The sequence below is a fragment of the Acanthopagrus latus genome, chromosome 14 (genome assembly GCF_904848185.1).
Source record: "Acanthopagrus latus isolate v.2019 chromosome 14, fAcaLat1.1, whole genome shotgun sequence".
NCBI lineage: Eukaryota > Metazoa > Chordata > Actinopteri > Spariformes > Sparidae > Acanthopagrus > Acanthopagrus latus.
In genome coordinates this window covers 2,443,187-2,587,365 of record NC_051052.1, presented here as the reverse complement: position 1 = coordinate 2,587,365, position 144,179 = coordinate 2,443,187, and the positions used below count along the sequence as shown (strand labels likewise).

The following is a 144,179-nucleotide window of genomic DNA, read 5'->3' as shown; positions in this document are numbered from 1 at the left end:
GCCTCACCGAGCAGCTGTTGAGCAGCAGCTGTCTAACCCATTGTTGATAATTCAGAAGAGTCTGTTTCAAATTCAGTGGTCCCCTCTGGTGTATGGAGTGAAAGCTTACCTGCTTACCCAAGTATGCTGGAAAGTGATTCTGTTTGGAATGAATCCCCTCTGGAGAGTCCAAGCTTGTGGATGAAGGTCAACCTGTCTTCTCAGATCTGTCATTTAATGGCTGCAACACAGGTGGGAGTTCACACGATAGTGGATTGAATCAAGAAGGTTGAGTGAAAGGGGACCATGAGCCTACAGAGTGTGAGAGCCCTGATGGGAAAACCACTCACTCACCCACCATTCAGGAAAGTGAGATTGCATCTCAAATCCCAGAGACACAGACATCAACCTGAAATACTGCAGTACACTCAGCTAGGAAACCCCTTGCTATCTATTGCTCAGTCACTTTCCCAAGGGTTGAATGTAGTTTTTTCGGAGGTACTACTGAAAGATAGATCAACAAATGTTCTAAGCACAACTCATAGAGCAATGCCTAACCAGACATGTTGGTTTAATGGGACGTGCACACCTTCAAGCAGGGAGGGTGTAACCCAGGTTACTAGGCCCTAAACATGAGAACGAAAGAAAAAAAACAAAACAATTTTAAAATATAGCCGCAAGCATCAATCTGCGGGTTCTGACCTCTCAAGGCCAAACCGGCCACCCTAACCCTCACCCCCCTGCAGTTGATGACATCGGCTGCCGTATTCCTCAAAGAACTGTGCAACACATACCCATGATAAGCTCCAGATTCTCCAAATTGGTTTTTCAGCTACATGCTAATGGCATAGGTTGAGCTCAATATGCTTTGGTAGGCAGATTCCCAGTCCTGTTGTGAACCTACCCACCAAGTTTGTGATGATAGGACAAAGGATGTGGGAGTTATGGCCAATCATTTCTAAGCCCCGCCCATTGCAAAAACACATGGGTACCTGGCGGCCATGTTTTCTGTCCAATCTGCTCATTTGTTGTAGAAATTTGTCTTTTCATCTCCCGAAGCCATATAGCAGATTTGGTGACGATAGAATCCATTTTTTAAAAGTTGTGTTTTTACCTTATGAAAATTGGCAAAAAATAGCGGCTTTCGTGGTGCAAGAGTTTTTTTTGTAGAGGACTATCAGGAGGATGTGTATGAAAAATTTCAAGTCAATAGCACTTATGGCTTGGCGGGAGAGCCTTTCGAATTTCACACCCTATATAGCGCCCCCATCTGATGGACTGGGATAAAATTTTTGGAGCAGCATTTGGACGTCATTTATACTCAACATACCAAGTTTTTTGTCTCTGGGTCCACCATAAATCAATAAAACGCAGACAATCATGGTTAATGACAAATAGGCCTTGCCCACTTTCACCTATCAACATGACACTCAAAATGTTAGTTAATCCTCGCCCCTAGACCATGCATACCAAATTTTGTGAAATTCCATCCAATGGTCTTTGAGATATGCACATCTAGCATCGCACCCCTATAGGTTGAGCTCAACATGCTTTGGTACTTTGGTAGGCAGATTCCCAGTACAGTTGTGAACCTATTCACCAAGCTTTGTGATGATAGGTCAAAGGGGGTGATAGCTATGGCCAATCATTTCTAAGCCCTGCCCATTGCAAAAATACATTGGTCCGTGGCGGCCATGTTTTATTACCAATCTGGCTCATTTATAATAGAAATTTGTCTTTTCATCCCCCGAAGGCATATAGCAAATTTGGTGTCGATAAGAGTCAATCTCTCAAAAGTTCTATTCATTTTACTGTTACCTAATAAGCAAATAATTTAAGTAGGCAGAGCTATATGGTCCATGGGCTTTTTTGTAGAGCACATGGAGCTGGACTTGTGTGTCAAATTTCAAGTCAATCAGACTTGTGGTGTGAGGGGTATGGTCTTCCCAAAAACGCATTTTCAAGCCTTAATTACAGCGCCACCATGTGGCTTACTGGGCTCATATTTTAATGAAAGTTGATGCACATCATTTCCAATCCTTGGGCCAATTGTCAAGTGTCTGGCCCAGCTCACGGGAATTTGAGCTCAAGCTCAACTTTCACCTATCAACATAGCACCCAAGATGTTTGTTAATCCTCACCCCTAGAGCATGCATACCAAATTTTGTGAAATTCCATCTGATGGTCTTTGAGATATGCATGTGTAGCATTTATAGCGCCCCCTATAGGTTGAGCTCAACATGCTTTGGTAGGCAGATTCCCATTGTCAACCTACCCACCAGGTTTTGTGATTATAGGGCAAAGTGAGTGTGAGTTATGGCAAATCATTTCTAAGCCCTGCCCATTGCTAAAATACATTGGATTTCCCGCTTCAGGGTTAGAACACTAATAATTATTTTTAAAAAAATAAAAAATTCTCGGACGGACGGACACTTGCTCGTCACCCTCACCCGCTACAATGCAGCTAACATTGAAAATTAGTATAGTGGCGCTGAGCTAGCAGTATAGCGGTGCTGCGCCACCATTCCATTGTCTAGGGAGAACCATGCATGACTGAAACAGGTACATGTCAAGCGTACCGAGAGGAACAGATGGATGTTGTTAAAAGATAATCTATTTTTAAAAATAAAACAATTTTCCAAGTATGATCGTTAATATAACGGAAATAAAATACCGTATTTATTCTTTCTCTGTGGCCCGGTACCAAACGAGGTACCAAACATGGTTGGGGACCACCGGGTTAAAGGGTCCATTTCAGTTGAGGAGTTTTTAAGGTGATATTGATGTGAGGTCTTAAGGTGTGTTGCAAATTCACAAAGAAATTAAAGCTGCAAGCAGCGAGAAACAGGCACTCGCAGTCCACGCGCATCGGGGCATGCTGCCGTCTTAGGAAGGACCTTTCGCTGAGGAAGTTGTTCCTTTTTAATTTGGTGGCCTGCTACTAAAAGTTATGAATAATGTACGCTGAAGTCGGAAAAACTGTGTGAACTGCTGCATGATTCCCCAGACAAAGACTGAGTCCATGGTCTTCCTCTGAAGCTGGCTGAAGAGAATGTCCACATGAGGCACGATGCAATGAAATAGTTTCAGGAAGAAGCTGAAAATATCATCCTCCAGTAGCCTCACAAACCCTCCAGCTTCCTGCACAGCGATAGGCTCCAACTCCCCTAATGGTTTCAAAATACTGGATGATGTCACCTTTGTGCTAAAACATAGTGTTCAAGGTACAGATGTGGAAGTTCCACCTTACTGTGCTTGCCCTTGTGAGTCTGTATGCTATCACTCTATCAAGCACAGGTTCTCTTGGGAGATCTTGAAAAAAATCCAGAGAATCCAGCCTGGTCAGAGAAGAACTGATTAACTAATGGGATGTGCTGCATGATGAAAGCTGAAAATTAAGAGGGCTGAAAGAGCTTAAAAACATGAACAGTGTCTCTGGCTGCACATATGCTGGAGCATTAACAGGGCCAAAGCTGAAAATGTCCCCCAAAGAATGAATGGGAAAGCGCCTCCCAACTTCCTGCAATTTTTGAATAAAACCTAATGGTTATCGCCTAAGTATTTATATAATGAGTCACAAGAGACATTGCTGAACTCTGATGCTTTTTAAAAAAAAAAAAAAAAATTGTGTAGTGTGAAAAATGCGGGTGGCAGAGTGATAGAATAGTGATAGGCTGTAGCTCAGCGGGTAGAGCAGGTCGACTAGTGATTGGAAGGTCGCTGGTTCAAATCCCGGCTGAGCTGAATGTCGACGTGTCCTTGAGCAAGATACTGAACCCCACATTGCTCATCAGTGAGGGCCCTGCGATGAGCTGGCGTCTTGTCCAGGGAGTACCCTGCCCTCGGACTGGCTCCAGCAGCAACACCCCGCAACCCCATGGAAAGGGATAAGCGGTTATGGACAATGACATGACATGACTTTCCCTTCACAATAATTTGGACTGCGACCAGAGTGCCACCTATTGGCCGATTTGCACCAAATTTTACACAGACCATACCACACAAACATGAACATTTATGTGATAATTGGACAGTATTTTGTAAAGATATGCAAGATTGTCTGTTTTCAAGTGCAAGAAATTGTTGTTTTGTATTTTGGGTGTTATGGACTATCAAAATTCTTTTGATAACTTTTTGTCAGGAGGGTCCACAGATGGTTCATGCTAATTGTGGTGCAAATCTGTCTAATTGCTTAGGAGGAGTTTGAAAAAGTATGTTTGTCATTTGTCCCGAATTTGCGAATGGAAAATTACACTGAAAATGGGCGTGGCCTACACCACACAATTCAAATTCAGGACAAACGTAGATATAAGCTTTAACAATGTGCAACATATTATGTGGGAGTTATGGGCCAAAAACACTTTTGCATTGAAAATAGCGCCGCCTGCTGGTCATTTTTGGTATGTGAGTTACAGGGGCCATTCTATAGCCCCTCTATGAATTATATTTCCATAAGTGTTATGGTGTGGGCACAGTGCCAAATATTAACCCTCGAGGCACCTTGGGGCACCAAACGTGTACACTCTGCCTTTTTGACTTATTTGATTCTCAATATATCGGTCTGTTTAAAGGCTAATTATAGGAAACTTAGCCAGGATTTGTTTTTTATTAATACTTTCAAATTTCATGATCTCCTCTATTGTAAGATGTATAGAATAGGAGATTCGCATCTATACCTACATCCTTTCACCTTGGGCCTGATTTGGACACATTGACTCCCATTATAACCACATTTTTTTTGATATACTGTAATCCTGACTTATCATAATGCGTTTCCCATGAATACCTAATAAATATAAGCCTCTGCCTTCAAAATACAGGAAAAATAGGTTTTAGGTCCGATGACCCCCCTCAAGCCCCCAGGGGCAGCAGAGTTTTATCACATAAAGATTCAATGGAGGCCTGGTTCTCTTACTTTGCAAAATACATGGCAATAAAAACACTGAACACCATAAAAATGGTCTTGGTTCATGGGAGTGATATAGAACAGTGTGTGTGTGTGTGTGTGTGTGTGTGTGTGTGTGTGTGTGTGTGTGTGTGTGTGTGTGTGAAATTTGAATTATCAAAGACCAAATGAGCTGAGGTTTTTTTGATCAGGAGAGAGCCACTTCTCCTGTTGGATGCGTGGTACAACATGTTTACACAGGTGCATGTTTGAAGTCTGTGAGAATAGTTTGCAGTCTTGTCTGGCTGGTCATTTCTCCAACAGGCAGCCATGAAGAGAAACTAGGAGGCTCTTGCTGCAGTCTTGCATTCCTCTGAGGACAGTGAGCAGTATGTTACAAGGTAGATGTTACCAGCAGTGAGGATTCATCTGAAAGCCAAGAGGGATCAGGCGAGGAATTCCTGCCAGGCACAGAGGTGTCCTTCAGCTTGGAGGATGAAGAGGATGAAGAGGTGGAGGAGGTGGAGGGAAGGAGGAGGAGGAGGGAGAGGAAGAAGAGGAGGAGGAAGAGGCAATGGAGGATGACACTTCTCCATGGAGATCCAGAAATGGGAAACTCCTGTGGTCTCCCACACATAAAGAGTCTCTGCCGTTCTTTCTATCTTGACCCCAGGGCCGACGTACTATGCACTTGCCAGGATCAGCAGCCCTGAGACTGCATTTGACCTTTTTTATCACTGAGGACATCCTGCAGCTAATTCTGCACTTCACAACCTGCAGGGGAGGAGGTCAGTAAATGAATGGATAGATTTGAGTGAGGAGGAGCAGCAGGCCTACCTGGGGCTGCTGATATTGGCAGGCATGTTCAGGTCACAGCACAAGTCAAACAAGAGCCTGTGGGACAATGGGACGGGACGTGTAATTTTTGCTGCAACAATGTCCCAGAAGAGATTATTGCAGATGAATCTGGCTGTGCAGTTCGATGACAGACTGTCCCGGCCAGACAAAAAAAATATGTATGACATTTTTATCACACTTTAATGAGGGACCATTTTGGGTCCCAAGATTAAAACTTGTAGATTTGTTGAATAAACTCTCATTGCTCCAAAAATGATAATGCCTCAAAATCAGTGTTGTTATCAAGTATTGACCTAGTCAAGGCTGTAATAACCTCATCCTAAATATTTGACTTTGCACTTTATTTTCGGAAAATATTGATAATTTGTGTTTTTCTCATTGAGAAAATGTGGTGTTTTATGACAAACAGGGCATATAAACATACAAAAACATTAAAAATTATGAAAAACTTTATGTCTATGGTTAGGTCTGAAGTTGCTGAAAAGGTTTGAAGTGGTTAAAGTGAAAAAAAATATTTATATATAACATTTTTATCACACTTTGATGAGGGACCATTTTGGGTCCCAAGGTTAAATCTTGTAGGTTTGTTGAATAAACTCTCATTGCTCCAAAAATGATAATGCATCAAAATCAATCTTGTTATCAATTATTGACCTAGTCAAGGCTGTAATAACCTCATCCTAAATATTCCACTCTGAACCTTATTTTTGGAAATATTCAAATTGTCTGTTTTTCTCATTGAGAACAATCTGGTGTTTTTATGATAAAAAGGGCATAAAACATTTTAAAATAAAAAAAAATAAAAATAAAAATAAAACAAAAAAAATAAAAATAAAACTTCATATTTATGGTTAGGTCTTAAGTTGTTGAAAAGATTCGATGCAGTGAAAGTGAAAAAAAAAATTATATATGACATTTTTATCACACTTTAATGAGGGACCATTTTGGGTCCCAAGGTTAAAACTTGTACATTCATTTTAAAGGTGCCTCAAGGGTTAAATCAGACAGCCACCAGAGTGCCACCTAGTGGCGGATCGGATGCACTAAGTTTTTCGTTAATCCGATGAACCGATGTGGGGATATAAATTACTTCAATTTAAAGAGCGCTACCTTGTGGTCATCACCTAAAATTTTGCACAGGGCCTCAGGGGTCTATAGGGAAGTAGTAACTGGAGTTTCATGTCATTAGACCCCACCAATGTGGAGATATGCAACACTTCCTGTTTAGAACGAAATCTGCAGGAAGTTGTTATTTAACAACTTGAGTATTGTATGGCCTAACAAAATACTTTTAATAACTTTTTGTCAGGAGGGTCCACAGATGCTGTGTGCCAAGTTTTTTGCAAATCGGTGAAGTTGCCTGGGAGGGTTTCGAAAAAAGAAGGTTTTCGACATTTTGCGAATTTGCGAGAAAAAAAACGCTGCCAAAAATGGCTGTAGCCTATATCACGAGATTCATCTGACCTCAGTGAACAGGTGGCTATAAGGTATTTGAATGTGCGACAAAGTATATGAGAGTTATGAGCCAAAACGCACATTTCATAATAATAGTGCCACCTAGTGGTGGAAATTCAGAACAACAATAGATTGTAGAATTTTTCACCAGGTTTGGTGAGTTTTGGGGTATGTTCAGGCAGTGCAAAATGTGATCATTTGGGACATTTATATCTTTATCTTTAGCTCCTGTTTCCATTCACAATGTATTTCTATTTCTACTTTGCACAGAGCACCTGTAACAAAAACAATTCCTCCCTGGGGATCAATAAAGTATTCTGATTCTGATTCTAATAACTACTAATAGTATTTGTTAAACTGGAAATGAAAAATATTAATACAAAAATATGTGGGAATGATGTGCCAAAAATGCTTTTGCGTGGAAAATAGCCCCACCTGCTGGTAATTTTTGGTGTGTGAGATACAGGGGCCATTCTATAGCACCCCTATGAATTTCATTTCCATAAGTGTTATGGTGTGGGCACAGTGCCAAATCTTAAATTAGACTACAATCAGAGTGCCACCTAGTGGTGTATTGGTAAGTCCTTCATCAGATATCCTCAGGAGGGCACTGACCATAATTGTACCAAGTTTTATGTTAATCCGAGCAACCACTGTCGGGATTTAAAATACTTGAGCGCCACCTTATGGTCATCATCTGAAATTTTGCACAGAGGCTTAGGGGCTCATGTGGAAGTAGTAAATTGAGTTTCATGTCATTCGGACACACCAATGTGAAGATATGCAACACTTGTAGTGTCTGGGTACCACCTATTGAGGACCGCTGATATAAAGTTTGCGAATGTGTTATTTAAAATGTGGAAGTTACAGGCAAAAATACGATTGCGTCCATTATAGCACCACCTAGTGGAGTACACATACACATATCTACAAATCTAGATTCTTTACTTTATAAAGGTGGGATAGTTAGATATAGAAAAGAAAAGAAAAGAAAAGGCTTGGGGTCCAGTGGTAACCTCTTTGCTAATATCTGATCAATCATATTGATAATATCTTACCAGAAGGATTTCACTTTCACACATTCCCATACACAGTGGTACATCGTTCCCCTTGCTTCATTGCACATAATGCATGTATCAGGGATGTTATCATTAAACTTGGGCAATTTGACTGGGGTTATGTATGTATGCATTAGCCATTTATACTGAATAAGGTTTAGGTTGCTGTTAATTGTTTGTTTCTGAGCTTTCATACATGCCCCTTTCCAGTCTTGGAGTGATATTTCATCACCTATATCTTCCATCCACAGTCTCAACTTAAGTTAAAACAACTTAAGATTCATTAGACCCGAATATAAGCAAATCATACATGGATGAAATTAAACCTTTGCAATAACAATGTCCTATAACTGTTGTCTCTAATGAGGAAGTAATAGGGATGTCCAATGAATAGTGTTGAGATGACGATATAAAATTCCTAATTTTAAGGTATTTAAAGAAATGCGTTTTTGGCATGTTATATTTGGTTGATATTTTTGAAAAGGACATAAATACATCATCTTTTCTTTACATATCTTGCACTTTCCTTAATCCCTTTTCAGCCTGTGTTGGAAATCCTGCATCACTGCTCCCTGATTTGAAACTGGCATTACCCCAAATAGGACAAAAACGTGTCCAAGACAGATTGATGTTCAGATATTTACAAGTATCAGACCAAATGTCAATTATATTTAATACAAGGTTGTCTGTATTTTTCCTCAGACTTTTCTGATCCGTTGAATACAAAAACAAGTGAAGTGGTAAGCTAGGCCTCACCGAGCAGGATTTCAAGTCTGTCCAGGCAGGGGTGTTTTCAGAAGAGAAATAAAACATGATGGACCGCAGTTGAGCTGCCCAGTAGTACCACTGGATGTTTGGACACTGAAGGCCTCCTTCAGTTGTATGGTAGATATATTAAAGATAAGCATAATCTGTGGCATTTATTTTGCCAAATGAAGTTGGTAAACAATGTTCAGCTGTAGCAGCTTTAACTCTGTAAACGTGCAGAACAGTGGTAGTGCAAGTATGTCAACCGCTGCTGCAGTTTCTGTGGGTGGGATTGTTCATTATAGGGGTTGGATGGGGGGTCACAGCTCTGGGGTAGAAGCTGTCTCTCAGTCTGTTGGTGGTGGATTTAATTGTCCAGAACTGTCTGCCTGAGGGCAGTGGTTGCACAGTGCCTGTTTCAGCTTCCTGAGGAAGAACAGTTAATCTGGAGGAGGGCTGAAGCATGTCAAAGGGCGCTGAACTGGCACTGGGGATTGGCTAGACTCAGTGTCTCTGATTGGGCCTTTGAGTGTCCAGGCTTGACAAGTTTTGATAGCAGAAGGTGACCCAGAACTACCCAGTCTGACTGGCACTAAAGTAGTGATAAGGTTGATGTGATATGAGCCTTTTAGCAGCAATGGTTGATGGAGGGCAGAGGAATGACTTGTAGTTGCTTGTACTTTCTTTGAAGATTAAGTGTGGTCTGACAGTGCTAGTTGGCTTGCAGTAAATGCATGATTGAAGGTGAAAGAATTTGCAGCTGGGTAGATCTACAAACTGCCATAAAGAGTTTTTGGTGGACAGTTCTGCGTGAAATCTTCTCAACCTGACCATTTAGGTTGAGACACTGAGCAGCAAGCCACAGGGGATTGGTAGGTTGAGCACCATCAATAAGAACAGCCTAAGTCCAAAATTCTCTCATGGAGAACCAATTTTAATACTTTCAGGAGCACGCCATTGCAATCACTGGGTTGGTCAAGATATGTAATCACAACAGTATTAGCATCAATGTTGGATCTTTGATTTACATCACACAACACAATAAGTAATGAGGAAAGGAAAGGAAAGGAAGTCGGGTAAAGAAAGTCAGGTAGGTGAGCAGAGTGTGTGACAACAACAAATGTAATATGTATATTAAATGTTCTACTTTATATTTCCAGTCTTTCTACATCTATTCCCAACATTTTGTCCATTTTAGAGAACTTTGGTGAGGTACCAGAGCATGAGGTCAGTGAAATACTATTTAACATTTTTAAATAGTACCATGTCAGTTGTACGTTTAACTAAATAACAATAAAAGCACAGATTCATTCGAAAAGTCATCTTATTTGATTATTTATGGTGGAAACTGAACTTTTGGGCCAAATGGATGGATTTTTCAATCTTATAAACCTGTGCAGTAAGAATAGTGTACTTGTTTTCAGCATTCAAATATATATGCTTTTATTTTTGGTTGCTTAGCCTTTTTCATAGTGGTTAGATTTTACTAATACTAATATATATATATATATATATATATATATATATATATATATAGATATATATATATATATATATATATTTATATATATATATATATATTAATTTCATGAGCTGTAAGTCATAAACTTTATAGGATATGTACTGCATATTGTAATGAGGGAATTAGTCAGACATGCAGGATGCAGTTTTGATTTTTTTTTTTTTGTGTGTGTGTCCATGATCCTCGTGCCTGTAAATGCAACTCTTCATGAACAGTAGGATTTCCAAATGGGCTTGATGACCAGCACTTTCCCATATGTTGCTGTTAAGCCTCTTGAATTTCATTGCCTTGTTTTTTTTTTCCCATCTGTCCCTTCCCTTCATCCAGCCCAGTCCTTGGCTGTAGCCCTACTGAGGGGTGTTTGGTTCTTGTGGTGGGTGGAGTACCTCTCTCCAGCAATCATGTCAGGCTTCAATCTGCTCCACCTAATAACGAAGAGCCAGCCTAGAGCTCTGAGGTCCTGCAGTCTTCCATCAGGTCCACTGACAGGGTGCCATGTGTTTGCTGTGCTCTGCCTCTCTTTTAGACTTACACCTGGCTGGTGTGTCAGCATGTCTTTACTATCTCAGTTTATGTGTGTTCAGAATGATACAAGCTGCTTTAAGTTATTTCCTTAAATGTGATTGGTCCTCTCAGGGAGCAGTGAACAATGCTTGAGATCTTAAAATTTGGAACCATTCTAAACAGAGCTGGCTATTAGTTATGGAAGCTAATCTGTTCCATAATTCAAGTTTAAAATGGATTAACAAAAATGCTTTATCATTTTCGGAATATAGCTGCATTTTTTTGACTCATAAATAAAATGAGTAATAAATCATACAAATTGCATTTTCATTTTCTTCCTCAAGACTGCTTGAATTTTGAAATTGAATTTTGGTTGCTGGGACATCTTATGAAAATTAAATCTCAAATGCAATTTTTCTTTATCATTTTAATTAAGTTAAATGAGCAGTCTTGAAGAAGAAAATGAAAATGCAATTTGTATGATTTATTACTCATTTTATTTATTAGTCAAAAAAATGCAGGTATATTACGAAAATGATAAATCATTTTTGTTAATCCATTTTAAACTTGAATTATGGAACACATTCATTTCCATAATTAGTAACACGTGATTTGCAATGAATATCAAAACTTCTAGGTACTGTGATTAGAGCTCTGAATGCGAAAAAAACCCCTATGATCTGGCCTCTTGTCTTTCAAAACTGAATAATTGATTGGATTGTGCTGCAGGAAAATGTACATACAGGTATTTGAATGTATTTTATTGGCTGAATTCTTGATTAGAGTTGAAAGTTAAGATACCTAACTCATCAAGGCAAACTTTTATCGATAAGGTGAATTTCCATACACCTGTTCATTTTGCTTTCTTTATTTTAATTTTATTTGCATGTGGCATGGAAAATGTATGTCATAATGAAAAACGACTTATTCAGCTACAAAGGGCAAGGAGCTTTTTTTTTTTTTATATTAGTGCAGTTATCACTTTTTTTTATTATTATTAAAATAAATGAAAAAAATACACAATTTGTGCCATTGATGGTCAGATACACAAGTTAACTTTTAAAACGGTTCACTTCTCCTTTGAGTTTAGCTTCATTTGAGTTTGTAGCTATACATGCATGCTGCTGAGATTTTAAGTGTCTATAGAATAATCAAATAATTCACTGCTTGGCTTTCTTGCACACACTGAGTGGTTTTGTTTTTTACTCAGTGTTTAGTTTTTCATTGATCATGGGGTTTTATCACCAAGGTGTTAATAATTCGATAAAATACTGAATTTATATTTGTGTTCCAAAACTATTTTTAGAGTTAGGGTGTAAACATTGCTGTACAAACATGCAATCACTTAAGTAAGTTATTTTAGAAGCATTTTGTGTTACATTTGTAGAAGATCCCTTAATATACTCAGAGACCTGTGTTTCATTTCATATTCTCAGAAATTCAGTAATTATTCCCAAGCTTCATTCTGTATTCTCACGTTTTTTGTTGTTTCATTCGATGTCCTCTGGCAACATGGCTGCTCTGTTGGCAAAAGCCAGTGGAAAACCATCGTCAAAAGGTTGCTTTTCAAAATGTCATTCAGTATTTCATTCCATAATGTCAAAATTTGATTAATATTCTCAAGTTACATTTCAAATTCTCCATTTTCAGTTCATATTTTTAGAATTTGCATTCCTTATGTTCAAGTTTCATTCCCTTTTTCAAGTTGTCAAGAGTTTGCCTTTAAAAATTATCATTAAATGTGATGCAATATTCCTTTACCCCCTTTGAGAGAGTGAGAAAGCAGCAGACAGAAAGGGATGAAGGGAGGGAGAGGGAGAGAATGAAAAAAGCGCATAGGGAAAGAACTGCTATCTATCTATCTAAGCTATGATAGATTGTTAAACATAGCAAACTAGCCACTTTAAGGTTGAGTATCATCAGACCAAATGTAATTGCAAAGTTGTAGCTTCCGAATTTAGTGTTTATTTCTCATTCTCACTACTTTTCTGTAAAGTATTCTTTTTTGTCCCACCCCTGCTTTTAAGTATTGTTTGCATGCGGTTGACACCAAGGAAGACTAAACATTGTTAACTGAAAAATAGCTGGTTTAAGGGATAGTGTAATTGTTACATGCAGCTATTTTTTCCTCCTGGTGCCATCAGAATATACTTGGTACCGCATAGCTAATGTTTTTTGTCCTCCTTTCCCCAACCATCAGGAGCACACAGGACTAAGAACACATGGCCACTGAGCTTTTCTCAGGAGGAGCTGAGGAAACGGCTCACACCAATGCAATACCATGTTACCCAGGAAAGAGGAACTGAGAGGTAGGACAAATTGCTCTTGCACCATGCAGTACAAAACTTCTGATAGTGTTATGTCTATAACATGGCAATTCATAAATCAAGATTACAGTCATGGGCAAAAGTTTACATACTCTAGTCACTGTTCCCAAAGGATTTTGTGAGAATATGGTATGTGGACCTTGTATCCTCTAAGGTTGTCTAGTGGCATGTGCCACCAGGAGAACATTTTGCACATTTTATAGTTAAATACATCAATCTGGGGCACTTGATTGAAAAATTAAAAGGCTATCTTATAAATAACATGACCATAAATGACAAATTGGGGAAAATGTCAAAGTTAGAAGATATCAAATATAACACTTTGCTTTGGCTCTGCTGCCAGGATACTAGTCCTTGATGGTGATGGGAATAGGCCAATAACTTGAAGTTGGACTTCATCAAAGGTGCATCTTTCCCTGCAACGTTTTTCAAAATATTTTCAGGGGTACGATGTTTCAGTCAGCACCTGTATCCAGGCTGAATGTGTGCTTATAGGCATTCACTTTGAGTACCTCAGCCCATTTTTTATAGTTTGTTGTGATTGTGGCAATTTTTCCAACCTAAGTCATTTTTCCTCTCCTTTGTGTCAATAGACCCAATGAACCCAATGAGCATTAGGATCAAGGTGGTTGTTGGCTAATCTCAGAAATCATTTGATTAACAAGTCTTAAGCCCAAATGTGCATTTCTTTATCAGTGGACAGCTTTGGGGGGCTCCAGTGTTGAGTCCTAACATAACGGAGGTATGACTGAGATTGTTGTACTCAAGCCCAGAAAGTGACGTTCAGCTTCATAGGTGAAATTGTATTGAATTTCTAACCCTTCTGATGTAGCTGTTGTTATTTTTCAAAATGTGTGAAGAATGAATTGAGGGCTCTTGCATTTGTAGCCTGTGACATTCAGAATTGCCTGCCACATATCTTTAGTGCTGACTGTCCTTCTCCAGTCTCTTCTGATGTCTCCTCCTGCGCTCGGTTAAGACTTTCATTCCATATTTTGCGATATTTCCATAGATTCACTTGAGGTACGAAGCTACTGCTGAAGCCTTACAACAAGCGAGCCCACTCAACCTGTGCCAGGGCCCATATGGATGATAAGAAACCAAAGTCATTCTTTCTGGAACCATGATATCCACAATGTCTGGCAGTAGAGTTCTTATATGGTGGAGGTTTGCAACATTTTTTTCCAGAGGGCTACACTGACCACATATTGGGCAAATCAGTTGAAATATTAAACACATAGTGCTGCATTATGTTAAGCAAATTCTCTGTACTAAACGCAGAGCAGACCTGCAGCACAGAATGAAGAAAAGATCAGGCTAATTGTAACTATTCATGAACAAACATGTGGTCTTATACTAACAGCTGAGATGAATCAAAGTTGAGCATCATGTCTGATGCTGAAATGCACAGCACAAAGGACAGGTGTTTGTCAGTAAGTTGCGATCTGTAACATGACTTGTTAAAGTTCAGTCATGTCCTCATCTTAACAACCGCTATTGTAACTTGTTGCTTGAGGTGAGCTGAGGTGAACTTGAAGTTTACTTTTGTCCATTCGAAATGTAGACAGCACCCTCTGTTGGAAATCGAGAGCTTTGCCTTTCGACTCAGCTCTCTCTTCACCATGACAGACCGATACAACGACCGCATTACTGCGGCCGCTGCACCTATCTGCCTGTCAGTCTCACGCTCCATCCTTCCCTCACTCGTGAACAAGACCCCAAGATACTTAAACTCCTCCAGTAGAGGCAGTAGCTCTCCCCCAACCCGGAGGGAACAAGCCACCTTTTTCCGGTCGAGAATCATGGCCTCGGACTTGGAGGTGCTGATTCTCATCCCAGCCGCTTCACACTCAGCTGCAAACCGTCCCAGGACATGCTGGAGGTCCTGGCTCGAAGGAGCCAACAAGACCATATCATCCGCGAAAAGCAGAGATGAAATCCTGAACCAGATCCCCTCCGGCCCGTGGCTGCGCCTAGAAATTCTGTCCATAAAAATAATGAACAGAACCGGTGACAAAGGGCAGCCCTGCCGGAGTCCAACATGCACCAGGAACAGGTCTCACTTACTGCCGGCAATGTGAACCAAGCTCCTGCTCCGGTCGTACAGGGACCGTATGGCCCTTAACAGAGGGCCTCCGACCCCGTACTCCCGGAGCACCTCCCACAGAATGCCACTAGGGACACGGTCAAATGCTTTCTCCAAGTCCAAAAAACACATGTGGACTGGTTGGGCAAACTCCCATGAACCCTCGAGCACCCTGCGGAGGGTATGGAGCTGGTCCAGTGTTCCGCGGCCCGGACAAAAACCACATTGTTCCTCCTGGATCCGAGGTTCGACTATCGGCCGAATTCTCCTCTTCAGTACCCTGGAATAGATTTTTTGGAGTTTGTTTTATTATTTTGAGGATGTTGCAGGCCAGTGCCATATATTGCCCACATGTGTTATATGGTGTATATATGTAGTGCGATATAACTAAAGGTGTGGAGGACTGAATTTGCAAATGTCACGAATTTGCAAATGTACTGAGTAGGGTAAAGCTGCAGAAAAGGAGGCTGCACTTTCAGGACCACATTTCTGGGAAATGTGCCACCCACTGAATTTGACAACGTCTTTAGAGATAGAGGGAGTAAGATGGACAACAAATACGCCATATTATGTTTACTATGATTCCATTTACAAAAGCAATAAAGTGGGAACACATCCAAGGGGGTGAATACTTTTTCTAGGAACTGTACACACACAACCTCTCTCAAAAACTTAAAAAATATATTTCAAAGAAACATTAACATGGACAGGAACATGTTGAAAATTAAAATTGAACAATTACCCATTTGTTTATAATATCGAGCCATTCAGTTTTAATAAAACAGCCATTTTCCACAGGGCCTTTACTGGAGAATTCACACACTACAAGGATGAGGGGACCTACACTTGTGTTGTCTGTGGGGCTTTGCTGTTCAGGTAAGAGCTGTACTTTTTTACATATATCAATAATAATAGAATAAGGCAATATTTTTTCAAAAACATTAAATTAACATTGTTTTCTAATTGATATTTTGGCTTCTTTTTTAGCTCGAACACTAAATTTGACTCAGGCTCAGGTAAGGTGAACCACTGCAATCCGCTTCTTGCTTCTGCTCTGTCATTTACAACCCCAAAAAAACAAATTTTTCTTGTTTTGTTCACATTTCCAAAAAGGTTTGTGAAGTGAGGAATGCCAGTATTCTCCTTCTTATCATTATTATTACACTATCCTGGAGACACAAAACAACAATAAAACTGAAGATTTGATGGTATGCTGTATACAGTGTTGGGTGTAACACGTCACTGTAATCACATTACTTCTTTCAGTAACGAGTCATGTAAGGCATTACTGTTCTGAATGTAGTGATGACATTACAGTTCGCCAAGCTTGTTGCTTATGTTACATTGCTAGGTTGATCAGTTTTAACAGCATAGTTGCACACATCACACACAATGGGCTGGGGGGCCGGGGCCATCAATAATGGAACAGTGATTGGTTGGAGTTTGGCACGAGGTATCTTTCACCATCAGCGATTGGTTAGTCACCACCCGCAAGGGGAGATGGGATAACGATGGCAGCATCAACAACATGAGCAGAACATGCTGTTGCATGCAACTTGCAGAAAAGTTGCATTGAACACACCCGCTTCGACGTGCTGTCAGCTCCACAGTAGCCTGTACGTTCTGCACTTGTGCAAGATGCAATAAGTGGGTAGCTCTAGTGTTAAAGATGCTGGATTAGAGGTTCATGCATGCAACTCTCTTTACTTTCGATCAAAATGAAACCTAACTATTTCAGACAAAAACAGCTGCATACTAAACATGCAGCGAGGCATTACCAAACGAACATGGATTAATTTGTCCTGAACTGACATAATAACAGCTAGTCTCATGCCAGTACTCCAAAACATGAAAACAAGAATTGACAGAATGGAGAGGAGCTCCCAACGCAGCTGAACACACTGAACATATTTATTCCCTGGTGTGTTCCTGCCTTAACGAGCCCCAACACTGGCTGTATACAGTCATCAAAAACTAGAGAAGTCCAGCCACAGTATATGTTACTGCATTTATCAACATACTGTAAATGAGCTGCAGATAAGTTTTCAACTGATTGTAAACACAGAAAGTTGCCAAATCAGTTCAACAATATTAACAAGTTTCTGCTAAATGACATTAGAAGACCCTCTGCTTTTGAAACATTTCCAGTGGACATTTGAATTTTGAGTCTGAGTACAGCTGCATCCAGTGGGCCTAAGTGGTAAATCACTCCATCAGTTTAAAGGTGCATTATGTGAGTATAACAGAATGTGTTAGAAAGGTCACTAGTACATTCCTGCAGCCTGCCACAGACATGCAGCCGCAGCAGAGTGAGAGACAGACATGCAGCAGCAGAGTGAGAGACAGACATGTAGCAGCGGAGTGAGGGAAATACATTGTGTGTTAACTTTACGTGTGCGTGATTGAAGTGAGTTATATACTTCAATCCTGCATGTTCCTTGTTTGTAATGTTATATATGTTAATACTTGTCAGAAAATTATGTTAAGGCTACACTGGAACATGTTTAAAGTTTGATCAAAGACATAATGGAGATTAGGCCTAAACCACACCTCTACCAAATCACACATCAATTCAAAGATGAGTACTCCTGTACCAGTGTGTGCTATGCTGTGCTGTGTTATGAACATCCAGTAAAGAATTGGATTTCATATTCCTTCCTGTGTTATGACTGACACCCCAGGGAGACACCCATCCTAATTACATCATTCTCCATACAGTCCATTCACCTTATTGCTGACCACAACTATTCTTCAGAATGTGATAACTAAATTCAGTATGACGTCTTTGTATTGTGTTGCAGAGATACCTACCGAAGGTAGCACACTAACCACCTAGCTCTGGCCCATTCCATTCCTAAACTTCCTGCCCTAGTAAGCAAAAACATTATTCTGGTGCCCTGAGCTCCTAGTCTGGAACACTAAATTCCCAGCTAACTTAGTTAACTAGCTAAAGACAGCTACAGTTAGCAGCTAATTATACTCTGGTGATATGCTGTGAGTATGACTTAAACAGTTGGCCAATTCTTACATATTGCACCTTTAATTGACTGGTCTACAACCAACAACTCTATCAGTAGCCTGTCCACCAACACATGACATTCAGTTTGAACAAATGCCTGCAGTGTGCATCAAATGCACTGAAACCAGTTTTTTTTGTGAATGTGCTGGACTCTGGACAAGTTGGTGTTTTCTAATGTAATGTGATAATGGCTACATTACTGGTTACTTATCACTGGTCAACTACATTAAAACCACTGACATGTGAGGTAAATAACACTGATCACATGTTACAGTGTTATTCTGGTTAACTTTGGGTCCTGCCATTTATGCCATTGAGGAGTGCCGATGCTAAGGTAGGAAAACAGTCAGTCAACAGGGGGTACTGGCCCGCATCTGGACCCAATTACTGGTACAGTCCTCTTTCCTTGATCTCTGCTTGCCATATCTGTCACATCAAACACACAGTATTACTAGTTGTTTCTGATAATACATACCATCATGTGTTCAGGTTGGCCATCCTTCTCTGACCTTGTGAAGGAGGAGTCCATCACTCAGTCAGATGATTTCTCCTATGGAATGCAGAGAGTGGAGACTGCCTGCAGTCAGGTACACTGTAACGACAGCACTACACACTAGCAGCATCTCTTGTTAACTCTTTTGTCAGTGCAGCATTTCACATGCAAATAAAAAATAACAAAAGGCAATTGAAAAAATGAAGTAAATAAACAAAATCAGAAACAGGAATAATGGCTCTATAAAAGCAAAGAATCTTATCTGTGTGTGAGTGTGTGTGTGTGTGTGTGTGTGTGTGTGTCTGTCTGTCTGTCTGTCTGTCTGTTGTTCAAATATCTGTGGCTCAGGATCAGACTGATCTGAGAGTTTTAACATGGCTGCTGCTTGGTTAGATTTGGTTGGACGTGCGGCAGCATGGGCAGTCGCGGAAGCAAAAACTCGGGTCTGGGAAAAGTTCAGAGAGGCCATGGAGGAGGACTATCGGTCGGCCTTGAGGAAATTCTGGCAAACCATCCGGCGCCTCAGGAGGGGGAAGCAGTCCTCCACCAACACTGTTTACAGTGGAGGTGGGGAGCTGTTGACCTCGACTGGGGACATTGTCGGGCGGTGGAAGGAATACTTCGAGGATCTCCTCAATCCCACTGACATGTCTTCCATAGAGGAAGCAGAGGCTGAGGACTCAGAGGTTGACTCATTCATCACCCAAGCCGAAGTCACTGAGGTAGTCGGGAAGCTCCTCAGTGCACAGGGGGATGAGATCTGCCCTGAGTACCTCAAGTCTCTGGATATTGTAGGGCTGTCTTGGTTAACACGTCTCAGCAACATTGCATGGCAGTCGGGGACAGTGCCTCTGGACTGACAGATCGGGGTGGTGGTCCCCCTATTTAAAAAGGGGGACTGGAGGGTGTGTTCCAACTATCGGGGGATCACACTCCTCAGCCTCCCTGGGAAAGTCTATTCCAGGGTACTGGAGAGGAGAATTCGGCCGATAGTCAAACCTCGGATCCAGGAGGAACAATGTGGTTAACCGTTAATAAATTATTTTAAAAAATGCTTTACAAATTCCGTGAGCATTGTCCACCGGAGCCAACACAGTCACATGCGCACCAGAGCCAATCACTGCACACCATAGCCACGTGCGCACCAGAGCACTGCAGAGCTCAAACCCACGACATACCTTAAGAAACATGCAGATTTATATCTGCAGCTGCGCAAGCTGGACCAGGATTTTGCCGGCAGTTTGGTCCCGTTCTGTTCTGTGCATCTAAACTGACTGCTGTGGATTAATGAGACTAAATGAGTCCGGACCGAGTCTGTTCGGGTCTGAGGAGGTCCGGAGACGCGTGGACAACAAAGTGGAATCGAAAACGCTAAAAATGTGCTTTTGTCAGGAAAGTGTCCAAGCAGCAAGTTTGGTTGTTGAGGAACGGGAAGTTGTGGGAGGGACGGAGGCGGATGAATGACAGGTAATGACGGTCAGTGTAGAGACAGCGATATTGAGAGTTGAGAGATTTGTGACATTAAGCATGTTTGGAGTATATAGTTAGTGTGTTATGTAGTGTGTTTAGTGTGTAGTGGAGTCGGTATTTTGTTTAATGAGTCAAAACAATGAGGAGACTGCTGAATGTGGAGCAGGCAGTGCAGCTCTTCAATCAGCTGGAGCATTGCCCGCAATTAAATGTAAATAGTTACATATAACTTTGTAAATGTTTAAAATGTATGCACATATTTAGCAAACAGCAATTTATATTTGCATTATATGTAATAAAAAATGGTTTGTTAAACATGTTTGTGGTTTTCACAGTAAAAAAATGTAGCTTTCTACTCGGATTTTATGTTTTTTTGTGATTTTAGATCAATTGTGTTAATACAGTATGTCAAAATGAAAAAAAAATAACTGTACAGTCATACATGTGAGGTTGTGCTGAAAATAATGGCACCAAGTAAATAGTTTTTAAGGTGAAATATAATGGCAAAATCAAAAATAGTCAAAAATGGCCAACTATACCCTAGAATATTGGATTTCACAACAAACCTAAATATGAGCCTCATTTGGCCATCCATGAAAAAGCTACTTAACCTCCCACTTTTCTATAGGAATACATATTTCCTATGGGCACTGCACTAGTTGTGAATAAAGAACCATAACAGATGATCAATTTGTCCCTGTTACTGTATCTAGCTGTTGGAGTACAAAGGTGGGGCAGGTTTGGTTATTATTCAATAATGATTTACAGTATTATTAAAATCAATAATACAATTATTAATATAAAATACAGCCGCAAGCGTCAATCTGCAGGTTCTAAAATCTTTCGCCCCAATTTCTCCAAATTGTTTTTTCAGCTACATGCTAACGGCATTCATAGCGCCTCCTATAGGTTGAGCTCATGCTTTGGTAGACAGATTCCCAGTCCAGTTGTGAACCTACCCACCAGGTTTTGTGATGATAGGGCAAAGGATGTGGGAGTTATGGCCAATCATTGACCCGCCCATTGCTAAAATACATGGGTCGCTGGTGGCCATGTTTTATGACCTATCTGGCTTATTTATAGTAGAAATTTGTCTTTTCATGCCCTGAAGCTGTATAGCATATTTGGTGTTTATAGAGTCAATCTTTCAAAACTTCTATTCATTTTACTGTTTTTAACGTTATGCTAATTAGCAAAAAATAGGTAGGCGGAGCTAAATGGTTCTAGAGGCTTTTTTTGTAGAGTGCATGGAGCTGGACTTTGGTGTCAAATTTCAAGTCAATCAGACTTACGGTCTGAGGGGCGTGGCCTTCCCAAAAACGCATTTTCAAGCCTTAGTTACAGCACCACCACCTGGCTGACTAGGCTCATATTTCAAAAAAGTTGATGCATATCATTTCCAATCATTGGGCCAAGTTTAAAGTTTCTGGCCCATTCCAGCTCACGGGAATTTGAGCTCAAGCAGCAGACAAAAAATGATAATAATAATTTTAGTTTTAATTCTAATAATAATAATAATAATAATAATAATAAACTGGCACAATTTTAATAAACCGGCACAATCTTAGAAGGGTTCTACCCCTTCAGGGTTAGAACCCAAATTAACCAGCACAATTTTAGAAAGGTTCTACCCCGAAGAGGTTAGAACCCTAATAATAATAATAATAACAATAATAATAAACCAGCACAAACAAATATAGGCTAATCTGTAGTATCTGCCCAGACACTAAATAAGCCTCACTTGTGACGGCATTCATGACAGTTCGCGTGTGTCTGTCTGCCTCATTAATCCAGCTTGTTTCCTCGGTATGAATGAATGGCATTGGGAGCTACAGTGTCCTGCTAGCAGGCTGACAGTGGCTCTGTAGCAGAGGTAACAGCAGAGTCGACCAGGTGAAGAAAACACACCTAGTCTTTGGTAAACACAAGGCAGTCTGTGGCTTGCCCAGCGAGTTAGACTGTCGCCTAGGTGAAGATAAAATCCAAACATTTGGCAGTCCCTTCGTAGGCTGTTGCTGGAAGCATAAGCTTTCACCTGCACAGTGGTTACTACGGGGAGCAACACACTATTTTTCAACACCATTAATCAGGAACAGAGTGACTTGCTGACATTTATCTTGAGTGCCCACCTCGAAAGTTTTGGTCATTGTAAAAATCTTCCATGCTGTCGGGTTCAAAATGGGTGTGAAGCATTCATGTTTTACAATTTGAAGTTTTTCCATACAAGGAATTTGACTCTTTTTTTTATATATATATTTATGAACTTGCAATCTAAAAGCCACTTTGTGTATGTATGCATGCCCAGTGGACAGCAGAGGATTCTATAACCACTCTCCACAATGGATATTGCCCAAGGACTGAGATTGAGCTGACAGTCTAATTGTAAAACAACAAAATTTATGCCACCAAAATGATTTCCATGAGGCTTGTGACATTTGGGGGACCTAAATTCAGATCACTCAGGAGCCAGACAAGGTTAACAATAAAAAGCAATCTTTTAATAACAAGCCAAAATCCAAAACCATAGAACCCAAAATCCAAGAAGTGCAAAAATACCAAAATACAACAAAGAAACACATTTAATGTAAAAAACTAAGAAAAGCAAAATACATATGAATAGGCAAAGCTCAAATCAAAAGGGCAAGGTACAAACTAGGGAAAACAAACTCAAGGTCAGGCATGAAGGCCCTGGGGCTCGAGGAGGGCTGGGCTTGGATGCGCTGAGAAGGCTTGGCTTAAGTCTCTTGAGAGACAGATGGGCATCTGCCAACCAAGAGACAGCAGAGATGTCGACCGGGACCCTGACACTGGAAAAGGATTGGCAAGGTATCCTGGCTGACACCGGAACTGGAGTGACGTCGGCTTGGACCCCCTGATGCGGGAACTGAAAGAACAGGCCGGGGTGCTGGCTCCGGGGTGCTGGGAATTGCATGCTGGTGTCTGCTGGATCCATATTTTTTGGTCAGTTCATACTGTTATGTTTGGGAAAATAGCGAGAACCCAAATGCACTCGGGAGGCAGGCAGGGTTACGAACAAAAACCACACTTTTAATAACAAGCCAAAAAACATAGAATCCAAAATGAAAGAAGTGCAAAAATACAAATGCAAAATAAAAACCAGGAAAAAAACAAGGAATGAAACCCTGACACAAAAAATGGTAGAAAGGACATGAATACACAGGAACAGCCTGAGGGGAACAAAACAGACAAACTAACAAAGACAGCAGGGAGCACAGTGACTATATACACAAGGGCTGATTAAATTACAGGACAAAACTGAGCAGTGAAAATGGGTGAGAAATCACACAAAGGGAGGAAATGATAAGCAAGACATGAGGGAGGGCAGAACTTAAAAATAAAGCAGGAAATAATAGAACCACAAACTAACTCTGACAGAATAGCTCACCAATGATGTCTAGAATCATAAATAGTTACATATTTTTTACTAAAATGCCCAAAATGCATGAAAATCTTCCCATTGTGTTTCAGTGTGGAGCTCATCTGGGACACCTGTTTGATGATGGACCAAGACCCACAGGAAAACGCTACTGTATTAACTCGGCCGCACTGGCTTTCCAGCCCAAACACACTCTTTCCTTCTCCGAGGGTGGGGCTACCAGTAGCAAAATGGCTGATGGAAAGACTGAGCTTTGAACCAAAGACTCCACTGCATACATACAATAGTTAATATTTTTTGATTGATGCTCAATCCTTAGACACAAACCAGTGTTTAGTGTTCCAATTGAATGTTTTATATTTTCAGTGTTACATAAGCAGCTGTTGCTCAGGGGTAGAGTCAGCATCTTGTAATCAGAAGGTCCTGATGTGCTTGTCAACACCTTGCATGGCAGCCACCACCATCAGTGTATTAATGTATTACTGTAAGTTGCTTTTTACAAAAGCATCTGGTAAATGTATATATAAATCGAGGTCATATTACAACACAGGTTTGTACAACAAAATGCAAATTGAAGTTCCATTAAAAAAAAGTTTTTTTTTATGCCAGCAAGTTGAGGATGAGTTAGTCTCACAGCCTGAGGAAAGAAGCTGCTTTATAGTCTGGTGGTAAGGCTACAGATACTGCTGTATCTTCTGCCAGACGGCAGCAGGGTGAACAGACTGTGACTTCAATTCCCAGTGCTTGGCAGATGAGTACCAATGATGTTCTGGGCAGTGATGTTTTGTCCTATTTTAAGATTATCTGCTTACATTAGTTCAAACATTCAAGTACATCTTTGTAGAAAAAAAGTCTATTCTTGTTTGCAGTTGAGTTGTCTCTGAATCTGTTGAACTTGAGTCAGCAATGGTGTGTTCCTCCAATTTACAGGTGTGATTTTTTTTTTTTTTTAGCAGACATTAAAGTATGTAAAGTATATGTCTCTGGTCTTTTCCTGTTCGATTTTGGGGATGGAGTCCAAGTACAAATAGACTGCTAACACCTTGTAAATATGTGGATTCAGTTCTTATTTGGCAGATTTATTTTCATTATCATAATAAAATACTGTTTAATAACTATTGGGTATCATTCAGTCTTTTCTCATTCTGTATCACTATCAATGTATTGCCTTATCTGTAGATATCGGAACAGATCTTTAGAGGGTAATGCAAAGCTTGTGACAGAGAAAGGGATTCCCCCCAGCCTCGTTCTGACAGTAGCCTATACCAACAGAGTTTGCCTAATCCATATATTCTTTGTTTTTAAGTTTATTCCCAAATTATTAATTCAGGTAAGATTAACAAACTATTGTCTTTTACTGAATTATTTTCTATTTGTACACTACCTGTCTCCCTGTTATTATAAATCCATTGAGTTACAGCAATTAGTTGAGTTGCTCAGTAATAATATTTCAGGTTAGGAAGAGAAACATCCTTTGTCCTAAAAGCTGTAGTCTGTTACTATTTTTTGTTATATTTGCTAAAATTGTAATTATGATCTGACAATAGAATAAGATACAGGTAAGCTGTGTAAAAATCCACCGTCTGTGGCTCCACCTAATGGCTCTAATTTGCAAGAATCCACCGCTCCTGGTTCAACAAATACAATCAGAGCCAGTGGGAGTGTCTGAGATGTGTCATGCAAACGCTGCTGGCAGCCCGCCTCCCTTGCGCAGCACATACTGGGCAGTGCCCCTCTCCCAGCAGACACAGTGCCTGCTCTTACCTGGTCAGATCCGTTCAAGCTCAGTCTGTAAACAATGGCAGAGAACAGACAACAGCAACAGAGCCGAAAGATGCCCCATCATTGCCCACGTCAAAGAGAAGAAATAAGACTGATGAAGAAAAGCAGTGTACAAAGCAAGAACTGTACCGAGCCAGAGAGAAAACAAGGTTAAATATCGGAGCATCACTTCAGAGACGGAGGGAGCTGCAGTAAGGACCACTGCTTGACATGTTTTAACCACAAGGCTAAGGTGATGGTGGTTACAGTAATACTTGCAGTAGCACATATGGCTGTATGATGTTGCAGTCGAGCTACGTAGCTTGTTGCTAAACCTAACTTGCTAGCTTGTATGCTAACCCCGGGTTTAGCTCTGTCTTTCAAGTGACCGGGCAGTTAGTTTGTGTTCAGTATGCCCTGAAGTGGCTGAATTTGTTTAGAGAATGGCATTGCCCCAGGTAATAATTAGCTGGTAACTCCATCTACCACGATGTGATGAATATTGTTTGTTACTCGGGATATCGGCAGTTATCTGCATGAGGCACTTGTCATTGTAATTTAGTTATGTTGGTCAGAAAGACAACAATCTGAGGGGATTGCACAAAAGTAGAATAAAGAAATCCAGGATAATTGAGCAAGCACGGCTTGACCTAGTCTGCTTGGCGCAACCTGGCTTAATTGGCAGCACGTTTGTCGAGCCAGGATGAAAAGGCGCGGCTATGTCAAGCCAAGTGTAGTTGGATAGTTGGAATAAGTGTGTGTTCACAGCATACTTAAACAGACCTTGCGATCGTTCATAGAATCACTAATGGGAACATGGATAAGAGTCACGCTTCATATTTCACGGCCGCTGAACAACAGCTCCTGATGGAGTTCTATGAAGAGGTGAAAGATATAAGAAAAAAAAGGCAATACCAATTCCATAATTAAAGAAAGAGAGAAAGCCTGGCAGACAATAGCGGACCGGCTTAATGCGTAAGTAGTCCAAAACTGTACAATTGATAAACAGTGCTCCACTGGAACTGTCATAATTAGGCTACAATTAAAGGACTAAAGGAGTTACTTTTCATGTCCACTAATCAACTGTTGGATAATTGGCTTTAAATGTGGCAAGTAGAGGTGCATGTTACTCAGGAGCTGTAGAGTATGATTAAGCGCAAAAACGAGTATTCAAAATGTGCGTCAGTGAATCTATTTTTCTCATGTTATGTTTTAATCTAATTTATCTTCCAATCCTTCATAAAGAACAAACTTGTCTGGCCATAAAAGGACCTGGCAGTAAGTTAAAATTAAATACAAGAACATATTGCAGGCTGGTAAGTGACTTTCAAGAAGATAACTGTGAGCAAATGAGGTGACTAGATTAGTTGTCTGCTGACATGAATGTCTGTATGATTGTAGCAGTTAAAAAAAGCCTGTAGAACTGGCACAGGGGGCGGCCCACCAAGTCAGGATATGCCCCCAGCGGAGGAGCTGGCACTCCATTTAAATAAAGGGAGGCCAGTGTTGGAGGGGATCCAGGGAGGTACAAGTAACAGACTCTGTTCTAGCCACAGAAAGTGTCCGCTTCATACAGGGTACATATTGCAGTACTACTGCACATGGAATACAATCAAATAAATATATTATACTGTCTGACTTTAGAGTTCCAGATTTCCTTGCAGTGTCTGGAACATGCTTACATTTTTGGAGCCACCAGAAGATGATCCATTGTATTGAAATCACAGGCTTGGCATGCCCTGTGAAATCTTACAAGTTGAGGAAGAAAATACACATTTGGAGTGATGGAGCCCTTTGACCTACAGACCTTAATGATGATTCCTGTCTGTCTCCTATCACATAATCAAAAGACATCTAGGGCCGATTTGGTCATTTTGTTAAATGCAATCAAACTAATGTGATCAACTGTTATGAGCTAATCACACTCTCCACAGTGGGAGCTTGATTGGCTAGACTTGCAGTAACGTAACTGCAAATAGGTATGAGTCAGAATAGGCGGAAGAGGTAAATGGGTTGAGGTTGACCGGACTTGGTTGGTTTTGCTGCATTTGAGGTGGAAGATGAGGGTGTCGGCAGAATGGATGGAAATGTCAGATAGAGAGGCATGTCAAGTAGGTTGGTAGGTGAGGGATGGAGTGGTGAACTCTGAGCAGCGTAGGAAGCCATAGACAGCCACTAAGAACATGGATTCTAGGACTTTGTCGGTGTGTGTAGACAGGTAGCTGGTGCAGAGGGTAGTAATACAGCGGGCAAGGAGGTCTGAAGTGAGGGGCAGACATTTCGGCGTAGGACGAAGAGTGAGAGAGAGTGTTCGTGGTGCGATGATATGTAGGATCTTGTGAAGCGGTGGCTAGATGTTCCAATGGCGTGGTCAGTTCAAGATGATGGCTGAAAATGGTGGGACTGGGGTCGGAAGCGGTTTGGAGGCTGGTGCCAAATGTCTGAATCTCTGAAACGAGAAACAAGATGGTGAGTCGGCAACTGAGTTTTTATGGCCTGGGATGTGAGGGGTTGAAGACAGTGGCACTAGGGTCCGAAGAAGTTCGGAGGCTGGTGCCATCTTCTGGTTTGGTGACGTGGTCATCTTAAAAAAACGAGATGCCGTTCCACGATGAGAGGAACTGGTGCCACAGTTTTAGCTCCATCGTGCATGCTTTGTCCAGCGGAATGTGGGCATGGAGAGATGGAACGGATGCAGCTATGGAGAGGAGATGTGATACGAAGGAACAACCTTGGGGAATGATATGGATGGCGTAGTTGAGGTGGCCTGACAGCGAGAGTAGTAGCCATTTGGTGCATGTGTGAGCCAGAAGGAAGTTTGAAATGAGTAAGTCAATCCGGTGGATTTTCTCAGAAGGCAGGGATGCTTGGAGTGAAACAGAGTCAAGGGTGATGCCCAGAAGTGCTGAGGCCCTCCATTTTCTCTGAGGCTAGGGGAACTCTGAGTTCGTGGAATGTGGAGGTCAGAGTGTTAAGACCGTGTAATGGTGTTCAAGATGGCGGTGTGATGGTAAGAAAGTCATCAAGGAGGTGGAGGACACAAGGGAGTTTGTGGCTGTTTGTCACGATCCAGCAGAGTGCTTCAGATAGAGGGTCGATGAGCAGTGTGAATTTTCTCGCACACTTGAACTGTTATAGATTTTTTTTTAGGTGAGCCTGGTTTTAGGTGGTTAAATTTAGCTTTTTCTCTGGACCCCGCTGGCGCGGCTCTCTACTTCTCCAAACTGAGGCTGCGCTGATCTGTGATTACGGTAGGAAACAGATCGACCATAGACACGTACTTTATATGACCCCACCTCAAAAAACACGAACTATCCCTTTAAGTTGTAACCTATTAAAGTCATTTAATGCACAAAATTAATTTATGTAGGTCATTGTTGAGGTTCTCTGGGTAAACAAAGCTTCCACTTGCAAAAAATGTCAACGTAACAGACCAGCTGTGGTCCCAGCAGCCTACATTAATATCGTAGTCCATCACCTGAGAATCTGTATCTGTCAGTGAGATAGTCATCTCCAAATGCCAATGGCTCTGACCTGTCCTGGAAGACTCTTTCATGTGTAAATGCACACACACACAGGTTTATATGGTTTAGACTACCCTTTCACGAGGTTCTAGAGCTATGATAGGTAGATTTAACTACTCCAGAAATACACACCACGCTAATTCTGTTGTGGTTTATGCAGACAATTCTGACAAATATGTAACTTATCTAGTACCAAAAAAAAAACTATCTGGACTTTACAGGGACAATCAGTGCATTTACATACACAGCTTAGTCAGATTACTGCCATAGTTCGACTATGCTATTCAATCAGACAACTGCAATTGTCCGAGTATACATACTGGTGAGAAACTCGAATTACTGGCCAAGGCATGTCATACCCTGGTATGCTAGGTGGCGCTGTACCCATTTCAACTAGTGGCAATAGAGCCACCTCCGGCTGACCCCTTTACGTCACCAACTGCCTCAGCATTCGAGAAAGATGCCGTACGAAGAGCAAGGGGAAGCTACATCTTTGTACATTTCGTATATGGTGTACATGATAATTACACAAACTAGATGCACAATGGCACTCCACGCTTGTGGTTATTTCAGAAGAAATCCGCTGCCCTTCTACTTCAGGCTTACGGCCCCGTGAAAAAAGTCTTGAGCCTGCGCAGAATGCAAAATCCGATGGAACGTATACATGTAGGAGTAATGCGACTATCAATCGAATAATCTAGGTGTTTTAATCCGACTATGAGAAATCCAATCCGGTCTGATTTTAGTCAGACTAAGGTATATACATGCATCTTGAAAATCCAATCATAGTCGGACTAACTCAGTAATTCGGTTTTCTTGAGTGTCATGTAAACACACTGAGTGATAACACTTTCAGATTTCTCCTCATTAACATAAATACACTGGCAAGATTTCACCAAGCATTAAAGGAACATGCCATTTTTTCTTTGTTCTGTAAGTTCAGTTAAAATGTCATCATAATTTGATGGTGACACCTCACCAACAGCCATATAGGAGCCTGTTACAGCAACATAACCTGTCACACAGTACAAGGGCAAAGACAGGACCTTCAGCCAGCTTGCAGTGACTGCACTAATTTTTGGTAGCCAGTTTGTTAGCCAGTCCTTTTTATATGTGAATGCCGCAATACTGCAGCAACCTCAGCCCGTTGACCACACTCTCTTTGGCACTCTTCTGGGTTATTCTTCAAAAGCATAATTTCCTGGAAGTTATGCAAAGTAAAAAAACAAACACACTTTATTTAATATAAATATATACACATACATTTACATCTGTATCACAAACTGAAAACAAAATGTGTTGGTCAGTTTTAGTGATCAACAGCTGAGTTTAACTAATGTAACAGAAATCCTTGTTCACTTGTCTCCTTAAAGAAAAGTCTTAAAAATTCTCTTTTTTGGGGGTGGGGGGCCTTGTCCCCTTATCCATTATCCAGGTCCCTTACTGCCCCATGAAATAAAATGTAGACTAATTGTCTTCCCTGAATGCTGATGATTAATTTACACCCACTGTTATTTATATTATGTATCATATCACATTTAATTTGTATTATCATATTTCACTCACTCATGTGCTCATAATGTTATTATATTGTTTTTTATTTAGTGTAATATCATTAGAAAGCATTAAAATGCATATCATGGAATGCCAAACAGATTTAACCAGACATAATTTAATTGAGTTGTTATCACATTCACAAGTTATTAATAGATTTCTGCTGATTATTTCCCCTTAATCTAACAAACACATTTCCATTATCATTGCAGATGTTTTTGACACTATTGGCAATAAAAATAAATAAAATCTAACATTTGTATATGCCACACAGTTTGAGCAGCAATATATTACATTAAAATCTTGATATCTACTCCAGAGAACAGATTCATTTAAATGCAATATCAATGTGACATTCAGTTTACCTTGGCACTGTTGACAACTGGATCCAGTTGACATAGATTGAGAAGCTGAGTCTTGTTATTCTTAGTGGCCATTTAAAAAAAGAGGGAGAGGAAAAAGAACAATCAGTAGTGTTCTCTTGTTTGATGTACCTTATAAAAAAGAAAAATATTCTTGTGCTGCAAGTTGCAAAAGTCTTAAAAATAAAAGTCAGGATCACAAATATTATGCTGTACTTAATGTATACAAAAGTATTACTGCACACTTTCAAAACCATGTTATGAGAAGAGCCTTACACACCACTGACCATGTCACATTCATTGGACTGCAATTTTATGCCAAAAGTATCATCTTTAGGGAGTACAATGTATTTGATCTACCTTTCCAACCTCGTTGAGAGGACAGAGCATGTGGCTTGTCTGATTATGGTCACTCGCAGCTGTCTGGATCTGGTCGCTCATAGTCCCTATCTGTAGCAGATAAAATAGAGGAAAAGAACAATGGATGTGGCACTAGATGATTGAGTATTGATAAAGAACCTATCCTACTGTTTACAAAAAGACAGAAAAACCTTGCTTTTAAAGTCTGTATAATTCTGTCATTTCTCTGTCGTCGCAGTCAAGAATGTGAGAGATTGGCGAAAAAATGAAACTGAGCTTCAGCGTCTGTCTGAGGAGGACAGCGACAGGACCATGCTGCCTGGTGGAGGTAGGAAGAAGGCTAGTGAACAGCTTGAGATAAACATGCGGGAATGGGTGATCAGCAAACGGGCACGCCACGAGAGAGTGTCCTGCAAACTGATCAGGGCGATGGCGAAACAAATGTACGCCACCATGAGTGACAGCAGAGATGAGAAGTTTGCTTCGAGTGCTGGTTGACTAAATCTTTTCCTCCGCCGCAACTTCAATTGCAGAAGGATGCCAGAGAATTCACCGAGAGGCTGGCGAGGTTTGTGACATTTTAATCCCAGATTTTTGAGAGGAAAGAATTAAACACCTGTCCCAAATTGACGCCTGGTTCCAAATAAACACCTGGTCTGTTAAGTGATTGAAACATATAAATGCACGGGCTATTATTTGGTATGTTACGGTATGATAACTCTCCCGGCCTGGGGAGAGAGATATGCATCGGTTTGGCCCACAGCGCTCAGCTGCAGACACAGCAGAGAGGTGATGAGATGCGAATCATCATGACTAACAGGCATAAAAGGTCACTCAGCATGATGTCTGTATTAATACTCTGTGGCATTCATCTGGGCTCTAATCTGAGGTGCTGTTAACTTGCGATTTCTGAAGCTGGTGACTCAGATGAACTTATCCTCACCAGAAGAGGTGACTCTTGGTCTTCCTTTCCTGGGGTGGTCCTCATGCGAGCCAGTTTTGTCGTAGCGCTTGATGGTTTTTGCGACTGCACTTGGGGACGCATTCAAAGTTTTTGCAATTTTTGGGACTGACTGACCTTCAGTTCTAAAAGTAATCATGGATTGTTGTTTCTCTTTACTTAGCTGATTGGTTCTTGCCATAACATGAATTCTAACAGTTGTCAAATAGGGTTGTCAGCTGTGTAACAACCTGACTTCTGCACAACACAACTGATGGTCCCAACCCCATTAAGAAGGAAGAAATTCCACAAATGAACCCTGATAAGACACACCTGTGAAGTGAAAACCATTTCAGGTGACTACATCATGAAGCTCATTGAGAGAACGCCAAGGGTTTGTAGCATTGTCAACAAAGCAAAGGGTGGGTACTTTGAGGACTCTAAAATATGAATTATTTAGAGTTATTTCACACTTTTGTTTCATATGTTGCACCCTTAAAATGTACTGCAGAAAAACAAGTCCATCTTCTTTTGCAACTTTTATTGATGAAAAACCCTCAGTTCAGTACAAGCATCTTTCTCTCAGCCTGCATACTGCACATCTCTCTGTTTTCTTCCTCTTAAAGTGACAGGCTCTCTTTCTAAAGGGTAAGTACAACAACTTCTCTCTCTCTTCACAGGAGGTCAGTGTACAAGTAAGTAATACTTTTAACCATTTTAATAATAAAATATGAACTAACAAAGATACTTATTTAAGTGATATGTTTAACTGGACACACTGATATAAAATCAGCAAGAAAATAATGAAATAATTGGAATATGTTTCAGGGCGCTACACCCTCCCCAACTAAAAAGAATAAAATGTTGGCAAAACATTTTTCCTTAGGCATAGAAATAGAAAGATTACTTTAACAGCAAGATAACACTTTTAAACCTTCAGATGAGTACCGACAAGTACACAGTTACATAATCAGGCAAACATCAATAACCACTAATCTGGTGACTACCACAGCATGAGTACAGGATAGATAGATTAGTTAACTATTTCTTTTCCTGTTTAGTTGTATTGTCTTAATCCGTCGGTACATTGGTAGGCCTCCCAAGTCCATTAAGTCACATATGGCAATATCTACCATTCCAACATACTTAATGTACATTACATTATACATGCTTTAAGTGTAGTACTTTTACTCACAGAATACCATTATACTATTTCTGTAAATAAACTTGTTTTTCTTCTTAGGTGTAGTCTCTTGTGTTCTTCTTTCCTCTCGTCTCAAGAAATACATCTCTGAACGACTCACTGCAACTGTATTACTCAATAGTTATCATCAAAACAAATATGAACTCAAATTAGCATTAACTGTATTAATGACTATGAATTCAAACAGCTACTTCATCTTAACGTCTACTTTCTTAAGTGTGTAACACTAGGTTTTCCTAGTTCATTGTATGTAAGGATACATCTTGGTTGGCGTGTCCTTGTAGAACATCTAGCTCTCTCAGGCTCATGGTCATCCCCTGATGATACTTCATCCCCTTCAGACGCCTGGTGTTCTGCTTCAGGGATTACTTCATCATTGGAATCTTCACTCTGAATCATGTCCTGCTCCTGATGTTTTGTTTCCTCCACTTGATCTCCATCTGAAGTAGCACATCCTCCATCTTGCGGCTGACTTCTTTCATCCTGGATGAGCTTCCCAGGCTGAACTTCTACTCTGGAGAGTCGTTTCATGGTGGGTTTGTAGACTGGAGCTTGTGGGTTAAGGTGAGTATTTTGACTGTGTCCAGGCATCCACACAACATATTCTTCCTCACTTGAACTTTCAGAGTCTCCATGGGATATCAGAGTCTTTACTCTTGGTTTTGGTGTGTTATTCTTTTCTTTCTTAGGAACCTTACATCTTTCTTTCAGGTGTTTGGTGCCTTGGCTATCAACGAGGTAAGGACAAGGTAATAGGAGGTTCCTGTGTAAAGTTCTCTCTCTACCTTCCTCATCCAGAGGTTTCACCACATACACTGGACTATTTGCTCCTCTTCTTTCTTTGACCACATGCACCTTGCTTTCCCAGTAAGAACGTATCTTTCCTGGTCCCCCTCTCTCTGATAGGTTCCGGATCAGTACATGGTCTCCAGGTTCGAGAACAGAACTCCATGCCCTTTGGTTGTAGTGCTTTTGTCCTCTTTCACCAGCTTTCCTCATGTTTTCCTGTGCGATGTTGTAGGCTTCCTGCATTGATCCTCGCCATTTCTCCGCATAGCCAGCATGAGATTGTGGACTTGCTCTTTCTCTGGGAAACATCAGATCAATAGGCAGAGTAGGCTCTCTCCCGAACAGCAGGAAAAATGGGGAAAATCCTGTTGATTCATGGACTGTGGAGTTGTATGCATGAACCACTTTGTTCAAATAGTCTTTCCAATTTGGTTTTTGTGTCTCTTCCAGGGTCCGCAGCATACTCAACAGCGTTCTGTTAAATCGCTCTGCTGGATTGGACTGGGGGTGATATGGAGTAGTCCTTGAGTGCTGTATACCACTGTACCTTTGCAGTTTCTGAAGCAACTCATTTTCGAACTCCTTTCCTTGGTCGTGGTGGATTTTGCCTGGAAATCCAAACCTCAAAATGAAGTCATCAAAGATCTTGCGTGCAGCTGTTTTGCCGGACTTATTTGGTGTCGCATAAGCCTGTGCAAACTTTGTAAAGTGGTCAACTATTACCAGAATATATTCCACTCCACCTTTGCTTCTCTCCAGATGCAAATAATCAATGGAGATCATCTCAAGGGGTGCTGATGTTGTTATGCTTTGCAGAGGTGTTTTTGTTTTCCTGTTTGGCTTTTTCTGTTTCAAGCAACGGCACACCCTTGTCACATAATGTTCAATTTCCTCTCTCATTTTTGGCCAAAAGAATCTCTCTCTGGCTAAAGATATCATCCTGTCGGCTCCTAAATGGCCCATTTCCTCGTGTAGTTGCTGATAGATTAGCGGCTTAAGCTTCTCAGGAACTACAAGCTGGGTTCGGGAGTTTGTCTTTCGTCGCAGGATTCCATCTTCATCCAAATGAAGTCGCTGCCACTCCCTCAGAAGGCGTTTCACCGCTGTCGACTCTCTGATCTTATCTCTGTATTTCAGGTGTTCAGTCTGTTGCCTTAGAGTGATTACTCTGTTTATCACTTCATCCTCTCTTTGACTAGCCAGGATCTCCTCAGCTGGTATTGGCTGTACTGTAGTTTTACATGTAGTGGTCAGTTCCGGTAACACATCTACATTGCACGTGATGGCTGAAATCCAATCAGTGTAACTGTTGTTCTGAGCTTGCAGTCCATCTCTAACTGCTGTGATGTCGCTTGGGTCACTCTCCTCTGTGCATTCTTCCATTATCTTGTCCATTTCTGCTGGCTGGCGGGACAGGAAGTCTGCATCACGGTTGACTGTTCCGGGTCTGTATTTCAGAGTGAAGCGGAAATCGGCTAACTCTGACACCCAGCGATGCCCTACAGCATTTAGTTTTGCTGTCTTCATCACGTATGTTAGAGGGTTGTTGTCACTGTATACAGTGAAGTGAGGGGCATGGAAGAGATGGTCGCGGAATCGCTCTGTTACAGCCCATTTGAGAGCCAAGAATTCCAGCTTCCCTGAATGGAGCCTGTAGTTCTTCTCTGTGGGTGTGAGTGTTCGCGATCCATATCCTATTACTCTCAACGTTCCTCCTTGACGCTGATACAAAACGGCCCCAAGACCTTCCTCAGACGCATCAACATGGAGCACAAATGGCTTCTCAAGATCGGGATATGCCATTATTGGAGGATCTGACAGTGAGTCAATCAGTCTGTCCAATACTTGCTGGTGTAGCGCTGTCCACTCCACTGGTTGAGATGGGGGCAGCTGGGGAGAACGGCTGCCTCGACCTTTCTTTGCTTTCGCTTTCTCTGTCTTTGGGTGGGACAGCAACTCGTGAAAGGGGTTTGGCGATTCTGGAAAAGTCAGCAATGAATGACCTGTAGTAACCCAAAAAGCTAACCAGTGATCTCACCTCTCTGACTGTTTTTGGTTTTCTTTTTTTCAGAACTTGGACAGCCTCGACCTCTGTCGGGTTCATCCGGTATCCCTCCTCTGAAATGACTCGTCCCACATAGCAAACTTCCCTCTTAAAGAAGTCACATTTTTTTGGTCTGAGTTTGATTCCACAGCTTTTTTGCCTCTGCAGTACCTTCCTCACACTCTCTACATGTAGGTCAAAGTCCTTACTAAACACCAAGACATCGTCGAGGTACGGCACGCATACCTCATCTCTCAAGTCTCCAAGACATCCTTCCATGTACCGCTGGAAAGCAGCCGGAGCATTTGTCAGTCCAAAGGGGATCCTGAGCCACTCATACAATCCCCAGGGCGTGATGAAGGCGGTACATGCACGGCTGTTTTCACTGACAAAGCCCTGATGGTAGGCTTTGCCTTGGTCGAGCACTGTGAACCATGAGTTTCCACCAAGATTCTCCAGTATTTCTTGGATTCTTGGGATAGGATGTCGATCTGGGTGTGTCTTTGCGTTTAGCTGCCTATAGTCTACACAGAGTCTTATAGAAGAGTCCTTTTTCCTCACAATCACGATCGGCGACGAGTATGAAGAGGTTGACTTCTGGATCCATCCTCTACTGAGTAGGTCTTGAATATGCTTTTTCACTTCCTCATACAGGTGACGTGGGATGGCATTGTATGTCTTTGTCACGGGGATGTCATCCTTCAGGTGGATCTTCATCTGCAGGTCAGGTATGCATCCAGTGTCCCAATCATCCTGTGCAAAAACCTCACACTCTTTCCTCAGCATCTGTCTCACTTTCTGTTGCTGCTCTGGTGTTAAGTGTGCAAGATCAACAGGTGGGTCCCAAAGTTGTTTTTCAGTTTCACCTTTGTTACAGTTTCCCACTGTTGTTTCCTGATATGGTTTCACTTGGTCATTCCTGCTTAAATCTCCATTTTCATTTGATGTCTCAGATGTTGCTTTTTCTTCAATATCCTTTACAGCATCTACAGCAAACAACCAGCCAAGTATAGTTCTGTTCTGTAGCCTGATGTCATCATCTGTGTTATTTTCAATCACAACAGCAATGGTTGCTTTATCTGCACTGGGCAATTGGACTAACTGCTGCTTTACATCCAGTCCAGTAGGCCATGGTGTGTCCTCATTTGGTTCCAGTATTGCATACTGCTCCTTTAATATGCCTTTGTTGAGTTTGCCACAGACTACTGTTGCCACCTTGTGCTTTGGGACGACGACATCCTGTCTTCCCAGTCTTGCAATTTGACCCTCTGAGGAACCTTTCTGCTTTTTCAGTACTGAATATACTGCTCTTGCCTTTTTATGTCCCACATCAAGGGCTGATCCAAGACTGTGCACAAATTTGCTTGTGAATGATCTGTCAGTAGACACATTTGCCTGTGCTAACTCTTTGATGACATTAAAACCTATTATTGGCTTTGCAAGTGGGTCTGGCGTAACCAATAAGGGCACCAACAGCTCACTGTCCTTATTTGCTGATAAGCTGAATTCCACTCCAATCCAGCCTTCATAGGGTATCTCTGTCCCATTTGCTGCAGTAAGATCCAACATACCCTCATCAAGGAGCTCTTGCACTGGTCGAATCTCAGTATCTGGCAAGTGTTTGTTCTTCCAATCCATATCAACAATAGACACTTGGGATCCTGTATCCCATAACACTGTGGTTGGAACCCCTCCCAGGTTGCACTGAACAAGACTTTTGCGTCCCACTAACTTAGCTGTTCTTTCCTGTTTTCTTGTCAAAGGGGCCTGACTAGTTAAAGTAGCAGCATAGTTCAACCTGTCAGTGGCAACTTCTATTTTGCATGTGCTGGCAGTGGTATCCTTTCTTTTGCGACAACCTATAGCCCAATGTTCACTGCTGCCACACTTATAACAGTGTGTACATCTTCCCTCTGGATTGGATTTTTCACAATGAGAACACTTTCTTGGGTTTCGTTTCGCACCATCATAGCTGTTCTGCTTAGTTTTAGCTGGTTTGTTCTCATCTTTTTTTGTATTTGCTTGGCTGAGACTAGCTACATGCGTAGTGAGAGTCTGGAGTGCTTCACAGATTACTTTATTATCAGCATCAAGCTTCTCAAGTATGGGGTTGGGCTTAGTTGAGTGGTTCTTATTTTTCTTTGCACCACTAACCTGTTCATTCTCATTGCTCTCCTCTTCCTGAACCATGGCTACTTTCACACCCTTTTGTTTGGTGACAGATAACAGTTTACTTTTCCTCTCCTGTTCCACACTGTAGGCGACACTCATTTTCTCAAGCAACATTTCATCCTGTACAGCTGGGTCCTGGAGGTAAGGCTTGATATCTGCACGCACAGCATCATCTTGTAGCCCTGTCAACCACGTTTGCAGGAACTGGGTCTGCACGAGTTCAGGGTGGTACTTTAGTCCAACCTTGGCTCTCTCTGATGCAAACAAAACTTTTTGCCTGAGGTCCATAGTGCGGATTAGGAACTGCACAGGGGTCTCTTTTGGCTCTTGGACAGCTCGAGTCAGTGAATGATAAAGTTCTGTAGCATCTTTCTCTATGAAGTGAGTCCTAAGGACTTGTCTTAAAGAGCTTAGTGATACACTATATTACCAAAAGTATTCGCTCACCCATTCAAATGATCAGAATCAGGTGTTCTAATCACTTGGCCTGGCCCCAGGTGTATAAATTCAAGCACTCAGGCATGCAGACTGTGAAACAAGACATTTGTGAAAGAATGGGCTGCTCTCAGGAGCTCAGTGAATTCCAGCGTGGAACTGTCATAGGATGCCACTTGTGCAACAAATCCAGTCGTGAAATTTCCTCGCTCCTAAATATTCCACAGTCAACTGTCAGCTCTATTATAACAAAATGGAAGCGTTTGGGAACAACAGCAACTCAGCCACGAAGTGGTAGGCCACGTAAAGTGACGGAGAGGGGTCAGCGGATGCTGAAGCGCATAGTGCAAAGAGGTCGCCGACTTTCTGCACAGTCAATTGCTAGAGAGCTACAAACTTCATGTGACCTTCAGATTAGCCCAAGTACAGTACGCAGAGAGCTTCATGGAATGGGTTTCCATGGCCGAGCAGCTGCAGCCAAGCCACACATCACCAAGTGCAATGCAAGGCGTCGGATGCAATGGTGTAAAGCACGCCGTCACTGGCCTCTAGAGCAGTGGAGACGCGTTCTCTGGAGTGATGAATCACGCTTTTCCATCTGGCAATCTGATGGACGAGTCTGGGTTTGGAGGTTGCCAGGAGAACGGTACATTTCAGATTGCATTGTGCCAACTGTGAAATTTGGTGGAGGAGGAATTATGGTATGGGGTTGTTTTTCAGGAGCTGGGCTTGGCCCCTTAGTTCCAGTGAAAGGAACATTGAATGCTTCAGGATACCAAAACATTTTGGACAATTCCATGCTCCCAACCTTGTGGGAACAGTTTGGAGCGGGCCCCTTCCTCTTCCAACATGACTGTGCACCAGTGCACAAAGCAAGGTCCATAAAGACGTGGATGACAGAGTCTGGTGTGGATGAACTTGACTGGCCTGCACAGAGTCCTGACCTGAACCCGATAGAACACCTTTGGGATGAATTAGAGCGGAGACTGAGAGCCAGGCCTTCTCGACCAACATCAGTGTGTGACCTCACCAATGCGCTTTTGGAAGAATGGTCAAAAATTCCTATAAACACTCTCCTCAACCTTGTGGACAGTCTTCCCAGAAGAGTTGAAGCTGTAATAGCTGCAAAAGGTGGACCGACATCATATTGAATTCTATGAGTTAGGAATGGGATGGCACTTCAGTTCATAGAATGAGTAAAGGCAGGTGAGCGAATACTTTTGGTAATATAGTGTAATTTTTGCCTGCTCTCCAAGTAGCTCTTTAACTTAACTTCAGGTGCAATAGACTGGATTACTGCCTCTACAATCTCACCTTCATCATAGCCTTTTTGTAGCCCACGTTCAATCTGTCTCTCAAGGCTATTGAAGTTCAATTTATCTCTTTGCCCCACTTCACCAATTTGCCCAATAATCCTGAAGTCTTTTCTGTACATGGAATGCAGATTTACTTGCCCTCTAGTTTGTGTGGAGTCTCTTTCTGAGCCTGTTAAGCTGCTTGGCCCCTGTGGTGACAAAGCTGGTTGAGGTGTAGTGCCATCTTCCATTGACAGGGGGCGCTCCACAGCAGTCTGGCTGCTCGTTTGTCTCCCCTTCACGTGCTGACACGTTATCTCTTGAAGCCTCATAAGTCTTTTTCTTTTTTTTCAAACTGTCAATAAAGTCATCTGTGGCTAAAAGCACTGATAGCCCTGTATCCTCTAAACCGGTAACGTCTTCACTCTCCAGGTTACCCAGGATCAGTCTTCTCAGTAGCCTACATGAAGACTTTATCTCCTCACTGGGCTGAAGTCCTAGCTCCTCACTTACTGCACTGAGTTCCGTGAGTGATAAAGTTAAGAGTTTCTTCTCAACATCAGCCAGTAGCATTTCCCACTCACTATCCATGTTCATTGATTCTTGGGTTTACTCACAACTTGAAGAAACAAGTCCGCTTTGTTTATTGTCCTTCCTTGTGTATCTTTTCTGCTGCATCTGTGTTCTGGTTGCTGCTGCTAGCCAACATGGCGAACTGGCTCAGCTACCTTCATAGTCCAGCACAATGCAGTCTTCTCCACAAAAAAAAACTTTTTTCCTTTCGGCTGAAACTTGCTTAAACCGGGCGGAAACACCAAAAATTATGTTGCACCCTTAAAATGTACTGCAGAAAAACAAGTCCATCTTCTTTTGCAACTTTTATTGACGAAAAACCCTCAGTTCAGTACAAGCATCTTTCTCTCAGCCTGCATACTGCACATCTCTCTGTTTTCTTCCTCTTAAAGTGACAGGCTCTCTTTCTAAAGGGTAAGTACAACAACTTCTCTCTCTCTTCACAGGAGGTCAGTGTACAAGTAAGTAATACTTTTAACCATTTTAATAATAAAATATGAACTAACAAAGATACTTATTTAAGTGATATGTTTAACTGGACACACTGATATAAAATCAGCAAGAAAATAATGAAATAATTGGAATATGTTTCAGGGCGCTACACATACATAATTCCATATGTGTTCATTTATAGTTTTGATGCCTTCAGTGAGAACCTACAATGTAAATAAAGAAAAAACATTAATTGAGAGGGTGTGTCCAAACTTTTGACTGGTAGTGTTTACATACATACAGACTTATTGGCTGGTACCCCATGCCCCCAATCTAGGTGGTTCTCCCATTTCTAATGCATAATGTTATGTTCTACTTAATGGGATAAAACTGATGTTAAAAGATTGTTTAAGGGTATGTTATGACTGCAGTCATTTTTCAGCCAATCTACTGTTTTTCTGCCTTCAATCTTCTGTGCAACTAGGTCCGTGCCATAGCCGTGCCATGATTGGTAGAGTGGTTCCAGGCCCTGGCTCTTGATTGGCTGCACTCACAAAACCACCTGGTATATAAAGAGCCAAGATGGCAGATGTCTGGTGTTCAGCTCTGTAGTCCTTTTGAGTAGTTTAGTTTCTTTTGAGTAGTAAGGGTGGACTGCCAGTTTTTGTTAACATTGTTTTTTCCTGTTTATTTAGATAGGGAGGTGAGTCTTGTGTCATTTGTTTGGTTAGGTAAGGTTTATTATTTCCTAGACAGGAACCTTTTATTTGTTATTTTAGCCTTAGTCCACCCTGAAGCCTATAGCTCAGCTTATATATATCATTATCTATTTTAGTCACTTCAATTATTTTTGTAAATAAATCATTTTTCTTAGTATTCAACCAAATCATTGTTTGTGGCCACTTGGGACTTGGGGAACATGGGGCCTTTTCATGTTGTGTCCTAGGCCCCCTAAACTGGGGCATGACAGGTAAGACCAGGGCCGTTTCTATGATGGATAGATTCCTAACCCTTTGAGGAGATCCACAAAGATGCAACAAACTATTGCATTTTAAGAGAAAAAAAAGCAAGTTGAACTGATCTAGATGTCAATAAATGAAACTGATGCAGTGTTCCTCAAAAATCTTTATATTAAATTGTAAATTAATTAATTAATTGCTGCTTCCTGGTCTGCGGCTCCAAAATAGTTCAGAATTGCTCCTGCAAAGACAAAACTCCTCAGGTTACCAAGCAAAGAAGATCCTAAGCACATATTCATACTGTATAACTGAGTTATGTTACACTAATGCAGAAATTCATAATCTGTTTTGATATTAAACATTGCAATATACAGCACAGTGTCCCCTTGAAGCATGCAACCAATTTCAAAGTTGTCACTTTTAAGCAGTTTTTAAACTCATTGTACTTGTTAGTGTAATAAAATGAAGATAAATGACTGATGAGCACTACGTGACACTGAAGGAATATCTTTAGTTTATATTTCTCAGGGTATTACAAAGTGGACTACTTGTGCCTAACTGATGATTTGGTCTTAACTGATGATTTGGTCTTAACCTATATTCTGTGGGCAGATCTAACATATCATATCATATATATTGTATAGTTTACTTTGAATGTACTTTCACTTGTGTTATTATGATTCTTTTGAACAAAACAAATTAATACATAAAAAACTAAACTAAACTATAGGAATGTAGGCAAATTTGTTCAAAATATGTTGTCAATAAATATTCCAATAAATGTGGTAAAGAAAGAAACTCAGTAGAATTAACACTAATCCACTCAGAACAATAATCCACTGCCACAGTAGTCCATAATAATCCACAATAGGCCTTAAATGCATTAGTGTTGTTCAGCGCACTCCACATTAGAGACCTTTAAACTGAGGACACACTAAAATTGATAAATTCATCATAAAAACAATCCTAAAATAATGTCGCATGGCAAATATTGGACAGCAGAGGAAGTCTTTGACGGAAGGGTTAGGGTTAGGGTTAGGGTTACCCTCCCACTAGATGAAGACACAGCAGACATGACAGACATCTGCCTAACATCACCCCCACACTCCCAAATGTCACTTCAGTCACTCAGTCTTATGACATTCACATGTGACATATCAATTTTATTGTAGACCTTTCCTTAAGCAAACACTTTGATAGCTAAAAATTCGGCATTAAAGCTTGTCCCTCCACCCACATCATGAAAATAAACCTTACCTTTATACTGTGAGCGTTTTTCTTCATCGATTTTCTTCTTTTTTCTTTTGTCTGAATGACTGGTCCCGGCAGCTCACTGTGACTCACCTCGCCTCTCCTTGCTTAGTAGTTCTGGTCGTCAGTCATAGCAGCGCGGCGCAAGACACCAGATCTGACCAGTCGGTAGAGATCAGATCTGACCAATCAGCGGGCCAACCCCATAGATTCTCTATTGTTCAAGAGGAAGATGAGAGAAACAGGCTTAACAATACAGACAAGCTGAACGCTTATACTGTATTAACGCAACTGAGTGCATAAATGAACATACTTTTCAGAAGGTTGACATTTCTGTATTATAAATCCTTTTTGATAGGTTTTATGTAATGTTATAATATTTTGTTTTGAGATATTGGATTTTACAATAACACAAAGCCCAAAGTCTACATGCAGATTACTTGCACAGCAAAACATTTCTAGTTGCACTTTATGTAAGGCAGCATTCTTTCTGCCTGAAAGAGTGAAACTTGAAACACACTGCTATGCAACATATTGTTATAGAAACTGCAACCAGCAACAGTAGTGAAAAGTTTGACACCCCATTTAATAATTTCAAGTTGGAAATGCAGAGACTATAGGCAGTAAATAGATAAACACAAGAGGCATTACAAAAAACAACTAAACAGTGTATCTTTGAACTGTTTTTTATTCACACAGGCCAGGTATATGTGTGGGTAATAGTATGATGAAATGCATGGAAAGAAAATGACAATTTCATCAGATTAAATGGTGAAATGAAATGAATATGAATAAAAATGAATAAATATATATATATATATATATATATATATATATATATATATATATATATATATATATATATATATATATATATATATACACACACACAATTATGGAAATTACTAATCATAGTGACTGCCTTTCTGTTTTAACTATTGTCTGATGTTTAACCCACACAGCACACAGCACACAGACTATTTTATCTAGAGGTGTAAAACCATTAGGATGCTCAGCTTCACAAATTTTAATCCAAGTTATACTTTGACGTATATCATACTCACCTATCACTGTCAGTGTGTTTCCTAACTGATACAAGCCCTATGTTGACTCCAGTTCCACTCAACCCCACTGTTTTTCTCTTTAGTAAAAGCTGCTATCTTAAGCTCAGCAATTTTACAGACCAACCCTTCAATGATGCTTCTAAATGTCCTGGTGGGAGTTGGGTTTGAAAAAGAAAGAAAGATTACACTAATCAATGAAAGATGAAGGTTTATTTTCAGTTTTATGAGAATTAACAGCAATTGTTAGAGGGGAGTGAGGTTTGTACCAGTCTGCAGAAATGATATCACAAGTGATAAAGCTAGTTATAACTTTGCATATTCTTTGATCCTGTTTTTTACCATCTTTTTCAAAAGTCTGTTCATGAAATGTTCCTAATTTAATAATGATCTTCATCCTATGGTTTTCCTCCCTGAGTTCATTGCATTCCCTTTCTGGTATGGATGACAATTCTAGGACTAAAAACAGAAAAAAACTTAGACCATGAACCCCGCTTTACTTAGATGGAGGAGGTGCTCACAGACCAGTGATGACAAGCTTGTAGAAATGGGTGAAAAAACTACAGCAAGAGAATAAAGGCCTGACTGAAAAGTACGATAACCTTGAAAATTGCCACACCGCCACAATAGTCTGTGTGTAATCTGGCCTTCAGAGGGATGCAAAGGTGGAGTGGTCTCTGCATTTATGTCAAAGTTTCTAGCTGACCTGATGCAGGAAGACTAGAAAGAGACCAGTGCCAATAATCATTTGCTTTCTTAGCTTTCAACAGAGAGAGCTCATTCTGAAGAGGAAGAAAGGACTTCTCTACCAGGGCATTGTTAACTGTGTGTATGTGTATTCATGTATTTTTGACTTTATTTGAGCATGCCACTGTATGTTTTAGGGTGTTTTCAAACCTGTAAGTTTGGACCAAGGTCCAGACTAAGTTTTATGTCATAGTATACATCTGATCTGGTTAATTTTGGTTTCCCACTGCAACAGCGACGGCGGAAACACTCTGTCCTGCTGGTAAAACCAGCACAGACAGCACCAAAACCAGCTGATCTATGCTGTTTTTTCCAGCAGGGTGGAGGCTTACCTGGGGGCCAGGAAACCCTCTTCACAAAAGCAAAGTACAAATCAAGTGAAAATTCAAGGAACCAAAATCAGAACATACCATCGAGGAGACACGGGCAGAGACACTGAAGGAGACATGACAAAAGACAACATGTGGGAAGGCAAAGGGAAAACATAGACTATATACACAGACACACTCATGAGGGGATCAAGAACAGGTGGAGTGAGTAAGGAAAAGCACAGATGAGGGAAGGAACAGAAAAACACTAGGAGGGAGAAAGATACAGGGGTAACTGAAAAGCAAGACGTGAAACATGAGAGCAAAATATCATATTAAAAAAGGAAACACAAGAACAAGAAGATACTGAACATGACAGAAGCATGGTTAAGTTTGATCTGGACTGAAACCACCTTTTACGGTTGGAACAAGGTCTGGCTGTTTGGTTCGGACTGTGCAGGGGAGGATTCACACCTGGAATTTTGGTCTGGATCAAACTGCTGGATGCCACAGTGTGCAGGGTAAGGACACATTTGATTATTTAAGTTTTCTAAAGACGACAACGTGAGGAGTTAAAAATCACCACAAACACCTGTCTCTGCAGTGTCCACTTAGTTATATATAGTTACAGCGACTGTCACTAGGTAAAGTCTGGATATCTGAAGAGTCTGTTGACGGTGGTCAGTGGGGCCGAACCGATCCTCCCCATCCCCGGCTTACATCCTCCTGTCCTGCCCACAGCGCATGCTCTCATCTCTGCCGTCGGCATTATGTGCCCGCCTGCGACCATTACGGACCGCAGGCCGGGTCGGGCTGACATTTCCCGTCAAACATGTGTGTGTGTGTTTGTGTTTGTTGTAATAACTTAAAATAATGACCGTACTTCCAGCTAGGCGCATCTCTCGCCTCCCCCCGTTCTTTGTACCGCTGCGTGGTTTTACGTGAGTGTCCTCGTGCAGAAAACGTGACTTTGTCGCGCACGTGACGTCACCCCCCGAGATGCAAGACGGAAGCTAAAACATGTATTTTTCCTGAGGAAAATGACAACAATAATAGTAACGCACAGTGATTTGAATAAGTAACTTAAATCTGAGTAGTGGTTTGGAAATGTTACTACGTTAGATTACTCCTCACTGAAAAAAGTGGTCAGATTAGAATAGCGCGTTACTGGCATCACTGACTGTGTAGTGCAGGCATGTCCAAACTATTCCACAAAGGGCCGTGTGGCTGCAGGTTTTTGTTCCAACCAGTCAAGAGCACACCAGACCTGACTCATTTAATCAACTGGTCTCAGTCTTCAGAAAGCTCATTGGTCAAACCGTGTGCTCTTGACTGGTTGGAACAAAAACCTGCAGCCACACGGCCCTTTGTGGAATAGTTTGGACATGCCTGGTGTAGTGTAATGCAACATAGAGCTTGAGAACGTCCGTTTTAACAGCCCACGTATTTAAAAAATGTCGGGTTTAAATCGGGCTTGGGCTCATAATTACAGTTAATGTGTCGGGCTGGCCGGCTTGGACACAACATGCACGGGCTCGGCTCGGGTCGGGTCGGGCTTGATTTTTTTGGGCCAGATCTAAGCTCTAAGTGTAACTGTGTGCGTATGTATGTTATAAATATTGTACATTTTGGCAATTAAATACATTTTGCTGAATGTGCAAATCCTGAAAGTGATTTTACAACGTGCATCCTGTCATGCCCATGTAATGTTAGCAAATGTTATTGCATTTAATCATGACATGATTTGGCCTCATTCCCTGAGCGGAGTCCATCTGACAGCACAATGATAATTCACAGGTAATATTTTATGTGCACCAATATAGCTATGACGACATGGACTGTTAGGAATGAGGCTGAGCACTATCGGTGATGTGAATATACAGACGGTACTACTGATGTGCGTACAGGCCAGGACACTATTATACTTGCTTAACTATGTGATCATGTGCAGGCTGACTCATACAGATAGTCACACTTTACACACACACACAGGCAGACACAGATAGATAATGGGAGCCAGCCATAACTACATACTGTGACAAAATAACTCTATTTGTGCAAACACGTAAGATAGGGGAGATGCTCAAGGACGTTCCCATCAAGATATGGGATTCATCACAGGCTATGCATGCGGACGGAGAGCCAATCCTAGCGTTGATCACACGCTGTGCATGCAGCCACCACACATATCATTAGCCAATTAGTGACAGATACGAACAACACATACCCATCAGTAGGCGTAGCGAAACACAGGCTTATAACACTGAAACCCCTAGACACGAGTCAGATCTGTTCTGATATTTGCTACTGATGCTATACTGAACTGATCTCCACTCTCTGCAGACTGTGTAATAAATGCTTATTCTTTTCCTCAATTCTCTGACTGATCCTTTGCTGCATCAACGGACTCGGGCGAGGCGGTGCTTTAGGCCGCACTCAACAGTGACTCGGAGTCAGTTTCTAGCTCTGATAGCTCAAACAGGTCAGGCTGGGTCCATCCGATGATGCTGCGCGTGGGTGTAGCTCCAGCGTCTCTAACTGACACACTCCCAGCGTTTCAGAGCAGAGAAAAGTTCTTGTTTTTCCATGATTTTGAGACCTAATTTTATATAGGTGGCAATTTTTTAATCTTTCAAATGTGGCTCCGTGGTCAATGACATGTGTTTCTGTGGTATGACAAACTCATAACACAAAATAATAATGTGGTATGACAAACTCATCCACTTTTCTTAAAGTCGGACTTTAAGAAAAGTGGATGTGTTTGCCTGCCCCAGATATTTTTCCTCTCAGTTTAATGGGCAGTTGGTCAGCATCCACATCGACAATAGTGTTTGTCCGACTGCACATCGTTGCATTTCTCCTACAAGGTGATGGTCATAAATACATTTTGTAGATGAAGTGAACTTTTAGGGAATGGGAGTAATTTGAAGACGAGGGTTTTGGAATTTTCTTTTTTTTATCACTAAAACTTTATTATTTTTTCTTATAATATAACAGCATAGAACAACAGTGTCAGTGGGTTACATGCCTTCACGGTACATCAATTGAATGGCTTTAATTTCATTCAGTCTCTAGTGGTGTCTCTGTAGTGAGTCTTTCCCTGTCGAGGATCCCCTTGACTGTATCCAACCAATTCTCCATGATGGGAGAGTCGAATCTGCACCTCTTCATGGTGATTGCCTTCTTAGCCGCAGCTAGTAGTACTTCGATCATGTATCTGTCCTCACTTTGCATATTTTCACTTGTCAGGTTACACAGGACTTTAGTAGTTCATATTCCAGTATTTTTTTCAATTCCACCCATTTATCGTTCCAATAATTTCTCATTTTGGTACATTCCCAAAATACATGAGTATGATCTGTGTTCTGCTCCCCACACCATCTCCAGCATGTTTGTTCTGTGTATGAAAATTTGCTTTTTGTTTTAGGAGTAATGAGGAAACTGATTACATTTCTCCAGCAAAATTCTTTCCACATCTTGGGGCTTGTAGCGGTTAGCTGCACATCACATATATTGAACCAGTCCTCTTCACTTAGTGGTATTTTACTCTCCTTTATCCATCTGTCTCGAATATACAGTGTTGAGGTTCCTCTGTTCTTCACAAGACCCTGGTGCAATGCTGAAATCACTCTCCCAGTATTATGTCTATATGCATTACACAGTGTAACAGTCACTTTATTCAGCTCCTGGGGAAGATCTGGTTTTATTTCTTTCTCAAAGAAATCTCTATGTAATGTTCTCTCTTGGTTGCAGCTGAACCAAAATAAACATCGAGCTAACCACTTCAATCTTCATTCCATTTCAATAAAGATGACAGAGGCGTAGAGTGGCTTTTCATCCGTTGTATTGAACTTGAAATGCATCAATATGTGTGTGGTAAAGAAGCATTGCTTGGCTACAGTCGTTGTGGGTTTAGAATGTACATCTGCAGCAGGAAACCAACTGTCCGACTGGCCATTAACGGTTTCCCTAAACAGAAAAAAACAGCCGTTATATCGTCAACCCTGCGCGTCACCGTAACAAATATCGCTTAAAACGATAAATACAGCAGTACGAAAATACAAAAACACTTTCTTTCATAACCAGGTAAGTATATCATTAACTTATTATTTTTTTCCACATAAAATACACAAATCTTTTTTTTTTTTTAAACAAATATAAACTTTCTTAAACTCCTTTTACAGGACAACACACTCTAACTTAAAAATACCTAAAGTGATCATAGATCTCCAAGCCACATTCACTCTTCAGATTCTGAGATCTTTAAATTTTGCCCCTATCAATTATTGTACATAACACTGTGATGCCCTTATTTATCCATTGTTCAAAATTGCAGTCCATTGCCCCTGGTTTAAATTTAGAATCATAGGCCACCCAAGTCAGAATTTTGATTTCCCTCTCCAAAATGTTCTTCCTGACCACTGTAAACCAGATTTCCGGACTGAATCTAGTGATTGAATCAAGTGTATTCTCATTTTTCTCAAACATGTCCCCATTTGCTACCATGCTTTGGGTATGACACCCCTCTGTTTTTAATTCAATATCTTTCCACCTTGCAATATATTCAGAATCACACCAATATACCAAAGGTCGGATTTGTGCAGGGTAGTAATATTCTAGGAGGTTTGGTAAGGCTAACCCACCTTTGTCTTTGGGGATCTGGAGAGTTGTGAACTTTATCCTTGGCCTTAGCTACATTTCTCACGAGGATCACACCCAGGTACTTTATTGTTTTTGCATTCCATTTGAATGTATATGTTTGCTGGATGGCCTGGGAAGGGGTATAATTTATGGATAGAACCTGTGTTTTTGTGACATTGAGTTTACACCCTGAAAAGTAATAAAAGGAGTCCAATCTTTCCATGAGTTTAGGAAGACAGACATCTGATTGTTTGAGACAGATCAGGACGTCCGCAAAAAAGCCCAATTTTATGTACTGTGCCTCTCGCCTCTATCTCTGCTATACCTTCATCTTCCCTTATTGTCTGAGCCAGTACCGTAATTATGGCTTCCCTCCAGGAGGGGGGGAACTTCCCTTTTTTTAAGGTTTCATGAAGTGACGCCAATAATATTGGACCCAACTCCTTTTTAAAAATTTTGTACCATTTGGCCAGGAAGCATCACAGCTTGCTGATGGCTTCATCCAATTCCTTTGCTGTAATGTGCGAATTTATGCATTTGTTTTGTATTGCTCCATTTTTTTTCATGGCATCCCAGAGAGTAGCCGCATCCACTTCCTCATTGTCATTCTCTCTCCTGTATGTATTAATTTCTGTTCTGATGTCTTCAACCATTCCTGGATTATTTAGTACACTAACGTTCATTCTCCATCCTGCTGTTCATATTGTGTGGTTGGATATAGTTTCAGGTGGAGGATACAATGATCTGATAAATCTGCTACTCCTATCTTGCATTCTTGTATTCTGAATCTGTCAGCTGTATTCATAAGAAAATAATCTATCCTCATATACACTGAATAAGGAGCAGAATGGTACGTATAATCCCTCTAGAGTGGATGCAGCTCCCTCTACACATCCGAAATTTCTTTTTCTGTCAGTACAGTGTTTATATATCGAGTCACATGTATTTTGCTACTTTTCTTTGAACCAGTTTTATCCATATTCTGGTCAAGTATAGTGTTAAGATCCCCTCCACAAATCAAAATCCCTTCTGTTTCTTGAGCAATAACCTCAGATTCTTGAAGAAACACTTAACACTGCCAGGAGGTGCATGAACATTGATGAATGTAACTAGATGATTTTCAGTTTTCCCCTTGACTAAAATGTATCTCCCTTCTTTAGCTTTTATTTCCTTTAGGATCTCAAATCTCATTGCATTTGAAATTAAAATCACTACCCCCTTTTATTTTCCTTTTTGTGTGAGCTATAATATGTATTTTTAAATCCCAATTTTTTAAATATCATGCTCCTGGTCCAATAGATGTGTTTCCTGTAAGAAGCTGACCTGTGACTTTTCCTTTATTAATTTTGCTATAACCTTCCCTCTTTTCATTGGGTTATTCAAGCTGTTGACATTTAGAGACACCATTTTAAGTTGACTATGCTGCATCTTGTCCTTTATTTGAGCTTTCTACCTCTCTCCCACTGACACTTACAACACTAACAACCATATGAACCATAACAATGCTTCTGATAACAGCAGGCCTTTTTTATTATGCCCGTACCCCTGTTGGAGGGAGAGGGGAAAGCCCTCCGATGAAGGTGGGGCCCTTCACTAGAGGTTAATGGGGGTCCTGGTAGATGTCACCCTTGCCTTCTAGAATTGTCCAACATTACTCCATGTTCACCCTCTACCAGTCCAAATGATACATTTGAGAGGCCTTTGTGCTGGGAGGAAAGCTGTGGCCTTGCATTCAAGCTCTACATTTAACCAAAAGTGTATGAACAAACAATGTCAAGTACTACCGTGAAAGGTTTCATGATCAAACAGTATTCTTTGAGAAACTGGTATTCCTTGTCATTCATGCATTTAATATAAAGCTGTATGCAAAGCTTATTGATGTTGGCAAGGGGCATTTAAATGATATGTGCGTAGACATCATAGAATGAGTTCCAACAAGTTACTGTGGGAGCGATTAGCTTTTTTTCACTGACGTCTTCCAGGTATTCAGATGCAACTGTGGAGCAGCTGGCTTTTGTCCACAGTGCTGCACATTTTCCTGTAGCACTATGATACACAGCCCTTAAGTCTGGATTAGGTGCTAACCATTTGTCAACTTCATTGTTTGCAATTAGATTTAGTGTATGGACTGAACATCTGTGGTGGGGAGGCAGTTCAGAAATGCTATGACCATCATCATCAGTGGCGGTGGACAGCACATTGTGCAGGTCTGCAAAGGTTACCTCACTAGCCTCTTCCTCCTGCTCTTCGTCAGATTCAGGTTGTACTTGTTGAAACTCCTTGAACGCCTTCACAGAGTTACTTCCATTATCTGTCTGGAAAAGATGTCCTTCAGCTCTGTTGCAACTGCATTGTATGTGTGTCTCCCCCTGAATCTTTTACAAGGTATTTCTGCTTTCTCTCTTATTAAGGCACCTGCATCAATCCAGTGGATAGTCACTGCCATGAAACTTTTGTTATTGACGCTCCATATATCAGTTGGTGGGTTAGGGTTAGGACACATAATCTTGGGTGTCAATCTTGTTCTTGAGCTCCTTTTCGCTTTATTGTCCAAATCTTTGGCAAATGTTTTTCTGTCTGGTAGTACACGCTGAAAATTAAAGAGGACAACTAGGTATTCATCACCCACATGGTATGCAGTGCATAAGGAGGTAAGACAGCACAAACATTGTGCACTACTCAGTTTTGAATTGTGAGCAATTTTGCTGTCAATATAAATCTTTCAGATATAAAATATCCAAAATAATGTTATGACCGTGAATGCAAAATTGTACATGTTAAATTAGACAGAGCATTTGTGTTAATCATAAAAACCAGACTCAACTCGCAGTAGAGAATGTCTCTCTGATGATTTATGGTTGTATTTCTTTTAAATATCGCATGGTTTTAAAGGTTGTCTTCCATGATTGATTTTTCCTCAGACACTGAGACACAAATCTCATATCACAAAGACTCATAACTTTATATATTTCTATCCATATTTTTTCTTAGTGAGGGCTTCATTACCACCCACAGTCTCATTTGTGAGTATTGTAATACATGGAGATGTATTATTGTTTTACTTAACTGTTTAAGTATTCTGAGATGATGTGACAATACCAACCATGAAAATCCCTCTGCAAACACAACTGACTTAACAAATTAAAACAATTTTTAATCACTGAATCACCTCTCACACCACAGTGTCTCATTTACCGTCACTTGATCGAACAGGGATTTTGCTGACAAGCTTTCGAAACGCTGGCGACTCAACTGTTGAAAGAGGCAGCATATCCTCCACGACATACTCAGCCACCAGGCTTCTCTCTTCTCGTGGGTCAAGCATCTTCACCTCTGGTCTGGAGAAATCCAACTTTAGTTGTTTAGATTTACTTGCACCATCACCTTCTAACTGTTTGCTAGCAAGAGGTCATTTAGCTGCTAGCTTAAGGTTGCTGTGCACTCCTCCAGGTGTTTCTTGAGGTTACTTGTACTATTTTTAGCAGTAGACAGTTCCCTCAGACTCCAACCAGCACATAAAGTCCACCTTACTGTGAGGTTCTTATCCATTTCCGTGACAAATTCAAATTTGTGCGAGAATAACCACTTGGAAAACGTTGAATTATCAATTGTTGTTGTTGCCATCTTGCCATCTCCAAACCAAACTGTCTTCTTCTTCTTCTTCTGTTGATTTAAAACTGTCTTCTTCTCCTCTATTTTTAAGGCTGTTACACCTTGGTTGTTTTTTCGAAACCTCCGCCTCTGTGACAGGTCGGATTGTAACGCGTTATGTTACTCCGATACTGCCTAAACAAAATATATTATGGTAATGCGTTACTTTTGTTTCTTTTGTTACTTTTAGAACGCGTTACCCCAAATACTGGGCAATATTCATTTCAAATAGGATTAACTTCCAATTTTTCTCACAAATTACAGATAACGAAGGATGCTACTTGCTGGTAAAAGGGTCTATGGATAATAGAGAAATCACCTTACTGAATGTGTGTAGACCACTAGGAAGTGAAACAGCTGATTAAGGGGGTGTTCAATTTGATTAGTGCGGAAACATCAGTGCTGATATGTGGAGGGGACATTAACATGCATCTACATCCTTCTCTAGACTCCACGATCAGAGCAAAAACCACGAAACCTGAAGCATTGGATGTGTATTATGGATGTGTGGAGGAAATTGCACCCGACTTATAAACAGTTCACCATTTTCTTTCATCTACACTCAATGTACTCAAGAATTGACTACCTTTTTGTGTTCAAAGACATTTCTGACAATGCTGGGGTATACTTGACACTACATTTCGATGATAGACTTAAGTGACACATTAATTGTCTGGTACCGCATTATCCCTTTTATGGGGTCGCAGGTTTTTGTGGGTTTTTTTTTTTTTGTTTTTTTTTTTTTTTTGCTGGAGCCAATCCCTGCTGTCTCTGTATAAGGGCAGGGTACTCTCTGGACAGTTCATTGCAGGGCCCTCACTGATGGCAGGTGCAAGGTGCTAGCTGCACATCAGGATTCATTTGGGGTTCTGTATCTTGCTCAAGGATACTTCGACATGCAGCTCAGCTCAGCCCAGAGCCAGGATTTGAACTAGCAACCTTCTGATCACTAGCCGACCTGCTCTACCTGCAGAGCTACAGCCCAGACCCTTATTTATTTCTTTTCTTTTCTTTTCTTCTATTTCTTCCTCTGTTATCTCTGTTATCATGAAAGCAAACAAAATGCCAGGAGCGAAAGAATGTTTAAACTACTTAGAGGTGGAGAGACACCACTTTTCTGGAGACAAGCAGTTATTTCAGAAATCCCCTAAGCAGGTACAGACATCATATAGACCGATATCACAGTTAAACATTTCGTTTTGTTTTCTTTTCGCTTAACATGAGGGTTGCGGGATGGTGGCGTTTACTTTATGGGGCTTACTGGGGCCAAATCCAGTTTCACACAATGGGCATAGGCCAGGGTTCACCCTGGACAAGTTGCCAGGCATCAGCAGGTTAGCAAGTTTTGGGTTCAGTATCTTGCTCTTGTTACGCAGTTCCGCCAGGATTCAAACTTGTGATCTTCTGTTCACCAGTCCACCAGCTCTACCCACTGAGCTACAAAGACCAGTGACTGTGATGTTTATGGTTGTTTATTACTTTATGTTATTCCTTATGTTTATATATTTTGATAATCCGGCTAACGCGTTAGCTAATAGTTAATGTAAATGCTAATAGTTGCTAAAAGTAAGAAGTCTCTCACATGTATATGTCCGTATTATTACTGTATATTACTGGTTGTTGTAAGTAAGCTGTATGCTCCCTTCTTTACCATTCCTGGTACTGTGTAGTTAAAAATGAACATGTTCTGATAACTGTTCCTTTTTATTCTCTGTTACAGAACCACACTCACACACACACACACAGGCACATATTCACACACCTTCCATACATCTTTCACACACATTTCACCCACACACTCCTCTGTCACACTCACACCCTCAACCATTCTTAATCAACAATAAAGAAACTAAAAGGAACATCTGGACTTGTGTATTGTAAACGATGCCCCCCAGCGGCCACAAGTGATTCAATCCATTCTACTATACAGTCCTTACAATAAACCACCATATGTAATCCATAGTTATAAATCTTGACACCAACAAGGCTTTTGATTTAGTCCGTTGGGATAATATATATATATATATATATATATATATATATATATATATATATATATATATATATATATATATATATATATATATATATATATATTCGGTTCTGAAATGTTTTGGATTTGATGATCAAGTAATAAAGGTTTTGAATTCCCTCTATTGCTCACCCACAGCTAGAATTAAAATAAACTGTTCTTTATCTAAGACAGTGGACAAAAGTATATCTGGCATTCTGATTGGAAACACAGAACATAAAATCTGTTTATACGTGTATGGTATTCTTGTGTCCTTATTAAACACAAAATAAGCCTGCCTAAATTACGATTACTTCTTAAGGAATTTGGCTCATATTCTGGTTAGAGATGAAATTTAAACAAAACCCAATCCTTGATCTTTAACCAAGGACTGCATGAGAACATGCATAAGACATGTAAACAACAATATATGATTTGCTAATACCCCTATCTATGTATTTGTATATATGTATATATTTCTTTCTTTTTTGTTTGTTTGTTGTGTTGGCTGTTTATTGTATTCAATGTATTGTATATAGATTGGTTTATGTTTTGTTTATGTGAAAAAAACAAACAAAAAACCTGGAGAGCAACTGCGCAACTGCTCTGCAGCCACCTTGCTCACGTGATAACTTAAGGTCATGTGACATCGGATGCAGAGTAGAAACCACTCCCATCCAGGTCATCGTGGACACATTTTAACCAGCATGCATCACAATTTAGGCAGCGCCGGTCTTGAACTCGCCTTATGAAAAAATTGACATGTTACTTGGATACAAGATGACTGTATGGTAATATGTTTGCTCTGGAAGGACTTCTCACAAGGACTTTTAAAATGGACCTCCTTAATATATAGACGTGAGCTCCCCTAACTCAAAAGACAGTTATTGACATGATGGACCCCCCCAACTCAATTTATTAGCCCTTTCTATTTCTATTTTCTTTTTTTTTTTAGTAATGATATGCAGAATTTCACATTGTAATAGATGACCCTGTCTGATGTTTTGTTTTGTTCCATGTACGTATTTGTGTAAATGTGTTTCCCAAACGATTAAAAACAAAGTTATAAAAAGGGTAAATGATAAAAATGCTCAATAATAATGAAAAAGTTGAAAAAGCTGAATACTTCAAAAATACAGAAGAGGAAATTGTAAAGTAGCAGAAATATTGTAAAGAAGGTGAACGTTTTGACATTTCAAGGGAGAGGAAGAGAGGAAGAGGAGACACAGGAATTTTAGAGAATAATAGAAGATGATTTGATAACAATCATTGTTGTCACCAATGTTGTTGTGTAAATATGTTATGCTGTGTATGTGTTTGGTGATTCACGTAAATAGATGTGTTGCTCGTCCACCTGCGCACTAGGGGCCATAGACAGGGAATCACGGTGATGATGTAGTCTATATATGGGAGTCACCGATGAACAGGTTGAGGGGAATTGGGATCAGGGAGTCCACAGTTTTCCAACTGTTTGCTTGTGTATGTGTGTTTGTCCGAGATGTTTTCTGTTATATCGTTAGTCTTTTCGGTTTTCCTTAATATTTACACGTTGCTTTGAGTTTAGTCAGTCAACATAGCTGGTTTTCTGTAAATATTTTTTCTCCGCATAAAATAAACTGTAAAACACATATGTCATGGCAGACCTCATTTTTTACAGAACAATGTGTTGGAAATGACTTCAAATTCCCTCAAATGGCAGTTGTGTGTTTAGATTGCCGCTACAATCATTATTTGATTGAATTGTATGTGTAACATTGAAATATCAATTGTAGCATTGTAAAATTGGAACAGCATATTGTTCACAAGCTATTAGAGTCAAACAATGGAGGTTTTGATTTAAAACTGATGAGATGATAAGCTTAAATACTGACACAAATTAACTTAACAGTCGACCATGTACTTTTCTTGCAAAGGTCTGAAAATGTGTTGAATGTATTTCCTATATCATGAAACATCTGCACGACGGATTTTGTTTTTAAAAAACATTTTCTCATATCTCTCACATTTTTGTACATTTTATGGAGCATGACCACTACTTGTTGTTCAGTGGAATAGTGTGAAACAGTTGCCAGCAAAGTGTATCACATCACCGGCATTCATGTGTGCACTAAACAATTGGGGCCTAACTGCAGACTGTGTGTGAAAATGGGGGCAGTAGATGGTAGCAGATGGTCATCATAGGACCACCAGCCTAATTGTTAGTACAGCAACAGTTATTCAGAGAGCTGTCAGATCTGTTTATTTCTGTTTATTTCCTATATGTCTTTTATGTCTACATTTTCCCCTGAAACTAATTTCCAGTGGTCAAAATTAATTTTGATCAAAGCAACAATATGATTAAAGCAACACACTCAGTTTTTGAGTGCAACACCACTGTCGTTAATACAAATCCCAGTTCAGTAATAATTAGGTGATAATTTCAAAATGTAGGTGCTAAACAAAAATCATTATGTCATTATGATGCTGTCACTTGAAAACCTATATCTTGAGGGAAACATGTTTGTTACACTATGATTCTACTGTCTCACTGATGATACATACTGTAAAGCAGTAAAACATGATGTCAAAAAATACAATGTAATCTGGGCCATGGATTAATAATTTTTTTGAAAAAAGTTGATGCACATGTCTGTGCAGTTTGTGATGCAAACAGAGCTTTCTCTTTCTAAATGGAATAGAAAGATGGATGGAGAACACAGACAGACAAACTTTCAAGATATTACCAGATCTTTCTGTGGAGTCCAGTGGAAATGCTATCGGCCTAATATACAAGAAAAAACTTGCTGTTTCCAAAGCAGGAAAGCCATTTACTGAAGGGCTGTTTCTGAATTACTGCATTTTGCAAGTCACTGATATTCTATGTCCAGACAAGCAGGGCTTGTTTAACAATATCTCTCTATTGGCTAATACAGTGGCAGAGCAGATTATTGAGTTATCAAGTGACATTCATAAACAGTTTCAGGACAAAGCCCAAAGTTTCACTGCATACTCTGTGGTGAAAATCTCAGACTGAAAATGCACAGCTAGCCATTTTCATCTGGGTTTGTGAGTTTGTTTCCAATGCATTACTGTACCAAATCTAAGAATATATTTCAGCAGATGTGTGAAGCTATTGAGCTGGCTGATTTGCCTTCAAAGAGACTGGTAAGCATTACCACTGATGGAACCCCATCCATGACTGGCAAAAAACAAAACAAAAACAACAACAACAACAACAAAAAAAACCGAACTAGTAACACTGGTATAAAGAAAGTTAAAGGAGGAAAATGCAGAGCCAGTAGTTGTTCTGCATTGCATTATAAATCAACAGGCACTGTGCAGCAAATGAAAGTGCAAACTTATTCAGGGACTGCATTTGGTAGCGCAGTGCATGGTTTACATTAAATAAGTCATTTATATTGACAAAAGTTTAGAAACTGTTGAAAAAATGTTTTAAAAATATGGTGTATGCATTGTAGTATTATTTGTTAATAACAGAAATAGTATTCTGTATTCTGACTCCTGCTGTAGAAACAGGCCATAGGGTGGAGGAGAGACTGAGACACAATTCATCCTGTCCCTGTCACTGTCCCATCCAAATGAACGTGAAGATGTTATTTTGGCGTAAAAAAGCTACATATCTCTAACTGGGCATCTAAAAATAAAGGTTAAACAGCTACTCCAGGACTGTGGAGGGCAGCAGACGCTATACAGTGTACCGCATACCGGAATCTTATTAGAATAAGGAAAAGAAGAACAAGGGCAACGACTAGAAGAAGAAGAAGAAGAAGAAGCACACGAAGTGGTTGTAGCCGACAACTGGAATACTGACCAGGTCCTTCTGGTCAGCGGTGGCTGCTTTTATTTAAAACATCTGCGTACTAAAAAACGCTTATTACCTCACTTTAAAAAAATGGCCGCAAGGAACCCAGGAACGAAGCTTGGTAAGTAGAAGAAAATGACTCTGTTGTCATGTCAGTTCCTTATAGACACGTGTGGTCGTCACCGTTCTACTGCGAGTTAAGAGTAACTTTATTATTTTGCAAACTTTATCTGACATTTTATTCATTTATTTTCCCTTTGCACCGTGGCATTGTGTAAACTGTTTTTTTTTTTTTAGAAACAGTTGAACCGTAAAGAAAACTGACTGATTTTTAACTACTGGCAGTTTAATAAGTAACATTTTAGAGGTTACTGACCCGCTGAGAATCGAAATGCTAGTAACATTTCGATTCTCAGCGGCTCAGTAAACTCTAAGATAGTTACACAGTACAGTGTAAGTATGCTGTCAGAATTTTGGCCGTATGTAAATATGTACCAGTACAAGTGAAATTAGTAAGTTAAATAAGAGGCTGCATTTAGTTTGAAGCTTTTACCCATAATAGAATTTGTGGCATTATTTCTGTTACAATATTAATATCACGTTCACTGCTCTATTCATACGGACAACAAACTGTTAACAACTGGCTGGTGGTCTGACACTGACAGTTTAATTTGGATCTCATGACAGTCCATCTCTCCTTGCTCAGCTGACTAACGTTGACAAAACTGGAACATTCAAGTTTTTGTGCCTCTTGGAGAATAAATTAGCTACCACATGTATAGCTCAACTTAGCACAATGAGAGACAGCCAGTGCACTGATTCCTTCTCTTCTCCCCTTGCTGCTGTGGCTCAGGGGAAGAGCCAGCGTCTTTTTATTTGAAAATCGCTGGTTCGATTCCCCTGGTCTGCATGTCGAAGTGTACTTGGGCAAGATACTGAACCCCAAACTGCCCCTCACGTGCTGGTCGGTACCTTGCATGGCAGCCACCGCCATCAGGGTATGAAAGTATGTATGAATTACTGTAAGTCTCTTCGGACAAAGGTTACTGCTAAATGCCCTAAAACGGTGGTATTATTATTATTATTATTATTATTATTATTATTGTTATTATTATTATTAGAAGGAGGCACGAAGAGACACACTGGGAGAGGGGTCAAGGCAACAGGCATTTAATAAAATTATATCTGTGCTGTGGAGCTGTCATTTCAAAACCACATCCTATATCAATATATATGACTTTTGGCATAGCTGCATCATCTGTACAGTTTTCTTGTTGCAGCCTACAGTTGTATTTTATGATCTGTTACATGAGTTTAACTCATTAATTTGAATGTATGGGAAAATGTCTTAAGAAAGACAACAATTTTAATGTGTGTTTATTGACTCCAGTGGTAATAAAAATGAGGTAAAGGCCCATGTATATTTTGGGAGGAGTAGCCTGCCTGATAATATACCTTGATTAGTAAGTATGTGATGTGAGAAATTTTCTTCCAACTTTGCACAAATGTCCACTATGACTCAAGGATGAACTGATTTTGATCTTTTAGCTCAAAAGTCAAAGGACACAGCAACCTCTTGCCTCATGAACTTATACCTTAAGAACGCCTTAAGGGATTTTCATCAAAGTTGACACAAACCCACACTTGGACTTTAGGATAGACTGATTAGATTTTGGATTTTAGTCCCATGGGGAAATTCAGTCATTATTGGCACAAATATGTAAATACACTTAAGGATGAACTGATTAGATTTTGGTGGTCCAAGGTCAAAGGACACTGTAACCTAACATTTTGTGAACACGACATCTTAAGAATGCCTTAAGGGAATTTCTTCAAATTTGGTACATCGCGCCACTCATCCTTGAGGATAAACTTTATACATTGTGGGGGTCAAGGTCACTGTGACCTCAAATCTTGTAAGGAGAATATTTCAAGAATTCATTGTGGGATTTTTGTCAAAATTAGCACAAACTTATGCTTTAGCACAAACCTACATACAACTCACTAGGGTGAAATTATTACATTTTGTTGGTCTGGGGTCAGTGCAACCTTACATATTGTGGGGTCAGAGGGACCTTTTACCATATTGTAGTTTCTTAGAGGCTTTACCTTCTTTAAAGTTTTCTTTTGGGGAAAGTAAAACATTTTAGCCAAGGGTTATAAGTTGTGCTTATACTTTGAGGATGATAAATAACAACACCATGGCTCTGTTGTCTGCAGGAGGTCATGTTTTTTTTTTACAAAAAGTTCTGTCCAGTAACAGATTTGTTTAAATGAGAGTTAGAGAAGGTCCTGTCACCTAGGATAGTGTTGGAGAAAATGTAACCTCTATAAAAGTAAATGTTTTATTATAAACATAGAATTAAAATTTCCATTAAGGAAAGTATTCTCAGAAAAAAGAGGAAATCGAAATTGGCAGGAAACGACCAAGAAAATTGCAATGGGTATATCTTTACAATTTATTGTTATTTTAATTATTCTTTTTTTCTTTTTTTAACTTAACGATTTTTGATTTTTTTTCAACATTTCTTTCTCATGGATGCCAGACCTGGAATGGGTATCAAAAGTGAGAGTGAACACACAGGCTGTCCTGAAGAGAGCTCAGCACATCCAAGGACAAAAGATCCCCAAGAAACAGTGGCAGGTAGAGTTCTCCTTTCAACTGCATCCAGTTTGTGTTAGACTATACATACTAGGACACGATAACTTGCCTGTTCAACTTAGATACTTTTATGTCTACTATTATTATTATGACGATGATGATGATGATGATGATGATGATGATGATGATGATGATGATGATGATAATAATAATAATAATAATAATAATAATAATAATAATAATAATAATAATAATAATAATAATATTACATAGTAATGTCTGTTTTTTCTGATCCAGAAAATTAAGAATGTAATTGTTTGATAAGATTAGTTGACAATTTTATATTATCTCAGTATGTCAATGTATCTACCAGCCTCACAGATACTAACCCTTACCTTCTATCAAAAAACAAAACTGATGTCTCCCTAATGTCTGTGCTGTTTGTTTGGCAAAGCATCTCAATGCAGTGAGATTAAGCTCTTAAGATGGAGACAAAGTACAAATATTCACTCTGATGTTGGAGGCCATTTCTTTGTTTTCCCTGCAGGCAGCCTGGCTGCTGAAGGCTGTCACATGTATTGACCTGACAACACTGGCTGGAGACGATACTCCGTCCAACATTCATAGGCTATGTCTGAAAGCCATCCAGCCTATCCGGTACGACCTGCTTAAGAAGATGGATATGCACAACAAAGGTTTGCTACAGATGCCAGTCACATGATGATTATGAAATTCAAAGATTTTTTTATTTTTTTGGGAGCATGCTGTCAATTTGATCTTTTTGATGATGCAATAACGTTTCAGTTTGAGCTAATGATACGCTTTTTTTTTACTTAGGGTATGGCTGCAAATATTACAGAATTCCTGCCATATCACAACCACCGGACATACTGTGTGTTTTGAATAGCCATATATAAACTATATCAAAACAGCAAAGAAACATAAATACTATGATTTGCTATCATTTGTTGCTTTTGCCGGCAGCACATTTCTAGTGAGCACCCAGTTGAACTTATCCAACCATTTTGGTTTGAAACATCTCTTGTTTTTTTTTTCTGTTGTTCCATCTTCCATTTCTTGAAGATTTGGAGCTCAGCAGGTCTTGTAGCACCATACTTTGGGGTGGCTGTGGCATAGGAGGTAGAGAGGTTATCCATTAATTGGAGGGTTGGTGTTTTGATACCTGTTCCCTGCAGTCTGCATTTAGAAGTTGGTCACAAAGAGTGCAATTGTGGCTTATGTTGTTGTTATTTTGAATGCACCATCTTGGTTATCTGCTTCCACTGTTACCGGTTACAAGCCTGCTTGTTCACAGCAGGCTCCTCTGTGGGGAGGGGCTTTGAAGGCAGGGCTGCAGCGCAGCAGAGAGGAAGAAGGTGGGGCCTGGGAGCTGTGCTCATTCAAATTTTCAAAGTCCACTTTTTTTTCATTTTTAGAATTACTTCACATTTTTTTTTTAGGCTTTACAGGGATAGATGATATATGCCTTGATATTCTGAAATGTCATCAAAAGCACCTCCTAAATGCTAGGTTTAAGGATAAAATAGACAACCGCTTAACCTGCATAACAACAGCTTTATTGATAGAGGCTGAAACATTGTATTTATTTCTTCAGCCTGTGAAGTCCTCACAACCCACAAGTTATGGTTTGGACTAGTCAAAACTGTAATGCAGGTGTTCACAGCAGTAAAACATTAAATAACATGTAATGTATAAAACTAGTCCCATTACGATGTCCTGTAAGCTTTTCACTGGCAGTTCACAACCAACATAGTTCCATAGTTATGATATTTTATATGGAAAACTACTATTACTATAGTCACTATGGTCTCTCGTTTGACCAACAAATGTGCAAGTTATCAAAAATAATTACTAAAAATTGTGTTTGTTGACACGTTGTCGCATTTTAGACCAAATGCCTAAAACATTCATAGAAGATGGCCGCTTGACCATGTTGGCGTGTTGATGCTCTCAAACCTTTGAACAAACTTTCACAAAAACTCGTAATTTATCAGTCAGAGTTGACCTTTACTAGGACTGTAAAGTTTACACCTTCGCCTTGTGGCATGAAGTGCCTCATTTTGGACAAAATTATGGGGGATCACGATAAACAAGATAAACAACGGCGAAGCTCCAGAAACCGTGGCAATGAAAGAACTGAAAGTGATTAATTCAAGACTGGACCACATGCAGATTGACAGATTGGCAAGTCAATTCTAGAATTGATAGCATGGAAACGCAAGTAAACTCTAGAGTTGATAAGTTGCGGGGATTGATGGAGAAGATGATGGCTGAAAATCACAATGTTGTCCTGAAAGAGATAGAGAAGGACAAAAGACATGAAGACAAATGTGGACACTGAGGTGGGAATGCTGTGTGCAGGAATGGAAAAGATGGAGCCAAAAATAACTGAGAAAGAGGCGAAGAAGAAGAGCTTTGATCCAGATGTCTCCCTGGTCATTGTGGGGCTTCCTCAATCAGAAGGAGAGGATTTAATGGCTAAAGTGAATGACCTGTCGGAGCCTTGGCCTTGGATGTGACACTGTGCTCTGTCCCGTTGCTTTGGAGTGGGTTCGGGCGCGTGGAAACCAACTGGGGCTTGTTAAAGTGGAGCTGAGCTCGGTTCAGGAGAAAGTGACCGTGTTGTGCAGAAAATCAAAGCTTAAAGATAACCACAGCTTCAATAAAGTCTATGTGTCATCAGCGAAATCACATGCCGAATGACTGATGGATCTGAACTTTAGAACTTTGATCCGTGAAACTGCAGTCGGGAAGGACTTTTACTTGGCAGCTAATGGTCGCATTGTTGAAGCGGACGCACCTGCCTCGGCATGCGGTGAGAGAGGGATTGTCAGCTGACGGTGCTCATTGGGTGGGGCTTGCCCAGCCCGCCAGGTTTGTTAATGAACAGTTTCTGTTAGCCCATTGGATCGTTAATGGGTAGACGCTGTCAAACTGGTTTGGACATAATCGTATTGCCCACAAGATAGCTGTTAAAACCTCTGGTGGAGTGGGATTCTTGGTTAAAAATGCTGTGTTGGAACGGTATTCACTTGATATTGTTGATAAAACATTTGATGGAATATTTTGTTTACGCTTTGTGCATAGAGAAGCGCAATATTCATTCATTTTAATTTCATGTTACCTGTTCCCAGAATTATCTATCTGGGGCAGGAACGCGGATCTCTATTTTGGCCATTTATTGGCATTTCTATATACTATTACCGTCAAGGTGGATTCAGTTTCTATCTGTGGTGATGTTAATAGCCGAATTGGGGATCTAAAGGCCTATGTGGAAGGAGAAGATATTTCTCCTTGAATAGTTTTGGACACGAATGTATATAAGCGTGGTCGTACCTTTTTATAGAATTTTTGAAGGACTCTAAATGTTTTATACTTAATCGGAGGTCAAATCCCCAAAAATGATAACTTAACTTCCATTTCTGTAAGGGGCAAAACAGTTGTTGATTATATAATGACATCTCATGCTGATATGAAATCATGCCTTGGATTTAATGTTTACACCCCTTCTGAGCTTATTGACATAGCTGGTCCAGAAAGTTTTAACTTAATCGGTGATCATAGTAGACTCCCTGACCATTCAGTTCTGTGTTTACCTTTTCATGTGGGAGAGGTATTTAATACTCAGAATAATGTTGACTGTCCACAGCATGCAAAAAGACAAAATAGGAATTATCCTGGTGATTTTCTCTCTTCTGAGAGGTGTCGCAGGGCCCTACTGGAGGTAATAGGTCAATTACAGATTGTACAGGGAAATCAGGAATAGATGGACCAGAGTCACACCAATCTCTGTAATTTTTTGCATGATGAGATGGCGAGATATTGTCCTGTAAAAAAAAAAAAGGGTTATACAAAGAAATATTACAGAGCTAAACAACCATATTAGAATAATGATTTAAATGAGTCATCGTCAAAGTTGTGTTCTGCAGAGAGAACATTTCTTAAATGTGACCCTGGAAGAGGAAGGCCCTGCATCGTGAATTCAAGCAATGCCAGGTTAACTTTGATAGAAAGCTTAGGTTCTTTTAAAAGGAGGTTTAATGGAGGTCAAGCCCTCAAGTTAGAACAATTACAAACTGGTAACCCTCAGCAATTCTGGAGGGAAATACATAAGTTAGGACCAAAAAAGAAAATGTTAATACCCATGGAGGTTTTAATCGAAAGCGGTGGATCTTCTTTTGAGTCAGGTCAAATATTAAAAAAGTGGGAAAAACGATTACAGTGACTTATTTGCCTATAGTAATTCCACTCTATTTGATGACCATTTCTTAGAAGAAATTTGTAGAGTAAAACTGGAGATTTTAACTGGGATGAATACTATATACTATCAAAATGATATACTGAACAGTGAGATTACATTAGATGAGTGCTAGATAAAGCCAAAGAAAATAAAGCTGTAGGCATTGAAGACCTCCCTATTGAGGTACTTAAAAACCCTAACTTGTGTAATGTCCTACATTGTTTGTGTCACACATGTTTTCAAAATGGTATTATCCCATCTGAGTGGAATAGATCAATTATCAAACCCATCCCAAAATCTATAGAAGATGACCCTAGAGTCCCATTAAATTATCTAGGGATTAGTTTGATCAGCACAGTCTACAAAATTTACTCAGGAATCCTTAACAATAGATTTAATACTTTTTGGAATCCTATGGAGGGTTGGTAGATGAACAGAACGGTTTTAGGAAAAACAGGGCCTGTATTGACCATATCTCTGTGTTATCATCTGTGGTGAGAGCTCGTTTGGACAAGGGTAAAAGTACTTTTTCTTGCTTTGTTGACTTCAAAAAGGCATTTGATTGTGTTCACTGAAATCTTCTGCTGTTTAAATTACTTTCATCTGGTATCAATGGAAAATCTATAATACTATAAAAACCCTTTATAGAGACCCCATTGCTTGTGTACAAATAAATAATTTGAGAACGGACTGGTTCCCAATGCCTTTCTCGGTGAAGCAGGGAGACTTACTTCCTCTTCTTTATTTGCTTTTTATATACAGTGGGTATGGAAAGTATTCAGACCCCTTTAAATTTTTCACTCTTTGTTTCATTGCAGCCATTTGCTAAAATCGAAAAAGTTCATTTTATGATTATTTAATATACACTCAGCACCCCATCTTGACAGAAAAAAAAAACAGAAATGTAGAAATTTTTGCAAATTTATTAAAAAAAGAAAAACTGATATATCACATGGTCACAAGTATTCAGACCCTTTGCTCAGTATTGAGTAGAAGCACCCTTTTGAGCAAGTACAGCTATGAGTCTTCTTGGGAATGTTTTTCACACCTGGATTTGGGGATCCTCTGCCATTCTTCCTTGCAGATCCTCTCCAGTTCTGTCAGGTTGGATGGTGAACATTGGTGGACAGCCATTTTCAGGTCTCTCCAGAGATGCTCAATTGGGTTTAGGTCAGGGCTCTGGCTGGGCCAGTCAAGAATCGTCACAGAATTGTTCTGAAGCCACTCCTTTGTTATTTTAGCTGTGTGCTTACGGTCATTGTCTTGTTGTGAGGTGAACCTTTGGCCTAGTCTAGGGTCCTGAGCACTCTGGAAGAGGTTTTCTTTCAGGATATCTCTGTACTTGGCCACATTCATCTTTCCTTCAGTTGCAACCAGTCGTCCCGTCCCTGCAGCTGAAAAACACCCCCACAGCATGATGCTGCCACCACCATGTTTCACTGTTGGGATTATATTAGAAAGGTGATGAGCAGTGCCTGGTTTTCTTAAAAACTTAACGCCAAAAAGTTCAATCTTGGTCTCATCAGACCAGAGAATCTTATTTCTCATAGTCATGTGTTTTTTGGCAAACTCAACACGGGCTTTCATATGTCTTGCACTGAGGAGAGGCTTCCATCGGGCCACTCTGCCATAAAGCCCTGACTGGTGGAGGGGCTGCAGCGATAGGTGACTTTGTGGAACTTTCTCCCATCTCCCTACTGCATCTCTGGAGCTCAGCCACAGTGATCTTTGGGTTCTTCTTTACCTCTCTCACCAAGGCTCCTCTCCCACGATTGCTCAGTTTGGCTGGACTGCCAGGTCTAGGAAGAGTTCTGGTTGTCCCAAACTTCTTCCATTTAAGGATTATGGAGGCCACTGTGCTCTGAGAAACCTTGAGTGCCACAGAAATTCTTTTGTAACCTTTGCCAGATCTGTGCCTTGCCACAATTCTGTCTCTGAGCTCCTTGGGCAGTTCCTTCGACCTTATGATTGTCATTTGCTCTGACATACACTGTGAGCTGTAAGGTCTTATATAGACAGGTGTGTGCCTTTCCTAATCAAGTCCAATCAGTTTAATTAAACACAGCTGGACTCCAATGAAGGAGCAGAACCATCTCAAGGAGGATCAGAAGAAATGGACAGCATGTGAGTTAAATATGAGTGTCACAGCAAAGGGTCTGAATACTTGTGGCCATGTGATATTTCAGTTTTTCTTTTTTTAATAAATTTGCAAAAATTTCTACATTTGTTTTTTTTTTCTGTCAAGATGGGGGGCTGAGTGTACATTAATGAGAAATAAAATGAACTTTTTCGATTTTAGCAAATGGCTGCAATGAAACAGAGTGAAAAATTTAAAGGGGTCTGAATACTTTCCATACCCACTGTAAATGATCTAGCTCAGGAAATTATGCAGGTTAATCTGGGTGTTCCAATAGAGAATATGAATCGAAGTATTCTGCTTTAAGCAGATGACATTGTTTTGATGGCAGAAAATGAAGTTAATTTACAAAATATTGAATATTATGAGCTCTTGGTGTAGTAAATGGCGTCTTACCATTAATAGCGAAAAAAAAACACAAGTTGTTCCATTTTAGGAAGAACAGCGAATTACAGTGTGATCATATATTTCAGTTTGGCCATGTGCCTTTAAATATACCTGTCATTATAAATATATCAGTTTTGTTTTTGATGAAAATATTAAGTTTTCAGAGGGAAGGAAAATACTAGCAGAGTCTGCTGGAAGAGCATTAGGTTCTGTGTTGAGTAAAATGAAATTATGTACGGACCTGGGTTTTTCTACATTTACACAACTTTATAAATCTTTGGTTGACTCAGTTTTGTTTTATGCTACAGGGTTTGGGGCTTTGAAGAGGTTTTTGATTCTAACTCTGTTCAGAATCGTGCTTTGAGGTGTTTTCTTGGTGTGCATAAATATGCAGCAAAAGTAGCTGTGGAAGGGGACGCAGGATGGGATCCGTGTATTGTAAAACAAAGATGTGAAATGATGAGATTGTGGAACCGTCTTGTCAGTCTGCCAGAGGACAGGCTAACTAGGAAAATCTTTAATTGGGACAGAGCAAAGCATCATCCCTGGTCTAGAAGGGTTTCAATAATACTGTCTGCCTCTGACTTGCATATAATGTTTCAAAATAATTTGCAATGCAATATAAATGTCATCAGACAAAGATTATTTAGGATATATGAAGATCAGTGGAAACAGGATATATGGAAGAAGCTAAAGCTTAGAAATTATGTTCAGTTTAAGAATGACTATGTTACAGAACCTTGTGTTTTTTTTAATTTAAAGAGAAGGCAGAGGTCCCTCTGTGCTCACTTAAGAACCAGTACCTTACCTCTGGCAGTATAAGTGGGTTGATTTAAAGGTACACCTGAACATTTACGTTTGTGTGAATTTTGTGATTTACAGATTGTGGAAGATGAATTTCATTTTGTTTTTTTTACTGTCCTTTATACTGTGATTTAAGGAACTCCCTTTTTGAATCAATCCAGGTTAAAACTCCTGATATATTTTGGAAATATGAAGGGGAGATTCTGTCCTGGCTGTTTGAAAATTATGTTTTTGCTTTGGCAAAATTTATAGAAAAAGCCTAGTATCTGCGGCATAGTATTTTGTATCCTATATGACAATCCATTTGTATTTGTATCCATATTTTTAATGGTTTAGTTATGCTATGATGTGTTCTGTATTATGTCACATGGCTATCCTGGATGTAACTGTGAAATTATTATTTGATGAATATGACTAGTGTCTAATAAGCCCATGAGGGCTGGGCACCAACCATGGTGTTTGACACTTATAAATTAATCAATCAGTAAATCAATCATAGGGCTGATGGTTGGATGCCAGTGGGCATTGCAATGCCCCCTGCAAACTAGGTCTGTTGTTCAGTTTGGGAGATGTTTAGAAAGGGTGATACTAACTTATTAAAAAACCCTCGCATTCCCCTTGAAAACTCAGGTTAGAGCCTCCATCTGCAGAACTTTGACAGTTTCTCCATACTACTGGTGAACAGTTAGAGGTCTGGGCTTAATCCATTGCAATAAAATGCATATCGTTGCTAACAGAAGAGGCTTATTCAACATTCTTTGTGGGACAGTTGTCAAAGAGAACCCTTCATCTCATATGGCCAACAGAAACAAACCAGAATTTATTGCTATTTTCTTACCAAAAATGTAGTTAATTTTCCTGTGAGACATTTACCTAGAATTTCAATATCAGAAGGCAGATCCAGATGTATTGTATGTAAGGCCCAAACTCTTTCTTGCACTTGACACAAGAGGGAGAGATCCCAGGATAGAAAGTATAAAAGGATTGGGGTGTGTGCAGCAATCTGTGAAAGATCCTGTCCTGATGGCCTATTGCAATATTCTTCCTCATGATTCTGCTGCAGGAGGCAATACCCAATACAAGCCATGCCTCCTCTTCAAACTTGGTCTCTAGGTCCCAGATCTGTATGCTTTTGATTCTGTTGATGTTGAATGAACTGATGGACTGTAATTTTCCATAGCCGTGCAATATAAGATTTTGACATTAAAAAAACTCACACAAATTCATCAAAAGCAGAGGCTATTGGCTGAGTTTCAGGAAAATGAAGACTGACCTGAAGAAAGCCATAAAAATATCTAGAAGCTATGCCATATTTGGCTTTAAGATGTTCAATTTATAATATTTTTTTAGTCTCAAAGACAACCCCAAGAATACCATGATCGTACCAGCATTGAAATATTTGTTGCCAATCCAGAGGGAAAGGCTTTGTTTTGTGTAATGGGGTGTATAAAGGACCCTTTGTTTGGCTAAACCTTACTGTTTTTTCCCCATTTTATTTTATGATTGTGTTCACCATATATGTACCCTTTCTAACCTCAGTTTGAAACAAGATGTTTCATTTGTGACTAGGCTGATTAAAGACAAAGAGGTGAAGTGCCATTGATCCCCTGTCTTGAGTCACAAAAATGCCTCAGCCACTTTGACACAATACGCATGTGGCATGCCCAGTTACAAAACATTAAGCTTGAAAGACTGCCCCTCTCTTTTGGCAGCTGTGTTAAGAGATTGAGATGTGGCCAGCCGAGTGACATAGTCACTCCAGCGTGTCCTGGGCCTTCCTCTGGGTCTCACCCCGGTGGGGCATGCCAGGAACACCTCCTGAGGAAGGCTTCCAGGGGGCATCCGATAGAGATGCCCGAGCCACGTCAGCTGGCTCCTCTCGATGTGGAGGAGCAGCGGCTCTACTCCAAGCTCCTCCCGGGTGACAGAGCTCCACACCCTATCTCTAGGGGAGTGCCCCGCCACCCTGCGGAGGAAATTCATTTCAGCCGCTTGTATCCGGGATCTTATTCTTTCGGTCATGACCATAGGTGAGGGTAGGAACGTAGATTGACCGGTAAATCGCCTTTCGGCTCAGCTCTCTCTTCACCTCGACAGACCAATACAACAACCACATTACTGCCGCCGCTGCACTGATCCGCCTGTCACTCTCATGCCCCATCCTTCCCTCACTTGTGGACAAGACCCCAAGATACTTGAACTCCTCCACTTGAGGCAAGAACTCTCCCCCAACCTGAAGGGAGAAAGCCACCTTTTTCCGGTCGAGAACCATGGCCTCAGCCTCACCTCCAGCAAACCGCCCTGCAACATGCTGGAGGTCCTGGCTTGACGGAGCCAACAAGACAACATCGTCCGCAAAAAGCAGAGATGAAATCCTGTGGCTCCCGAACCAGACCCCCTCTGGCCCCTGACTGCGCCTAGAAATTCTGTCCATAAAAAATAATGAACAGAACCGGTGACAAAGGGCAGCCCTGCCGGAGTCCAATATGCACCGGGAACAGTTCTGACTTACTGCCGGCAATGTGAACCAGACTCCTGCTCCGGTCGTACAGGGACCGTACAGCCCTTAGCAGAGGGCCTCCGACCCCAAACTCCCGGAGCACCTCCCACAGAATGCCGCGAGGGACACGGTCGAATGCCTTCTCCAAGTCCACAAAACACATGTGGACTGATTGGGCAAACTCCCATGAACCCCCAAGCACCCTGCAGAGGGTATAGAGCTGGTCCAGTGTTCCACGGCCAGGACGAAAACCGCATTGTTCCTCCTGAATCTGAGGTTCGACTATTGGCCTAATTCTCCTCTCCAGTACCCTGGAGTAGACTTTCCCAGGGAGGCTGAGGAGTGTGATCCCCCGATAGCTGGAACACACCTTCCGGTACACCTTTTTGAATAGAGGGACCACCACCCCGGTCTGCCAGTTCAGAGGCACTGTCCCCGACTGCCACGCGATGCTGCAGAGACGTGTCAGCCAAGACAGTCCCACAACATCCAGAGACTTGAGGTACTCAGGGCGGATCCCATCCACCCCCGGTACTTTGCCATTGAGGAGCTTCCCAACTTCCTCAGTGACTTTGGCTTGGGTGATGAATAAATCCACCTCTCCCCAGCTCCTGCTTCCTCTGTGGCAGGCATGTCAGTGGGATTGAGGAGATCCTCGAAGTATTCCATCCACTGCCCGATGATATCCCCAGTTGAGGTCACCAGCTCCCCACCTCCACTGTAAACAGTGTTGGTGGAGGGCTGCTTCCCCCTTCTGAGGCGCTGGATGGTTTGCCAGAATTTCCTTGAGGCTGACCGGTAGTCCTCCTCCATGGCCTCCCCGAACTTTTCCCACACCCAAGTTTTTGCTTCCACGACTGCCCGTGCCGCAGCACGCTTGGCCTGCCAGTACCCGTCAGCTGCTTCAGGAGTCCCCCGAGCCAGCTATGCTCGATTGGACTCCTACTTCAGCTTGACAGCATCCCTTACTTCCGGTGTCCACCACCGGGTTTGGGGATTGCCACCACGACAGGCACTGGAGACCTTACAGCCACAGCTCCGAAAACAGCTGCGTCAACAATGGAAGTGGAGAACATGGTCCATTTGGACTCAATGTCCCCAGCCTCCCTTGGGATCTGGTCAAACCTGATGATGATGATGATAATAATAATAATAATAATAATAATAATAATAATAATAATAATAATAATAATAATAACAATAATAATAATGATAATAATAATGGTAATAATATTAATTAATTAATTAATTATAATTGTAATTATTATTATTATTATAATAATTAACACTCTTAAAGATAGAAGACCTGTAGTGTAGACCCAAGCTATGTTTTTCTTAGATACGAAAGTGAGCTCATCATTTTACATTATTTCTTAATCTGCACATCAATCTTGTGTCTCTTAAAAAGAGTGTCCATGGCCATCTTTACCTAAGTCTTCTTTTGTTCTGTAGACCTTTAGTGGCTAATCGTTGCCCTATTTACTGCATGAACTGTATGTTTTTCCCCTGATTGGGCTAAACAACAGCATATATGAAATCTCAGTGCCTGGTCCTGTTTTAATGCATGAACGAGTAGTTTATTTGCGGTCACTTGTCCCATCCTCTTTAATGCTATAAGAGAATTGCAATTTGGTCAGCAGCGTACACTCCAATACTGAACCCAGTCTGCGACGCTGTCTCCTACTGGACCAGGTCTGGATACAAATTTGAGTATATAAAAGCCGGCCTTAATTAGAAGCCGGGTCAGTTTCGAGGTTATTGATATTTTTGATCCGAATCGCTGCTTGGCTGCATGTTCTTAGTGAAATGCTGATTTATGTTTGGAAACATGTAGCTGTGTTTTCTGACAGCACTCACTGCCTTTTTACCTTTCACCTTTTTTTTTTTTTTCTTAACCCAGCCCGTCTGGACACAGCTGTTCAAGCCTGACCACTGAAAGCTTGGACTGACCCAAGGAAAGAGCTGGAGCCTGTATGGCTACAGTCTGTGGCCGGAGCAACACACGTAATTTCAATCGCTAGTAAACTTAAATGAATGTGTACTCCAGATCTTGCATGCTCTTTCTCTCTAAAACTCTTTAAAACAGTAATAATGAGTTGATTATATTATATTTTTAAATCTTTGCTGAGATTTGTTGAGAATTAATTAAAAGCGTCTCCCATATAGAGAAATACCCTACTATACTGACACACATCTGCATCTGGACATAGGCTTATGCAGTTGCGTCGCTAGGAGTGCAAAACATCTGGGGCTTTAGCCCTGCAGACAGTGTTGCCTCAGTTACCTTGAAAAAGTAATCTGATTACTGATTACTCCTTTAAACTAATTTGAAGCTTGATACTACTTTGTTACCAGCACAGAGTGTACAACAACGTTAATATTCTCATCTTTAGCTGACAAACTCAAAATAATGACTGTATTTAGAGCTAGAGAACGCGCATCTCTCTCCTCCCTCCATTGTTGTTTGTGTTTGTGTCACTGCGTGGTGTTACACGTGAGTTGTCCTCGTGCTGAAAACGTGACTTGTCGCAGACGTGACATCACTCCCTGAGACGCGAGAAGAAAGCAAAAATGTATTTTTTTACTAAGGAGAATGACAAAAATAATAGTAACGCACAGTGACTTGAATAAGTAACTTTAATCTAATTACTGATTTGGAAATATTAATGTGTTAGATTAATCATTACTGGAAAAAAGTGGTCAGATACCGGCATCACTGCCCCCCTTTTTTAACAGGGTTCAGGGGATTTTTTGAAAATTGGGCTGTTAAAGATGCAGTTTCAACGTAGTTTGTGAATGAAAGCAAGGCCAATTGTTGGGGTCCTCATCGTCATATTTTAGTCACAAATAAATCAAATTTTTCCTCACAAGGCCTACCGAGTAAAGTTTACATTAAGGATATTATAGCCTGTATAGCCTGTAATAAGACCTGTGTTCATAGGCTATTAGAGCAGGTAGCACATTCTCAATTATAATTTCTTGGCTTGGAGGCTTTGCATATATACAGCCGACTCAGCTGCCCGGAGCAGCTAGCAGAGTCCAAGTGAATGTTTGCCAGCACGAGAGAGGCCAAGACGGTCATTTTGACCGTTTTCAAATGTATATGTGCAATAACTTTGATTGTATTTCAATCTAGAATATTTTTTATATTAGGTACATAAAAGACAAAGAAAATATGATATGTTTTACCATAAGCGGTCATAATGACCGCGCATAATGACGCACCTGTGCTGCTCTCATATCGAGAGTTGCTGACGCCTATCATTAACTACAGGCCTTCTATTATTATTATTATTATTATTAATATTATTATTACGTTGTATTTATTTTTCTTTTTTTTAATATTACGTTTATAATTTTCAGGGAGAAAGAAGTAGCTTAGATCGAGAATATGAACGAAACAGTTTTCGGGGATACAGTGGTGATTGGCATGCCCCCAGGCTCGCCCCCTTACTGACAAAAACTGCCCGCTAAAAAAAAAGAAAATCACTTGCGCGAGCAGGGGGAAAGTTTTCCAAGCGAGGAGAGGAGGCTTTCGTGAGTGAGCAGTCTGCGCACGTGCGTGCAAGCAGGGCTCTGTACATGCTCAAGCTGTTTTTTTCCTGGCAGGCCATAATATTGCGCCAGGGGGCAGAGATGTAGGATAAAAAAAAGCTAGCTAGTGCATGGAAAAGCGCTTGGGGGAAAAAACATGCAAATGTTTATTGCACGTGATTTATGGCACTATTCTGTGCCCATACTTGGCCCCCATTCATAACTGTTTGCAGTTCTATTTTTTTTGTGTTTTTTCTCATTATTCATATAGGGGATGATTTAGCCCCAAATGTGAGCTTTGAGGGTCTCCAATAAAGTGGCAGCGGAGATATCTGAAGTCTTATTTAGATTTATGCAATCATCTATTTGAGGAGGGTCTGCAAGGAGTTCAGAATTCAAACGCCATAGTGACCTCACATTATCCACTTTCTCAACGAGATGCTCCATCCCTTGAGGTGCATGATCAGAAATTAATATGGTGTTATAAGGGTCAGTGACATGATGCCTAAATGTTTTGTCCTACTCAGTTTTTCACAGTAAAAAAAGGATTAAATGCATAAAAAGAAACCACACATATGCAATATATCTCCAACATGTACACTCACCGGCCACTTTATTAGGCACACCTTGCTAGTACTGGGTTGGACCCCCTTTTGCCTTCAGAACTGCCTTAATCCTTCGTGGCATAGATTCAACAAGGTACTGGAAACATTCCTCAGAGACTTTGGTCCATACTGACATGATAGCATCACACAGTTGCTGCAGATTTGTCGGCTGCACATCCATGTTGCGAATCTCCTCTTCCACCACATCCCAAAGGTGCTCTATTGGATTGAGAACTGGTGACTGTGGAAGCCATTTGAGTACAGTGAACTCATTGTCATGTTCAAGAAACCAGTCTGAGATGATTCGAGCTTTATGACATGGCGCGTTATCCTGCTGGAAGTAGCCATCAGAAGATGGGTACACTGTGGTCATAAAGGGATGGACATGGTCAGCAACAATACTCAGGTAGGCTGTGGTGTTGCAGTGATGCTCAATTGGTACTAAGGGGCCCAAAGAATGCCAAGAAAATATCCCCCACACCATTTCACCACCACCACCAGCCTGAACCGTTGATACAAGGCAGGATGGATCCATGCTATCATGTTGTTGATGCCAAATTCTGGCCCTACCATCCGAATGTCGCAGCTGAAATCGAGACTCATCAGACCAGGCAACGTTTTTCCAATCTTCTATTGTCCAATTTCGGTGAGCCTGTGCGAATTGTAGCCTCAGTTTCCTGTTCTTAGCTGACAGGAGTGGCACCCGGTGTGGTCGTCTGCTGCTGTAGCCCATCTGCCTCAAGGTTCGACGTGTTGTGCGTTCAGAGATGCTCTTCTGCATACCTTGGTTGTAACGAGTGGTTATTTGAGTTACTGTTGCCTTTCTATCAGCTCAAACCAGTCTGGCCATTCTCCTCTGACCTCTGGCATCAACAAGGCATTTTCGCCCACAGAACTGCCGCTCACTGGATATTTTCTCTTTTTCGGACCATTCTCTGTAAATCCTAGAGATGGTTGTGCGTGAAAATCCCAGGAGATCAGCAGTTCCTGAAATACTCAGACCAGCCCGTCTGGCACCAACAACCATGCCACGTTCAAAGTCACTTAAATCAAATTTCTTCCCCATTCTGATGCTCGGTTTGAACTGCAACAGATCGTCTTGACCATGTCTACATGCCTAAATGCATTGAGTTGCTGCCATGTGATTGTATATACACCTACATTAACCTTTCAAAAACAGTTAGTAGTTGGCAATTGTGCTCTTTAAAGCATCAACATATCATGTGGTGTGACTGTCCAGCCTTAATTGTTGTTTCGAAAATGTCTTTAAAATTACCCTAAATCTGTTCAAATGTATTTCCTATTTGGCTAGATTTCCAAAGTGTTTTGTAGTCCTGTACACATTTTCAAAGCATTTGTAGATTATAGTTCTATTATAATGTTCAAGCAAACTTTGTCCGATGATGTCAATTTTATAAAACTAGTGCTTTGCCCGTAAGAAGTATGTATTCCTATAGAAAAGTGGGAGGTTAAGTAGCTTTTTCATGGATGGCCAAATGAGGCTATGTTTGAAGGTGTGACGTCAGCCATATAATTGGCTGTTCTTGACGACTTTTGATTTCACCATTATATTTCACCGTAAAAACGATTTACCTTGCCTTGTTTGGTGTCATTATTTTCAGCACAACCTCACATGTGTGACTGTACAGTTATTTTTTCATTTTGACTCACTGTATTAACACAATGGACCTAAAATCACAAAAAACATAAAATCCAAGTAAGATAAAGATTTTTTTTTTTACTGTGGAAACCACAGATATGTTTAACAAAGCATTTTTATTACTTATAATGCAAATATAAATTGTTGTTTGCTAAATTTGTGCATGAGTTTTTGAGTTATCTGTAACTATTTACATTTAAATGCAGGCGATGCCTCAGGCTCAGGTCCCTCTCACCTCCTCCCTGCCTGTTCAACATTCATCCGTCTCCTCATTATTTTGACTCACAAAACAAAAAAAAAACAACTACACTACACAGTAAACACACTACTCCAAACACTATATAACACACTACCTATACACTCCAAACACGCTATATGTCACAAATCCGGATCTCCTCAGACCTGAACAGTCTCGGTCCAGACTTGTTTAGTCTCATTATATCCACAACAGTCAGTTAATCCCAGTCCAGCTAGCGCACCTGCAGGTATAAATCTGCTTGTTTCTTAAGGTATGCCGTGGGGATGGGCTCTGCAGTGGCTATGGTGTGCAGTGATTGGCGCTGGTACACACATGACTATGGTGGCTATGGTTGACAATGCTAGCGTAATTGTTAAATCTTTTGTGAAATCATTTATTAATGGTATCATTGTAGTCCAAACAAATCTGATGTTCCACACCCTTAACCCAAGCTGCAGCCATGGTGAAAATCTCAGGTTAGTCTGATCCTGATCTGCTGATCTGCAGAGATATTTGAGACATGCACGCACGCACGCACTCACACACACACACACACACACACACACAAAGACAGACAGAGATTCCTTGCTTTTATAGAGTCATATCGTAGTGTGACCATCAAGAACCACCCATTACCACTTTGGGACTTTTATTCTGAAATCGAGTAAAAGACAGGAAGTTGCATCATCCAACAGTTTGCCAAGAACCCTTGGAGACAGTAAGCTGTTTAATCTTTCTCAAATTGGATTAAAATTGTTGTGTTTTAATGATAAATATATAGCCTAGATAGGCAGTTTTTGTCCTTTATTTTTTATTTTTTCCAGATATTTAAGAGATGACAATTTACGTTTGTTTTTTGTGTAATATCATGAGATACATGAGAAAAAAAACCATTTAATTTCACTGTGGTAATTATATATTCATTTGTAATTTGTCATTTTATATACTGTTTTAATCTATTTTACCAAACCCTGACCCTGCAGCAAGAAAGGTGTACCTTGCTAAAAGAAAAGAAAGCTATCAGAGAAGAAAACGACAGGGAAATAATCCATATGTGAAGTCAGATGAACTGCCACAGAGGGAGAAAAATAAACAAAGAGAGAAATGGATGGCTGCATCTAATGCTTATAGAGCAAGGAAAAGATGGCAAATGCTGTTCTAGATCTGACACCACCACCAGTCCTGGTTAGGATTGCACAATGTACATTTTTTCACTTCCAATCCGATCCCGATACCTCAATTTGGATATCTGCCGATACTGATACTATTCCGATACCAGAGCTCTGTTTGTTTTAATATTATTATTATCATGTGGTTATCACTGATTTTGTATGAGGCTGAAATGAACCGGCTGCCCCAACAACATTATCTTGTGTGGCCTGGCCTGCCCTCCAGGTCACCAGGGTGGAAGTCGTGTGGCTTGGGCACCACTTGGTGATGGCTCGTCCTGCTCAGTTGTCTCCTGGATCCACACACTTAACATATAATTTGTATCGGACATTCTGTCAGTGTAACTTGTAAACTGTGATTTGCTGCTCTTTTTCTGTACGTGACATCTATTGCATGTTTGTTTGTCCTGAAAGAGGCATTCTTCCTCTGTGGCTCTTCCTGAGGTTTCTTTCATCATTTTTCTTTTACCCTGTTAAAGGATCATTTTTTTCCATCAACATGGCAAGTTTGTCTTCACTCACATTGAGGGTCTAAGGACAGAGGATGTTGTTCACTGTACAGATTGTAAAGCCCGTTGAGGCAGTGTGATGGTGATTTTGGGCTATATTAACATTGATTTGAAATTGATTTGACCTTGTGAAGACAAGATCAAGTTGGATGGGTGGAGAGGGGGAGAGTGTGAGGTCAAATGCGGAGAAGAAGTTCATGAATTCAGATGAGTGCAGCCTCTCTGGGTGGATGTTGAAGTCATTCAGGATTAGAGCTGTCCCAAACAATTATTTTTCAAATGATAAATCTAGCGATTATTTTTTTTTGATTAGTCAACTAATCTAACGATTAATTTAACATTAGATGACCAAACAAAAGTAATGTAGTAACTGTAAATGTCGTTGGTAACTTACGTGAGGAAAAAAGTACCGCAGTTGTAGGCGGAGCAGCGTCTGTCCTCCTGACTGTCCTACCGACTGTCCTACCCACTCTTTGTCACATTTCTGCCCAAAAAACAGTGTCTGTCACCCAAAAAAAACTTTAACTTACTCAAGTGGTTGTGTTGTTAGAAATTACCGCGATGGTCAGCCCTCCCAACCAAGACTTCCGTGAACTTTCCCCCAGACAACAGCCTCTGTCCCCGCAAGTGACAGAGTCACGCAGCAACCTGTTTACTGATGGCGATTATGTAATAATGTAATTTAGCACAAAAAAAGTAACTCTATCACTTTCCAGGATGTTTATGGGGCTGGGTTCTCAATCACTACCCATTATAAACGGTCCACGAGTTTAGATTGACAGGACACCTGGGAAACATACCAACGTCATCATCATGATGTACTGTCACGTTTCTTTAGGAGCTGCAGCGCAGCTTTCTGTGTGAATTACATGGTGGTTTGTTTTTACTCCAGCGGAGCTTCGCTCTGTGTGAATGACCAACGGTGGAGAATTGACGAACTGCCGCTGCGGCATTAATGCAGCGTCTCTGTGAGATGATCAGTCCAGTTCCTCCTCCTTGACCTGTTTGTGTTGGCTGGGTTACAGCCTTGAGCAATGGGTCTCTGTGAAATCTTCTCCAGTTTGATGTCCTGACTTGGCTGGGTAGGAGTTACTCACCAGCAATAGTTTCACAGCTTCTTGAATACATCTGTCACAAGACAGAACTCATGTTCAAGATTTCACCCCACATACATACCAATGTTACATCTACAATTGTTAGGTTTCATATGCAAGAACAGCATATCAAATTAATAAGGGACATTAGAGAATTTTCTTCAATTTCCAGTTCATACTCTCACCCTTCCAGTAATAAAAATGTTGGAGGATGATTTTAACTGCATTCTAGATCTGAAACCTAATAGCTGATCAGGGTCGAAAACACCTCACTCTCAAACTTGAAAGATAATACTACAGTTTATGAGGGACCTTCTTTTTTTTTGTGACGCATGGAGGAGTCACATTGCACTTAAAAAAGAATGCTCATGTTACTCATCATCTTTATTCTTATCTAGATTATTTTTGAGTCTTAACTTCTGTGCTACCAGATATAACTAGCTGTATATATGATGGCATTGTTTTGTCAGATATTTCCCCATCACACTATTGTACAATGATTAACAAATAAACAAGTATTAGTACATACATTATCTAGTTGGCACACCTCCAAATCTTACAGGACTCTGATTTAATACAATTTATGGAGGGGCAGGTAGATGTACATATAAATCGCATAAAATGCCTGACAACTGAAGGCACAAGGTAAGATGCTTTTAAAGAACATAGTAGAAGGCACATTAAGTGATTAGTTTAACCAGATCTAAATTCAATGCATGTAAACAGAGAATTAATGAATTACATTCCAAAATTGGAGTTAGAGGGAGTGGCTAGCCTCCATAATTCGGAAGAACTGAACCTTGCCCCACCTTCGCTTTTAACGACTGAGCCTTTTGAGGATGTCCCTTTCAAATCATGATACTATCACATTTGACCAGATTATCCCATTTACCTCTCCCAGTCCTTTTTAGTCTCGGTTGCCAACTTGATGTCGTGCTGTCATAAGCATATTTGAACAAAAATCAACAAAGTTGACTGGATAAAACATTAAATGTAGAGTCTTGATTCAGTTTTTGATTTTTTGAAAAAATCTCACATTATGTTTGGGTTTTTTTTTTTTTACACTGAATCCCTACTCTCTTGGAATCATGGTTGTAATAGCATAAATCTGGGAACCTGGAAACATCATCAAGAAAAAGTAAGGCAGGTAAAGAACAAACATAGAGACAATCAGTTTGCAGTCAGATGATTGAACAGGTTGTGCTTGTCAGTGATTTGTCTGTTGAACAACACAATAAGCCTGCCTGTTCAGGCTTGAACTCAACCTGCAGAGGGCGACACAGACCAGTTAATCACTATATTTTCTGTTCTCTGGTCTCATGCTTGTGCTGTGTTTTTTGTCAGGAGTGACTACAGCAGCAGTGTGTGTGTATCCATCTTGTGTGGGCGAGGCCATCATTACACTAAAAGCAGCCAACTCCAGCCTGCCTGTTGCCTCAGGTAAGAATGAGTGTGTGAATGGCTGAATGTGACAAATCTTGTAAAGCGCTTTGTGTGGGATGCTATAGAAATACTTGTCCATTTACCAAATCCATTTACAATTTAAAGTCTTCTGAGTAGACCACTGGACAAGGAAACGTTTTGTTTTGAATGAGAGAGAGAGAGAGAGAGAGAGAGAGAGAGAGAGACAGAGAGAGACAGAGAGAGACAGAGACAGAGAGCTCCCATGATCCAGCTCGCTTCCTCAGTGTTGATCGTGAGGTTCTTAACAATGCCCAGCCCTAGCGTCTGGTTGCTCCCTTTAAGAAACGGTTGCACTGGTGAAAGGTGATGCTTCCAGTAACACATAACTCTGGGACTGGCTTTGAAATGAGCACGCTTGCTCTTATTTTCTCAGTTCAGCCGGTCATTCTGTAACTGACAATGCATTCAGGTGCGCTCTCAGACATTAGGGTTACGGTTTCCCTTGTTAGTGCAATGAAACCACATTTGAGCTGTGGGCCCCTCTCAAATGTGACATTTAAAATCAGGGAAGACAATACACCTTTTTGAATAGCATTTGGGGGGCTGTGGTTGCTGCTTCAGCAAAAGTTGATCTTGAACAGATCAAGAAACTGACAGACTATGGATAGAAGTCTCCTGGCAGTTGTTTTAAACAAGGGAGGCAATATTGGTAACAGATCAAAAATACAGGTCAAAAATGTTATTTAGCCATCATTTTGAGTCACCTATTTGTTTTTGTCAATGTAAAAATTGAGAATAAGCAAGTAATTTTGGACACAATCTTTTTGTATTTTAGTTAACAAATAACTCTGCACACAAATCTCGCATTTCCTTTGTTAAACATTTAAGTTCAAGATTCAGTAATATTTTGGATTGACTGAGAGCATCTTATTTGTTCAACAATAAGATAAATCCTGACGGATACAATTTGCCAAATAATTGTGCATGCAGTACATGACACTTGCCTACAGATCAGTTAATGGCAAAATTCAATTGCAGTAGCCAGGTTTCAACCAATAGAGTGCAGCTTCTATGCTCATTTATTGCACTATATGTTGAATTCAAATAATTTGGAATTTTGAATCAGTCAACGACACTACTAAATCCCTATACATATCTGTTTAAAGTAGTCAAAGGGGTGAGTTAATATTTTTATTTATGGCCATTTGTGCTCACTGTGAAACTGGTGATAGGACTCACGATACTCTATTCCTGTCCAGATAAATCAACTGTATGTGTAGTGTCCCTATAGAAGATAAATAAGATTTGTACCTGTGGTTCACTGACAGTGTGTTCTCCTGTTCCAGTTGCCACTGGGTTTCCAGCAGGTCAGACACCACTGGAGACCCGTCTGCAGGAAGTCCGCATGGCAGTGGCTCATGGTGCCTCTGAGATCGACATTGTCATTAACCGAAAGCTTGCCCTCGCAGGACAGTGGGAAGGTACACTGTGACCATTTGACCAGAAAAGGCAGAATGGCTTGCTGTTCGCAAGACCCATCTGCTTTGGATTAAAACACACCATTTGAAAATTGGGGTGTATCAGCCCTGAAGCTTTATTGGGCAGTGGGACTTGATTTGTGGGACTCGTTTTTTTGTTATGTTTTGTTTTGTTTTATGCAGGACCAAATAACTTATAAATGTGTTAGAACAATATTAATTGAATTGATATCAAAGAATCCACATTGGCTGCAAAAAAGTGAAAACTAGTGGAGATTTTATTTTAGAAAATCTTTGTAAATAAACTAATGTAATACTGATGTAATTGATATAAAAGTCCACAAACAACTATTGAAAAGAATACATGTTGTAATTATCCTTAGGCTTCCTTTGATATCCAGGACAAATTTCAACCCGATCAAAGATCAAAATTTTATTTATTTAGCTCAGAGGGCCAAACTTCAGTAATTCATGACTAAAAAGTGTGAAGCTATAGGATTTTGCAATGCACCACAAATTTAAAAGAAGTTTTTATGTGAATTTTCTGGTAAAACATCTGTATACGTGTCTGGGAAAAATTATGAATCCTGAGTGAGTTGACACAATTGGATAATTGGAATAAACCAAATACTACTTAGATCTTTAACATTTTTTTTTGATTCAGTTAGAACAGTTGCTCTGTGTATTGAAAGATGCATCAATATTTTTATTAATTCTAGCAGGTTCACAGTCCAGTTGTGTTCATGGAGTGAACTTTTGTTCAGTTGGTCATGTTTTGATCATGGATAAAATATGTTCAGTGAGTGTTTCCTGTCCCCCTCTACAGCCATGTATGATGAGATCCATCAGTTTCGAGAGGCCTGTGGTGATGCCCACATGAAGACAATCCTAGCAATTGGAGAGCTGGGTACCTTTACCAACATCTATAAAGCCAGCCTGGTGGCCATGATGGCTGGTCAGTCTTCGCACTACTCAATAACCTACTCTGTAATGTTTCATTTTGTCTTTGATTGTCTGAAGCCCCTTTCACATATGCACTGTAACTCTGTATTTATCCAGAATTTACCCAAATGAGCTGTATGTCTGAACACAAATGTCTGCACTGTTTGCCCTGACTTTACCCTACCCTAGTCCAAAGTCCAGGTGAGCCACATGTGAATAGAGGATTTTTAGGTCTTAAGCGAATTCACAACGGATGGGATGTGTAATCTTCCATGTTTGTGCCTGTTTAATCAGCTGTAACACATACTTTGAAAATGGCATTTAAACTGCTGATCATCAAAGTTCTACATAACAACTGCTCAGTATATTTCCCACAGCCGGTCTCTCACGCTTCCATATGGTCCGTTCATGCTGCTGCTGGACACCCAATCTAAAATGCTGCAGCTTTCTTTCCATGGTGGAGTGTAGCTGCGTTGTAGTCTTCTCTGCTTGCCTAAATATTACTTTTCACACTTTTGCTGGTATTGCGGATACATCTAATTTCAACACCAAAATGTCATCAATACAGAGAAGTCCGTAGCTTACTATCCAGGCGCTGCTTCCACTTGCCCAAACCATTTGCAACATGTGTGAACACGTCGAACAAGCTCTTGAACAAGTAAATGTTGTCAGTATTTTGATCTGATTCTCTGGATATTGTCTGGAGTTCATTTGTGAAAGGGGCTTTTGATTGTTTCTCTTCATAGTCTTGTCAATTGCTAGAATTAAATATTATTGACTGCGGGCTGATGGATCCCTGCAGTCAAATGAAATGTTACGGATAAACTTCTGTTTAACTGATTTTGAAGCTTATGACAAATTAAATTGCTCATAAAAGGACAACCCACAAAGCTTTATGCTGTATATTTAGTTTGCTCCATGTTTTTATTCTTGTTACCACCTGCTTTTCTTGTACTCGTACTGTACAAAACCTTTATGGAAAGAGATGTTTCAGTCTTTGAGAAGCCACTGTGTGCATTTCTAACTGCACTCCGGAGAGTGGTGAGTTGTAAAGCTATCTGCAAAGCTAGCAGATGTTTGATGCCTCAAACTATGTGCTGGGACCCTGCTTGTACTGTTGCTGAAGTTTGGTGCTGTTCTGAGCATTATTTGTGGCTATGAGTGGCTCTTTGATTGCGATTTCTTGTTGGATAGGATGCATAGGATGTAGTGTATTGTTATAGTTTATGGGCGATCTCTGAGGTTGCTAAAACTACATATGCTAGCGGTTGGAAAACTTGATCTCTCTGGGGGGGGGGCCTTACTTGGTGTCACGGTGTGTTAGACCATGGATTAAATTTACGCCGGAATATCCCTTTAAGTTGATGTCTGAGTGTAATTCATGCCATCATTTGGCTTGTGGCGCTGCTGCTTAGCTTTTCTCTTGCCCTCTGAAAAGGTGAAACTGATGAGTGAACAAGCTTTCCCTCTCTGGCACGTGTGCATGTACACACACACACACACATGTAAAGACACACATGCACAAACACACTCACACTCACATTCATCTACCCAAGCACATATGCACACGCACAGGCAGTATGCTTAACTAGCCATCACATAATAAGCAGATTATAGTGCCCAATTGTCAGGGGCTCTGATAGAGATCATTATTAAAACGCACTGCTTTTGTCACCACACTCACTCCCTAATCCCCCCTTGTTCCTATGAATTGCATATGAGATTCCTGAAATTGAATGATAATTTCACCTATTAATCTCTGATGCAGGCTATTTTACTCTGCTGTTCCCCGTCAGTATCCCCATTTGCCCACGCAAATGAATAGAGCTTCATTACCGCCACTGCATTTAATAACCGTTATTCATTATCTAGTAATTAAGACTCCCCATAACGAATCTTAAGGATTATGCTAGTTTGAGGACAAGGGGAGAAAGGCTGAAAGGCCTGAATGGAAAAATACATAGAACATGTCTTTAATGAACTGGAAAATGTTCATCTTGCTCTGTTCAATAATGAACAGTCATTATACACCAGGAGGCAGAGGGGCTGATTTTTTTTTCTGCAGCCCACAGTTTGTGGGTAATCTATTAAAGAGCTTCATTTCATCTTCTATTTTTATCAGGAAAGCTGATAAAACATAATTGGCTGTGAAGGAAGGGAAGGAAAAATGAGGGTTTTTATTGATGAGTGTGCAGCTGCCCTCTGTATGCCATCAGCAGCAGCATATGTTCTTGTCTAGTCTGGCCAGACTGTCAGGGTAGTGCCCTGTCTATACTCTCTCTGTACCTTTGTACTAACACTGTGACATCTGACTTAGTTACCCTACTTAAACAGCATTTTGAATCTTTCTTTACAGTTTTGAATGTAGTTCAGGTAAATAGAGTACCTATGTACAGATTAAGAATGAGTGCCACATGACGGCAGTATATGCTCCTCTGTGTGTTTCAATGTGTTGAAGACCATGTGTACATTTTTAAACTGGACATGACTGCATTATATGTTCCTCTATGTGTGCTGCTATGTTCAAGACCACATGTTACTTTTTAAACTGGACAGGTTCAGACTTCATCAAGACTTCCACAGGAAAGGAGGTTGTCAACGCTACTTATCCTGTTGCCATAGTGATGGTGAGGGCCATCCGTGACTACTACTTGTGTACTGGTCAAAAGGTAAAGTGCCTTCTTCTGCCTTTCTGTAATTGGGGAAAAAAGTTTTGAAAATTTCCTGATGACTATGAAGATGATGGATTGAGCCTGACACTGTACATTGAGTTTGTTTCTTCTACTAGCCAAATTGTTTAATTTGACAGTTCCAGACAGTAACACGACTAAGGATTTTAGAAAGGCAGGAACTTGTATATCTGCTTAATGGTTTAAGTAAATAGATAAACCAATTTCTGTACATGAAGACCAAAAATCAATTCAGACCTTTAAACAATTTCATGCAGTGTCCTCTTCAAATTTATGAAACCCTTGCGCAGTATACTCACATTGTTCTGTAAATGTGTAAAATTGTCTCCTTCAAACTTCCATGGTTAGACATTTTTTAATGTTGGCTTTGAGTAGGAGAAATAGAGTGTTATTTTTTGTTTTTCATCATTACAACAAGTGAAAAACACAAGTTTAACTCCACTGTACTCCTCATACTGCAGACTAGACAATAGCATATCCTTATACACATTTATCATGGCAGAAAGTGTGTTGAAGTACTGTGCGATTAGTGTGTCCTTTATCAGACAGCATAGTCTGAAACATGTTGATATTATCATCCAGAAAAACCTTTTAATGCAACCTAGTGTAGCACTCTCAACACATACTGTATGTGAGATATTATTAAGCATTCATTAGAGGAGGCACCACCTCCATTGATTAATTAATAAATTGAGCAATTTAGTAATAGGAAAATGAATTGCATCAAATTAATTGTTCTCTGTCATAAAAGAAAACATAAACACAATGGCATAATTCAAGCTATGGATGATGAAGAAAACAAATATCAACACAAACGTCAAACTGAAAACGCAACATCAATAGGTACAAATAAACAAAAACAAAAGTAGGCAGACATTGGCATAGCTCTCTATAAAAGCAAGAAATCCCTTTCTGTCTGTGTGTCTGTCCGTGTGTGTGCCTCAAATATCTCTGCAGATCAGGATCAGACTGACCTAAGATTTTCAACATGGCTGCTGCATGGTTTAAGGGTGTGCAACGTTAGATACAATAACTGTACAACATAGCCACGTGCACACCAGAGCCCCCCCCACACACACACACACTCTGACATGCTCCCTGAGGCTTTGAAAAAAAAACAATGTGGATAAATGAATTAATAAGGTGTTTCAATATTTTGTCATTAAAAATATGCATCACACCTGGTATGTGGTGCATGCAGCCTGTTCCAGTCACTCCTGCTTACTTTAACTTTGTTTTCAACTTTTCTCCTTTCTTACTTTATCTTACTTTTTCAGTTTTTACGTAGTTATTTATTAAGCTACTGCCTCTCTAAACATGCTTGTGTGGAGAGTTTTTGTTGCGTTTGTGGTGGAATCGCTCTTTTTACTCTGCCACTCGACCGTCACTCAGCAACACCGCATTGTTTACTCCAGGGATCAGCTGATAGAGCTTAAGTCGGCTGGCTTGGCTACGGTAATGGAGGATATCCCTGCTGAACTTTGGAGGAAAACACACCGGGGATGCAGAGGGAAAGGATCGCTACGTCGGAGGAAAAGAGCGAAATGAGACTTTTGGAGAGGAAGACATTCAAGCCATGTCTCCCCTCTGTCATCATGGGCAACGTGAGATCACTGGGGAATAAGATGGACGAGCATACAGCGCTAACCCAGAGTTATCAGGAATACCGGTAGTGTAGTCTGATGATTTTCACAGAGTCATGGCTACACATGGACATTTTGAGGTGACTGACTGGAATGCGCTCTGTGAGCCACATGTAGAGGACATTGATGGGCTTACTGAGTGCATTACAGACTACATAAATGTCTTTGTCCCAGCAAGGACTGTGCGTTGTTACCCAAATAACAAGCCTTGGGTAACTAAAGACATCAGAGCCATTCTCAACCAGAAGAAGAGGGCCTTCAGAGGTGGCAAGAGGGAGGAGCTGAGGGACATTCAGAGGGAGCTGAATTCAAAAATCACGGAGGCTAAGGATGGCTACAGGAGGAAGCTAGAGAAGAAACTCCAGCAGAATAACATGAGGGAGGTCTGGAGTGGTATGAGGACCATCACAGGCTTCAGGCCAACTAGCAGTGGAGCTGATGGCAGTGTAGCTGGGGCCAATGAGTTGAATCTGTTCTTCAACAGGTTTGACACTGCAGCCCTGGCCCCTGCTGTCTCTCCTGCTGACTGTCTCCAGCCACCACCACTTCTGACCCACCCTCCCCCTCCTGATAGCACCTCATCCAACTCTTTGAGCCCCTCACACCCTTCCCCCACTCCTCACACCTCTCCTGGCTCCCTTGTTACCTGCCCTCCTCTCATTATGGACTTTAATCCTCCCCCTACTCAACCTACACTGTTTACACCACTTCATGCAAGGAGACAGCTGAGCAAACTCCCCGCCGGTAAGGCTGCAGGCCCTGATGGTGTCAGCCCACAGGTTCTCAGAGCCTGCGCTGAACAGCTCTGTGGAGTTCTTCACTATGTCTTCGACATGAGCCTGAGCCTCCATATGGAAGAGAAGAATGATATGGAAGATGTCCTGCCTCGTTCCAGTCCCAAAAACGCCGCAGCCCAGCGGTCTCTCGGACTACCGACCGGTGGCACTTACATCTCATATCATGAAGACCCTGGAGAGACTCATCCTGGAGCAGCTCAGGCCTATGGACAGTCTGCACCTGGATTGGAGTTAAGGATGCCATCATCTCCAGTGCTTTCAAAACCATCAGGCCTGCTCTTCTGGGTGACAAACTGACGGCAATGCTGGTGGATCCTCCCCTTGTGTCCTGGATTGTGGATTACCTCACTGGCCGACAGTACGTGCACCTGTGGCACTGTGTGTCAGATACAGTGGTAAGCAACACCGGAGCTCCACAAGGGACTGTCCTCTCTCCTTTCCTCTTCACCCTTTACACCACAGACTTCAGCTACCAGACAGAGTCTTGCCATCTTCAGAAGTTTTCTGATGACTCTGCTGTTGTTGGATGTATCAGCAAGGGTGAGGAGGCAGAGTACAGAGCTGTGGTAGACAGATTGGTCTCATGGTGTGAGTTGAACCACCTGCAGCTCAACACAACATAGACCAAGGAGCTGGTGGTGGATCTGAGGACAACCAAGACACCAGTGACCCCAGTTACCATCCTGGGGCATAACGTGGACATTGTTGAACATTAAAAATATTTGGGTGTGTACATTGACAATAAACTGGACTGGGCTAAGAACACTGAAGTCCTTTACAAGAAGGGACAGAGCCGCCTCTATTTTCTGAGGAGGCTTCGCTCCTTTAACATCTGCCGGACTATGCTGAGGATGTTTTATAAGTCTGTGGTGGCCAGTGCTATTCTGTTTGCTGTGGTGTGCTTGGGCAGCAGACTGAGATGGCCAATGCCAGGAGACTCAATAAACTGATCAGAAAGGCCAGTGACGTTGTGGGGGTGGAGCTGGACACTTTGTCAGCAGTGTCAGACAGGAGGATCCTGTTGAAGGTGCGAACGCTACTGCAGCACTTCTCTCACCCTCTCCACAATGCTCTGGTCGAATAGAGGAGCACCTTCAGCCAGAGACTGATTGCTCCTAAATGCACCACTGAGCGCCACAGGAAGTCATTCCTGTCTGTGGCCATCAACCTGTACAACTCCTCCTTCTGACTATTGGACTCATTTGGCTATTTATAAAACAAAACAAACAATATAACTATATACATTCTGATTTAATTTATAACGCTACAACCATTTCATTGTATATTGTAAATATTTCACTTTGTATACTTTACTATATTATTATTTATATATATTTTATTGCCTACTTTGATATTTTATTTATTTTAATGTCTACTTTAATATTTTATTTTATTTACATCTTCATCCCTAGTCCTTGTTTCCATTCATGCTATATTTCTATTTCTACTTTGCACGGAGCATTGGAACAAAAACAATTTCCCCCCAGGGATTAATAAAGTAATCTGAATCTGAATGTGTCATCTGTTGCCGCTAGGTGAGTGACTTGTTTTGAATTTTCAACCCCAGTAAGCTAGCTAACCATGGATAAATCCAGAAGACTCTGACAAAAATAGAATGTTTAATGCTTCATGGACAGACTCATTTGCTTTCACTGCTGATGAAGCTGGTTTGCCTGTATGCATAATATGTGCGAGAAGTTGGCAAACAACAAAAAAATAAATGTTGAAAGACATTTCCAGACCAAACACACAGCCTTTGCTGAAAAATACCCAGCTGGAGATGAAAGAATAAGAGCAGTTTTGGAACTGCTTTGGAAATCTGATCAGAGCAAAAGTACTTTGAAGAGGTGGGTGAAATCTACAAATTCAAGTACTTCTGCTAGTTTTGTAGGAGCTCAGGAAATAGCCAGACACGGTACGCTGTTTACAGATGGACAGTATATAAAAGAATAGTTCATTAAGATATCAGAACATCTATTCTCGGATTTCAAAAATAAGAATGAAATTGTACTCATTTGCCTGTGATGAGTCAAAAGACATAAGCGATATTGTGAAGATATGTGAATTCTGCTGGGCCAGAGGAAGAAATCATTGAGTTGATACCACTTAAAGGCCAAACACAGGGGGGAGGAAATCTGTGAGTCTGTGTTGGATTGTTTAAATACCAAAGAAATAAACATCAACCACCAGGTGTCAGTGGCTACTGATGGGGCACTGAGTGTGACAGAAGCACAGAAGGGGTTTGTGACTTCACTTCAGAAGTCACTGGATAGAAAGCTGCTGACGTTTCACTGCATACTACATCAAGAGGATTTGTGCGCTCAAACATTTCCTCCGGAATGCACAGAAGTGATGAATCTCGTCATTCAGATAGTGAACAAAACAATGGCAAAAGGAGTAATCCACAGACAGTTCTGTTTATTATTACAAGAAGTTGTAAGCACATATTCTAATCTCTTGCTGCACAACAAAGTCCAGTGGCTGTCCAGAGAGGAGGTGCTGAAACAGTTTGCTGTGTGTCTGGAGCACATAAAAAACATTCCTGGAAAGCAAAAGGCTCATCTTTCATGAGCTGGAACACCCAGATTGGCTGTAAAAGCTGCACTTCGTGGTGGATATGACAGCGCACCTTAACACACTGAACAAAAGTCTTCAGGGGAAAGGAGGCATAGCCCTGCAGATGCTGGAGGAGGTTTTGGCGTTTGAGTGCAAGATGACAGTTTTTGCAAGAGATATACAGAGGTACGCTGTCTCACTTTCCCTCTCTGAGAGAGTTCAAAGAAGAACCTAATCAAAGCACATAATCAGATAAACTATGAGCATTCGCAGCATGCAATCATCGCTATGCAAACTGCATTTGGAAAAAGATTCTGCGACTTCAGAGAGGAAAAAAAAGTTATCCTTTTCTGTCACGCCCCTGACCACCGATCCATCCCTGTTGAATATGACTGCAGGTGTAAGTACACCTTGTACATAGCACAAGTGTAATGAAACTTTATATGCTCGTATCTTTGTTTTAGGGACCAAATAGTTTTTTACGGAAATGCATTGCATTCACTGGATAAAAAAAAAAAAAGGTACCTTATCTCGTAATTACGAAATCACGATCTCGTAATTATGAGAAAATCCAATAATGGCAATGGTAAATAAATATATTCCATAAGGTTTCCGTTTAGACTGGGCTTTCCACCTGAACAAAGGCTTGAGATGCCTGCTCAGTGTTGACATTTTAATATTAATACCATCCTCATTTTTAAGAAACATCAGTATTTCCCAGTGTCTCACACCAAGAAGGTAGTAATAGTAGACTAACTGCGATAGTGCCATCCTTTCCACTGAAAGAGGACTTAGAGACATTTCCTTTTTACCTTATCTCGTAATCAAGAGATCCTGATCTCGTAATTGCAAGAAAAGATCTCGTAATTAAGAGAAAAGATATGACAGATATATGAGATATGGTGTCTATTTTTTTAAGTGAATGCAATGCGCTTCTGTAGGTTTTGCAGCACCAGTCTGGTTTTATTTGGTGGGAAACTGCCCCAGATGGCTCCTTTTAATATTGTGCGTTACCGACCCCTGCCCCAGAAATCTTTTCTCTGTAGGTTGTAAAGTTCTTTCAGTTCATCCAATGGTCTTTAAGTATTGTTGTGATAAAGACATCTGATGTGCTTAACTCTCTTGGTGTACCAGCCTCTCCAGAAGAACACCTTCTCTCTTATTTTCAATTTTGGATTGTTCCATAATGAGGCTGACTCTACCAGGAAGAAGGACATTCCCTCTTTTTTTATGTAAATGAAGCCAGGTATTTGTAGTGTGAGAGATTATAGGATTCTGGATATCTTCTACTGGACACCGAGTCAAATAATCTGCTGTCCTGAATGGGACATTCAATTCCTCCTCTAGATCTACCCACATGATCTATCTGAGCATTATCTGAGCTCCTATGAATGCTTCCTGTTAGAGAATCATGTTAGGAAGTCGCAGCCCTACATATTGTGTTTTAGCCTGCCATCAAGTTAGCTTCATCTTAGGCCTTTTTCTTGCCCAAATAAATTGATTAAACATGTTATCTATATAGTCTGGAATATAGTCCCTGGAACACCAAGAGATAACATACTTAATTCAGTTTCGGAGCTATGACCGTTTTTATAGTTTGCATTCTTCCCGATAATGAAATCTGCAGTTTGTCCCAGCCTTTGAGAGTGAGTTGTATCTTGTCCAAAACAGGGCCAAAATTATCAGATATCATGTGCTCAAGTCCTTGGTTGAGAAGTATCCTCAAATATTTATGATTTTATTTTATTTTTTTGGTACCCACTGAAATTTTAAAGTGACCTCTGTAACAGCATTTGGATAGTGGTATCACTTCAGACTTAGTCCAGTTTATTTTGCACCCCAAGATCTTTAAAACCAGTTAGCCAGATCCAGCTTTGGTGGGACAGATGTCTGTGGGTCTGTTATCAAAACCAAGTGTCACTAGCAAAAATCAACATTTTATGTTCCCAACCATTGTGATACTCCTAACAGATTCATTTATTCTTATGTCCTACAGGAAAAGCAGATGATCTCAGGCAATTAGTTGTTACCATAGATTTAGGCTTAATGTATATATGTTTTATAATATTCTGAAATACTGGTCCAAATTCTTTCAGTGTGAAAATAAGATAGCTCCAGCTGACATGATCAAATGCTTTGTCCACAGCACTAACAGCTTGTGAAATTAATTAATCAAATGACAGAGTAACAAGTAACATAACAAATAAACATATTCTAATCTGTGTTTTGTATTATATAACAGTGAAGCACATCCAAGCAGAGTCGGTTTCAAAATATGATTGCATGTTACATGTTCTGAAACAAATGTTTTATATATTTACACATGCAAGTATGTAGATCTGACTGACAGACTTGGACAGAAAATAGGACTCAGATGCAGAGTGGGCGAAAGTACAATCAAATTTTATTAATCTGATTTTGGTATTCTCCAGGACGAATGAAAACAAAACGACTATGAAAAATTTCTGAAGACAAACAGGACGAACAGCAAAGAACATGGAATAACAAAAAGCGCTCCCGAAGGAGGAACCTACTCTATTCTAGTGAAAATCTAAGATATTAAATATTACAAAATAAAACTCTCCGAAGAGGAAACAACAGGCTATGAAATGTAACTGCTCTGGTTTATCAAAGTTAATCAACACAAAATCACTCACAACGAGGAGAAACAAAAAGCTATGAAAGTTCAAACTCAAAACTCAAAATACCTGACCAGAAAATTACAAAGAAAACTCACTCTCCTAGAGAGGCAAAATACAGATGAATAAAACAAGAAATATACTTATCACGACAAAGTTCAAGGCTGTGGTTAAAGGCTTTAGTATACGACATGAAAGACGAAATACTTAGGCGACGCAGACAGGGGAAGACAGAGACTTTATACACATGAGGAAGGGGAACACAGGTGGAAACAATCAGGAATCAGGGATAACGTCAGACTGGTGACACAGGAGGAAGGGTAAGTGACCTGAAACGAGAGGAGAGTTACTTTTCAAAATAAAACATGAAATTCACGAGACAGATCCCAAGACAAGACAACCTCACCGCGATGTGACACTGTTCATTTCAGTTACTAAGGGTGAGTAAGTAAGTGGAAGAAAGAGATAGGAACCAGCTTGGTGAAGAATGTGGTGACTCTGGATCGATTTAAGACACAAGGATGAGGGTGTGTAATCTGTAGTGGTCGGGCAAGGCATGTTTTCATAGTTCAGTTTGTTGTCTTTTTTGACACTCCTGAAAGGTTGGGGTTAGGGTTGGAATCGAGTGATCACCCTCCTTGATCCATAGTCATCGTTATGCCCATTTCAGGGGCATCAATGATTTCTTAGATGGCTCTCTTTCTATGAGGTCCCCTGATTCCCAGGAGCTTGAATGACATGAGAAGAGTGTCTGGTCTGCATGCAAGGTTTCCATCAGCTTGTGTTGGATTGACCCATATGTATTGGCATAGTCCAGTGCCTCTCCAATCAGCTGGGTGACTACTCCTGTGTGCTTAAACCATCACTCTCAAGACCCCAATGTGTGCATTCCTCAGAAGGAACTGCTAAGCATGACCACTGTAGAGAAATGACCTTCTGTGGTGCTCCTTGGTTGTCTCAGTCTATGGCTGAAGGAGCTCAGATATGATTCCAGTGTAGCATGCAGCGGGTGAGAGGCATTTTCAGTTATAGTGAGTAGTTTTCTTAGCATCCTCCTCTCACTAACACTTCCACCAGACTCTTCAGTTCTATTCCCAGGACATAACAAGCTTTACTGATGAGCATGTTGAGCCCGTTAGCATCAGCTGCCTTCACCCTGATGCCCCAGTGCACAGCGAGGAGGATGATGCTGGCCACGAGTGATAGGAGACTGTTCTGTTAGGAGCTGCAGCATCCTAACAGCTGATGAAGGCAGGCCGCGATCAAACCACGGTATCGATCAAATCGAAGGACTGGACCTCACAGGTTCCGTCTCTTTCTGAAGATAAGATTCTTCCTTCTGCAGGCGGTGAGGAACAACTAGGTTGTACAGTGTACCTCCGTGGATAACAAAAAGCAATAAAGAATATTCTGACAAAAATGAAAGCAAAACAAAAACAGTCTCTGTCTCGTCCAGAGAGGAAGGAACTGTAGCTGAGGTCAAGCAAAATTGGAAAACATTTATCAAGGTACACCCTTACAGTAACTGCTGAATGAAATTGGAGTCTCTTCACAGCATCGTGTTACCCTGGAAATGCGACATGCAGAGGGGTCTCCTGACCTTTAAACTCTTAGTGACTAGGTTAGAGTGCCCCCACCTTGAAGAGCTTGAGTTTAGAGCTTAGTCTAATTTACTTGCCCCATACATCCCGTGTAGGAGGTAAAACGTGTGTGGAAGACCAGTTCTAAAGCTATATACAAGTTTATACAATTACAACCTTCCAGCGTCAAAAATGGCTGTGGAGTGCTCTGTCATCCATTGAAAGAAGAATTTTATACGACTGAGGGCAGAGCAGCAGTTGATATCCTTTAAGTAAAAAACAGTCTCGGCATGAGCTTGCCTGCTCAAACACAAAAGCATCACAGAGATCTCCTGCCTCAAAACCTCTTCCTCACAACAGACCAAAGGGGGTGACAAGGATACATAGGGACACTGAGCGTAAATGCCATATCCACCAGAATTATGACCAGCTGGCTTGCTGTCAAGATGATGACTACAGCTACTCTGACCGCAACTCAGTACAGAGTCATAACTCCTTAGATAGTGTCAGCGCCTCAGAATGCTTTTTTGCATTACAGCCCTGAGCCACAGTTTAAGCAAAGGTTAAACTACAAGGGTCCCTGAGCTGCTTCTTGTAACTAACAACTGGATCCATCTCTATACTGATAGTCATAAGTTTCTTAGTTTTCTTACAGTTATTACAGGCAACCTTGGATTCATAAGCAACAACTAGCAAACTAAACTATTCTGAATTTAGTAATAGCAGGACACCATGCTATTAATTGAGAGACACCACTGTACAGCTTTGCAAAAACACTCAGAACAACTCATTCATTGTCATGCAGCACCTTTTCTTCAAAGACTGGTATCATTGAACTGGGCTTAGATAGCACAAATCATAGCATAGCATGGCTAACTACATGAATGATGTAATGCACATGTGCTGAATCTATGTGTTTTGCTCACTGTTTGATATTTACAGTGATCTCTGTGTGGTCAGGTTAGTTAGTTCAAAGGTGTTTCACACATGTTCAGGGTCTTTACATGCAACTACCCATCTTCTCTGACCAGGCAACAAGTCATGCACGCACGCACGCACGCACGCACGCACGCATGCACCCTGGACCATATTACACCTACGTGTGGTATCAATGAGTACATGGTGACCACTAGTTGACCCACGCATCACTACTGTTTATAGTTTTGTAGGTCATCAGTAGCAACTTTAAGTCTGATCTGACATTAATAGGAAATCAATAAAGTGAGGCTTGGAATGGTCAAATATTCTTATTCTAGTCAAGATTCTAACTGCAGCATTCTGAACCATTTGCAGACTATTAGTGCTAGCATGTGGCAGACCAGAACATAATGTGTTACGATAATCCAGTATGGATAAAACAATGGCAAGAATTAAGATCTCTGCATCAGTCATTGCGCAGAAAAACTTAAAATATTAGTTATGTTGTGTAGGCTTTAAAATATGATCTTGTGAGCTTCATTCTGAAAGCAGTGGACAGCAAAAAGCACACTGCAAATATGACCAAAAGCACAACACAAGGTGGATGGGTAATGCATACAAAATGACAAAATATGATGACAGCACCTGCTCTTTATGCTTCCAATCAGGTGGTCAGACCGATTTGTTTTGCTTTTTTGGGGGAGAACCCTGCCCACCTGTCTTAACAGTGCAACAAAATATCTGTCAGTCTGGACATAGTGGAATGTGTGGAAAATGTTGCAGCTGGCAACCCCATGTACTGTCCCCTCCACAGTGCAGTCATTTAAGTGCTTGATTGTAAAGCTCAAAGTTGTGACTGTTTAGCCTTTTAAGCCCCAAGCCAGTTCTATAGGGTTAGGGGTTAGGGTTAGGGTGATTCACGGAGTTTGATGTTTAGTTGTTTACTTGAGCAGTGTTTGGGCTGTATTTGGGTCATGTTTTTAGACATTGTAGCCCAGTTTCTGCTGTTTAATTTGATATAAAATATGACTCTATTCTTTCATAATTAGTGTAGCAGTGGCTCTGTGGTTGTTCTGCGTGTTTGAAGGGTTAGGGTTAGGGTTAAAAACCCCGAGGTGGGGTTTAAAGGGCTAATCACTAAATCTGAATCCTGAGTTACTCAGTATCCTGTTGAAGTTCAACATGAAGTAGCATTTATCTCCAAAGTCTTTTTGCAGTTCTGGGTCCAAGTATAAACCGCCATCAAAAAGCCACAAATAATGCTCAGAACAGCACCAAACTACAGCAACATTAGAAACAGGATCGCAGCACATATTTTGAGGCATCAAACATTTGACATCATTACTGGATTTGTCGGAAAAGATAAACAAAATTCACTCCTCCAGCTGCAGGCTCGTGGGGAAGCCCTGTGAGTCGATTACCGAGTGCAATAGAGTTCCGCAGCTCATGGATGATCATTACTGCGGGACTCTACTGCGCTCGGTAATCGACTCACAGGGCTTCCCCACAACAAGGAGGCCTCTCGGGTGGTGAGTTTTGTTTGTCTGTTTATCTGATGATAAAGACACACAGAGCATAGCAGTTAGCAGCCCACCTAGGTCTTTTGGCCTTTCCATTAATTCCTTTCCTATGCAGGTGGATTTAGCATGGCAGTTAAAGGAAGGGCGCTTGGAAAAATATAGAAATTTGGGTAGAATACTATTTTTTTTTTTACAGTTTTCTTCTGATAAAAGATGGCAGTAAAATAGACCATCTTTTGATGTCTTTTTTGCGCTGTTCTAGAAGAGGGATGAGACAAACTGTAAAATGATTTGGTCACTTTTCCCCCGGAGTATGTGAAAAATTCAACTGAAGGTTTAAACTGTAGGTTTGGATATTCTAAAGAATTCTTGCTAATAGGGAAGTATTCATTTTTATTAGGGCCTGAGCACATCTTGATAATGTTTTTGTAGTGATGACTTTTTTTCCCTAAATGATCGCATTTTTCACTGCCTGAACATACCCCCAAACTAGCCAAACTTGGAATATAGGTCACACCTACCGAAACATTTTATAATCTATTATCATTGTGAATTTCCACCACTAGGTGGCCCTACAATCGAGGAAAGTGCATTTTGCCTTATAACTCCCATATATTTATACTTATATCATAGGCTTCTTTGGGTATTTCATTTTTTTTCTGTGGTTATAAGACTCTCACACGTTCATCATGAACTCCCCTGCATGGGCTTGGAATGAAGATTTGTCTACTATTGTACAGAAATACTATTTTTATTTGTTTCAAGAGAGGAGTTATCTAAGTCATGTAGCGCACTGCTCCAGGTTCGAAAACAGCTTCATATTTTTTTTTCTTTTTTCGCTAATACAGCCCTGAATTAGCAGTACTGGAGTCATTAAAAGTAATGCAAACAAAAAGCATCTGTGGACCCTTCTGACAAAAAGTTACCAAAAGAATTGTGATAGTCCAAAAGACACCCAAAATGTGAAACAATAATTTCCTGCCCGTTATGGTCAAAATAGACAGTCTTGCATATCTGGACCAAATATAATCACAATGCCACAAAACTTTGTCTAAGTGTGTATTTGTTCTTCATGTAGAGTGTACATTATTTAATACCAGCAGGAGCAGTCCAGTCAAATTATAGAGGAACAACTTCCTCACTCATATCTGGACAAAATTAAAATATTTGATAAAGAGTCCAGCCCTGAACACATACAGTCATAGTCAAAGCACCATGTATTGGACACAGTAAATGACATTTAGTTCCTTCCTGCACTGTTTGAAACACGGACAATTAAGAGATGCATACACAATAATTGGCCGATGGGGCCGGGTATGCGCCAATGGTAGCATGTCTTGACACGTGTGGACTGCAAGGCCCGTTCATTGCTGCTTGCAGCTTTGATTAAAATTATGTTTGTACCCTGATATTTTTAGAACTTCAGGTTTAGTTACAATAGGGTTAGAAACATACAATAATAAATCATTTGTAAAAAGTTTGGTGGTAGGCTACCGTATACAAATCCTAGTATGCTCCTATACTCCACATTTTAATCAGTGTGATATATATTGAAGTAGCCAAGTATTTGTATCAACATCTGCATGTGATCAAGAACTGGCTGTCAAATTCAATAAAGACAGAACATTTAAAAAACATTTTGACAATATTTATTGTCACTTAACAATTAATTATGCAGATATATAATACTGTATATATGTATTATTTTCTTCCCTCTTTAAGGGAAAGAAGGGCTGAATTTACAAATAAAATGGGGAAAATACATAAATTGGTTTTTAAAAAGTACTTCTTCTGTTCTTCTGTTTCTGCTTCCTCTCAAGTAAGGTTTCAGCTACTGCACTCCTGCACTCCTGGACAAACCCTCCGTCAGTAAATGGCTTTTTGTATTGACCGAAAATCCAAGCGACTTTGTGGGAACATTTATTATTTATTACCATGTTTAGTTAGTTTTCCTCTGTCTCTGGCTCACATCTCTCTGTTTTCTCTCCCTTGATTGCTCACTCGTTAGAGTTGCAATATTTATTGTCTGGAATGCACAGATTTGATTGGCTGAGTAGAATCATGTGGGATGGCTTAACTTGAATGGAATTTGTCAGTGGATTTCCTGATCTGCTAAACCAGTGCCATAAAGTCTAGAAATTTGGCACTGGTAAAAAATAAATGTGTCCCTTCCAAATTTTAAATGCTTCAAAAATTTATTGGCTTTAGGTCCAGGTCTATATAGGACGGTGTCTGGGTCTGGACATCTGTTAGCAACCTATGCCCGAGACACTAAAATTTGAAATGACAACAAGAAACGACAAGCCCTCTGATCGCGGTCTTCAGTTTCATGCAATGTAAGACCCAATGCAAAAAGGTGATATTGGTGTGTGTTATCTTTGAATTTATGCAAGTACAAATACTTGTATTTGAGCGCGGCATCGGCCCGATACCCGACGCCAGTATCGGTATTGGTGCATTCTTGTCTAAGAACTATAGAGAGTGGCTCTTGAGCACGAACAAAAAGTAGTGGGCTTAATGGATTTCCCTGTTCATCCCTTCTTTGAAGAATCAGATAGTCAGAAGCGATATCATTGGTATAAACTGAGACAGCTGAATTAGTATAATAACAAGCTTAATTAATTGAATAAAATTAGGGCTATATCCAAACCTATTAAGTGTATGGAAGAGATAATCCCACTTGACTCTGATGAATGCCTTTTCAGCATCAATTGATATCACTGGTTCTGGGGACATGGTGTATGATTTAGTTAAACAGCCATCGCAATTTGAAATAGGACTGTCCATTGTGAACAACCCATCTGGTCATATGAGATGATATGAGGCAGAAGTGTCAAGTGCCAAGATGGAGTGCAGTGACTTTCGAAAACACTTCATCATCACAATATCCTAAACTGATCCAGAGGTCCCTTTTTTTGTTATTAACAGTATAATAGATGCCTGGCGGGTTGTGGGTGGGATAATGTTATCTTCTGGTGGTTCTGTATAAACTGAAGCAGAGGAGCCCTTTTTTTTAATATAAAACTCTTGAGAACCCATCTGGGTCTGGGGCTTCCCTACTCTGAAGAGACATTATTGCAGTGGCACTTTCCTGCAGTGTACGTTTCTGCTTTAATTTCGATTTAGAGGTCGATTATAGAAGTAAATTACAGAAAGATTTGTCAAATTGGTCACAATCTTGTGTTGAATCTGAAGAATATAGTTCGGAGTAAATCTCTTCAAATTGATTTGAATGGCATGATGGTCTTCTGTTCAGGACCAGCAGCTAATTTAATCTGTGAGATTATGTAAAATGCCGCTTTATGATGAAGATGATTTGCTAACACTTTGGGAGGTTAATTTCCCTCTTCATAAACCTAGTTTGGGAAGTAAGGATTAACCTCTCTGCTTGGGTGGTGGTTAGGAGGTCAACTTCATTTTGTAAACCTACTTTCTTTTTTATCAAATTAGGGGTCATAGAGGCAGATTACAAGTCTATCCAATGCCTCAATATTTGATTGCTTATCAATACTTCTAGTAATTTTTCTAATATATGCATTGTGAGCAGTAATATGTCCCCTAAAATACAGTTTCTCAAAAAGTTGAAGCTATGAAACCATCCATCACATTTATATCTAAAAAGATGTCAATGTGTTCTGAATTAAACTGCACAATATCAGAGGTAGCCAGCAGGTGTGGATCAAGCCGCTGTGTATGTTATATTCTCTGAGTCGGAAGTGTTTCCATTTATATCTGCAGGGGCACGGTCAGTGACCAAAATTGGATTATATTTACACTCTGGGAATGCACTTAGATTTGTTTCTGGTTGACACTTATTTACTATCTGTATCTATAGTTGTTAGAAGTTTGCAGGAGCCGTGGTAGATGTGTCTACTCCATGAGCCTGCTCAACAGCACACCCGTCAGTGGTTTTAATGGTGTGACTGATCAGCGTTTTCACACACAGCGTTGTGTAATATACCCCTGCAAGTCTGTAACTCTATGTCCAGCAGGAAGGTGGTGAGCAAATGGGACATGTCTAATGCATTTCATGTCCCTAATGCATGGCTTTTAAACTTTCATTCCAATACACCTTAAATTTCCTGTTGACAGAGGTGTATGTGTGTCTCCTATAGGTGGGCTTTAAGCCAGCTGGAGGGATCCGGACGGCTCAGGAATCTCTGCTGTGGTTCACTCTGATCAAAGAGGAGCTGGGTAACGAGTGGCTCTGCCCTCACCTGTTCCGCCTGGGAGCCAGCAGCTTGTTGGCAGACATCGAGAGGCAGGTAGGGTTACAGGGTACACACTCAGTACTTTTCCATACCTTACTTCTCTGCATACAAGAGACATGTTTCTTTTAATTTGTTCTTGTTTTTACAGATCTACCATCATGTTACTGGACAATATCCTGCCTATCATGAGCTGCCTATGGCCTGAAGCTATAGACATCCAGTTTTAATGACCAGTCAGAATTTCAGACTCAGTACACAAGGAGCACACCAACTCATCTATTTTATCAACAAAACTTGCATTCAGTGCTTTAATGTAAGACTGGGACCAATACACTAACTTGCCCATACATACCTTACTGAATGTCATTTAGTGAAGCCAGAAAAAACAGTGACTTAGTTAGGAATAAAATATTTGTCAATTTGGTGTTGTCCTTTTGTATCCTGAAATTCTTAGATTTCAACCCTGATCTTTGCTGATCTTAAAAAAAAAGATATGAGAAGTATGTGACCCACCTCTACCAACCCAACTCTGCCCAGTCATACAGTAACACTGAGTTATATTGCATTGTTTTGTATCACTCATATATGAACATCATACCCCAACTGAATGTGGATACACTTTTTTGCTTTTCTTTTTTTACTGAAAGTTTAAGGTTAAGAAAACATGGTGATCTAGGTTACATTTAAAAGGGAAAAATGTTGCCCCTGAACATAAACCATGCTTTAGTTGTGTTTCCTCCTAACTATCTGAGTAAATTCTTATTATATGAGAAGATTCGCAGGAGATATGGAGGGTATCATCAGTGATATTAATAAACCGGTCAAATGATCAGTGTTTTTTATGTTATTGGGAATTATTCTTATGCTCTAGGAGAACTGTTATTTTCATCTCCCAGCATTTGTCCCTGACACAACAAAATTGTCCTATTTACCTTACTGTTCTCTTACATGATTTACCTGGTGACTCAAATTCCAGCTTTCATTTCCACTGTCTTTGTAATGGTTCAACCATCTGTTATTCAGACATATTTAAAAAAAACATAAACTAATAGTGTGATGAATAAAGTATGTCAAATTGACACTATTGGTGTATTTGCATTCTTTATGTTGTCAATTTGCTTTTTTGTTCCATTTTAGCAATCTGATCAAATACATTTTATTTATATAGCTCACAATCACATTTCCTCAGTGGGCTTTAAAAATCTGTACAGTGAACACCCTTGATTTGAGTGAGGAACTCTTGCCATATTTAAGGTCACATATACTGTTTTTATACTGCCTGCATCTTTAAATGCTAATGAGCTCCGTCTGTCAATACCTACTGGGAGAGCCGTTACTGCTACGTCACTCTCAAGGCAGGAACACACTGGGCCAACCGTTGGAAGTCGGAAGTGTTTGGGGAGACTTGGACGAGGTCGGAAATAAATATGTTTGCTGTGTTCAGCTGCATTGGAAGCTTTTGGAACCGTGCAGACGTTGTCTGCTCTGATTCAACATGTGAAGTCTGATGAGGTTGGCTGTCGACCGTTGGAGCCATTGGATTCTCTGATTGGCAGTGTGCTAGTGAATCAGCACGGTGTGTGGGAAGGGCGGAATACTGTGTGCGCTTTTTCTAAGCACTCCATTCCGCCATGTCTTGTTTTCATGTTTTGGAGTATCGGCACGAGACTAGCTGTTATGTCCTCTCAGGATGAATTAATCAGTGTTTGTTTGGTAATGACTCGCTGCATTTTTTTAGTATGCAGTTGTTTTTGTCTGAAATAGTTACGTTTCGTTATGATGGAGAGTAAACCTTGCATAAACCTCTTGTCCAGCGTCTTTTTTAAACACAAGCGCCACCCGCTTATTGCATCTCGTGCAAGCGCAGAACGTACATGCTACTGTGGAGCTGGCAGCACGTCGAAGCAGTGTGTTCGGTGCAACTTTTCTCCCAAACGGGTCAGACAAGAGGCAACGGAGTGGTCGGATAAAGGCAGTTGGCTGTTGGTTGGAGTCTGGGCGGTATGCGGGGGCCTTCGGGGAGGGGAAGCCACTTGCGCTACTGGTAGCATGTGCTAATGTTTACGATGGATGTATATTTAAATGTATGGCTATGGCTTGCAGAGATTTTTTCATTCAACCATACCAGTTTAACCCAGAATCGGACCCACAAGAAGAGGCTCCTGAAGAAGTACAGACTCTGTGGCTGCAGCAGGACATTTCAGAATGGTTAGTGTGCCTGAATAATGTTAGTTTGTTCGTATATGTTGTTACATTTCCTACCATGTAGCTAATGCCTAAGAGCTAGCGAAAGCTGTGTTTGTCTCCAACACACTGTTAGCATCATCTCTGTCTCCAGTCTGCATGTTTCCAGACTTTTTACTGTGACAACCAAGCTCCATCGTAATATTATTAACATCAAACTCTCTTCAAACGCCATTGCATAGCAGACCGAAGCGGAGCTAACTAGTTAGCCATTTTCCAGCTGACTTCACCATACTCGTTGACAACTGTTAATACTATCAAACCACAGTGACACTTATCGCTGGCTTGGGTGCAGTTGCTAGGTCCAGTATGGTTGGGACTGATCCTTTGACGAGGGTCAGTACAAAGCTGGCTTTGCCTTGACGCTGACCCTCGTAAACGGATCAGTCCCAATCATTGCTGAAGCAGTCTGAATTGAAGTGGTTAGCACACACACATACAAGCTAACACAAGCCACAGCCGGCACGTTGTCACTAAAAATGAAACGCAACCACTGTCTCTTCTGTTGTTCTGTAGCTGGGACAGAATATAGGTACTGATGTTCATGTTTTTTACAACCAACAACAGAGCACTATGCGTGTCAAGCTCTGAGCAACGACATTGTGAAACACTGCTGTCTCACCACTGGACACACCGAACATCACCTCAGGGAGGAACGCCCCCCTCTAGGATATCTCCTATCACCGCGCAGAGTAGGTTGGCCTATGACAATGACTCCTTTCGTAACGTAACGACAGGAGTTGGCAGGCTCAGGGGAGGACCAGCTTATATACAGTTGTGTTCAAAATAATAGCAGTCCAACATGACTAACCAGATTAATCAGTGTTTTTGGTAGAAATCTTAATATTACATCGCAAAAAATTTACCAGTCGGTGTAGTAGAGTCGGAGAAACCGAACAGACCCAACATTCATGATATGAATGCTCCTGAGTCTGTGTTGTCGAATAATTAAGTGAAAGGGGTGTGTTCAAAAAAATAGCAGTGTGGAGCTCAATCACTGTGATCAGTCGTTATGTGAACAAACAGGTGTCATTCAGGTGTCCCCTATTTAAAGACGAAGCCAGCACATGTTTTACATGCAATTTTCTCTGAGAACCTGAGAAAGATGGGTCGTGCCAGACACTGTTCAGAAGAACAGCGTACTTTAATTAAAACGTTGATACAAGATGGGAAAACATACAAAGAAGTGCAAAAAATTATGGGCTGCTCAGCTAAAATGATCTGCAATGCATTGAAATGGAAAGCCAAACCAGAGAGTCGTGGAAGAAAGAGGAAGACGACTATTCGAATGGACCGAACAATAGCCAGAATGGCAAAGACTCGGCCAATGATCAGCTCCAGGGAGATCAGAGATGAACTGAAGTTACCTGTGAGTACTGTGACGATTAGAAGACGTCTGTGTGAGGCTAATCTATCAGCAAGAAGCCCCCGCAAAGTCCCATTGTTAAAAAAAAGACGTGATGAAGAGGATACAATTTGCCAAAGACCATATCGACTGGCCTAAAGAGAAATGGAGAAACATTTTGTGGACTGATGAAAGCAAGATTGTTCTTTTTGGGTCCAAGGGCCGCAGACAGTTTGTGAGAAGACCCCCAAACACTGAATTCAAGCCTCAGTAAACTCTGAAGACCGTGAAGCACGGTGGTGCAAGCATCATGACATGGGGCTGTTTCTCTTACCGTGGTGTCGGGCCTATTTATCGCATACCAGGGATCATGGATCAATTTGCTTACATCAAAATACTTGAAGAGGTCATGCTGCCTTACGCTGAAGAGGAAATGCCCTTGAAATGGGTGTTTCAACAAGACAATGACGCCAAACACACCAGTAAGCGAGCAGCATCTTGGTTCCAGACCAACAAAATCAAGGTTATGGAGTGGCCAGCCCAATCCCCAGACCTTAATCCAATAGAGAACTTGTGGTGTGACATCAAAAATGCTGTTTCTGAGGCAAAACCAAGAAATGCAGAGGAATTGTGGAAGGTTGTCAAATCATCCTAGGATGGAATACCTGTTTCCAGGTGTCAGAAGTTGGTTGACTCCATGCAACACAGATGCGAAGCAGTTCTCAAAAACGGTGGTTATGCAACTAAATATTAGTTTTGTTAATCACAGGAATGCTAAATCTTAATGTTGTTTCAGTTCATTGAGTAAACATGAGTTTGTTGTGAAAAATTCAAACACTGCTATTTTTTTGAACAGCCAACAACCACTTTTTCTTCATTTTCTGTAAATTAATTCAAATATTGCTACTTTTTTCTTGATGCTTTCATGTAAAATATAATGTACAGTGTTCCCAGTGAATGGAAATAAAAATATTTGAAGGATTTTGAGCTTTACCCACATTTTTAACAACACTGCTATTATTTTGAACACAACTGTATGTAGAGACCAGAGAAAATGTGCTTTTCATAATATTGGACCTTTAAAATAAAACCAAAAAAAGAAATAAAAACAACCTTTTAAGGGGCCTCATACGTGATGGGGGTGCTACTGCTTTTGTAGTCTGTGACATTTTAAACTGCCTGCCATGTATCTTTGGTGCTTCTAGTATTGAGGTCCCTCTCCAGTCTCTGCTGTCTGCTTCTCTCTGCCTCCTTGATACCAACTTTCAGTCGTGCTCGGTGTTGTATGCTTCCTTGTCACCTGACTGAAAGACAGCTTTTTTTGCCATTTGATAGAGTCTACAGCTCATTTTGGCCTTCTAGTTGGAGAATGATGTTATTGTCTCTGTGATCACCATTCATCAACACATTTGCTGATTGTTGTGGCAACATTCTGAATATTTGTCAGTCTGTGCTCTCAAAGTAGGGTTGTAGGGGTGCTGTAACTTAATTTGCCCACGATATATATATATATATATATATATATATATATATATATATATATATATATATATATATATATATATATATATATATATATATATATATATATATATATAGTTTTATATATATATATATATATATATATATATATATATATATATATATATATATATATATATATATATATATATATATATATATATATATATATATATATATATATATATATATATATATATATATATATATATATATATATATACGGTTCACTGCAATGTGGGGGGATGGTCTCCTGTAGTTGGTGATCTCCTGTAGACCTCTCCACACCGATGCAGGCTTGTTAGTTGAGGAACTGTTTTTTCAGCTTCTCAGTGTAACACCTCTTTGCCACTTTAATCTCCTTTGTCAGCGTGTTCCTGGCCGTGTTGTACAGTACTCTGTCCCCATTTCTGTAGGCCTCCTCCTCGGCCTGTTGCTGGATACGCATAAGGTTTTGGTCGGCTCACACGTCCTCACGAAAGCTGGTGTAGGATGTCACAGTGTTAGTGACTTTGTCCAGATCCATAGCAGCAGCCTCAAAACCACTCCAATCTGTGCAGTCAAAGCAGGCCTGTAACTCCAGTTTTGTCTCGGTGGTCCATCTCTTAACAGCCTTCACTACATGCTTAGCAGATTTTAATTTCTGCCTGTAATTTAGGAGAAGATGAACCATGCAATGATCGGAGAGCCCTAAAGCTGCACAGGGGACAGAGCAGTCTCCACTACTGTTGCACTACCATTAAACAGTATTTCAAACCATTGTATTTGAATGTGAAAGTACATGACAAATTCAAGTGTGTTCATCCAGGACACATCACATGGAACTATCTGAACATGACCTATCATGCTGTCCGGGGAGGCCTGACAGCTCCTCATCATTACTGCTGTACCTAGGTTGCTCATTTGACTGGGCACTTTCCCTGCTGCTGGTGGTAGCTGTGTCTGGCTCTTACTTTCTTTTGAAGAAGCTTTGTATGTCCCTGCTTCTTTTCATAGCTATTGTCTTATTATTCCAAGGAGAAATGTAATTCAGTCAATCAAGCAATCAAGCAATCAAACAATATGACTGCAATACAGCCCTGCCAACCTTGAAGAGATTTTATGAGTACAATCCCCCACCCCCCTGACCCCCATGTAGTGAAACAATACAAATGTTATCTTATATCCTGTCCAATATTTTGTGGCCATACATTTTCGTTAGTCTGACTTATAGGAAGTGGAGTGAGAAAATAAACAGGCCTAAGTACTTCTGTGTTAAAGATGTAAGTCAGACCAGGTTAACACATAGACTACTTCATTTCCCTTAAGTAATCAGAAGAAAGTTAAGTGATAATTTACTCTAAAAGCACCAACTTTAAATAGGGCTAAAGCAACTACTACAAAAACACAAGATTTAAGCCTGGCAGAGACATGATTATAGGCTAATAAATAACGTGGGTCAGATCATTTCAGACAGGCTTTTAAAAGGGTGACATGGCATTAAATGCCTTTAGTGTCAGTTGCCATCACATTGGCTTTGCCAATAGGCCTATGCTATGCATCATTAACTTGAGCTACAATAGCTTGTCACAGCTGGACTCCATGTTATGATTTCATGGTCATTTTTAATATTCATAAATTCAATTAGACTAAAATAAATAGCCTAACTGTAACCTAAATGCTGTTATGTACTTATTCTATTTATCTATCTAATGTTAATCAGCACCTGGCCTGTCTAAAACCTTCTACATTTCTAGACATTCCACCTTATTTATAGCAAAACTGCAGCCTGTACTGTACATTAATTGCTGTTGCTACTACTGTTACCTCCTTCGCTTTCCTTCCTATCGCATGCATTCACTGTCTGCATGCTCTCTCCCTCGCTCGCCCACTCACACCTTATGCAGAAACACCTAACACACCGTCTTATTCCTGAAAGGGCCTACGCCACTCTTACAACACTACTATTTGCAACACACACACAACATCGATGAACGGTAATTTTGATGAATGGTTACCCAACAGTGTTGTTAAACTCAAAGTCTTTTTTTACCTTTTCAATGCTGTTTGCACGGGCTGAGAACTATAGGGATGCAGGCGATTAGCAGTAACAGCAAGTGGCTAAAGAGGGATAATTTATCTGGCCAGCCTGACTTGCTTGAGGCACTGAATTGAATTGAATGCGCGGAGCATTTGGCTAGAAGGGACTCAGCGGCAGAATCAATGTCATAGATTGAACTTGAATAGAAAATGAAACTGGCGAACTGCGAGGTGCAACAAAATGCGTCCCAGGACGGCAGCAGTGTGTACAAGTGTACTTAAGGGCCAAATGCGTACCAAGTATGAAAAATGCGTACATGTTGGAAGGCCTGCTGCAATGTCGAGCAGGATCATTGTTAAATTGGGCTAGAATCAATGTATGAAGTACAGGGGTTCTTGGGTTTCTGGGACCACTTTATATCAAAACAAATCTTTATACACAAGTTCTGAAAGCCTAAACCATTTTTATAAACTACACAATAAAAAAAAAATATTGAAGTTCAAACATTTGAGGCATGTGATTGCAATGTGTTCTGCCTCTGCATATTTGAATATAAACTAAATATGTGAACTCTACAATTACAACAGTCTACAATTCAAAAAACACAGTGCTTCATATTTCATGGCAATGTCCTCACAATTTAATAACAAAATGCTAAATGCTAACAGCTAGCAGCTAGCTACTGCTGTAGTTAAAGTAGCTGCTGCTGCTATAATCTAGACAGAGTTTTCACAATATAAACTAAATATGTGAACTCTACAATTACAACAGTCTACAATTCAAAAAACACAGTGCTTCATATTTCATGGCACTGTCCTCACAATTCAATAACAAAATGCTAAATGCTAACAGCTAGCAGCTAGCTAGTAGCTGCTGCTGCTATAATCTAGACAGAGTTTTCACACAGTCAGAGGGGTATTCAACATAAAGTAAACATTAAATGAGCATAGTTAACAGTGTTAGCCTTTAATGTTCAGCATTTGGTGTTGACTGTGATGGTCTTCACTGTAAGCTAACAGCTAGCTACTGTTGTAGTGCTAGACAGAGTTTTCACACATTCAGAGGGGAATTCAACAACAGTAAACAGTAACAATGACCACACCTTTCAATCAGCAGCTTGTATGCAGTAGATGTTGTCATGGTGAGTGTCATATGTTGGTGTATTACTGCTGGTTATATTTGTTTTCTTTTATGTGCCGTGTGATATGTATTTTGTTTAACTGCACGTTTGTTTATTTATCTATTTTTGTGTGTTTTGGAATCTCTTCAGTTATGTTATTATTGGAGTGTATTTTATTTTGATTTGAGTTGATTACATGCATGCCTTAGAAACGGCCGATTATGATTTTCGGCAGTGAATGCAAAGTTTGACTGACAGCTGCACCAGCCAATCGGCTGTTACAGCATGCCCACAGACTGATTTACAAGCAGGCCAGGTGCCGGATACAGGTGCTTTTGGAACAGACATTAGGTGAGTTCAACATCATGCAACGCTGCCTAAATCGTGATGCATGCTGGTTAAAATGTGTCCATGATGACCTGGATGGGAGTGGTTTCTGCTCTGCATTCGATGTCACATGACCAAGTTATCGCGGGACCAAGTGTGACGGCCCCAGGCCTGGGTGTTGTGTATAGTGCACTGTTGGTGGTTGTCTGTTTGTTTGTTTTGCAGGTCTGATGCAGTGGTCATTAGGTTGACAGGGAGCACCTGGCCAGTGTTCCCAGTCGGGCCTATTTAACCCCGCCTTCTTTGACGCCATCTCTCTCTGTTCGGCACTCCACGCAGCACCTTGCCAGCGTGCTGGTTTTCCTTTTGTTTGTACTTATTTTCGCACTTACAACATGCACTTCACATTAACCATTACACCCATACACTTTCCTACACCACTGATACTGACTTCCACATCCCACATGATTGAGTTTTCCTTATGAGTCTTATTTACTTTAAACTTTGTTTAATTATTAACTAAGTTTGGTTGCACATCTCCTCTTTTGTTGCGGCCCACGAGCCGGTCGTAACAAATTGGGGGCTCGTCCGTCTCGAAGGTCGTTTTTTTTTTTTTTGTAGTTATTAATAGTTGTTTAGTAGTAGTTTTTTGTTGTTTGGTTGAGCGCTTTTGTTACGTGAGAGCACACGTCAGGTAAGTGGCGGTGCGTGAGGAAATCCCTTAAATCGAGAGGTTGGGCTCGCGTGTGAAAGTGACGTCATGATGGGGATTCCCTTTGTCACGGATAACGTAGTTCACCTTATATGGTGAGTTTGATTGCGCGCGGGAGATGTGCGTTTAGGTAAGTTGGTGCACCTGTGCAGCTTTACTAGGAGTCGAGGAGAAGTGGTTGTTGTTGTTTGCTGTCTCAAATTGTGAATATTTACGGAGGCATGAGAAGGTAAGTGTCGGCCCATATGTGTGTTCGTGTTACCTGAAGGAGTGGTTCCCCTTGTAGGTATTAGCGGCATCTCCCCTTTGGGTGGCGTCGTGGGGGGGTTGGTAGTGTTGGGGTACAGCGCCGAGGGCGCGCCTCCGCCGTTAGCAGCGCGTCCTGGCGCCGGGCTGTCTTTTGAGCGGCAGAAAGAGCTGCTATTGTTGCGGATGAAATTAGAAACTGAGAAAGAAGTTGCCGTGGAAAGGGTGAGACAGGGCATTGAGCTAGAGAAAGTGTTGTCGGTTGAAAAAATGAGGCAGGAAACTGAGCAAGTGAAGCTAGACCTGGAAAAACAGAAATTGGCTTTGGTTCGAGAGGGGAAGGTCGCGGGGGATGATGTGGTTACTGACGGTATCTCCGGTCCAGGTGGCACCCCGGTAAGATCGGACTTTGGCGATTTTAAACTGGTCCCTAAATTTAATGAGAGAGACCCGGAAACTTTTTTTTTGCTGTTTGAACGCCTGGCTGAAGCTCGTGGCTGGTCTGAGTCGACCTGTACGTTGATGTTGCAGTGTGTGTTAACCGGTAGAGCGCAGGAAGCGTATTCGTGTCTCAGTAGTAGCGACAGTGTTAAATATGATGTTGTAAAATCGGCTGTTCTTAAAGTGTACGAATTAGTTCCTGAAGCTTATCGCCAACGGTTTCGAGGTTGGAGAAGAGGCGATAAATCTCACTTGGAGTTCGCTCGTGAGTTGTCAACTCAGTTTGATCGTTGGTGCACGGCAGCTGACGTTGATTCTTATGATGGTCTGCGGGATCTTATGATTTTAGAGCAGTTTAAAAATTCTGTGCCGGGTCACATTGCCACATACATAAGTGAACGTAAGGTTAAGACGGCAGCCGAGGCCGCCGCACTGGCCGATGACTATTTGTTAACACACGGTAAGGATACTTGGTATCCGGGGACGCGCGGTGGTGGCACACACAGAGAGAATTTCTCAGGTGGGAGTGCATGGTCTAGTCGCCCAGCGAAAAGTGCTTGGTTTGGTCAGAGAAATGAACGTGGGTCCCAAGAGGCGGACAAAATTTGTAATTACTGTCACAAGCGAGGACACTGGAAAAGAGACTGTTTTGCTTTTAAGGCTAAGAATAAAACTGGAGCGAGTGTGTCTCCTAAGTCAGCAATGTGTGTGGGGCCTGTTCCTGACCGGGCGTTGAAGACTCGGGGTGTATTGAAACCGCCAGTGGTGAGTCCAGATCTGCAGTCTTATTTGCCTTTTATCAGCGATGGTTGTGTTTCCTTGGTAGGAAGTGATGAAAAGGTGAAAATTAAGATATTGCGTGACACGGCGGCGTTTGATTCATTCATTGTAGAGTCAGCGTTACCTTTTTCGCAGGAGTCTTATACGGGTGCTTTTATACCGGTGCTTGGAATTGGGCTGCAGGTTCTGCAGGTTCCTTAGCATAAGATGATGTTGTCCTGTGGTCTGTTTCAGGGTGAGGTGGCGGTCGCTGTGCGCCCAGCTCTGCCCATGGATGGCGTGACGATGATTTTAGGAAATGATATAGCAGGGAGTCGGGTGTGGGCCGATGTTCCACCTCCGGCCATTGTTGCTTCAGCGCCTCTGGTCACCACTGAGCCTGATAAAAGCGTAACAGATTTTCCTGAGGCTTTCAGGGCCTGTGCTGTCACGCGCGCAATGAAACGTGCGCAGTTGGTTGAGTCAGGTCACGCCGAAAAAGATGACAGTTTACAACAGTATGATGTCACATGTTTTAATGTTCCTTGGTCTATTTCCCACAGTGAGTTGGTGTCGGAGCAGCATGCTGACAGTTCCCTCAAGAGTTTGCTGGACGTGGTGCGGCCTTCTGGGGAGGTAAAACAGGAGTCTCAGTGTTATTTTATCCAGAATGAGGTATTGATGAGGAAGTGGGTCCCCCAGGGCGAAAATTTTGTGGGTGAACCAATTTATCAAGTCGTGGTGCCCTCCAAGTTTCGTAGAGTGGTGTTGCAGATTTCCCACGACGAGTCTGGTCATCTGGACGTCCGAAAAACCTACAACCGCATTCTGAGGTACTTTTTCTGGCCCAAACTGAAAAAAGATGTTGCTGAAGGGGGAGCACCTGGCCAGTGTTCCCAGTCGGGCCTATTTAACCCCGCCTTCTTTGACGCCATCTCTCTCTGTTCGGCACTCCACGCAGCACCTTGCCAGCGTGCTGGTTTTCCTTTTGTTTGTACTTATTTTCGCACTTACAACATGCACTTCACATTAACCATTACACCCATACACTTTCCTACACCACTGATACTGACTTCCACATCCCACATGATTGAGTTTTCCTTATGAGTCTTATTTACTTTAAATAAACTTTGTTTAATTATTAACTAAGTTTGGTTGCACATCTCCTCTTTTGTTGCGGCCCACGAGCCGGTCGTAACACCAAGGCAGCTGCAAAGCAGTTGAGCAGTTGCTCTCCAGGTGCTCCAAGAGCCTAGACCCACCCTCATGATGTCAGGACTTTGCCCTAATTGGCTTTCATCTACACTGACGTACATGGTGTGTTTAGATGAATTTCCATATCCATAAGCGCCTCTTTTCTACTCAAATATCACATACTTTTAGATAAGTTGCAGCCGTGTGGCTGCACCTATGGGGCAGTCAACATGAATAAACCTATAAAATCCTTCATGTAATGCAACAATCATGAAAGGTCAGAATCAGAATCAGAATCCTTTTATTGTCATTACACAATGTACAATGAAATTTTAGCAGCATCCGATTATTCACACAACATAAATAGAGTAAGAAGAACAAGTAAAAAGTGCAAGGCATTAGTGCAATGTAAGTATATTTAAAAAAGTAAAAATAAATAGATAGTACAGTGTTACAATTATGTCAGCTGGAGTTCAACTTGAACGCGCCTATTGACACAGCAGGAAGCAGCTCAGCGGCAATAGAGGACCTCAAGAGCCAACCAGTGACACCAGCAATGGTGTATGGAGGCCTTTGGATGCCAAGTGGCAGAAGCAGGAACTTCTGCCCAAAATCTGTGAGTCCCTAACCAATACGCTACTAGCTACAGGCTGAGACAAACCTTGAAGCCAGAGGAAGTGAGTCCTGCATTTGTGGAGGAGACTGCTGGGCATCTTCTGTGTCCCAGGTCGATGGGTGTCGCTGGGAGCAATGCGGCTGAGGTGGAGGTTGGATGAAGGATGGGAGCATCACAAGCAGCAGTGAGATCTTCAGACTTGGGGGATGGCTTGCGGTGGCTAACCGGTGTGGCGGAAGAGACGGTACTAACACTGTGGGAGGACAGAGACTGGAGCACGGTCGTGAGCTCTCACTCTGTTGAACTGTAACACTGTTCTTAATTCTGCCTTTAAAAGAAGATTCCCCTATTTTGAATAAAGGACATTGCCCTAACCAATTATTATTCCTATCTGGTTTTTGCTCAATAAATGTTTTCTGTGCAAAATTGTGTTTGGGTTATTGCTCTCAGTAGAGCTCAGTGGAGCAACTTTGAGACAGCTGAAATTCAGGACCATGGATGGGTTTGGCATTATGCATATCGAATACAGAGTTGTTGGACCTCTGACAGCTGTATGAAATTGATGAAAAACAATATGGGACCTTTAAATAGGGACTGCTTAAACTGGTAGTGAGAAGACTCGCCTACGTCCAAAAGTCTACCCTGCTACCTTTGGCTTGGCACCTGACATGAATAGTCATTGAGCCAGATACAGCCACCAGCCATGCCTGTTAATCAGCGGAACGGCAGCTGGTACACCGCGGGCGCATTGGGCGCAGCCAACAGGGAGCAGTGGATGGAAGGAGGAGCCACGGATGCTTGAGTTGTTGCCTGTGGAAAATAAGGAAAAGCATGAATGTCATGTCAGAATGTTGCAAAATAACAAACATGTGTAACTGACAAAATGGTTGAAAATATTGGCAATTTGGGTGATGGAGAGAAACAAACAACTGATACTGTGTCAGATGTTGGATCAAATTCCTCAATTGAAAGCTGCAACAGTTCACAATCAAGCAAATCATCTATTATGACTGTGAAAGCTGAAGCCAAAAGAGCTGCCCTTCTGGTGCATGCAGCAGCAATGGAAAGGAAACATACAATGGAAATGGAGGTGGAGTTGCTACAGAAAAAAATGGAGAAAATACAAATTGAAATAGAGATTGAAGCTTCAGATGCTGAACTAGCAGTGTCGAGAGCTTTTTCAGAACAAGATGGAATGGAATCTTATTTTGAAAGGACAGAGGAATGGACTGGACTTCCTGGTGTAAGGCAAGCATCTATCGTACCTGTGAAAGTTGAATACTTACCTGCTGTAAAGAGGGAAAATTCAGATGCACAACCTACTGGCACCATCACACCAGTGCAACATGAAACCGTACCTGTAACAAGGAGGCAAAGGGCTGGGACTGTTGGCACACAATCAATGGGATTATTTTCAGATTCTGCAAAAACAAAATGGGTTTGCAACAGCTAGAGCTCTTCTAAAGGCACATTTTGGAGATGAAACCAAGATAACAGCAGCATACATGGATAAGGTACACAACTGGCCTGTTGTCAAAGCAGAAAATGTTTCTTCACTTCAGGAGTATGCCTTGTTCCTCTGTGGATGCAACAACACCATGGCTGATCTCCAGGAAATGAGAGAACTGAACATGTCTGACAATCTCAAACTCATTCTGTCTAAACTTCCTGTTAGATTAAGCGAACGAGTTAGACTCATTGCATATGACATCTATGAGAATAAACATCGCAGACCGTGTTTCAATGATATTGTTCGCTTTGTAGAATATCAGGTCAAACTCTTTTCTGATCCAGTATATGGAGATATTCAAACATCAGAAAAAAGGATTTCTGTCAAAGGAGATATGTCTATGGTCAAACCTAATGTGAACAGTGAGAACTTTGCTACAAACGTTTGTTCTGTTAACGAACAACACCAACATAATGAAACAAAGGAAATCAATCAAAGCATAAGTTGTTTGTTCTCTTCACTATGTCACTCTGTGAATGACTGTCTAAAGTTCACAAAAAACAAACATTGAGAAAAAAATGACTTCTCAAAGGAAAAGGGAGCTTGTTTTAGGTATCTTAAAACTGGGTATCGGTGCAAAAATTATGATAAGCACAAAACCTTTGAAAAATGCAAACAAAGTCATTCAACCACCTTACACATCCATGTTAAAAAGGTGGACAAGTCAGTGAGCACCAGGGACACGTGGCATTGAACCTGAGCCAACTATAAATAACTAGCTTGTATCAGCTGAAACCTTTGGAAGCCAAACAGCAACGGAATGCTGTCCATTCTGCCAGTTCAGGTAAAAGCAAAAAAAGGCAATAAGGTCATTCAAATCTATGCGTTTTTGGACAGTGGGTCAACATCTACATTTTGCTCTGAAGGTCTATGCGAAAGCTGAACCTGAATGTAAACAGATCAAAAATATGCTTGCTAACAATGTGTCCCAAAACAGCTGTGTCAACATACATTGTAAGTGGCCTAGAAGTGTCTAACCTTAATGAAAAAAGCTATCACAGTCTTCCAGATGTTTACACCTAAAAAACACTGCCAGTGAGCATGTTAAATATAACCAACACTGAATTCCTCAGAAAATGGCCATATCTTGATCACATTCACATCCCAGAAATCCCTGCTGAAGTAGAGCTGTTGATTGGGAGGTTGTTAATAGTCAAGAAGATGGACCCTTTGCCATTAAAACCCTACTAGGTTGGGTTGTTATGGCGTATATAAAGACTGGGAAAAAAATGATGACTGTCATTCTCTCTCTGTGAACAGTCTGTAGAGTCACTAGAGCAGATGGCATGGCACTGGCTACCAAAGCATTACGCTGCAGTTGAAGAGATCAAGCGTCTGGTCACAGCAGCCCTGATCCTGAGATACTACAATATGACCAAGCCAGTCACCATCCAGAGTGATGCAAGTCAGAAAGGACTGGGCTGCTGCCTATTACAGGAGGGACAGCCAATCCCGGGCACTAACTCAAACAGTTTACCGGTATTCTTTGAATAAACGCATCACCACAGCAAACTGCTCAACAGGACTTGAATGATTTTCTTCAACAATTTCAGTGACATGTTGAGCAGAGCCATGATTTTACCACAGAGGACTGACACAAGATACACGAAACACAACATCTGTAACCTGCAGAGGACGCAGGAGGACACAGAACAGATAAACCAGGCCGATTACCTGAATGTCACCAGCAAGCGCCTAAGTCAGAACAGACAACACACTGAGGGAGATGAAGCTCTTTAGTTGTTGAAGGCAGCAGTGCTCCAGGGATAGCCAGATCGCCAGAAGGACACCCCTCTGGTCATCAGAGAACATTGGTCAATCAGGGACGAGATCAATGCACAAGATGGAGTGCTCTTCCAAAGCCAGAGAGTTACAGTCCCAAAATCGCTGCATGCAGAAATGTTGAAACGCATTCATGCCAGCCATGTAGGAGGAAATGCTTGCTATAGGCAGGCGAGAGACACGCTGTACTGGCCGAGTATGCACAGGGAAGTCAAGGACTACGTGAGCCAGTGCTCAGAGCGCAATGAATACTCACATGAGCAGCAGCGTGACACAATGTTGTCACATGCACTCCCAATGCAGCCATGGCAGATTGTGAATATGGACTTGTTCAGGCAGGCAGGTAAAAAATGTCTGCTTATTGTAGATGTCATGTCATTATCCGTAACCGCTCATCCCTTTCCATGGGGTCGCGGGATGTTGTTGCTGGAGCCAATCCCAGCCTTGTCTCAGGGCGAGGGCAGGGTACTCCCTGGACAAGTCGCCAGTTCATCACAGGGCCCTTACTGATGAGCAATATGGGGTTCAGTATCTTGCTCAAGGACACTTCGACATCCAGCTCAGCCTTGCCCGGAGCCGGGATTTGAATCAGCAACCTTCCGATCACTAGTCGACCTGCTCTACCAGCTGAGCTACAGCCGCCCGCTTATTGTAGATCATTATTCAAATTTTTGGGAAATGAATTGCTCCAGATCTTTCAGCAGAGAGCACAGTATTGAGATGCAAGGCCCAGTTTGCAAGGCATGGGCAGCCTGACCGGGTGATAACAGGCTGTGGGCCCCAATTCGACCGTGAAACATTCAAAAGGTTTGCAAAGGAATAGGACTTTGAACACATGAAGTCCTAAGCTCTGGTATGACAGGTCAGCCAGGGACCTGCCTGAGCTTTGGCCAGGACATTAGAATGAAGTCATTGCATGATGGCAAGTGGGGCAGCGTTTAGTGTGGAGGCGTTTGTGACAGAGCCTACGCTGAGTCAACTAGACAACTGTAGGAAAGTTGATTTATTTGCGAATGCAGACCACTACGGTATTCAAGTTTCAACCTCTTTCCTTAAGAAGGAGCTGAAAGCTGCCATGGTTGATGGATTAGTGGAGGGGTGTGTGTGTAGTTTACCAGTAACTGTGGCCGTAGCCGAGTCCATAAAGGAGGTCCGCTCCGAAGTTCGGGGGGCGGAAGTGACTGAGCTGCAGCAAGACATTTTGAACTTGACCCCCGGTGTAAAACACAGGGATAAAAAGCAGTTTACATTGCCACGTTTTGAACCGTCTGTTGAAACGACCCCTGGGTCCAGAATAGATGCGTGGCTAAAGCTGTGTTTAGCTTGTCTCCAGCTGGAGAATGGGGAATGGGAATGGGAGCATGAATTTCAGCTCAAGTTGAAGCAGATGGAATTAAAGCGGTCAAAATGCGTGAGCTGGAACTACAGTCTAGCTCAGTTTCATCTGGTATGCGGTCGTCTTCTTCATCTGTTACATTTGATGTGAGTAAAAACATTTCCTTGGTCCCTGTCTGTCTGAAGTTGAGTGTTATTTTGGTGCATTCGAGCGCATTGCTGCTGCTCTGCACTGGCCGAAGGATGTGCAGGTGATACTGTTACAATGCAAACTAACAGATGAAGTTCAGGAAGCTTGCTCTTCTCTTTCTGTGGATGACAGCCCCTCTTATGAAAAAGTAATGGGCGCAATACTGCGGGGATATGAGCTGGTGCTTGAGGCATATAGGCAGCATTTCTGCTGTCTTAGAAAGACAGCAGGCCAGACTTAAACTGACTTTGCCAGGGAGAAGGGGATGCTGTTTGACCAGTGGTATTCAGCTTGTAAGGCAGATGACTTTGATTCGATACATGAACTGATGTTGCTGGAGGAATTTAAAAACCATGTGTGTGAACAAACTGTTGTGTATTTAAATGAGCAGAAAGTATCTACTCTGCAGCAAGCTGCTATTCTTGCTGATGAATTCGCTCTTACCCACAAAAGCACCTTTGTCAGGCACAATTCTTCCCCTCAACACAAAACTGCTTTTAGGTCTAGTGACACGCGTGTTCCACGTGCTAGTTCATCTGTCTCTGCTCCAAAGGCAGATAAGCAATGTTTTTTTCTGTCATAAAGCTGATCATTTAATTGTCGACTACAATGAGTGGAAACATAAGCAGCAGGCAGCAGTTTCAAAGCCCAAGAGTGTGAGGCTAGTTAAAACAGTAGCCAGTTGTTCACCATCCACCATTCAAACAGTACCTGATGAGTGTTTCAGACCTTTCCTTTTCCTTGCATTCGTCTCGCTCACAGGAAAGGTGGATGATCACCGTCCTGTCACAGTGTTGCAAGACACTGGTGACTCCCAGTCATTCATTCTTTCCACTGTACTGCCCTTAAGTGAGGAGTCTGCCTGTGGCACGAGCACAATTGTGAGGGGTATTGGGATGGGGTTTGTAGCTGCACCTCTTCACCGTATTCACGTCCAGTCCAACCTTAAAACTGGTTTCTTCTGGGTAGCGGTGCGTTCCTCTTTCCCCCATTGATGGTGTTAATTTTATCATGGGTAACGACATAGCTGGGGGTAGAGTATATCCACCCCCCGAATCACCCCATTGCAGAATCTAGACATGATGATCTGGTCCAGTGTCAATCTGACGTGTTTTCAGTTAGCATGCTAACTAGGGCTCAGGCCAGAAAACAAGCTCAAGGACACAAGGATGTTGATCTGTCTGACTGTTTTTGCTTCTGCTTTATCTGAGGACAGGCTGCCACCTACAGGGGGATAGGAGAACTGTACTGCAGACCTAGAAAAGTGTGAAGTTGCTGCTCATGTGCTGCCACTGACCCATGGGGCATTCACTGAGAGTCAGTTATTTTTCTTAGATAACAGAGTGTTGATGCGGAGATGGATTTCACCACTAGGAAAAACCAATGCAGTGGGTGACTGGGGCTCAGTGTGTCAGATAGAGATTCCTGCTGCATACCGGCAGCATGTACTAGAGTTAGCCTTTGGACATCCCTGGTCTGGTCACCTTGGTGACACTAATACCTATGACCGCATTCTGAAACATTTCTTCCGGCCAGCAATGAAGAAGGAAGTGACACGCTTCTGCAAAACATGTACAACCTGCCAAGTGGTTGGGAAGCCAAATCAGGTTGTTCCTCCAGCCCCTTTACACCCTATTCCTGCTGTTGGTGAACCCTTTGAACGTGTATTGGTCGACTGTGTTGGTCCATTGCCGAGCACAAAGTCTGATAACCAGTTTTTGCTAAAAGTAATGTGCTTTACTTCTTGTTTTCCTGAGGTCATTCCACTGCGAAAACTCACTGCACCTGCCATCACCAGGGCATTGACCAAGTGCTTTACCACGTTTGGGTTACCATCAAACTCTTAATTCGGGAGAGTATGAAAGAACGGTTTAACCGGAAATCCGTCAAGCGTGAGCTTGAACCTGTTCCCTGCAGATCAGCGACGAGAGATAGTTTCTTTGATGTGCTACCATCTTGCACCACTGTGTTAAAACATGACATCGATGTTGGTACTGCATCTCCCATTAAATAGCATGCTTACCATTGTACCTTAGCCAAAAGAGAGCTAATGAAAAAGGAAGCTAATTACCTGTTGGAAATGGTTTAGCTGTACCTAGCTGTAGTCCTTGGAGTTCCCCTTGTTTACGGGCTCCTAAATCTGATGACACCCCACGCTTTTGTACCAACTATCACAAGGTAACACAGTTACAGTGCCAGACTCATTTCCTTTGCCTCACATGGAGGACTGTATTGATAATATTGGGCCAGCCATGTTTATAACATAGCTCAATCTGCTGAAAGGGTACTGGCAGGTTCCATTAACACCCAGAACCTCTGAGATCTCGGCCTTTGTATCCCCAGACCACTTCCTGCAGTATACAGTTATGCCATTTGGGATGAAAAACGCGCCTGCCACATTTCAGCGTCTGATGAATTTAGTGCTAGGAAATGTCAATAACTGTAATGTTTACCTTGATGATGTCATTGTGTACTCAAGCAATTGGGCCAGTCATGTTGCTAGCTTGACGGAGGTGTTTCAGCGACTTGGAGAATCCTTGACTTTTAACCTAGCCAAGTGCGAGTTCGGTAAAGCCACAGTTACATACTTGGGGAAACAAGTCGGCCACAGGCAGGTCCGGCCTGTAGATGCTAAAGTCTCGGCTATGCTGTCCTATCTGGTTCCGACGTCAAGGTGTGAACTACTGTGATTCTTGGGCATGGCTGGTTATTATCAGTGTTTTTGCAAAAAAATATCAGTGGTATTTAATCCTTTAACTAGTCTGTGTAGCCCTAGGGTTCCTTTTGTGTGGAGTACTGAGTGTCAGTATGCCTTTGAGGCAGCAAAGTCTCTTCTCTGCAGTGCACCTGTCCTGGCGGAGCCTAACTTCTCTCATCCCTTTAAACTGGAGGTTGATGCGAGTGCTTCAGGAGCTGGTGCCGTGCTGACACAAAATGGGGAGGGTAATGTGTGTCATCCAGTGTGTTACTTCTTGGTCAAGTTCAAACACCATCAACTAAACTACTCCACTACTGAAAAAGAGACTCTGGCTATGCTACCCACTCTTAAACATTTTGAAGTGTATCTTGGTGCCAGTTCGTCTCCTGTGGTTGTATATACAGACCATAACCCTATTGTCTTCCTAACACAGATGTACAACCACAACCAGCGACTGATGCGTTGGGCTCTGTTGGCGCAATGGTACAACCTGGAGATTAAACACAAGAAGGGGACCGACTATGTGGTGGCTGAGGAAAAGAGGAGTACAAAAAAAGTGAAAAGGAAATAATTCTGATATGTAGTATGTTATTGGTAACCGTGTTTATAGTGTTTAAAGTAGCAAACTGTTAGTTTGCACTTATGGTAGGGGGTGTCACGTGTACATGTTCTGCCTCTGCTCCCTTTCGTCCTGCTCCAGGTGCTGCCCTCACCACCTGACTGTCAGGCACACCTGCAGCACCTCAGCAATCAGGTGGATTGCCATAATGCTGCAGGGATGGAAGCAAACAGGGCCAGTGGGCCAAGCTGCCAGATAGTGTTGTAGTGGAGTGCTGTCATTTGTGAACCAGAGCCGTGTGGTGCTCTTCCTATTATCATTATTGCCTAGGGGCTCCGGCCGTAGTGTTACCCTTGGTTGTTGGTTGAATCAGTGATTGTGTCTAGTTTAAATTATTTCTTTTTGATGGCGCCTCCATAAGGAAGTTGCTTTGTGTTAATGTTGGACGTACTTATGTATAATTAAATAGTTTAAATTGTACAAATCTTTCTGTTTCTTTTATTCCCTGAAACACCCGGTTTATTAGTAATTGTTGCTCCCCCTTTCCCCCGGATACCACAAATGGGGACGTAACACATACAATCATGTGTCTAATTAATCATTCAACTCTTCAAAGTCCTAGTTGTTCAGTGAATTTGTTTCGATAATGCAGCCACAAATACAGAATACTACTCCATACTAGACTCAAGGCTGCAACAGCACAGCATTTCTCTGGAAATGTAGTCAAACATAAGGAAAGGAAAGGAAAACCCTTTAATGTAATAGACCAGAGGCCAATAACTTTAACTTTTGTATCAACAAACATAATTCAGGAATGTAAAGTTATCCACAATGTGAGTGAGGTGTCTGCACAGCTACACATTTAGAGCTAAGACTTAATTGTGACGGTTTGTTTGCCCTTATTGTGAGTTTAGGGGTGTTTACATGTCCAGGGGTCCCAGAGCCATTTATCAGCTCTGTGTGGGCAGTAAGTTTAGCTCAAGGAGAGGCCCCTAAAGAGCACTAAAACTGATTGTATCTCTCATGCCAGAAGTTCAGAGCTGACTTAATGTATACATTTCCATATAAGCATGAAGAGACAAGAGGAAGTAGATCGGATCTGTTTCAATAAAGATTGCTCTATCATTCCTCCCAGCCTTGCCTCCACAGATTTTTTTATCAACATACTACACGCTGACACCTTTGATGAAGACAGCCCGGAAACTACACAAGTTTAAAAAATTATGTGGTGTAAAATGAAAAAGATGCAGAGGTTATATCCAAGAAGATCCTGATTCAAGGTTGTGGCAGGTGAAACTCAGTCATAGAATAATTAGACTACAATGATGTTAATGATACAATTAGAACAGGCCCTCAGATTTCTCTGTGGCAGAAACACATAATGATAGGGGACTTCACTAGTGTCAGTCCATGCTGGGCTGATCTCACAAAAATGGTGGGCTGGCATGCACTTGTCCAGGCTCATTTCCCATGATGCACCCTATCTTTGAGCACTGACCTTGGTTGGAAGCTCCCTTATGGTGAGAGAAGAGATGGAATACATGTTTGAAAGATAAAAACAGTCAAGGCTCACCTGTCTCCACAAACACTGGCACACGCTTTTTTCATAGCCGGCATTCATTATAGAAGTTGATCAGCATTGATTCAACTCTGCTTTAAGACACAGTTGTGCACTATGAAAAAAGACACAATTTACTGGCACCTGATATCTACTGTACACGGACTGACTCCATAATTATGTAGTCCAGAATTTTCAAAAATACATTTCAGCATATAAAATATAAAAATAAATTAAAATCATCAGCTGTTCTTTTGTTCCAATCTGATATTTTTGCTCATGTAGTCAGACTAAAGGGTCCAACTTACAAGAGGTTAAACCGCATGTGTCTTCTCTTGAATCCATCGATTGACTTGTACTGAATTTTCTTTTTGATTACTATCTTATGTCGAAAGCTGAGTCTTGTTATTGACTTGCAGTAGCCTACAATTTAGTCTGGTATTGTTTCGCTCCACTGAGAACAGGGTGGATTTAACAGTCAGAAAGCATCAGGGACAAAGACCTATTTCATATGGGATGAATTCACATGATATACTGTAGATACATGTGACTTAGCATGTAAACCATTCAGAGTGATTTCCTACCTTCCAGGCTGGTTCCACTTCATTTAAGTAGACTCCAAGTTAGGTAATGAAACATCATGTCATGTTTTTTGGTTGTCAACATTTTGTTATTACCATGTGTTAATGCAATGCAGATGTTTCAATCAGGCTACCCTTCTAACTGTATTGCTGCACAACAATAAAAGCAGAATTCATGTTCATGGAAATGAATAAATCTCATGTCTCTGCAAGATGAATTTCATTGTGGAAGGTAGTAAAACCATCATTAATTTGATCATAACAATCTTAAATATTCCACTCTGTTTTGCTAACCCTCCTATCAGCAGTGTGCATTTGTTTTCAATGAATATATATATATATATATATACGTACATGAGTCAGGGTTTATTTATGCGGTTAAAAATACAACCTACCTTGAATGTTGGCTATATTGCCGTCTCTGCTGCTGTTAGTTTAGCATGTGCTGAATCCACTAGGGATGTGCATCTTCAACACTGAAGTGATACGATACGCATCTCGATACACTGCCAATGATACAATAAATTAAAGATTCATATGAAACAACACCGATAAGATACGATATGATTCTCCCACCTACTGAGATACAGTGCAATACAGTACAATTTGGTTTAACACAATGTGATACAGTGTGATACGATGCGATGCAGAAGAATATTGTACAATGGAATACAAAGTGGTGCACATAGTTCATGTTCATTCTTTATTTCTACAGTGTGCTTCACACTTTTAACAGAAACTCTAAGCAGTGGTGCCTTTTGGCAGTTATAAGCTGCTGAATGAATGCAAAAGTTGTACGCATTGACACACGTTGTCACTGCCCACGATTTGTTTGAAATGGGTCCATATCTCCGAATTTCCTCCAAACTAGCTCAAAGTTAATTCTCCTGTTTTTCAATTTTTTTCTTTACATCTTTAAGCTCCATGTTGCACTTAAACTGCACAATCAGTGATGCCGGTAACGCGTTACTCTAATCTGACCACTACGAGTAATCTAATGGTTAATTTTTCCAAACCAGTAATCAAATTAAAGTACTTATTCAAGTCACTGTGCACTACTATTATTTTTGTCATTTTCCTTAGTAAATATATATATTTTGGCTTTCTTCTTGTGTCTCTGGGAGTGATATGACGTATGTCACAAGTCACGTTTTCAGCTTGAGGAAAAATCACGTGTACACCACACAGCAACACTAAAACTGGGTTAGCAGCAGCACCTCCGCTGGTTCTCACCACTGGAGCTGAAGGAGACCTTTCTATCACATTAACACCATGTCGCCGCTTCAGGTGACAGCTTAGATTAGTTGTGTTCCCTGTGTGTTTAATTGCGCCACAGCACATTTTACAGATCACATTTCTTGAGTTGACCATCTCTTTTATAAAAGCCAAAGTGTCCCTAAACACCAGACTTGTAAGTGACCGGCGAGTCTATCTCTTCTTCATCCATGCTTACTTTCTCTCTGACCAGCTCTGATTTCAAGCCTGCTGTTTGGTGCTCTGCTCCCCCTGCCTCCAACTCTCGTGAGATGAGAATCTGGCTGAATTGGCCAATGGCGGCCGTGGTGATAAGAACGGAAACAAGCACTTGGTCCTATTTTTTCATGTCACAGACTCCCCCCACTGCCCCCTGACAATCACCCTCCCCAACATCTGACACTCAGCCCCCCTGCTCCACTGTGTCCCTCTCGTCTCTCCAGATGAGAAATGAGCTGAGGAAGATGAAGGTGAAGAAGCCTACGGGTCTAGATGGGATCAGCTCCAAGCTCCTGAGGTCCTGTGCAGACCAGCTGTGCAGGATTGTTGAGTACATCTTCAACATGAGCCTGAAGCTGGGAAAACTGCCACTGCTGTGGAAAACATCCTGCATGGTACCTGTACCAAAGATCCCACACTATACAGCATGCACTCCTGGGGAACAAGCTGGAGCTCACAGGGGTGAATCCACACCTCACATCCTGGGTCCTGGATTACCTCACTAACCCGGCCACAGTATGAGAGGACTCGGGACTATGTGTCGGACACATTAATCTGCAGTAGAGGGGCCCCACAGGGTACGGTCCTGGCCCCTTTCCTGTTCACCCTGTACACCGCAGGCTTCTACCACCAATCCCCTCACTGTCATCTACAGAAGTTCTCGAACGACTCTGCTATCATCGGCCTCATCAGGGACGAGGACAACAGAACTTACAGAGAATTTATTCAGGACTGTGTGGACTGGTGCCGGCGGAACCACCTCCAGCTCAACACCGGGAAGACCAAAGAGCTGGTGGTGGATTTCCGCAGGCACAAACAACCCTGCACACAAGTGAACATCCTGGGAACAAACATTGAGATGGTGACATACTACAAGTACCTGGGAGTTCACCTGAACAATAAACTGGACTAGACTGATCACACTGCAGCGACATACAAGAAAGGTCAGAGCAGACTGTATTTGCTGAGGAAGCTCAGGTCCTTTGGAGTGCAGGGGGACCTCCTGACCTCTTTCTGTTCTCTCCTCTGCGGGACATTAAAGGAATTCTGATTCTGATTTCTAAATTAGTTCATTTCAAGTATAGATACAATTTGTTTTTTATCGATGCAAAGATATTATACACGATACATTTCGAGTTCATCCAGATTTTTTAACCGATGCACACTTCTGTCATCCATGTAACCACATCGTAAATGTTCATACGGATTTACCGATACAAATCGGTGAATCTTACCTTCCCTAGAATCTACCAGTGGAACTCTTCTTCCCCCTCTTCACTCCTCATGTAAACAAAAGCCCTTCTCCACTGATGGTTGGGCTGTGGGATCAGTCGATCTCAGATCAGCACCTGCCTTTTGCTCATTAGACTGCGATTTGTGATTTGTAGTTGAAGGAAATAGAATCTGTGACTCGTGGGGAAGATTCATGCAGTTGTACTTAACGATTTGTGTTTGTGTTTTAAAAAAACACAAATATTTTCATGAGAGAAGTTCACATTCAGATTTGCACATATTCAAATTTTGTCCACAACTTCACATTGTTTGATCAAGTACGCAAATATGTTTTGCACCAAATATACTACAACAATAGAAGCAAGGTAGGTGAGTGTGTCAGTTTTTTTAATCTGTGACTTGTAAAATAGGATTTGTGCACCTGTAATTAGGAATTTGTGAATGTGTTGTGTTGTATTTGTGGAGAGAAAAAAAATCTACAAGTACACAACTCATAGAGTAGGTGACCTCAATTTTAGTGATACACATACACAATCACTGTACACAACTAGAAATTCCACTGTTACAGGTGCTCAAACCTTTTGCACCAATAATACCTTCATATAGTGCTGACATTGGAGAGTACAGGGTGGGAAGTGAATGAGAATCAAAAATGAAGTTCACCACTGAAATGATAAGGGCTTTCAAGACGTTGTCAAGTTTGTGAAAATAATCTGAGATATAAGAGGGGGAAGTGCACAGGGTCCTTAAACGAACACACTTGTGCAGATCAATAAAAGCTAACTTTTGCAAACAGTTTGCAAAGTGGGCAAGTGAGGTGGTCTAAACTGCACAGATTCAGAAGAGGACTTTTTTATTCTCTTCAATGTAGTGTGGCAGGGGCGTCACGAGATGTTAAGGACAGGGGAGGCTTAGCCCCCAAATTAATAACCATCAACGAAGAAGCTAATGCCATGAATTTCGCTCACAACACAATAATTGCTTGCTTCCAAATATTTTGAAGTTGCACAGATTACATTTTGGGTGCATGTGTAAAATGGTTGTAATTTCAGCCCTGAAAAATATTACTTGAATTAAAGTAATATTAAGATACTCTTCATTAATATTTGGGTCAGGTTAATTTGCCTTTCATATATATATATATATATATATATATATATATATATATATATATATATATATATATATATATATATATATATATATATTTATATATATCCTCCTCAATAAAAGCTTAAGTTAAATAAGTCTTATATGATGCATCTTGACTGAAATGTTTCATATTCCATATTCCATATTCATATTGAGTTCCATAAAATTCCAAAACTTTCTGTATCACAAATGACTCTATCCTGTGAAATCCTTTAGACTAACTTTTCCGGTAGAGGTCTCTCCCCTCTCACTCCCTCGCTCCTCTGCCCTGACACCTACAGGTTAATAGGAGTGGTGGAGTGATTATTATTAGTGTATTATTATCATTATTATCCACTGATGATAGTCATATATGAATGAGCTCAGCTTCTGTTTCACGGTGTGCATCCATGCGTAATGTGAGAAACACAACTGATGCTCTGGAAGAAAGTCACCCCAAAGATAATATATGTTAAAAAAAAATGCACACTCAACTTTATAAACAACCAGGGCCTTCACAATGCATTTCAGACTAACTAGCTAGCTACGTAGCAGCGTTCTTTTAGAGCTGGAATGTAACTTTGGACCGCAAAACAACAAAGGTGAGACATGTGCAGAGATTGTCTATAGGTTTTTATTTGTCAAACAGGGAGCACTTGGTTTATTGAATACATGGGACTTTCTGTTGTTAGCTGGGAGCTGGAGCTAACTAATTGCTACTACCAGAAGTGATAAATACTTACTTTGTTGAAAAACTTTCTTATATCCATTCTTCTTCACTCATGTTCTTCTCCTCATGCTGTTGTAGTTGCTCTGTGTGTAGCGGCCCCTCGGATTCATTGATTAAGACGCAGAAAGTTTCAAACGGGTGTCCTTTTAATTCCCTCTCCTTCTTTTTCCAAATTCATACAACACCGTGAAAACTACAGAATAAACAGAAGAAATACAAAATGCTTGCCTGTAGTTTCACAAATACTTCATACATAAACCAAGTTCACATATTAATCATGTTGACACCCAATACAAATCATTTTAACCCATGACGATGAAACATGAACTGAAACATAATTTTAAGCTATTATGACAAGTGTATTACAGGCTTCTTTTAAATGAAATACAATATATTGTAATTGTTCACGGAAAGAATATATTGCCTTTATCTTGATGACATGTGCAATTGACTCCTAAGAAAATTAAGTAATGACATTCTTAAAGGTGACATATTATGCTCATTTCTGTTTCCTGACATGGTTCCCTGATGTCTAAATGGAATGTTAACATGCTTTGGTCGAAAAAAACTTAAGGATTGAGCACAGCAAGGTAATTGAAACACCAGTTTCACAGCCCAGGTGGACGGTTTCAGTGCCTCTCCCTTTAAATGCTAATGAGCTACTACGTGCACCGCCCAAAGATGCATTTGCTCTCCCTGCCTGCGGAAGACGTGAGGGCGGCATTGTGTGACCATGGCAACGGCTGAGTTACCGGAAGAAATGGCCGCCGGACCCAGAACAACAAGAGGCTCCAGAAGAAGTTCAGCAGCCAAGAATGAACATGGATGTTTCTCAGTGGTTAGTAGTTTACTTTTTTTTTTTTTTTTACCTCTACATTACTTGTATTAGACAAACGAAAGTTTTACGGGCTTAGTAGCCGTCTGCCCCGCACTGTTACAGATCACAACCCCCTTCTCCTGCCTCGAGTGTTTACATAACAAAGCTTAGCCAAACCTCGACTGGCGTTTACTGCTCTTCAGTTGCAGTAACGCGGATGCAAATTAGCAGTTGCCCTTACACGAGAAAAGGGTAACCCCGTATTATTATTTACCTTTATGTGGTAAGGTAAGTCAATTGAGAACCTGCTCTTATTTGCAGTGACGACCTGTAATTAGCTAGCAATTTCCAACAACTGTAGTTTTCAATAAGCCACAGTTGCCTCCCGTCACCTCTCTACCAGCACTATTGTTTTTGAACCGGTTCCAACAGTTTATAAACTTTAATTATTACAAAAGAAACAATGCAACGTGATTGATTTTCCAATGAATAATATAAATTCTGCTTAAAAACAGGTGTTCCTGTGGCAATTGTGAACAAGTGCCTACAGAGCCCAAGAATATGTGCAGTATGGACATACCACAGGTAAGTGTGAACACTGGGCAAAAAAGGTTGTTATTTTGCAGTCTCTTTTCTTTAATCCATTGTCACTCACTTACCTTTCATAACCTCTAGATTACACTAAGTCAGTGTTTTTCAACCTTTTTTGAGCCAAGGCACATTTCTTTCATTGAAAAAATCCCACGGCACACCACCAGCTGAAAATGTGAAAAAAGCTTATATTAACAATGTAAGTGTTATATTGTTAATATAAGTGTTTTTTTAACATTGAAGAATGACGTTATAACGTCTTGAATAGGAATCAAATAAACACAAAGAAAAAAGTATTTTATAATCTTTCATATTTATACTCACTCAGTGTGAAACCTGGGCCTGTTTGGATGAACACAGAGCTGATATCCTGGCAGGAATCGATGAAAGACACACACGAAGCTCTTCCTCCACAGCTCTCAGTCTTTCTCTGTTTTTAGTTTTTACAGCAGTCAGGCTTGAAAAGCTCACCTCACACAGGTATGTTGTGGAAAATGGGAGCAATGTCAAAATAGCTTTGTTGGCCAGCATGGGGAACTCCTTGGCAGCTGCCAACCAAAAACTGTCCAAAGGTAGATCAGCAAAGCTTAGCTTGAGACCACGATCTTGTCTCAGTTCAGTTAGTTCCTCCTGCTCCTGTAAAGTCATGTCCTTTCCAACAGCTGATGCTGAGCTGAATGGGTCGCTAACCCAGTCAAGGCACTCCGTGGAAGCTGAAGAGAAATAAAATGACATCTTCTCCTCAAGAGTTTTCAAATGTTTAACTATTATCTCACACAGTGCAGCAGTGTTAACAGCTTGCCATTTATTGGTGAGTGGGAACATTTCAAGATTGCCACTTTCCACATGTTGCTGCCAGAGTTGCACCTTTGAACGGAATCCATTTATTTTATCTGTACTTGTAAGCAGGTTTTCATTTCGGCCTTGCATTCGTGTGTTCAGTTCATTCAGATGATGAAAAATATCTGCCAGGTATGCCAGCCTTGCACACCACTCATCACTTGCAAGCAGCTTTGCGTAATCGGACCCCTCATTTGTCAGAAACACTTTAAGTTCCTCTCGCAGCTCATACACATGGGCCAGCACCTTGCCGCGCGACAATCATCGGACCTCCGTATGAAACAGCAAGGCTTTATGCTCTGCTCCTATTTCCTCACACAAAGCCGCAAATATGCGACTTTTCACAGGTCGTGACTTCACAAAGTTTACCATGCGCACAACATCATCCAACACAGGAACGAGGTCTGCTGGTAAAGTCTTGGCTACGAGGGCTTCGCGGTGTAAAAAACAGTGCCTAATGATCACATCTGGGTTTTTTTCCTTCACTCTGCTTACAAAGCCTTTGGTGTGCCCGACCATGGCTGCAGCTCCATCAGTGCAGACACTCGTGCAGTTTTCCCACTTAAGTCCTCCTTTTTCCAGATATTCTGATGTGACCCGAAACATTTCCTCTCCTGTTGTTTTTCCTGGCAAAGCCTTGCAAAATAGAAAGTTTTCTCTGATTGTGTCTCCATCTACAAAACGCACATTGGCCAAGAGTTGAGCATGTCCACTTATATCAGTAGACTCACCTAGACTTTACCTTTGCGGTTTTTCTCATGAAAGTTGCTTGTTTCTCCGTGTGTTCACGCAGGCGAACAAAATACTCCACATTTTTGTTTTGAAGTGAATGGTGTTTTCTTTGGAGATGGCGTTTAAGCTTATTTGGGACCATAGCACTGTTGGAGAGCTTTTCACCACATACCAAGCACAACGGAGTCGGTGCCGTTGCATCTCCGGTAAAAGTAAATCCAAATGAAAGATAGCTTTCGTTGTATTGCCTCGCGCCAGAAACTTTGCTGGACGTCTTTGCTTTCTTTTGACCTCCACTCATACTAGGGCCTTAAACAGGGTCCAGATTTTGTCCAGGGTCCAGTTCAGAGTCAGCATTTTTCCTCTTCAAAAACTTATCCATCACTTTCACCGTCGTCCTGCTATCCACCTGTCGCTGCATCCATGCGTCACTAATTTGCTTGTCTCCAAGCACAAGGCAATTAGCTACTTGCTGCTGCTACTGCTGCCGCTTACTGGTATGGAAGAGTACTACATGATTACTCTGCCAGGTGCTAGACCGCACAGGCACACAAATTGGATAATTTCCCACGGCACACCTGACAATATCTCGCGGCACACCAGTGTTTTTCAGTGTTTTTCAACCATTATGCCGCGGCACAGTGGTTGAAAAACACTGCACTAAGTGACAGCTGCCTCCTGAGCAACCATCATGCATGCTGGCCTAGAACCTGTCTGCATGAATGTGTTTTCACTGCAGAATGCACTGAACATTATTCGGGCAGACTACGGACCTTTACATCTGAGGGGAATAGTGCAGTAAGCTTTTTAGGCCCACAAATATTATTAATTTATTGCAAAAGTGTTATGAAGTACATAACTGCTTCCTCTGTCTTACATTGCTTATAGTTTATCTTTACCATCTGTTACTTGGTAACATGAAAACTACATATCAAACAATGAAAACACACAGAACAGTTGGGAGAGATGTTTTATTGCAAGAAACAATTGTAGACATACAAAATAAAATATCTAAAGTGGAACAGTTAAACTTGCCAGTTGCCATGGATGTCAACATTAAGTGCTGACTTACTACTGATTTGTGTGCAGCCAATATAGATACCTAGCCTACAGAAGCTTTGTAAGCTGGTGCTGGGGCTTTCTGGGGCAGAGAGTGAGAGCTGTGCTGCCTGCCTGCGCGGTGCTGAGGATTCCTGCAGCGTTCCCTTATGCAGAAGGACAGTATGTTTGGTTCAGACCTGTCCTTGATTGAACCTTGGCACGTAAACTGGCTATAATGTCCAGCTTGTTGGGTCTTTCATACTCAGCCGAGAGGTCTTCAGAGATTGTAAGTTTCAGCACCTCGTTCGCATATGGGCCAGGGTCCTGGAAAACCTTCTCGAAGATCAGGTCCAACAGTGCATCAGCGTAGTCTGCAGTGCAATAAACAAAAATTAATGTTTACAGAAAAATGCACTAGAACCAAAAAGCCTTGTGCTGCAGTGTTGTCAAGTGTCTCTTCGTATTTCTCCTAATTTATACATTCTCCTTATTATTTTGAAAACCATCAAAAAAATAATTCAGATTTTATTTGTGTTTATTTTCAACCTTTTGTGTTATTGCCTTTGTGTCCATCTTTATTTTTTATTTGTGGGTTTCAAATAAAAGATTGTAAAACTTACATAATGTTGGCTCTGCTTTCACAGGCTTTGCAGTTCATTCTCCATGCTTAGATTTGGGGAAGTTGACTGTACAGAAGCTCTCCACCTGTAGATGTTGCCTGTGGTCGGTCAGTATTTTCATTGTAATGCAGGGCAGCCAGGTAGAGTCTTGGGTGGAAAAACAGTACGTTAAAAATCATAGTATACACACTAAACTATAATCAGCTAAACAGATAGTGATGTTTTATGTTTGCCAAACCATATTCATAACAGAGTAAAACAAAACTACATATTAGAGTAAAATAGTGACTAACATTACATCATATACTTTTGTTCAACAAACCTGTGCTTCTGAAGTGAGGCCGGACAGTTCTCATGGAAAGCTGTGTGCCAACCGTGCATTTCCCTGGTTGGTCTGTCTGGCAGGCAACATGACGCACTACAGACTGCTGTACAGATGTGCTTGGCTAAACACAAAAGGAAGGAATATGTTATGTGTCTGTTTTCTCATGTTACATGAAACAAAGGTATGTAGACAGAAATGATGATTAAAACAATCAATTTGATGAGGCAAATTCTGGCAAATCATAATCCGAGCAAACCCATGCAAATTCCTCATTTCACATTAGATTTAGTAAGTGAACAATACATATTGGCAAAGCAAGTTTTCTGTGTCCATGCGCTCATATAACTAACTTTAATCGTAGCACAGCAGACAGGTAACCCCTGTCTCTGGCGCCAAAGCAAAGTAATGATTGCTTGACTGCAAATAAAGTTTTGGTACTGTCAGATCGGGTCTCTCATACCAGCAGCTAACACTACACACGTAGTTATGTGTATATCAACACAAAATAAGTCGTTCGACTGCCAAGGTGCCCCTAGGCATCTAACACACTGTCCTTTAGCCTTTAGCACAACATGCTAATTGACGTAGCTTAGCTCATTGGCCGTGAATAACAGAGCATTTCATACTGTCCTCTCTGCGTGTTCACGGCGGAACATTAGCTCACCGTCCGCGAACAACTGAGACAATTTCACACCGTCTGATCGGCTGTGAGCATGGAGGAGACAGTTTCCCATGCGTGTTCACGTCGGAACAGTAGTTGTAACAACTGAGAAGTTGTCCGCGGATGATGAGCTAGCTAGCGCTGCTCGGCCGTGAACATGACGATGGCTAGCTAGCGCTATTCACGAGCTAGCTAGCTCGTTGTCCGCGGACAACTTCTTAGTGGTTCACCGGCCGGTTAGAAGCGATCAAATCACAATATCCTAATCAATTTTCTCAATTCACTGTCATGTTTTAAAAAAGAGCGCTCATATGACAAATTAAGGTTTGGCTATATTAACATTACCGTGAATCCTAACACCAGTAAGCCCAATGTTGTAACATTAGCTCAGCCTCATATTTACATCACCAGTTAGCGTTAGGAATAATCTCGTTGCCAGTCCAGCCTGATGTTGACCCTGGTTGCTGAAACACTCTGGTGTGAAATGATTGGCACAGACAACGCTTTTGCTCACTGAAGCTGTGACGTTTCCCTGAAAAAATTTTTTTAGCCACTTCGCTCTGATGTCCTCTTTGGTATGGAGGCGATGTAGGGAAATATGAGTATCCATGCATCCAATGACAGAGCATAAGTGCTCGGCTTTTGGGTTGTACACGGTTGGGTCAGGCTGTCGCATACCTGTGAATTGAGAAAATGGCGGATCCTCCTTCAGGTAGCCGGAGTAATATGGGAGGAGATGTCCAGCATGAGGGCTGGAGTATTCAAATCACCCCTACTGTTACGTAACGATACAAAGATAATGAGGTAAATCACAATGTAAACTCTTCTCTTACAGGATTCAAACAGATGAGCACGAAACATAACTACTGTGTTTACACATTTTTACCGTTCCTCCGACGACACGGGAGCACAGCATTGTGAAAAGAGTTGCAGGAAGTTTAGCGTCACAAAAACCTCAGAAGAAAATGGCGCGTTTCAAAATAAAAGTGGAATTGACCACAAGGTGGCACTGTAGGACTATCATATCTTGTTAACGCAAACCAATAGGAGAATATTACAGGTTTTCTCGATTGTTTACACACAAAAACTGGTACTTGAGACACAGTGACCACAACATGTAACTCATGCACTAACCCCCTGAACCAATTCTGCTAAACTTCAAGCACAATTCCTGCTTTACACTCAAATTGCAGTTCTAAAACACACTTTTTTCAAAACACTACTCACAATTCTCTGAATTTGGCACAATTTTCATGGAGAAAATCTCTTGTTTTCACAAGGAACACACTGTCATTCAAAATTCTAAAGTCAATTGCCCTACTATGCACACTGACTCATCACATGGGCAAACACCCATCACACAGTTTTACAATTAGCAATCAGAGCTTTAGCATAAAAGGCCAACAGGTGAGCTCTTCTGTTTTGGAGCAATGGATGCCAACATTGGAAACAGAGGCAGAGCCAGAGGAGTGAGAGTAATGAGAATAGGTAAGAAATCTACTCTCACTAGAAAATTGCAGTACTGCATATCAATACAGTACTCAATGAGTAAAGTAGTACAATATTGCCTGTGGACTGTTATGTTGACTGTAAAAATAAAGTATGTTTCAAGTATTTGGGAAATGTATTCCTACTTTGTATTCCTACACAGTATTTACAGTATTTTACTATTTGTATTGCAGAACTGAAAGATTACCAACACAAGGTGGATAAAATATATTTGTTACCACATATTTGTGTGTCCTGAGTATAAAAACAATATTCTCAAATATTTTACAACAGTCATGTATGAGCTGTCTGTAGTAGGTGTAACACTGAACAAAAAAAAAGGCCTAAGTCATCATGATCAGTGAAGAAGAAGTGTTGTCCATTCATCATAGTGTTTAACATTGAGCACATCAGTGTTCAACTGGTTCTTCTAAATGTCTATTCATTTGATGGTTTGTGCGTGCCAAAACAAGATACCATTTTGAGAAGAAATAACATTGTTTTGAATGTAAAGTTTCATTTTGCAGGAGAATTGAGGGGTTTTGCCCATTGTGTTTGTGATTTTTGATTTGTGTGTAGAGTTCTGAGAGTATGAGGCATGCTTTCAGAAAATGTGTGTAAACAATCGAGAAAAGCTGTAATGTAATCTACCAGACATTTACACTGTGTGCTGCAAGGTACACACTCTGCAGGTACCGAGTGCAAGCAAGGTCGCAGGGAAAACGTGGACTGGATTTTCAGTGATGTGGGCGTTCTCTATATGAGCAAATGCAATAGACTGGATAATGACGCACTGAAGGAGCTCTCTCTGCCTTATGCTGTGAAGTGAAAGGAAACTGACCGATTTATGATCATAATTAAGTGAATAATGACAGGTTATATGGTTATTTATTTAAACTCATATTTTGGCCACTTTATATTGAATTTGTCTGCACCAAATTATTTAGGGGGGCTTAAGAACATTTAAGGGGGGCTTCAGCCCCCCCCCCCCAAATAGGCCAAATGATGCCACTGTAGTGTGGCGACACTAGGAGCGTGCTCTGGGCAGCACTTGATTAAGAGGATTCAGAGGACAGCAGGTGAGAAGCAAAAGAAATTAACAGTGGCCCTGAAGTGCAAAACAAAACGGCAAATCAGAAAGCACAACGATAAATCAGAAAACACAACAGCAAATTAGAAAACACAACGGCAAATCAGAAAACAGTACAACAAATCAAAAACCACAACGGCAAATCAGAAAACACAACAGCAAATTAGAAAACACAACAACAAATAAAAAAACATAACAGCAAATCAGAAAACACAACAACAAATCAAAAAACACAACAGCAAATCAGAAAACACATTAACGTTAACCAAACTGGAAAAGGTGGGGACCCTCAGGCGACATGAATTGTCGCTGATTGGACTGGTTTGTCCTTTGAACTGGAAGGACATGGTTTACATGTTTTCAAAACAAGAGCACCGCCAGTGATGACTTCTGCTATTACAGTTTATTACAGCAACGATTCATGTCACCTGAGGGTACCGGTTTGGTTACAGTTTTTCTTGATTGAGTCAGCTCAAACTCCACATTCTCAAAACAGTTAACATACAGGCCGAAACAGTGGCACTCATGGTCAAAATGACACATTTTGTTTGCTAAAGGCACTGTGCCAAAACATTTAAAATGTGCAACTAAGGCAAATTTTGTCTTCAAACAACAAAACTTGCAAGCAAGTGTATAAGCTCTTCCAATCAACTATTACACAGTGGACAACAAAATGCAAAATAGCGGCTCTCTACTTCTCCAAACTGAGGCTGCGCTGATCGGTGATTACGGTAGGGAATAGATCAACTATAGATATACACTTTATATGACCCCACTTCAAAAAACATGGACTATCTCTTTAAACCATGACTGTAAATATATTTTTTCTTCAAAATAAAAACACATAAAAAAACTAAATGATAAATAAATATAGATGTAACAAAGAAATCACCATACGATGTCTGGAATCTGCACCTGGCCAAGAAACAGAATCAGAAATACTTCATTGATATCTATGGGGCAAATTGCTTACATTTGAGTCGCTCCTTCTAGAATTGAAAATATCACACATTGGATAGGATTTAAATAGAAATAAAACCAACAAGTGTAAAAATGAAATTTATAGCATCTATAAACAGTATTCACCCCCAGGATGTTTTCCCTTTTTATTGCTTTTATAAATGAAATCGTGGTCAATTAACAAAAATATACCAAACAAAAAAAAAAGCCAACAAAAAATGCTGTAATGTCAACATGAAAACAGATTTCTACAAAGTAATGTCAATTTATTAGAATTACATAATGTAAAATAAGTGATTGCATAAATAGTCACTCTCTTAAAGTCAGTATATATTACATGCACCTTTGGCTGCAATCACAGCAAATATGTGTGGCTTGCACATTTGGACACTGCAGTTTTACTCAGTTCTTCTGTGCAAAACTGCTGTGAGTCTAACCACAATTTCTTTTGGATTAAGATCTGGTCTTTGACTCAGCCCCTCCAGGACAGTCAACTTGTTGTCTTTAACCCCTTGACGCCTGAATTTATATGCAATTATGTTAAAAAATTAGTTATTTGTGTTTTTGCTTTCAAGCAGAGACTAATTTAAGAGGAGATAATTAATTTGGCTGTAGCACATAGAATAGTTATAAATTTGGGCATGATGCAAATTGATAATTAATAATAAAGTAGTAATTAAAACACATTTCATGAAATTGATTTTTTTAATGCCAACATACTCTGTGAATTTAAATTGTAATCTGGTTTCATGACAGACATTCAAAACTTCATCATGACAATGATGAAAAATATGTGCATGTATGTGTGTGTACTAGATTAATTATGTTCATAACCCTTCTAATATAAGGAATGAACCGACACTGGGGGAACACATGCACTGTCTCAGCTGCATTCTGAATAGAAGCAGTTTGAGGCAAATTTGCAATAATAGGCGTTACGGGGTTAAACCATTTCTGTCAATCTTTTGCTGTTTGCTTCGGGTCATCGTCTTGCTGGAAAAGAAATCTTCCTCCAAGTTGTAGTTCTGGTGCAGACTGAATTAGGTTGTACTCCAAGGTTTCCATATGTTTTGCTGCATTCATTTTACCCTCTACATTTACAATCCTTCCAGGGCCTGCTGCTGACAAGCATCCCTACAGTATGATGATGCCACCACCACGGTTCACAGCGGGGATGGTATGTTTGTGGTGATTTGCAGTGTTTGGTGTCTGCCAAATGTAGCTTTTAGTGTGATGGCTGAAAAGCTCCATTTTGGTCTCATCAGACCAAAGAACCTTCTTTCAGTTGACCTTGGAGTCGGAGTCTGCCTTTGGGTGAACTCTGGTCAAGATTTAATGAGCTTTCTTCAACAGTTGGCTTTCTCTGTGCCAGTCGCCCATAAAGCATTGACGGGTCAAATCCTAGCAAGACATTTCTACCATCTCCTTCAGAGTATTCATAGGTGTTTTTTCATTTCTTTAATGATTTAACTGAACTACAGGGCCTGATAACCGACTTCGAAATGTTTTTGTGTCAATGCTGACTTATACTTTTCAATAACCTGGTCATGAAGTTGCTTGGAGTGTTGGTTTTCATGGTGTAATTGTAGCCAGGAATACTGATTAACCAGTGACTGGACCTTCCAGACACTGCTGTCTTTATACGACAGTCACTTGAGACAAATTCACTGCAATCAGGTGATCAATTAGCTGATTGTCTGTTGAATCAGGTCAGTCACTGGGGGTGAATACTTAAACAATCACTTATTTAACATTAAATAATTTAGATAATTCAATATTAATTTGTAAAAATCTGTTTTCACTTTCCATTTTAAGAGTTTTTTTTTTTTTTTTAAACATTTCTTGTTTCGTAAATTCTTGTATATTGACCATTATTCTGAGCAATAAAAGGGGAAACATCCAATGGGGTGAATACTAGGGGGTTAACACTTAGATGTGCATGCTATGAACAGATTGCTTAAATATTAAAATAGTCAAGACTAACTTTAGACAGTAGATGTATAGTGTCAGATTTCTCTATACTTTTGCAATTGAACAACAACAGTGTATCTTTTTATCCACACTTCCTTGCTATGTCTTCTGTCATAGTACAAATAGAGTTCATAAGCACAGATTTTGGCCTCTTTACAGGCATAATAGTAATAAAACCTGGCAACCTCACTGTGATAACAAGGCTCTGAACTCTGAGCAACTGTGTACTCACTGTATTTGGCTGTGGTTTGATAAGGAATAGTCCAACACATAAAGTCACTGTAAAACCACAAACTAGGTTGTTTGTTTATTTATACATCTTGTTGTGTACAGATCAACGAAACCAGATAGATTAAGTTGATGAGTGAGCTTCAGAAGTGTTGGTAGGTGTAATTTTGAGCTTTGTACAGACTATCTATTTCTTCTAGATCTAATTAATCTATTTAACCCTGCTCCCAGTCTTTATGCTAGGGTAGATTAACTGTCACCCGATTAACATTTCCACATGTAGAAAGAAAGATAATATGTGGATTTCCAAAATGCTACAAACACAAGTGCATCTAAATGTACTGAATGTGACTGTGACTGGAGATGGATGGAGAGGACAGTATTCAATGGTTACACTCCCCACTAATGTTCATGAAAAAGTGGAGGAATGCAGAATTCTTGAAGCCATCTGGAGAAGTTTCTCCCCCTGAATTACAGTTTTTACAACCCTGCAGGGCTGATCACCAAACAGCTCATCCCATGGAAGTGGGGTTCCATTTCAAAGATGCATCTCTTTGCATCCTGCTTGGTGGCATCATTGTTTTTATGTGGCCCCATTCTCCAAGAAAATGCAAATGAGTGTATTTTCAAATGCCAATGAAAGTAAACTTATTTTCTGAGTTGTGTGTGCCAGGTTCCCTGAGGGGGACAGGGAGCTGTGAAAACCCTGCTCTAATTCTGTCACTGTCAAACTTTGACACAAGCGATTGTTCGTTTACTTTTGTTGAGTGATACAACGGGTAACCGAGTCCCACTTCCTCCATGTTAATTTTTTAAAAGAAAGTGCAAGACATGTATTCCTTGTAGAAATGTTTGGTTCTGCTTATGCTAAATATTATAACATTCAGGCATTGATGTCTTTTGTTTTTTTTCCTTTTATCTCATCTTATCCACAGGAGGCCTTTACCTTCGCCACTAAGCCACACAACAGCATCTCAGAAATAATTTAACTAGCCCCTTTAAAAACAAACAAACAAAACAGCACACACACACACACACACACACACACACACACACACACACACACACACACACACACACACACTGAGACAAGTCGGAAGAATTCCAATTCAGGATCAAAGTTTGCCATTTCTCTTCACCAAGGGTGCAGGCTGAGTTCCTCCAGCTTCCTCTCCAACAGTGTGTGATGATCAAGTAGACGGTTTTGTTGAAGGGCCTGTCCTGGATTCCCAAGATATGCCCACAATATGCATATTTACCAGCATGTGTGTGAACAGCAAATTAAATGTAAAGTTGAGTGATGTTCTCTGTGACGGAAACCACACAATAATAATGTGAATAATGTAAGAACAATATGTTATCTGTTATCTACGTGTTAAATTGAGGCCAGGTGAGGGATGTACACATAATTAGCATGGCAGACATTTATGGAATAAGCCTATTATAGATGGAAAAGTTTCCCAGACTTCAAGTTTCTCTTTTTCTTTTCCTCTTTCCCTGACACATAAATCTGGGGAGAAATCCGGGGGAGACATTTTACGGAGAAGTTCTTTAATTTCATCAGCACTCCTGACTGACAAGCATCATTATGGATAAAATTATCTTGGTAATTATCCTGCCCAGAAGAGATTTATACCCCTTTGTGGGGGCTGAAAGGGAAGGCATGGAATGTTGGGCCGCAGTTACATGCCTCTCTGCAGTATGGAGAGAAAGTGCTTTGTTAAATAGTGCCCTAATGAGGCACTGCTGCCCCTCCTGCCGCACGGGATCCTTGTCTAGCGTGATCACCTAGAGTGCAATGCTTTTATTCAAGTACCTGCAAGGAGAAGAGAGCAGCTTTCTAGCTGTAGTCTTTAGATTTAGTTTGGATGGGTTGTGTTTAGGTACCAGTTAAAATTTGATTCATATTGCCTTAGTTTTCATAGGTTGCTCAGTT

General features: G+C 40.9%; 2 protein-coding genes and 1 long non-coding RNA gene across 7 annotated transcripts in view; 2 read left to right on the top strand and 1 right to left on the bottom strand.

Moving 5' to 3' along the window:
• msrb3 (methionine sulfoxide reductase B3) overlaps positions 1 to 24,918 on the top strand; it is a 36,214-nt gene extending 11,296 nt beyond the window's left edge. The window contains exons 2-7 of one of the 5 annotated variants that reach the window (XM_037121629.1): positions 10,832 to 10,981; positions 13,209 to 13,317; positions 16,220 to 16,297; positions 16,409 to 16,437; positions 18,930 to 19,027; positions 23,893 to 24,918. In XM_037121629.1, the coding sequence (XP_036977524.1) occupies positions 10,906 to 10,981; positions 13,209 to 13,317; positions 16,220 to 16,297; positions 16,409 to 16,437; positions 18,930 to 19,027; positions 23,893 to 24,057 (555 nt within the window). In that variant the 5' untranslated portion in view covers positions 10,832 to 10,905 and the 3' untranslated portion in view covers positions 24,058 to 24,918. Of the gene's footprint in view, positions 1 to 10,830; positions 11,046 to 13,208; positions 13,318 to 16,219; positions 16,298 to 16,408; positions 16,438 to 18,929; positions 19,028 to 23,892 lie in introns of those variants that run through there. The other 4 variants (XM_037121632.1, XM_037121633.1, XM_037121630.1 and 1 more) reach the window with 4 other exon arrangements.
• Positions 24,919 to 59,601: 34,683 nt separating this feature from the next.
• On the top strand, positions 59,602 to 104,633 carry dera (deoxyribose-phosphate aldolase (putative)). The gene is made up of 9 exons (XM_037122000.1): positions 59,602 to 59,797; positions 62,223 to 62,320; positions 62,826 to 62,973; positions 82,521 to 82,616; positions 83,927 to 84,061; positions 84,885 to 85,013; positions 87,557 to 87,669; positions 103,459 to 103,608; positions 103,703 to 104,633. Exons 1-9 carry the CDS (start codon positions 59,767 to 59,769, stop codon positions 103,757 to 103,759), a joined length of 957 nt encoding a protein of 318 aa, XP_036977895.1. The 5' UTR covers positions 59,602 to 59,766; the 3' UTR covers positions 103,760 to 104,633.
• Positions 104,634 to 134,698: 30,065 nt separating this feature from the next.
• Positions 134,699 to 136,034, bottom strand: LOC119032676. The gene is made up of 3 exons (XR_005079002.1): positions 135,843 to 136,034; positions 135,521 to 135,667; positions 134,699 to 135,271 (listed from the first exon to the last, which is right to left on the bottom strand). It is a non-coding gene; the product is annotated as an uncharacterized LOC119032676 (long non-coding RNA).
• Between the last annotated feature and the right edge of the window lie 8,145 nt (positions 136,035 to 144,179).

Bases quoted from the DNA above. Each gene is read 5' to 3' on its own strand.
- dera (XM_037122000.1), top strand. From the start codon at position 59,767: ATGGCCGCAAGGAACCCAGGAACGAAGCTTG. The intron at 62,321-62,825 runs GTAGAGTTCTCC...TTTTCCCTGCAG, and splicing joins TCCCCAAGAAACAGTGGCAG to GCAGCCTGGCTGCTGAAGGC. The intron at 84,062-84,884 runs GTACACTGTGAC...CCCCCTCTACAG, and splicing joins CCTCGCAGGACAGTGGGAAG to CCATGTATGATGAGATCCAT.